Below are 144,179 nucleotides of genomic sequence, written 5' to 3'. Positions count from 1 at the left end.
GGACTGAGGGGAGGCAACTTGGATGGTTTCCTTAAAGATAGGAGGAGGATTGAGTTTTTGGGTCGGTGTGGTTCCTGGACTCTGAGGAAGCTTGCTCTGAAGGAAGCTGAAGGTGGGGGCCTCTGAGACTGTTTCTCCATTTTGGACACGTGAGTAATAGGGACTGATCTCTTTTCTTTGCCCCAGCTATCTAAGGGCTTGGGCCTTTTGGCCCAGCCTAAACAGAAGGGGTATTTAAGCCCTATTCCCTTCTCTCCCCTTTCTCTCTCTATATATATATCTCTAATTCCTTTCTTGCTCCTATTGTAATTAAACTCCAAAAAAGGCTGACGGCTGACTTGAGTTTTTCATTTAGGAATTACATAGCTGATTCCTTGGCGACCTTAAATTAATATATATCAGTCTTTTAAAGTGATTCCCTTGTAACATAACCAAGGAATAATGTTCTAAATTGACTAATTAAATAAAATTTTCAAAAAAAAAACTTTGTTTTTGATCTGACTTTCTTGAGGTCTCATTTGAGGTTACAAGTATGATAAGTGGAAGTTGGACCCAGTTCCTCTGACTCCAAAGTCAGTGCTCCTTCTACTGTGCTTTGACAATAGGATCAGAAAATTGGCATCACAGGAAATGTTGATGGACTTATCAGAAATAATGACTACTCTAATATTTCGAGGACCTCTGATTTCTTGATGAGGATAATCCCTCCCCTCTCTCTGTAACTTCCTAGATGCTCTTTCAGCATTATAGTGAACAACAACAAAAATTCCTCACCCTAAATTCTACCAATTGATGAGCCTTTCTATATTTAGCTGGGGTGCTCCTCAGACAAGACAACTACAATCCATCAACTAGGCAACAACACAGTGATGTTGCATCATTATAATATGAGGGTGACTGTGCTCTGGAAATCTTTGCCAATACAATACAAGCTCCTACCAAAAAGGATATCCTTCAAGCATGGGCCCAAGAATGATTCAAAGGAATAGCTAATTAAGAATTCTAGAATCTCTGAGGTTTAGAGGCTCTCTAGAATTCATTAAGCCTCTGCTTCTCCAGGATTTAATTTAAACTATACCATATGGAAAGGTTTAATGGTCACCAGGGAAAGAAGTTCCACATCCTTCTTTAGTAACTCATTTTTATTACTATGATGCACAATAGTGCATGATACTTTGCAAGGTTTTATTGGAAGGCAAGGAGGTACTACTGTGTCTCTCTATTAGCAAAAAGAAGTATAAAAATTTGGTGAAAAAATGCAAAAGTGAGGAAGAAAGTATGTAAGTTCTATGAGAGAAGAGATCATTTGCATCTTTCTTTATATATCCCCTTTGCCTGGCATAGAATAGGCTTTTGAACTGAATTGAACTTAAAGAAGATGCTATCATTTTCTTATGGTCAGACCCTGGTTTAGCCTTCTTCTACCCCCCCTAAATCCTGCCCCTTTACATATCCTGGACTCTCAGTTCTTCAAAATCCACAACCTCCATGATCCCAGCCCCTCAGCCCTGTTTAGCAGTATTCACCCCCATTTCAATTTGCCCAAAATGCCAGAATGCCTAGTTACAGATCTGTAAATTATTCTAATTACCATCCTCTGTTGGACCCTGCATTTGCCCAACCTCCCTAGTGCTCAAGTAGTGACTCTGATTGGCCTACAGGTCCTTTGGTGAAGCTTCCCTTCTGGTTTTTAGCCTCAGTCTTCTACAACCCATAAGAAGATGATTAGTACTACTAACAGAACCTGAGTAGTGAAAGAAGCCCCACTTCATCATCCTACTTATATTTATTATTTACTTCTTTAGAAGATAATTTTGTTCCTCCAATTATTGGATGTATCTCTATTTTTTTTTTAATTTTTGGTGGCAAAGAATTGGAAACTAAGGAGATGGCCATCAATTGGGGAATGACTGAACAAGTTGTGGCATATGGTTGCAATGAATACTAATGTGCTATAAGAAATAAGAGATAATGAGCTGGATGATTTCAGAAAAACCTGGATAGATTCACAAGAACTGATGAAGAGTGAAGCGAACAGAATCAGAAGAACATTGTACACACAGTACTATATCAACAGTACTGTACAATGAACAACTGCGAAAGACTTAGATATTCATAGCAATTCAATGATCCAAGACAATCCCAAAAGACTTATGATTTTAAAATGTTTTCGGCATCCAAAGAAAGAACTGATAGCATCTAAATGCAGACAGAAGCATCCTATAGTTTACTTTCTTCATTTTTTAATTATTGTTTTGTTACTGTTTATTTATTGAGTCTCTCTATCTCACCCAGGCTGAAAATGCAGTGACTATTCATGAGGTCAATCCCACTGCTGATCAGCAGGCAAACTTTGCTCTGCTGTTTCCAACCTGGACTGGTTTGTCTTTCCACGGGTAGCCTGATATACCCTCCCCCAATTCCTGGTGAGACTGGATTTAATGAATACAGTCAATTGGTTTTAGTTCTAATGCAGCTCAAAATCCCTGAGCTCAAGAGATTCACCAGCCCTAGTTTCCCTAGTTATAGCTATTATACTCATGTGCCACCATACTCAATAAAAAGTTTTTGATAAATCATTTTATTTCCTTCAAGTTCTTATATTTTTACTTTTGATAAAATTTAATTTTCCTATTTTTAAAGGTTAATTATTTATTCTATTAATTCTTAATTGTTCATAATTTTATTCCTCCTTTGAATTTAAATAATTTTTCTTTTAATTTGCATTAATATTTTTAGTTGAGGATTTTTACATGAAGTCATTTGAGGTTTGTAAATTGGATGCCTTATTTATTGATCTTTTCCTTCTTCTACAGATTAAAGTATTTAAAGATATGAATTCTCCCTTAGAACTGCCTTAGCTACATCCCATATATTTTTGGCAAATTGTCTCATTATTATCATTTTCTTTGATTAAATTTTCTATTTTTTGTATAATTTGTTCTTTGATCTCAAATTACTTTTTAATTCTTATTTTAAATGTTATTTATTGAATATCATTTTTATTGCCATATAATCAGTAAATGACATTTAGTATCCATGTTTTCTACATTTTTAGTGAGGTCCATCTGTTACAATACATGATCAATTTTTGTAAAAGTGTCATGTACAGCTGAGTATATAACTTCCATTTTATTCAGGAATTACTAGAGATCTGTTATCTCTCATTTTTCCAAAGAGTTCTTTTCAGGGTTTTTTTTAACATTATTTTATTTGGTCATTTCCAAACATTATTCACTGGAAACAAAGATAATTTTCTTTTCCTCCCCCCCCCCCCCACCCTTCCCTCTCTCATAGTTGATGCACAATTCCACTGGTTATCACATGTGTTCCTGTTTCTAACTCATTTCCATGTTGTTGGTATTTGCATTAGAGTTTTCATTTAGAGTCTCTCCTCAGTCCTATCACCTCCACCCCAGTAGTCAGGCAGTTGCTTTTCCTCGTTGTTTTTACTCCCACAGTTTATCCTCTGCTTGTGGATAGTACTTTTTAGATCCCTGCAGATTGTTCAGGGACATTTCATTGACACCAATGGAGAAGTCCACTACCTTCAATTGTACCACAGTGTATCAGTCTCTGTGTATAATGATTTCCTGGTTCTGCTCCTTTTGCTCTGCATCACTTCCTGGAGGTTGTTCCAGTCTCCATGGAATTCCTCTACTTTATTATTCCTTTGAGCACAATAGTATTCCATCACCAACATATACCACAATTTGTTCAGCCATTCCCCAATCAGGGGGCATCCCCTCGTTTTCCAATTTTTGGCTACGACAAAGATCACAGCTATGAATATTCTTGTACAAGTCTTTTTCCTTATTATCTCTTTGGGGTACAAACCCAGCAGTGCTATAGCTGGATCAAAGGGCAGACAGTCTTTCATCACCCTTTGGGCATAGTTCCAAATTGCCCTCCAGAATGGTTGGATCAATTCACAACTCCACCAGCAATGAATTAGTGTCCCTACTTTGCCACATCCCCTCCAGCATTCATTACTTTCCATAGCTGTCATGTTAGCCAATCTGCTAGGTGTGAGGTGATACCTCAGAGTTGTTTTGATTTGCATCTCTCTGATTATAAGAGATGTAGAGCACTTTTTCATGTGCTTATTAATAGTTTTGATTTCTTTGGCTGAGAACTGCTTGTTCATGTCCCTTGCCCATTTATCAATTGGAGAATGGCTTGATTTTTTTGTACAATTGATTTAGTTCTTTGTATATTTGAGTAATTAAACCTTTGTCAGAGGTTTTTATGAAGATTGTTTCCCAATTTGTTGATTCTCTTCTGATTTTAGTTACATTGGTTTTGTTTGTATAAAAACTTTTTAATTTGATGTATTCCGGATTATTTATTTTGCATTTTGTAACTCTTTCTAAGTCTTGCTTGGTTTTGAAGTCTTTCCCTTCCCAAAGGTCTGACATGTGTACTATTCTGTGTTTGCCTAATTTTCTTATAGTTTCCTTCTTTATGTTCAAGTCATTCACCCATTTTGAATTTATCTTGGTGTAGGGTGTGAGGTGTTGATCTAAACCTAATCTTTCCCACACTGTCATCCAATTTTCCCAGCAGTTTTTATGAAATAGTGGATTTTTGTCCCCAAAGCTGGGATCTTTGGGTTTCTCATATACTGTCTTGCTGAGGTCACTTATACCGAGTCTATTTCACTGATCCTCCTTTCTGTCTCTTAGCCAATACCAGATTGCTTTGGTGACCGTTGCTTTATAATATAGTCTGAGATCTGGGACTGCAAGGTCCCCTTCCTTTGTATTTTTTTTCATTATTTCCCTGGATATCCTTGATCTTTTGTTCTTCCAAATGAACTTTGTAATGTTTTTTTCTAAATCAGTAAAAAAAAAATTTGGAAGTTCCATGGGTATGGCACTAAATAGATAGATGAGTTTGGGTAGGATGGTCATTTTTATTATACTGGCTTGTCCTACCCATGAGCAGTTAATGTTTTTCCAATTGTTCAAGTCTAGTTTTAGTTGTGTGGAGAGTGTTTTGTAGTTGTGTTCATATAGTTCCTCTGTTTGTCTCAGGAAATAGATTCCTAAGTATTTTATTTTGTCTAAGGTCATTTTGAATGGGATTTCTCTTTCTAGTTCATGCTGCTGAGCTGTGTTGGAATTATATAGAAATGCTGGTGACTTATGTGGGTTTATTTTGTATCCTGCAACTTTGCTAAAGTTGTTGATTATTTCGATTAGCTTTTTGGTTGATTCCCTAGGATTCTTTAAGTAAATCATCATATAATCCGCAAAGAGTGGCAGCTTGGTCTCCTCATTGCCTATTTTAATACCTTCAATTTCTTTTTCTTCTCTAATTGCTACTGCTAATGTTTCTAGTACAATATTAAATAATAAAGGTGATAATGGGCATCCTTGTTTGACTCCTGATCTTAATGGGAATGGATTTAGTTTATCCCCATTGCAGATGATATTAGTTGATGGTTTTAGATATATACTGTTTATGATTTTTAGGAACGGCCCTTCTATTCCTATGCTTTCCAGTGTTTTTAATAGGAATGGGTGTTGTATTTTATCAAAGGCTTTTTCTGCATCTATTGAAATAATCATGTGATTTTTGTTGGTTTGCTTGTTGATGTGGTCAATTATGTGGATGGTTTTCCTAATATTGAACCAGCCCTGCATCCCTGGTATGAATCCTATTTGATCATGGTGAATGATCCTTCTGATCACTTGCTGGAGTCTTTTTGCTAGTATCCTATTTAAGATTTTTGCATCTATATTTTTTAAGGAGATTGGTCTATAATTTTCTTTCTCTGTTTTTGGCCTGCCTGGCTTTGGAATTAGTACCATGTTTGTGTCATAAAAGGAATTTGGTAGAACTCCCTCTTTGCTTATTATGTCAAATAGTTTGTATAGTATTGGAGTTAGCTGTTCTTTGAATGTTTGATAGAATTCACTGGTGAATCCATCAGGCCTTGGGGATTTTTTCTTAGGAAGTTCTTTGATGGTCTGTTGGATTTCTTTTTCTGATATGGGATTATTTAAGAAATCTATTTCTTCTTTTGTTAGTCTAGGCAATTTATATTTTTGTAAATATTCATCCATATCACCTAGGTTGGTATATTTATTGCCATATAGTTGGGCAAAGTAGTTTTTAATGATTGCTTTAATTTGCTCTTCATTGGAGGTGAGATCCCCCTTTTCATCCTTGATGCTGTTAATTTGCCTTTCTTCTTTCCTTTTTTTAATTAGATTGACCAGTACTTTGTCTATTTTGTCTGTTTTTTCAAAGTACCAGCTTCTAGTCTTGTTTATTAGCTCAATAGTTCTATCACTTTCAGTTTTATTAATTTCTCCCTTAATTTTTAGGATCTCTAGTTTGGTTTTCTTCTGGGGGGTTTTAATTTGTTCATTCTCAAGTTTTTTGATTTGCATTTCCAATTCCTTGATCTCTGTCCTCCCTAATTTGTTAATATATGCACTCAGGGATATGAATTTTCCTCTAAGTACTGCCTTGGCTGCATCCCATAAGGTTTGAAAGGATGTCTCACCATTGTCATTTTCCTCAATGAAATTATTAATTGTTTCTATGATTTCCTCTCTAACCGATTTTGGAGTATCATATTATTTAATTTCCAATTAATTTTTGATTTGGCTCTCCATGTACCCTTACCAATCAATATTTTTATTGCCTTGTGATCTTAAAAGGCTGCATTTATTATTTCTGCTTTTCTGCATTTGAGTGCCATGTTTCTATGACCTAGTGTATGATCTATTTTTGTGAATGTGCCATATGGTGCTGAAAAGAAGGTGTATTCCTTTTTATCCCTATTTATTTTTCTCCATATGTCTATTAACTCTAATTTTTCTAAGATTTCATTCACCTCTTTTACCTCTTTCTTGTTTATTTTCTTGTTTGATTTATCTAAATTTGATAGTGGTTGGTTCAAGTCTCCCACTAATATGGTTTTACTGTCTATTTCCTCCTTTAATTTTCCTAGTTTCTCCATTAAAAATTTGGGTGCTATATTATTTGGTGCATACATGTTGATTAGTGATATTTCCTCATTGTCTATACTCCCTTTTAACAGAATATATGTACCTTCCCTATCCCTTTTGATCAGGTCTATTTGTGCTTTGGCTTTGTCAGATATCATGATTGCAACTCCTGCCTTCTTTCTATCAGTTGAGGCCCAAAAGGTCTTACTCCAACCTTTAATTCTAACCTTGTGAGTATCGACCCACCTCATATGTGTTTCTTGAAGACAACAGATGGTAGGGTTTGGGGTTCTAATCCAATCTGCTATTTGTCTACATTTTATGGGTGAGTTCATCCCATTCACATTCAAAGTTATGATTGTCACTTGTGGATTTGCTGGCATTTTGATATCTTCCCCTAGTTCTGACTTTTCTTCTTTAGCTATATCCTTTTGAACCAGTGATTTACTTTGGGTCAGTCTCCCTAGTCCCCTCCCTTGAGATGCTTCCCTTTCTAGCCCCTCCCTTTTTATGCTCCCTTCCCATCCCCCTCTCCTTCCCTTCCCTCACTTTTTATACTGCCTCCTCCCTCCCCCTCCTTAATTTTCCTTTCTTTCTTGCCCTGTTGGATAAGATAGAATTCAGGATCCCACTGGATCTAGATGTTCTTCCCTCTCAGATTTGATTTCACTGAGAGTAAGGTTTAAGTAATTCCACTTCACGCTCTCTTCCTCTCCTTCTCATATGAGAGTTCTTCCTTCCCCTTCCCATGTGTATCTTTATATGGGAAAGATTATTCTATTAAGTCCCCCCCATTTCTTGAAGTAAATCTTAGTATTATCTGTGGTTCCCCCCCCCTCCCTTTTCCTTTCTTTGCCCCCACTTTCCCCAAATCTTCTTAATTCCCCAATCTTTCCCTATGCATGTTTCTTCTAACTATTCTTATGATGCATACAATTTTTGAGAGTTACACAAAACATTTTCCCCACATATTAATATATATAATTTGATGTTAATGTAGTCCTTATAGAAGAGAGTTTGACTTAAAGAAAAAGATAAGCTTTATCTCCTTTTCCCTTTCTTTCATATTTACCTTTTCATGTTTCTCTTGCTTTCTGTGCTTGGATATCAAATTTTCCACTAAGTTCTGGTCTTTTCTTAGCAAATGCTTGGAAATCTTCTATTTTGTTGAATGCCCATACTTTCCCCTGGAAGTATATAGTCAGTTTTGCTGGGTAGTTGATTCTTGGTTGGAGACCCAGCTCTTTTCCCTTTCTAAATATCATGTTCCATGCTTTGCGGTCTCTTAGTGTGTTAGCCAAGTCATGTGTGATCCTTATGGGAGCCCCCTATATCTGAAGCTCCTCTTCTTGGCTTCTTGTAGGATTTTCTCCTTTTTTTAGAAGCTCTTGAATTTGGCAATTACATTCCTGGGGGTTGTCTTTTGGGGATTTAGTATAGAGGGTGTTCTATGAACCCTTTCTATTTCTATTTTGCCCCCTTGCTCTAGAACATGTGGGCAATTTTCTTCAATAATCTCCTGTAGAATAACATCTAGGTTATTGTTTATCTCTGGTTTTTCTGGGAGACCAATAATTCAGAGGTTGTCTCTTCTTCCTCTGTTTTCCAAGTCTGTGACCTTTTCAGTGAGATATTTTATGTTTTCTTCTAATTCATTAATTTTTTGGCTTTGCTTTATTGATTCTTGCTGTTTTACGATCTCACTTTCTTCAGGTTGCTTAATTCTAGCCATTAGGGACTGGTTTTGCTTTTCAGTTTTGTCTTCCCTTCTATTGGATGCTTCCCACTCTTTCTCCAATTGTGCAGTCTTATCTATCAGACTGCTGATCTCTTTCTCCCATTTTTCTTTCCAGAAGGTTTCCATCTTTTGGGTAAGCTCCAGTTTGAGATCTTCCAGAGCTTGTTGATAATTTCCATTTTGGGAGGCATGTTCTGATTTTTTTTGGATTTCATTCTCATTCTCTTCTTTTCCTTGGGTACTCCCACCATAAAAGTTTTCAATAGTCACCTTTTTCCCTTTCTTCCTGGAGGCTTGATTTTGGGCCATGTGATCCATCCCTTTGGTGGTTTTATTCCACTTTCTCTTTTGGTCTGGGGTCTGGGTGATGTGGGCGGGTTTTCTGTGAATTTAGGTTGCCTTGGACTAGTTCTTCCCAGCCTCTGAGGTTTCTTAGAGCACTGGGCCCCTGATCACAGCCAAACTGTACATATGTTCAGCTCCACCCAGATAATCAGCACATGGTCTGCCCCTGGTGTTTAGCTCTGCCCAGATACTCAGCACAACCACCCCGAGTACAGCTCCGCGGCCCCCATGCTCAGCACAGGATTCTTCCTTGAAACTACCCTGAGATGTTGTTACCTGGTAGCCCTCAGATCCCAAGGACCCTGGAGTGCCCCCCCAGACAGAGATGGTCCCCACTCACTCGCTGTCCCAGTGAGCGCTCCAGTAGCTCACTCTGGTTTGGTGGGGGAGGAAGGGCGGCTCAGTTCACATTTCTGTGCAAGCTTTTCCTCCTTCTTATTATAGTGTGGAAATGTTCAAACCCCACGTACCTTCGCCTCTTTGGGGTACTGGGGAGTCCTTCTGTTCCTCCAAAGGTGATTTTTATGCTCCTTTGATGTAGTCTACTTTGTTCGGTGCCCGGTAGAGGAAGCGTGTGGCGTCTAGATTGCAGCCATGTTTACCTGGAAGTCCTCTCTGTTCAGGTTTTTAACTTTATTCTTGCTTATATTTTAGGTTGGATTTGCCTAGGTCCAAAAAAGGGCACAGCAGCTCAGTGGCACAGTGGATATAGCACTGAGCCTAAAATGAGGAAGACAGCTTCCTGCCTCTTACTAGTTTTATGACCATGAGTAAGCCACTTAACTCTGTTGCCTTGGGTTCACTTTTGTAAAATGAGCTGGAGAAAGAAGTGGAAAATCACTCTAATATCTTTACCAAGAAAACTCCAAATGGAATCACAAAAAGTTGGACATTCCTCAAATGACTGAACAACAAAAGGATATTGTTTTACCGTCTACTGTGTTATGGGGATGCAGATGTGTACCCCTGGGGTTCAGGTAGGATACCCTTTGCAAGAATGCAAGACTCCAAAACTTAGCTTAAAAACAAAAAGAGAAATGTATTAATATAGGAAGTAACGTCGAGAATGGCCAGGAGGATAGCAAGGTGGAACAGCAAGATGGGGAACAGTTCCTTGGGAGGACAACATGAATGGAAAAGCTGTCCCCCAGATGACATCAATTCTGGGGATTTTATACTTTTTACAACAGAAAATGTTAGTCACTCAGGCATGAGGTGGGGTGATCATACTGGGGTCTGCCTGGGGACATAAAGATTCCTTAGTTTTAGGGAACAAACAGATGTCTGATAGCATCGAAGTGTAGCCTGGAGGTGCATCTTTCTGTCCATCTTAAATCTAGAAGACAATCAAAGGAAGATAGTCATCTCAGGACCCTAGAGGGGTCATTGGGTGTTTTTAGGCTCAGAGTCACCAGGATGCACCAAGGGAGCAAGGGAGTTTCCCTGATAATAGTTTGCCTGGGTTTCTGGGGGTACAGTGCCCATGTCATATTGCTCTCTACAATTTGATTAATTTCTTCAAGTAAGATCATGATTCATTATCTGCAGCACCTATTACCATATTGTGCTTCTCTGCTTATTTTTTTCATCTTTTTTTATACTTACTGTAACCATATATGAAATCATGAGTCTATCCCTGACCTTTTACTTCATTCCAAGAAAAAAAAAATGGATTTTGCTCCTGCCTCTCATTTTAACTCTATTTGAATCTTTTTGGAAGCATTTCTTGTAAACAGTACATTGTTGGATTCAGTTTTCTCATCCATTCTGTTATCTTCTTCCATTTAATGGATGAATTCCATTGATATTCAGTTCTGTGATTGTTACAAATGTATAAATACATTTCCCTCCATCTTGTCCTCTTGTACTTTTCTCTTCTCTTTATTCCCATCTCCTTTGTAAATAAAAAGGGGGAGAAGCAAAAGAATTTGTCTAATAAGTGATACAGACTGTTTTCTCTCTGTTATAATTCTTTTCATCTCCTTATTCCCATGGTTACATCGAGCCATTATAATGAAAATGTCTTACTCAGAGTTGTGCCAATCAAACTCTCAAAAGACTATTTTATAGAACTAAAAAATAATAACAAATTTCATATGGAGAAATAAAATGTCAAAAATATCAAAGATAACCAAGAAAAAAATGGGAAATAAAAATGTCTCTCAATACCAAATCTTAAATCATTAAGGATTAGTGAAAAGCAAATTAAAGTAACTTTGAGTTTTCTCTTCATACCTATCAGACAAGGAAAAGTGACAAAAGAGAAAAATATCAAAGTTTAGAGGGGTTTGGATACTAGATACTCTAGTACACTATTGTGAATTGATCCTACCATTCTGGAAAACAATTTGGAATTTGCCCAGAAAATTACCAAACAATACCTATCCTTTGACCCAGTTATGCTATTAGAAGACCTATGCCCACGGAAATCAAAGAAAGAGAAAAAGGATCATATAAACAAAAATATTTAATATCAATTCTTTTTGTGGGAGTCAAAAACTGGAACTAAGGATCTCTCTTCCTATTGGGGAATTACTAAACCAATTGTGGTATATGAATGTAATGGAATGTCATTGTGCCAATCGGCAGACCCTTATGAACAGATGCAGAACAAAGTGAGCAGAACTAGAAGAGTTTATACAATGGTAACAATTTTACAGAAAAAAACATTGAAAGATTTGGTACTCTACTCAATACAATGATAAACCACAAGTTCAAAAGAATGAAGATGAAATGCCACTCACCTGACAAAGAGATGATGAATTTAAAATATGGAAAGAGTCATATTTTTTGGACATGGCTAATATTGCCAGATTATGACAAAATGTATTTAGGAATTTATTTTCTGAAATTTTTGTATTTTCTTAATGGAGATAGGAAGGAAGGAAGGAAAGGGATTGGGAAGGTCATATTAATTTTTTAAAATAGCTGTTACTTGAAATTTTAACGTAAGATCAATGGGCAAGTCATTATTTACCACAATTTCTTCATCTGTAAAATGGGGATAATAATAGCACCTACCTTTCCAGGTTGTTGTGAGAATTAAATGAGATTATAATTGTAAAATGCTTAACATAGTGCCTGGCACATAGTAAGTGCTATATAAATATTGGCCTTATCATTATTATTAGTTATAATGGTAAAAATAGTGGATAGGAAGCTGACAAAAAAGTCAGGAGGCTTTTGAGTCCTGCCTCTGATTCATACTTTGTAATTCTGGGCACATTACTTGACCTTTCAGGCTTCCAAGAAACTCTGAGACTATAAATGGTGGAGTAGTTACCAATCACCATTGGTAGAGAGAGTTGCATCCTAACAGAGAGGTCCCTCCATGGGTAAAAATTAAAATATATATATATATATATACATACATATATGTATGTATATATATAAAACAACCTTCCTTGGACCCTACAACTTTGCATAAGGCTTCCCTGGTGTGCCTGCTCCTCTCTTGTACTAAAGAAAGTCTCCTCTACTACCCTTCTTGCTCCCAGTAGAGGCCCAGAAAACAGGGAGCTCTGCTATCTGATAGGGATGACACTGTTAATTATTTGCAGTGTATCACAATTACCAGAACACTTGTGCTAAATAACTCAGCTGCTGATAGACTTGGGTCCATGTAACTGCCAGAAATTGCTCCCTTTTCTCCCGGTAAGTGTCAGATTGTATCCTGGCTTGGTTACCAAACAAGGAGTATATTTGCTAGGATCTCTGTCAAGAAATCACTTGCCTCTTGCCAACACCTGTGAGGTTTTGTTTTTCAACACCCCCTCTACCATGGTTACCATTGTATTCAGCCTCCATGAAAAGACCCAAAGAGCCCACACCAATTTCAAAACTGTGTATTTTTCATGATATCATAGATCTAAAGCTAGAAGGTCCTCAGAAGTCCTCTAGACCAACTCCTCATTTTATCAATGAGGACTAGGGAAGGACTAGGGAAGTAGTGACTTACCCAGGGTCATATAGGAAAAGAACATCAGAGAAGGATTTCAAGCTGAGTCCTTTTAGTTCCTGGACAAGTTCTCTTACCACTGTTCCATGCTAATTAGGGTAAGAGTTCTTAACCTTTTATATGTCACGGACACCTCTGGCAGACTAGTGAAGCCTATGAAGCCCTCTGCATCATAATTTAAAGAAATGGTAGGTTTCATTTAGAGATGATTGTAAATCAAGATTTTCTTTTTCCCCATTCAAGATCATGGATCCCCTGAAACCTCTCCAATCTTAAGAGAAGAAGATGGGCTCCCATTTCACTTCAAAGTCTCAAGTAAGTTCATACTAATTTTTTACAGAGGGGTATTGGTTATTGCTATATATGAGGAGAGAGACAATGAGGATCTTTCCTCCAAGATTTAAACCCTTGGTTTCTTCACGAGCAAAACAAGGAGGTTGGATAAAATGCTGTCTTAGATCCCTTTCAGCTCTCATAATCTCCTTGTCTATAATATCAAAGAGAATCTAGAGAGATTGTAAATAAGTGACCTTTTGTTCTAATGTGCTCTCGGAGGAGCTGGGAACATACATTCAGCTGTTACAAGGGAAGGAGGAGCACCTTATTTTTAAACTACAAACTTGCCTTTGTTTAATCAACAACTCAGAGCCTTCCTCCAATTACTTCTCAAGTTATATTTCAGGAACCCTTATTAAATTATATTAGTATTTAAAGGTCTTCATATTGGTGGGGCCTGGCTCTCCAATCTTCTCAGAATCAGCCTAGTACCTAATTTCTCCTTGTTGGTAATTTATTTGATATGTAATGTTAAACAGTGACTCCTTTATGTGACATTGCAGTTTACCAAGAATTTTTCCTCCTCATCAGTGACCCCTTTTAGGAAGGAAATAGAAATATCATCATCTTCATTTATTATCATTCTGATGGGCTCAGTTGAAAGGTGAAGAGATTTGCTCACAGTCACACAAACAGTAAACGGTACAGGCAGTATTCACACGTAGGTCTTCAGACAGACCCTTGACCATATGTCGCCCTGGTCATCATCCTGCCAAGCCTCCACATTTTTTTCCTCTTTTTGTCTTTCTACCTGAAGGAATGGAGGGGATTAGGACAGTAAGTGGTTAATTGTGGGAACTGATCAAATCATACAGACTCCATCTCAGTTCTGGAACTATCTTGGTTTCTTTTCTTTTTTTAAAAAAATATTTTACTTTACCAATTGCACATAATAACAATTTTCCACATAAGTTTTCTGAAGTTATAAGATCCAAATCCAAAGAGATGGTAAACAATTTGGTCTAGTTTATATGTGAATTATCATGCAAAACCTATTTCCATATTGTTTGTTGTTGTAAGAGAATATTCCTATAAAATCAAAACCCCAGTAACTTAGTTCCTTTTCTTTTCAGTTAGGGACCTCATCCAAATGCTGCCTGTAAGAGAATTTTATTCAATTGGAGGAATGAGGAGAAAACCTTATTGTATTGTTTGAACCGATCCCTGTGTGACTGGGAAGCTGGACCACCTGTACCTGCTATTAGAGGCCCTTATTCAAGGACCTATAACATGTTGACCAAAAATGCAGTCAGATACTAAATCTGATGTAAGGCTTTTTCTCATAATTGTACATCTCAAATAACTTATATATTTTATCTGAAAACCACCCCCATATCTCCCAAAATGGAATAAATTAATCAGGCTAATAATTCTTTTTTGGAGCAGGATTAGTGGTAGGACCAAATGAAATAAGTATATGAAAAGTATTTTGTGAATCATGAAGTAGCATATAAATGGAAGCTATTTGTTTGTATTATGGGGAAGGCTTCACAGAATAAGTCCCATTTCAGTTGGGTTTTAAAAGAATAGAATTGGAAAGGGAAGATAAAGTGCTATATCTGGCCCTCTGAAAAGGCAAGGTATACCCTAATCATAGAAGAATAATGGAAGGCAAATCTTGGAAAGAAGAGAATTTCACTGTTTGACCTCAGTGATAGTAACAGGCAGAGATGGGTCATAAACTGGCAGAGCATGGGATCCACATAGGCCAGCTGGCAACCACCCATTCTTCTACCCTCAACCCCAAATCATTGCCTTGTTGGGTAAAAAGGAGGACAGTAGAAAGGAATGAAGATCTTGTACTCTAGGGATGGCTCCAGCTACAGACTTCACCCCAGAGATAAACTCCGCTGATCATCCCTCAGTGGAGCCTAGTGGTCAAGGGGGAGTCTCCAGTAAGAGATTTTGAATGGTTCAGCTCAATCATTCCATGACCACTCCTGGAAAAGCTGCTGAGGCTCCGGCACCACTAAAGGTGGAATGTCTCTGACAAAATGATCCATCATCACATGAGCCAGGAATGGCGTTGTCACAGTTGTTGTGGAAACCTGACCTTTGGATTTCCTGATTACATGCAGCTGAATTCTTCACCATATTCATCCCCTCTTCCCCCCAGCATGATGGCAGTGTGGTCACATTCCTACCTACTGCATGTTAATCTTTAACTTAGCCCTGCTCATCTCCTCTCCTTTCATTGTGAGTTATGTGTCAAGGGAAAAGACATACCAGGCATTACAAGGGACAGGATGGTCCAAAACAGCTACTTCCACTGGGATAGGAGCTAGACTATGGGCAGAAACTGAACATTTAACAACCTTCTCCTTAATCAATAACCAGTTGATGGTGTATCTGACTTGCTACAAGTAGGGACCTCCAAACAGCAAACAGGATCCCTACTTGTTTAATCTTCAAATTTGAGTGGTAACATGGAGAGTAAAAAGAACATGGAATTTTAAGCCAGAAGACTTGGATTTGAATCCCAAATCTGCTTCTTCCTAGCTGTGACTGTGAGCTAGTCGAGGGGAACTTATGGTCTAATGAACCTGACAGGTTAGTGAACCTTGAGTTCACTCCTCTGGACCTCATTTCTCATTTGTAAAATGAGAAGCTATAGCCAGATGATCTCTAAGGTCCCTTCCAGCTCTGATTCAGTGACTCAGAAGCTACATTTACAATCACCATTAACCAAAATAACTACATGAGTACCTTTTGTGTGTGTGGCAATGGGAGAAGCCTATATTTATGATTTCACTGAAACTGAACAGCAATTTGTCTGTCATATAGAGACTTAGATCCAAGAGTTCCATGTATATCTCAAATCACAGACACAGACTCATTCCCCTCCTCCTCTAAAAAAAAGACAATTGTCCAGAGACACTCACACACATCTAATTTGTGTCATGGGAAATGCTTGAACTCAGGTCTTCTTGACTCCTAGATTGCCCAATGATTTGGTATATTATCATTTCCTCATCTAGGTATTTTCCATATACATGAAATTGTAGGTCCAGATCTTCTCCACATAATAATAGGATATGGTCTAACAGTTCTATATTCTGCCTTTATCAGAGCTATCTATATCTCATGCTGCTTGAGTATTCTTATTCTAAGAGGTACCACATCTCAGTTTTATGGAAGGTCAGTGGAAGATCTCCAAAAGTCCTACAATCCCATCCTGGGTGACAGATCAAACAGACCCAACAGGTCAGGGAATGAAGAGCTGGGAAGCTTCACCATCTCTTGACTGAGGTTTTGAGAATTCCTGTTTCCCTTCAAAGTAAAAGAGATTCCCCATACCCTATTTGAGTGGAGAATGGAGGGCTCCCACATTCCCACTGAGAGAAAATTCCTTCATGCTATGGCCTAGTTTCAGACTTCCCAAATCAGGGTGTCCCAAAAATCTTAAAAAGATTATAAGCTTCCCCATGGAAACAGGATCCTATAAATAAATCAAGGGAGCAAGAAATAGTTTACCTGTCAAATCTATGAGTAAGGGGAAAACTTATGTCTGAACAAGACATAGGGAAAATTATAAGATATAAAATAGTGAAAGGGAATTCTTTACTCTCTTTGTCTGTTTTGAGTTAATCAATCAATCAATCAATCAAGAACCCCCTACTTTGTTAGCCATCAAGCAAGAAAATTCACAAGTCACTTACTTAGAGAGCTCCACCCTTTTAACTCAATCAGTCAGAAACTTGTGAATCCTTTGATAAGAGTTTACACTCTTAGAGGATGAGAGGTGGATCCCATAGATACTGCTCCCCTCCCCCCACAGGGCCTTGCTGGCAATTTGGAAGCTGTGATTGGTCCCTGTGAAGAGGGGAAGGAACAGGAAGTGATGTGGGAAAAGGACTATAAAAAGTCCAGAACTTCCTGTCCTCGTGACTTCTCCTTTGGACTTCTTTGAGGGACTGCTCTTTGGGACTTTAAACAATTTAAAATAAAATAAAATAAATAAATAAAATTTAAAAATATTAGAGCTTAAGTCAAAATGACTTTTAGCAGCTTTATTTACAAAGAGGCAGAAAAAGTAAAAGTGGAAAAATATAAGAAGGTAGAGAATTGTCTAGTCTACCACCCTAAGTGCTGCTCTGGTGTCTGGCTCAGCCCCAGCAAGGCCTGATAATCTTCAGCCAGAGGACCTAATGGTGTCTTCAGCAAGGGTTCTACCAATGCAACCTCCTCCAGGAAAGGAAGGCCAGCTTCTCACCCAGCAAGCCAGCGCAGGATCTCCAAAGAAGTCCTCCAAAAAAGAAGTCCAAAAGAGAAGATCAAAGGAGAAGACCAAAGGAGAAGTCTTCTAAGGAAGATATCCAAAGGAGAAGTCCAAAAGGCAAAGTCCCTTGGACAGGAAGTTCAGGACTTTTTATAGTCCTTTTTTCCCACTACTTCCTGCCCCTTCCCCACTTTGCAGGAAATAATCACAGACTTTCAATTTGCCTAGAACTGCCCAAGGGGAGTGGCAGTACCCTTTGGAGGTATGAGCTTACTCTAGTAAGTGAGTCCTGAATTCTCTTACTGAGTGTTAAGTAGGGGTGCTTAAGTTTTTGATTGATTAATTTTTTTTTTTGCTGATTGATAGAAAACAAGAGTTTGATTCATTCTTCATGCTTTGACTCATACCACTACTAGGTCTGTTTCCCAAAGAGATCAAAGGGGAAAAGACCTACTTATAAAAAAATATTTATAGTGGTAACAAAGAACTGGAAGCTGAAGAGATATTTGTCAGTTGAGGAATGACTGAATAAGTTGTGGTATATGTTTATAATAGAATATAATTGCACCATAAGAAATAATGAGTAAGATGATCTTTTAAAAAGCCTAAGAAGCCTTATATGAACTGATGCAAAGTGAAGTGAACAAACCAGGAGAACATTATACTCAGTAACAGCAAATGTAAATAACCACTGTCATCAGCAATGTAAAGATCTAGTACAACTCTAAAAGACACATCACAGAAAAGGCCGTCCAATGACAAAGAAGGTTGATGGAGTCTGAATGCAAATTGAAGCATACCATTATTCACTTTATTTCTTCCATGAATTTTTCTCGATGTAGGAATATGTGTCTTCTTTCACATGATAAATTGGGAAATATGTATTGTATGATAACATATGTGCAACCTATATAATCTTGGGGAAGGAAGGAAAGAACATGGATCACAAAAATGTCAGAAAATTTATTAAAAATTGTATTAGGGGCAGCTAAGTGGCTCAGTGGATCAAGAGCAAGGCCTAGAGACAGGAAGTTCTAGATTCAAATCTGACCTCAGACTATTCCTAGCTGTGTGATCTTGGGCAAATCACTTAACCCCCAATGCCTAAATTCTGCCTGGGAACCCATACACAGTATTGATTCTAAGATGGAAGGTAAGATAAAAACAAAACTATATCAACATAATCTGAAAAAAAAATTTTTATGTTTTTAAACTTTTTTTTAAAAGGTTGTAAGCCTGTAGACTTAAACTACACTAAGGTTTTTTGGGACACATTGTATATCAACTCAAACAAGTATGGCTAGACATTCAGCAGGCAAGAAACATTTTTTAACCTTGATAAATGTTCATTGTATTCTTCGAATGCCTCCTAATAGTATTAAAAGAAAATAATGCTACATAAGACTGTGAGCTAATTGGTGGGCATTACAGAGAGCAGAGATAGGAAAGACTGGCTTTGTCCCTCAAGTTAATAAGAATTTATTCAACTATGTACCAAGTACTGTGCTAAGCTCTAGGGTTACAAAAAAAGACAAAAGATTATTTTTGTTCCCAAGGGGTTCACAGTCTAGTTGGGAAGACATGTAAACAACTCTATACAAAGAAGCTACAAACAGGAAAGTTTGGAGGTAATGATCAAAGGTAAGGTACTAGAATTAAGGTGAATTGGGGAAAAGATCCCATAGCAAATGAGATTTTAGCTGAGACTCAGAGCAAGGGCAGGTAATGGGGAAGCAGGAGAGTATAAGATTAGGGAAGGTGTTGGAAAGAGTTTTGAATGCCGAACAGGATTTTGTGCTTAATTCTGGAGGTAATAAGGAGCCTATACAATAAAATATTCTATTACCCAAAAGTCTATAAATAAGAAATAAAATGAGTCTAAAAAAAACCCTGCAGAAACACTGCATGGACAGAGCAATCCCAAGCCAGTGCCATGTTTGGCTGATACTCAAACCTCTCAGCCCTTGGAGGTTCACAATTGATTAGTAGGACTTAAATAAAAACCATGGCTTCAGTTATATCCCTGTTTCTTGACCTGGTGTGTTCCTTTGCAAACAAGCATTTATTCCTTTTTTGGACTAGACAGGGACAATAGATTGTGATTCATTCCTTTACTCAGAAGGAGCAATGGGAAAATGGCAGAACCAGAAAAACAAATACACTGACTGCAGTAATATAAATGAAAACAAAGCTGAAAGGCAGTTGAATTCAGATTACATTCACTGACCAGTCTTGGCACCAGACAAATGAAACACCCTCCAGTCCTCTTGGTAGAGTGGCAGGGGATTATGATGATGAAATGCTACAAATGCTATTGGTTTTACTCAACTGTTTTGTTTGTTTGACAAGGGATATTTCTGTGAGGTTGATGTATCTACAGAAGTAATGGGGGGGGGGGCATGTCAATGAACATTTTACAAAAAAGAAAACAAAACTGAATTTTCAGGAAGAAGACAACACTATGGTGAGGCAAGACTACTCCGGGATTCCTTGGCTTCCCAACTGATATCTTAAAGGGGCTATTTCAATATATATCACAAGGTTTTGAAATAACTTTTGATAATGGGTGAGTTTCCAAAAAAATTCATATATAAATAAAAGAGATCGGGGATAAAATTTTGTGTAGTACAGGGATTCGTAACCTTTTTTTGTCATGGGCTGCTCTGACAGTCTGATAAATACCTAAAATAAAATACATAGGGTTGCAAAGGAATCCAATATATAACAAAAGTTATCCATTTTTTTTAAGTTCAAGGACCTCATTAGGAACTCCTGACTAGTCAACTTTGGGAAGGGGGAGGGAAGAAGGGAAGGAGGCAATATGGATCATATAACTTCAGAACACTTGAGTGAAAATTTGTTATTCAAATTTTTAAAAAGAAGTCCTGGCTAGTGGTCTTGGATTCCCATTTCCCTCCACCATTTTCAAACCAACTAAACAAGCATTTATTAAATTATCTATTGTGCCAGGTACTGGGCTCATAAGCTTAGTAGTGAGAGAAGATTTAGAAAGATATCTAAAGGATGTGGTAGAGTTTTTAGAGAAAGTCTCCGCACCTTTGTAAGCCATAGCAAGAAGTTATAAAAAGTTAATTCAATTTGATTTAACAGTTATTAAAGTACCTAGTTTTTTTTTTAAACCCTTACCTTCCATCTTAGAATCAATACTGTGTTTTGGTTCCAAGGCAGAAGAATGGTAAGGGCTAGGCAATGGGGGTTAAGTGACTTGCCCAGGGTCACACAACTGCGGAGTGTCTGAGGCCAGATTTGAACCCATGAGCCCTGTCTGTAGACTTGGGTCATGATCCACTGAACCACATAGCCTGCCCCCAAGGTACCTACTTTTTGAAGGATACTGTAATTCAACATGTTAAATCAACCAACACTTAAGCCCTTACTATGTGCCAGACTCTATGTCAAGCGCTTGTGATACAAAGAAAGGCAAAAGCAGACCCTGCCTTCACGAAACCTAAAGGGAGAGTAAGCATGCAAACAGCATTGTCCAAACCAGTCACATATAGGAAGAAGTGGAGAAAATCAATTGGAAGAAAGAATTCATCCTGCCTCTTCCTTCCTTACTGCTGAATTAGAATTAGGAGGAATTGGGAAAGGCTTCTGGAGAAGGATGCATTTTTGGTGACTTCAAGGAAGCCAGGAGGTAAAACAGGGAGAGGGAGAGCTGCTGAGGCAAGCACTTAGCAAACTGTAAAGTGCTATATAATTGGTAGCTTCTATGAGAATTAACTCAGTAGACTGGGAGAGCATGGTGTAATGAAAAAGGCAATGGGTTTAAAATCAGAGGTCTCGGGTTCAAATTCAGACTTTGCTATTTCCTATTCACATGATATGACAATCATTTCACCTGTCTAGGCCTTGGTATCCCCATCTGTAAAATAAAGAAGTTGGAATAGATGAAGTCTAAGGTCCTCTCAAGGAGGCAGCAGCAAGGTGGGTCAGTGGATTGAGCACTGGCCCCAGAATTGGAAAGACCTGAGTTCAAATATGGCCTTAGATAGACTTATGACCTTGGACAAGTCACTTTACTTCTATTTGCCCTAATCCACTGAAGAAAGAAATGGCAAACTATCTTTGCCCAAAAAAACCCCAGGGAGAACATGGTCCACAGCATCACAAGGAGTCAACACTGAACACTGACACCACTGAACAGTGACAGCAAAGGTCCTTTCCATTCTAAATCTATGATTCTATCATCCTATAAAAGAGTAAAGAACAAACTCAGCTCACGATCAAGATCAAACTTCAAGATCAAGTCTGGTGTGTGTAAGAGCAGAAGTATGTAAAGAAGAGAAAAGGCAATTTATTTTATTATTTTTTTGAAAAGGCATTTTAGAAGACAAACATGTTTCTTATATAGCAAGTTCTTATCTCTACCAAGACAGAAGTGGTGCAGTGGCTAGAGAGTGCTAGATTTGATTTAAGTCTGGCCTCAGACACTTCTTAGTTGTGTGGTCCTGGGCAAGTCACTTAACCTCCATCTACCTCAGTTTCCTCCTCTGTAAAGTGGTGATAATAATAGCACTATATTAGAGGACTGTGTGAAGGATTAAATGTGGTAATATTTTCAAGGTGCTTTGCAAACCTTAAAGTACTATATTGTAAGATTAAAATTAATGTCCAATACTCCAAGAATTATATTTTATAAAGTTTATTAATAATCACTTGAAGTAGAAGGAATGAGAAGGAAATAGAAGTTTAAAAAACTCTAATTATCTAACAAAATTAAGAACATGTGAGTCGATTCTCCTGTCACTCACCTCATACAATCTCCACCAAACTGAAACACAAGAGCACAAAAGGTGGGGCTACACCAAATTTATATCCTCCCTACATCAGCACTTAACATGAGAAGGAACATGGGATGCTGGGAATTGGAGTTCTAGGGTACAGAAATTAATTACACAATATAAATGCAAACTATTATTATTATTATCTTTAATAAGGAAACATTGTGGGGGCCATCTGGGTGGCTCAATAGATTGAGTCAGACCCAGAGTTGGGAGGTCCTGGGTTCAAACCTGGCCTCAGACACTTGCTAGCTGTGTGACCCTGGGCAAGTCACTTAATCCCCATTGCCTAGCCCTTACTGCTCTTCTGCCTTAAAACCAATACAAAATATTGGTTCTAAGACAGAAGGTAAGGGTTTAAAAAAAAAAAGAATAAGGAAAAATCCCCCCCCAATCCTTTTATAGGTCTAGTAGGATTTTGCTGGGAATTTACATGGGACTAGAGTGAAAGTGTAACCTCTGCAGTGGTTATAATGTTGTAGTCTGTCTCCAAATGGGAAACTAGTTATCGAAACATAAAAGAAGCAATAACGGGTGTTAAAGAATTCCACCCTGCCCATCTTCCCAGGCTAGACCCCACCCAGACCTGCAGTACATTTCTGAGACATTCCTAAAAGCAGCAGCCTGTGCCAAATGCAGAGCACAATTTTGTCCTCATTAATTTATGCTTCTTGGAGAGGATCCATAACTGAGCATCCTATCCAGGGAGTGTGGACGCCATCTACTGTACACTTTCTGGTACTGAGAAAATATTGATACCTAAATAAAGACCTTACTGAAGAACAGCTAGCTAGCTTTCCAGACTCAATCTCTATACCCCTAAATTGGCTAGGAAAAGGGTGGGCACGAGCCAACAACATAACAGCCTTGGCTAATCCCATGGCAGCACTCACCTAGCTTGGAAGAGCACATATGGTGCTGGCGCTGCCACATGAAGCTAAGTCTGTGGGCCAGAAGAAGGATGAATACAATGGCCTCATCCTTCTGGAGTAGCTGTTATATCCCTGCTTGGCTTCTTTTGCGTGCCACACAGGATCTCCAGCTTTCCCCTAGCAACCAAGACAGCAACAAAAATATTGCCGCTTTTGTGCTTATTCTGACCAGGGCAAAACCCGATTGCTTCCCTACAGAGACATGATTATGCCAAGAAAAAATGGGATATCTTCAGACCTGATTCCTGTGGCCATGTGTGTGGAACTAAAGACCAAGTCAATAGGAATAGGAGACAATAGAATGATAGCCACCATCTAGAAAAGAGGTGATGCTGTTCAGTCGTGTCCAAGTTTTCTTGATCCCATTTGGAGTTTTCTTGGCAAAGATATTGGAGTGGTTTGCTACTAATTCTTTAGCTCATTTTATTGAAGACAAACTGAGGCAAAAAGGATTCAGTGACTTGCCCAAGGTCACAAAACTAGCAAGTGTCTTAGATTGGATTTGAACTCACAGCTTCCTGACTCCAGTCCCAGAGCTATACCACCAAGATGCCCTTAACATTTTCTTACCTTTCAGTCCTTTGGAGTAGATGAGTAATACCGTACTTTTTCCTTTCTGTGACCATTCTCTCTACACACACACGTGCACATACCCCAGCACCAGCTAGAAAAATAGATCTTAGAGAACAACTAGTGATGGACTTGGAATCTGTGATTAACTTAAAAGCGTCTTCTTTATTCAAAATTACTTTGTCCCTCAGATAGGGGTAGTACAGTGATTGCCCTTTTATAAAGTTGATAAGCATAAGACCACGAACTGAGCTTGGATTGTAAAAGTTATTATATAAGCTCTCAGAGAAAGGAAACCAGAAAGATATAGGTTCCCATCAAGATGGAAAGTTAGTGCTTCTAGGTGGTTCAGTGGATAGGGAGGCAGACCTTGGAGACAGGAAGTCCTGAGTTCAAATTTGTCCTCAGACACTTCCTAGCATTGTGCCCCTGGATAAGTCACTTAATCACCATAATTGCCTATCCCTTACTGCTCTTCTGCCTTAGAACCAATACTTAGTATTGATTCCAAGATTGAAGGGAAGGGTTTAAAAAAAAGTAGAAATCACTTTTGTCAGACTTCCTTATAGGCAGGGACACACTGGAGCCAGAGTAGACAAGCTCTGGAGGACCAGTTGTTAAATTTTCAGTATGAGCATTTTCATCTCAGAAATGAACAAACACTATAAATTAGGGTTTGTTTTATGGTTTTGTTGATTATCTGGACTTTAAAAAGTGATAGAGAAAATGTTAATATGCACCTTAAACTAAAAAGTATATCCTGCACACACAATTATGTTGGGAATTGATCTAACCATTCTGGAGGAATTTGGAATTTGGAATGATGCCCAAAGGGCTGTAAAAGAATACATGCCCTTTTGGGGGCAGCTGGGTAGCTCAGTGGTTTGAGATCCATGCCTAGAGACAGGTGGTCCTAGGTTCAAATCTGACCTCAGACACTTCTCAGCTATGTGACCCTGGGCAAGTCACTTGACCCCTATTATCTAGCCCTTATTGCTCTTCTGCCTCAGAACCAATACATAGTATTGATTCTAAGGTGGAAGGTAGGGTTTAAAAAATAAATAAAAAGAATACATACCCATTGATCCAGCAATACCACTACTGGGTTTATATCTTAAAGAGATTTTTAAAAAACAATAGGGCAAGGACCTTTTTTGTACAAAAATATTTATAGCTTTGCTCTTTGTAGTAGCAAAAAAATGGAAAATGAGGGGATGCCCCTCTGCTGGGAAATGGCTGAACAAATTGTGGTATCTGATGGTGATGGAATATTATTGTGCTAAAAGGAATGATGAATTGATGGATTTCTATAAGAACTGGAAAGACCTATATGAACTGATGGGCAGTGAAATAAGCAGACCCAGGAGAACATTATACACAGAGACTGTAACATTGTGGAACAATCAAATGCAATTAACTTTGCTACTAATAGCAATACAATGATCCCAGACAATCCCATGGGACTTAAATGAAAGAATGCTATAAACATCAAGAGAAAGAACTGTGGGAGTAGAAATCCAGAAGAAAACATATGATTTGTCACTTCTTTATATGGGTATGTGATTGGGGTTTTAGTTTTAGGATTGCTTTTTTACAAAAATGAACAATATGGAAATGGGTTCGTGTGTGTGTGTGTGTGTGTGTGTGTGTGTGTGTGTGTGTGTGTGTGTAGCCCAATGGAATTGCTTGTCAACTCTGGGAAGGGGTAGGGATGAGGGGAGGGAGAAAACATGAATCATGTAAACATGAAAAAAACTTTTAAAAATGAAAAATAAACATGTCATAATGCCTCTTGCCTTTCACATATGATATCATATTAGATTGTAGTGTCTCACATGGAAGCCTACCTCTCATCTAATCCACATTGGATTTGACTTAACAGGCAGGGGTCTAGAATAGTTACTATTTTTCTTTTCACTTAATAAAGCTTTATTTAGGTACTTTGTGACCCACAGGAATATAAGCAGGAACCTAGTACCAGCCTACTAATCAAGATTTTCCTAGGTTTATAGGTGGGGTAATTCATTTTACCTCTGTTTCTTCAACTGTAAAATATGTATGATAATAATAGCATCTATCTCTCAGGGTTAATTATAGAGGGCTTAGCACATGCCTGGCACATAGCAAGCATTATATAAATGTTAGCCATTATTATTATTAGGGGTTTTAGCTAATAGAAGTCAAAAGCAGGACTCTGGAAAGTAAAAATAATTACTGACATTTATATATTACTTTAAAAGTTCACTGAGCACTTGACCTATCTTATTTTAGTTGAAGCAGACTTTGGGCAAAAAAATATCAAAGCTTCAGATCTGGAATATAGAGGATGTATAGGGGATGGAGGTGGGGAGAATCTGGGAAATGGACATTATGAGCATGATGGGAAAATTTAGATTGCTGAAGAATAAAAAATGGCGAATTTCCAACCCTGCCCTATTTTCAGCACAAGAGAAATATGGCTCTAAATCTTAAAACCCGGAGTGACTTCATCTCCTCTTTTCTCCCAGACTCCCATCTGAGCAGAATAACTGATACATTCAGTATATTTTCTGGTGAATTTCCCAGCCCATGCTACCCAACCTTCCCTAAATTCTCAAAGCAATAGTCTCCATCAGAGGAATACTGCATTACTGATCATTAATTTTCCAAGCCATCAATAACTAGATACCATTGAGTGAATTCCCAGGAGTCTCTTCTTGAATCTTCATTTGCATATTTGCTTTATTTGGCTCAGATCCCAAGAGTGCCATCTAAAGCTAAGGTTGCTGATAATAGCAGATCTCCGAGTGCTCAGGCACACTGAAAAACAGAAGGCTGACATCTGCAATGATGCTTTTCCCTCCTGGGCTGGGCTGGAGAGGCTCACCTACAACTAATCAAAAGCTAAATGGGCTGCCTGGGGAAGTGGTAAATTCCTCCCCACCCCCCACCCCACCCCCGCCCCCAGCCCCTGGCTTCAAATAAAAATTCACCATTTCTCAGGTCTTTTGTAGAGATTATTCTTCTTCTGGGGAGTTCAGGATGAAAAGGGTGATGAGAGTCCATTCCAACACTGAAATGATAAGATTCTGCAATCTCTTCATAGGGGGGAAAAGATAGAAATCAGGGCACCGACTCCTGTTACAGAGAGGATCATCACAGTATCTGTCAGTCAAGTCATTCAGCAAAGACTTATTAAGCATTTACTTTGGCCAGCTCCCATAGAAAAAGCAGCATCCATCCTTGCTCTCAAGGAGATCCCATTCTACAGGGAGAGAGAACATGTAAATAGAATCAAAGATCAAGACATGGAAAGGGCCTGAGATCTCTTAGTCTTCCATCCTCATGTTGCAGATAAGGTTTCAGGACTAGAGGCAGTCCTCAAAAAAAAAAAAGAAAGAAAGAAAGAACTAGGGAAGTTAAATGACTTGTCCAAGAGTTAGTGATACTCATTAAAATTAGGCACATGCTTCCCATCATGCCCTCTTCTTTCTTTTTTTTTTTAAACCTTACTTTCTGTCTTAGTAACAACTCTAAGAGAGAAGGGCAAGACTAGGCAAATGGGGTCAGGTGACTTGCCCATGGTCACACAGCTAGGAAGTGTCTGAGGTCAGATTTAAATCCAGGTCCTCCTGACTCCAGGTTGGCATTCTTATCTATTATGCACTTTTCAAAAGAACTTTCTCAAAACTGTGGGAGTAGAAGCACAGAAGAAAAACATTTGCTTGATCACATGGTTCAATGGGAATATGATTGGGGATGTTGACTTTAAAGGATCACTCTATTGCAAATAGTAATGATATGGAAATGGGTTTTGAACAATGACACATGTAAAATCCAGTGGAATTGCTCCTTGGCTGGGGGGCAGGGGAGGGAAATAACATGAATCATGTACCATGGAAAGATATTATAAATTAATTAATTAAATAATTTTTTAAATTAAATTTAAAAAAATTTTTAAGAACTTTCTCCAAAACATATGATTTATCACTTGTTTATATGGATATAAGATTTGGGGTTATGGTTTTAAAAGATTACTACAAAAATGAATAATATGAAAATGTGTTTTGAGTGATAATACTTGTTATAACCCAGTGGAATTGTTTGTCAGCACTGGGAGTAGGGGGGGAAGAAGTGAGAGAGACAAGAAAAATCATGTAACACATGGAAAAAAAAATTTTTAATTATATCTATTTATTTTTAATCCCTTACCTTCCATCTTAGAATCAATACTATGTATTGGATCCAAGGCAGAAGAGTGGTAAGGGCTAGGCAATGGGGGTTAAGTGACTTGCCCAGGGTCACATAGCTGGGAAGTGTCTGAAGCAAGATTTGAACCTAGGACCTCCCATCTCTGGGCCTGACTCTCAATCCACTGAGCTACCCAGCTGACCTCTAAAAATGATATATTTTTTTAAAAAAGAACTTTATCCTACTACCCCAAAGAGTGTTCTAGGAGGTCCTCTCATTTCACATACCCCCATTCTGGAGCAAGTGATATCCATAATTCAGTGACCAATAACCAAAGGGAAGACTCATTTCAGATGTTGACTAGAAGATATGGTCAATGTTAAACATTTTTGGCTAGTTTCAGGTCTGGTTAAAATCTGGACTTAAACTACAAATATAAAATGAAAAGCCAAATTTTGCGCTAAAATGGGAATCCATTCCATTAAAACTATTTTCTAAATGTTTTGGAGGCCCTTAACTAAATTTTGCTTTCCCACAACTCAAATTCCTTTCATAAATGTCTATAATTAAATGACAAGAAGATGGTAGGTATCTCCTTTATATAGTCCTAGGACATGAAGGAAACGTTGGCCTCTAAGCATAGAGATGCTTCAAAAAGCAATGACTCAGCCAGACAGGTTCTGGCCCACTCTGGCTTTTCTTCTCTGCTCACCATGGATTGTCTTTTGAACAGAAAAACAAATAGCTAATATAATCAACTAAGAATCCACCTTGTATTTGGGGATGGGAAAATTTTCCACAAGGCTTCAGGGTCAGAGGCAGTTCTCCAAAAAAACTGAAAGAACTCTAAACCTCGATTACACAAAGCATCTGCAGGCTTTCCGGCAGCTTTCTGCTCTGTCTGCCTTTGTTTTGTGCCCCTCAGTGTCTGCTAGTGGGATTAGTGGGATTATAGGTGACCTCTGAGCTAGTATGACTCAAACTGCAGAATAAGGTTATAGAGGCTGCAGTGTTGAAGAAGGGGGTGAGGAAAGGGAAGGGAGAGAGAGGGCAGTGGGCAGAGCCTACTGAAGTTTGTATGGGCAACAGGATGCAGGGGAATGTCAGATTTGGAATGAGAGGATCTGGGTTCAAGTCCAGATTTTGATACTTAGTACTTGTGTGACTTTGGGCAGTTCTGGCCATGTTCTTTCCAGGATGCTGCCTGGCTCTCCTCTCTACCTCTTACTTGATGATCTTACTTGCCAGCCACCTTGTACTTTTGTTTTCCTGATTAATGAGAGTTTAGTATATCGAATCTACCACAACATCTAGTCATATTTCTGCCCTGGCCCTAAGTCCCTTCTCCATTTCCACTTCTTTCTCTGGGAATAATACTAACATTCTTGTAAAGGATGCATCAATCAATTGTTCTATGCCACCATTCACCATCCCTTTGACTTCTCAGATCAAAATATCCTTCCATGACCATCACCCTCATATATCTTGGCTTCCCCTCTCAAATATAAACTCTTCAAGAGGAGAAACTATCTTGTTTTTTAATTTGTATCCTCAGGGGGCAGCTGGGTAACTCAGTGGATTGAGAGTCAGGCCTAGAGACAGGAGGTCCTAGGTTCAAATCTGGTCTCAGACACTTCCCAGCTGTGTGACCCTGGGCAAGTCACTTGACCCCCATTGCCTAGCCCTTACCACTCTTCTACCTTGGAGCCAATACATGGTATTGACTCCAAGATGGAAGGTAAGGGTTTAAAAAAAATTGTATCCTCAGAATTTAGTCCAGTGCCTGGCACAAAGTAAATATTTAATAAAGGTACAGGGAGTGGAAGGGGGAGAATTTCATTCATTTATTCAAGCAGCTTAGTCTCTCTGAGTATCAATTTCTACTTTCTATACCTGTAAAATGAAAAGATTTAACTAGATGCCTTCTAAGGTCTCTTCCAGCTCTACAGCTATGATCCCCCAAACATACATCTTCTCTCAAAGATTACGAAGTTATAAGGCATACTCTCTGTTCCTAATCTGAAGATCTGAAATAGGAGAGGGTTGGGAAGGGAAGGGAATAAGTCTTTATACAGCACCTCCTACATGACAAGCACTGCATTAAGCACTTCACAAATATTACCCTATCTGATGCTAACAACAACCCTCAGAGGCAAATGCTATTATCCCCATTTTATAGATGAGGAAACTGAAGCAGCAGAAGTTATGTGTGATTTGTTCAGGATCACACAGCTAAAAATATGAAATCAGATTTGAACAGAAGTCTTCCTGACTCCAGCCTCAGTACTCTATCCATTGCACCACCTAGTTGCCTCCAAATAGACAAAATTTGGCAAGATTTCCAAAGGAAACCATTTTATTTGCAACCAGTTTCTTTTGAGGTAACTTAAAAACAGTGAAAAAAAGGATTTTTTTTCCCTTTCAACCAGTCTTCATTCCCCTTTGACCTTTTGCAGCACTGGTCACTGTTAATAGACCCTTCTCTTTTTTAAAAATCCCCTCCTTTTTTGGCTATGACATTGAGTTAATACATATTTCTTCTCACATCTACAATTGCTGCTTTCTCTTCTTTACTGTTCTCTTTTCTTCCTACCACCCTCAGTGTTCCCCAAAGCTCTATCCTTGATGTGAAGAATGCAAAGAAGCATGAAAAGTCTTATCAACTGATGCAAAAGTGAAGTAAGCAAAGGCAGGAAAACAAGATATACAATGGCTACAATGTAAATGAAAAACCAATCACAAAACAATCAGAACTAAATATTAAAAATTATAAAATAACATGTATGGCCTCAGAGAAGAGAAATGAGAAGGCACCTTCCCTGGCTTCTTTTTTTTTAAATAATAGAATTTTTTATAAGTATTTCAGCCTTTCCCTCCTCTCCCCACATATGTATATGTAGATTATGTCTTTTGGAGCAGTCCAGGCATGTATGAACCTTGGTTATATTTGGGAGTTGCTCAAAAACCACGCTTATAAGCTATGTGCTCATTTTTACCAAGCTAAATTCTATGCCCTTGGTTCAGTCCTTAACTTTGTCTAATTGCAACCCATCCCTGAGGCTACACTCCAGAAGACTGGTCAGATATCTCAGTCTCCTTGTTTTGTCAATTGTCATAACAATCAATTAACATATATATCAAACAAGCATAGATGCCTTAAGTCATATGTACTCTTGATTTGGGGCATTAACTATACCTATGATCTTAGGATCTGGCAGCGTGCATCTTGTGATGATTACCTAACTGGTCCAACCACCTTTGTCCCTTCCCCCCCTTCCTTTTTGTAACCCCAACAAAAATGAAGGAAAATGAAAAGGGAAAAGGTGAAATCTAAATTCTTTAACCCACTACATAAACCCTATCTGACTTACTCTAAACTAAACCCTAAATGATCTAAAAGCAAGTCCATCAGGGGATGAGATCAGTTCCTCACAAAGAGTCCTTAATGAGCTAGAAATCGGGAGCCCATCTGATGTCTTCAGTTGTCTCAGCAAAGTAGTGATCTATTCCCTAGTCTGGCTGTCCACCAGGAAGACTGGAGTTATTCTTTCACCACAACTAGAAGATCCTCAAGGCCTGTTGTTTGATAGATGGGCTCAAGATGATTCAAATTTATACCTCTCTCTTTTCCTTCTCTCAGGTCCAAAGTGTCAGTTGGGGAACTGTCTCTTCCACAGTTTGGAATCCTGACAACCCTGGGAGAATTCCAAGTCTCACTCCCTGTCAATCATTCCTTGCATAAGTTTTATTTTCCTTTGCTACAGTGTTCACCCACGAATATATTAATTTGTGGCTTCTGGGCAGCCACATCTTTCATGTTTCCATTTTTCAATTAATTCTCTGGAGGTGACATTCACTAGTTATTCTTCAAGTATTATTTCTGTAACTGCATATAATGTTCTCTTGGATTCATTGTCCATCCTCCCATATGGTTCTTTACAAAAATTTTTTAATTAGCCTGTTTATCCTTTCTTATGATGCAATAGCATTCCATCAAAATCACAGACCACAATTTGTTTAGCCATTTCCCAATTAATGGATATCTCCTCAATTTCAATAGCAGTAAGAGAGCTACTATAAATATTTTAGAAAGTATGTGTTCTTTTTCTTTTTCCTTGATCTCCCTGGAAAGTATCTAACAATGATATTGCTGGGCTTAATGATATACACAGTTTCATAAATCTCTGGGTATAATTCCAAACTGATTTCCAAAATGGTTGGATCATTTCACAGTTCCAACAGTGTTTTAGAGTCTTCATTCTTTTGTAAATTTAACCTCTTTGATGGGTGTGAGATATCTCAGAATTGTTTTGGCTTGCATTTCTCTAATCAGTAGTGACTTGGTATATTTTTTTCATAAGCCCATATTTGTCTCTTTATCTGAAAATTGTCTGTTCATGTCTTTTGCCCATTTATCAATTAGGGAATGGTTCATAATCCTATAAATTTGACAAATTTCTCTATAGACTTTAGATATGCCTCTATTCAAGAGACTATCAAATTCCCTCTCCCCATATTCTACTTTCCTTCTAATCTTGGCAACATTTGTTTTATTTGTACAAAAACTTTTCAATTGAATGTACTCAACATTATTCACATTTTACAATGTTCTCCATCTTTTGTTTGCTCATAAATTCCTCTCCTATCTTTAAATCTGATAGGTAATATGTTGTTTCTTGTACTGTACTTCTAATTTACTTATGATATCTCTTCTTATGTTTAGATATTGTGTCATTTTAATCTTATCTTAGTAAATGTTTAAAGATTTTGGCCTATACCCAGTTTCTGCTAAACTACTTTCCAGCTGTCTTAGCAATTTTTACCAAATTATGATTTCTTATCCCCAAAACCTAGATCTCTGTCTGTGACAAGGAAATCACTTTAAAAGACTGATATATATTAATTTAAGGTCGCCAAGGAATCAGCTATGTAATTCCTAAATGAAAACTTAAATCAGCCGTCAATCTTTTATGGAGTTTAATTACAATAGGAGGAAGTAATTAGAGAGAGAGAGAGAGAAAGGGGAGAGAAGGAAATAGGGCTTAAATACCCCTTCTGTTTAGGCTGGGCCAAAAGGCCCAAGCCCTTAGATAGCTGGGGCAAAGAAAAGAGATCAGTCCCTATTACTCACGTGACCAAAATGGAGAAACAGTCTCAGAGGCCCCCACTTTCAGCTTCCTTCAGAGCAAGCTTCTCAGAGCAACACACCAACCACACCGACCAACTTCTCAACCTCCACCCTGAGTCTTCAGACTCCCCTATCTTTAAGGAAACCATCCAAGTTGCCTCCCCTCAGTCCTCACATCTACCAATCACCTGTCCATCAATTTCCCTGTGCCAATGGAGGCTCTAGCTTAAACCCAGGACCGCCCAGAGGTCTCTGGCTTTTGCACATGTCTGTTGAAGGTCATATTTTCAAATAATTAAATCTTTGATCCTTTGCTACAGCCCTTTCTAAATCCTGTTAACCTGAGTAGGGTAGAGATTGGAATAATTAAATTTTGATCTAGGCTGCAGCCCTTACTCAATCCTGTTAGGACTGAATAGGGTGGAGATTGATTCCAAGTATCTCCATTGTATCAATTCTAAAATCAATCATGACTCAAAGAAATTCCTGTTCTATGCTTAAGCATAGGTCAAAGTCCTTTCCATTGTTCAGCAAAGGGTTTCTGTCCTAAAGTAATCTTAAGAAAGGAAGGAGAAGGAACCTCCCATGCCAATGGGGTTCACATTCCAATAGTCAAGACCCACTATCAATAGGAAATTTTTCAAGTATGAAATTTCCCAATGGTGAAATTTCCAACATTTATAAGAATAAGAAATTTTGAGGTTTACATGTCTTAATCAAATACAAGGTTTCTATAATTTTTTATTATGTGTTATATGTCTGTCCTGTTCTACTAATCCATCTTTCTATTCTTAGCCAGTATATATAATACAATTTAAAATCTGGTACTGCTAGACTTCCTTTACATTTATTTCATCAATTCTTTTTATATTAATCTTTTGTTCTTCCAAATGAATTTTCTTACTATTTTTTCTAGCTCAATAAAATAATTTTTTGATCATTTGATTGGGATGGCATTGAATAAATAGATTAGGTTAGGTAGAATTTTCATTTCATTATATTAACGCTGCCCATCCATGACCAATTAATATTTCTCCAATTATTTAGATCTGACTTTATTTGTATAAGAAGTATTTTATAATTATGTCCATGTAATTCCTGGGTTTGTTTTGGCAAATATACTCCCAGCTACTTTATTGTATCTATGATTATTTTAAGGGGAGTATCTCTTCCCTGGCTTTTTAACAGAGGTTTTTTCATGGCTAGAAAGCTTTGTATAAAATGTATCAAATATAATGAAATCTTTTTCAATTTGTTGATTGATTTTACTGAATTTTTTCCTCTTCTGTTGTTTAAAAAAGAATTATACTAGTTGGGGAGTGGGCAGCTATGTAGTTAGGTGGATAGAGAGCAAGGCCTGGAGATAGATCAAATACAATGTGCAGAGTGAGACGAGCAGAACCAGAACATTGTACACAGAGACTGATACACTGTGGCACCATCAAATGTAATGGACTTCTCTACTAGCAGCAATGCAATGATTGCAATGATCCAGGACAATTCTGAGGGACTCATGAGAAAGAACATTATCTACATCCAGAGAAAGAACTGTGGAAGTAGAGACACAGAAGAAAAACCACTGCTTGATCACATGGGTTGATGGGGATACGATTGGGGATGTAGACTCTAAATGATCACGCTAGTGCAAATATCAATAATATGGAAATAGGTCTTGATCAATGACACATGTCAAACCCAATGGAATCGCATGTTGGCTACAGGAAGAGGTTGGGGGGAGAGGAGGGAAAGAACATGAATCTTGTAACCATGGAAAAATAGTCTAAATTAATTAATTAAATAAAATCTCCAAATTAAAAAAATTTTTAAATAATAAAATAATCAATTATTCCTTTTAAATGATTCCCAAATCTATATTTCCACCCCTTATTTCTTTCTCAAATACTAGACACAACTCTTTAAAAGCCCATATTTCAAATATATCTAAGGAAAGGATCCAATTGTTAGGCCTTGCTCAGGTAACTTCCTTGGGCTCCAATTCTTTCTTAAAAGATCCAGGACAGAGGTATCAAACACTCAGGGACATTCTGTCAGCAACACTTTCAAGCACAGGAGAATTGGATGAAAATGTAATTAGGAAATATTTAACAAATACAAAATAAAAATGTAAAAATATAGATAACGTTCATTTGTAGTTTTCTAAGTTGATATGTAGCCTACAGGGATCCTTATGTATGATTTAATGGGCCAAGTTTCTATTTGAGCATGACACCTTGGGTCTAAAGGTCTATATATACACACACACACACATACATATATATTTAATCCCTTATCTTCCATCTTAGAATCAATACTGTATATTAGTTCCAAGGCAGAAGAGTAATAAGGGCTAGGCAATGGGAGTAAAGTGACTTACCAAAGGCCACACAGTCTGAGATCAGATTTGAACCCAGGACCTCCTGTTTCTAGGCATGGCTTTCAGTCCACTGAGCCACCCAACTGCCTATATATATATTTTAACCTTTCTTTACTAATAAAGCCCACCTTTAAGGAGCAATCCCCTTCCACAATTTTTATAAACTCTGTACCATTATGTTTCCTTGAGTTCAATAATCTGCCACACTTTAATATTAATCACATTCTCCCTTCTTTTATTGCCAACTCTGTCATACAGTATCTCAAAAATCTTAATGTAACTAGATTTTGGGGATGCTGTGTTTTTCCCCACTTCCAAGGCCTGTTTCTCTCTTTCCTTTCTATCCCTTGTTCTATAAGCTTTAAACTATAAGAGTGGATTTTCCAAGTTTTGTGTATAAGAGGGGAAAAGAGTGTACAAATTCTAAAGTAATTCAGATATACATATAAAAGAAATCTCAGTAGTCGACTTCCTAAATTATTTCATCTATCTCCATTTTACCAGGCCTACCTGGGCCCATCACAATTTTCTCTCAATTGAATCATCTGGTTCTTTAATTTAGCCAGAATGGGATCTTCTAGAAATGCCAGAACAACTCCAAGCTGCCTTCGTTATTTGAAAACTGTAGAGAATTAGATTGGACTTCTTTATGGGTCCCTAGGTTATGCTTAGTTAATAAAGAAGAACAAGATGAGTTCTTGGCGTTCTACCCATATGACTGCATAATCAGAATTTGTTTCCCCTCCCTACAATCCAAGGGAGAAAGGAGAAGTACAAAACAAGCATAATATTTCCACAACCTTGAAAAATCAGAATAACTTAACAACCTCTTAGTTTGGCAAAATTGGGACACTAATGCATTGCTGGTAGAGTTGTGAATTGATCCAGCCATTATGGAGGGCAATTTGAAACTATGCCCAAAGGGCTTTAAAAGAATGCATACCTTTTGATCCAGTAATACCACTACCAGGTCTGTATCCCAAAGAGATTTTTTAAAATGGGAAAGGACCTGTTTGTACAAAAATATTTATAGCTGCTCTTTTATGGTGGCAAAGAACTGGAAACTAAAGGGGTGTCTCTCAGTTGGGGAATGGCTGAACAAATTGTGGAATACTGCTGTGCTATAAGGAGTGATGAACAGGGTGATTTCCGAAAGAGCTGAAAAGATCTACATGAATTGATGCAGAGTGCAATAAGCAGAACCAGGAGAACATTCACAGTAACTGAAACATTATGGGATGATTAAATGTGATAGACTTTGCTACTAACAGCAATACAATGACCCAAGACAATTCTGAGGGACTCATAAAAAAGAATGCTATCTGCATATAAAGAAGGAATGGTTGGAATAGAAATGCAGATGAAAACATATGATTTATCATGTTTATCCTGGTATATAATGGGAGGTATTGGTTTTATAAAATTATTCTCTTGTAAAAATGAATAATATGGAAATATATTTTGAGTGATAATATATGTATAATCCAGCAAAATTACTTGTCAACTCCAGGAGTGGGGAAGGAAAAAGAGAGGGAGACAACATAAATCATGTAACTTTGGAAAATGTATGTGTAAATTTGTTTTTGGAATAAAATAAAGATATCTTTTTTTAATTAATGACCCCCAAGTTCACAGAAGATAAGCCCTTTCCTTAGAGTACAAAGGCAACCATGTTTGTTCCACCCCATACACACACATACAAAAGTTTCTCCCACTCCTGAGTTCCAATTTGCATATTTCCCAGTTGCCCACGCTTATAATCTTAGAGTCATTTCCAACTCCTCCCTTGGCTTTTGTCCTCCATATTTAAGACCTGTAAGTTTTCCATTGACCATAGCCATTCAAGTGTCTATTTCTACTGTAACCATGCCAACATAAACTGTCATTTCCTCTCACTTTCACTATTACAACAGGGTTATAATCAGTTGTTCTGTTTCCAACCTTTCCTTTCTCTAATCTACCAGATACACCACTGGCAGATTAATTTTCTGAAAGAAATTTGGATGTGGTTTTCTCTTGCTTTAAAACTTTAATAGCTCCCTCCTGGGCAAAGATCAATCCCTTAGAAAGGCATTTAAAACCCTATTTAATCTGTCTTTCCAGGCTAAGCCAATCTCATGCATCTCTTTCTCTATCCATATCTGACTCACAGCACACCATTCAGTTTTCCACCTCCATGTCTTTAATCATGATCTTTCCATATTCTCCGTCTCCATTTGTCAAAAAATGATCCTTCAAGATCTATTCAAATGTTCCATGAGACTAAGGCTATTCAGCTCCAACCCAAACACACAACATGTTGTTGTTTTTTTTAATCACATAAAACATTAAACTTAATATCCTATTTACTTTCCCTAATAGGTTTTTAACATCCTTAAAGATATATACTCTATCTTGTTCATCTTTATATTTATCATATTGCATGGTATGGTACCTGACACTCAAAAGACCAGACACACCACTGGCAGATGATTATATTCAATTTATTATTGAATGACAAATGAACAAATAAACAAACAAATAATATCTTTCATTTTTCCTGAATCCTATAGATAGCAGAATCATTTAAAGTTCTGAATGACTTAGAGTTCATAATTAAATGCAGATGAGTTTGTTCAATAAATTTAAATTAATATTGCTTTTAAAAAGTCTTTTTAATCTTTGTATCTAATAAAACAAGGTAAAATTTAAATATCTATCTGGTAGCTAATGAAAGTTGAATTGTATTTTTATTCTTCAGTTTTTCATTTTGCTTTTTGATGCAACGCTCTAATTCTGAGTTCTAGTCATGTCTAAAATGTACTCCATCATCCTTTCCCCGGAATTCCTCTCATTCTTCTTCTGAACTTCGCTGTTCTTGTGGAGAGCCCAACTATTCTTCCAGTACTTCAGTTTTGTACTCCAGATGACACCTCACTCTCACTTGTATGTAAAAATGATTGCATGTCATCTTTCCCAGAAAAATGGAAGCTCCTTCAGAGTGCTTTTATTTCTTTCCCTAGGACCTAGCAGAGTACCTAGAACACAGTTAACACTTAATAAATGTCTGTTCATTGACTCATTCCATATATACAGTCAGTTGCCAAATCTTGTCATTGCACAATGTCTCTTGCGTCAGTCCCTTTTTTTCACTCATATAACTTAATTCAAGCCCTCATTCCCTCTTGGTTAAACTATTACCAAGTTTTTTTAATGATCTAGAACTAAGTGATCTCCCTCCTTTAAGATTTTCCCCACTCAATTCTTTCTCTACATACTTGCCAAAATGATTTTCTTAAAGCAGAGATTGAACCATATCCCTTCCCCACTCAATTGTCTCCTCTGACTTCCTATTGCCTCTAGAATCAAACTTTTATACCCCTCCTCCAACCTAGCCTCCCAGCCTAATAATATATTCATCCTCTCCAAGTACAATATGATGCAGCAAAACTGACCATTTATTATTTCTCATCCTGTATACCTTCCAGCTCCTGTCTCTATGTCTTAGCATGCCTGAATGTACTCCCTCCACTCCACCACTTTAAGGTGCAATTCAAATGCTACCTTCTAAATGAAGTCTTGATTTTCCTAATTGCTTGAACCTAATCATGGTCACTCAATTAATTACATATATATATGTAATTATATATATATATATCAGGCAAGACTTAAACACAGGGGTGGCTAGGTAACATATTGGATAGAGTACCAAGTCTAGAGTCCAAAGATTTCAGGTTCAAATCTGGCCTCAGTCACTTCCTAATTGTGTGACCCTGGGTAAGTCACTTAATCTCAATTGCCTAGCCCTTACCACTCTTCAATCTTAAAATGGATACAAAGACAGAGGGTAAAGGTTTAAAAAAAAAAAGACTTAAACCCAGTACTATATCTTAAATCTAGCCCTCTTGTTACTACATCCTGCTCAAAAAATAAAAATATCACTAGTATTATCCCAGGACTATAACCTGGTGCTATAACCAGTGATTTTCATAGAGTATGCCCAAAATGTACTATCATACATCCTGTAATACCTCTGGATATATCTACAGCACTCCAGTTTGTTAGTACTTGGACAGAAGAAGAGTTGAGAGATGGCATTATCAGTTTAATCTCTTAAAATACACAATCATGGCAGCTGTCAGTCTCCAGGGGCCTTCTAGACTTTAAGTTTATCTAAAAGCACACATACTAGGTTCCGGGTGTATTCATATGAGCCTTCTGATAGCTTTAGCAAACAATTCACACTTATGATCTTAATTCACCTTCCCTGATGATAGGTTCTAAATCTAAACTGTAAACCCTCCAGTTCTCTGTTACACAGTGTGCCTGGTGTCTTGAACAGCTGAGCCCAATCCAATGATAAACACCTGCTTTAAAATTAGCAAATCCTATTGTCACATCTCCAAGCTGGGATTGTCTCAGGATAGCAGTTGATCAGAGAGCTTAGAGAGAAGCAGCTGCTGGCTGAGAGATGCTGTCATGGATTAGGATTAAAATTATAACACAATGTTAACTTTAATCATGAATCCAACGTTCTTTATTTTGGACTAGACCATATTGGTGAACAAAAGGGCAAAGAAACATGAGAATCACAGTGTTAGAGCTAGAGAAGCCTTAGATATCATCTGGTCCAAATCCCTCATTTTACCATGTCTGACCTTCTTTATATGTAATATTATATTAGAGAATTATAAAACAAAGGACTCTTATCGTGTAATGCTGGATGATAGGAGCTGGTTCTCTCCGGTGACCAGCTGCGGGAGGAAAAGGGAGAAGAGAAATGCATGGATGAGAAGTTGAGAAGTTGACAGGGTCAAGGGGACCATGAATGGGATCACGGATTCCATTTTATTAAACACAAAGGTCCAATATTTATACAGTTTCTACACTCTAGGATCAAAGGAAAATAATATATTAAGAGCATACATTCTTGGTGCCAATTACAGTGTCCAGCTACAGTTAGGAGTATTCTTTACCCAGTAGTAATCTTCAAAGCTTCTTTTGGTCTGTCATCATTGACATCGGGATTTCTTTAGAAGCACAAAGGTCCCAGGTTATGGCTGGACATTTGCGTAAAGGCTACTTGTCCCAGAGATAGAGTTCAAAGTTTTGTGATAGTAAGTTAGCTGGTCAGGATGGTCTGAGCCAATTAAAAAAGCTAGATATTTTTGGATAATGATTTGTAGACCCATAAGGTCAAGACTGGTCCTTGCTAGAGTCTGAGGCAGATCTAAAAATATGTCTTTTCTGGCTGCTTTTGCCTCAATGGGTCCATAATGTCCTTATGGACTTGTCAGCTGGATATTAGGATTATTAGTATCTTTTCCATCAACTGATTACAATCTCTCCGAGGGCAAAAACTTTGTATATTCCCCAATAACCTACCATAGTCCTCTCTGCATATGATGACTGGATAATAAATCAGTTAATTAAAGAATTGGAAAATTGGAAGGTACCTCAGCAACCACCTCGTCCATCTCATGACTAAAATGGAGTCTTTCCTCAACATAAATGGCAAGTGGTCATCCTGGCTCTACTTGAAGGTCTTCAAGAAAGAAGACTATCACCTCTAGTCCACTTCTGTGCAGTCATAACTGTTGTTGTTTTGGTAGTGTTAGCTTGGTGGTGGTGGTGGTGATGGTGGTGGTGGTGGTGGTGGTAGTGGTTTTAAAACTGGGTCTCTCCATTTCAACCAGGCTATAAATACAGAAGCTCCTTACTCATGGGCCCAACCCCACTACTGATCAGGATGAGAACTTTGACCTTCTCAATTTCCTCTTGGGCCAACTTTCCCTCACCTCCCTCTAAGAAACATTTCCCTGGGTTTAAGCACACTGATGCTATACTCAGTGCAAATACTGGACCAATTGACACAACCCAATAAGCCCAGAATTTCTGCATTCAAGAGATCTGACAACCTCAGCTTTTTAAGCAGGAGGAATTACAGGTATGAGCCTCCATACTTAGTACAGCTAGAACTGATAAAATTTTCTTTATGTCAGGTCAAGATTGCTTCTTCTACATGTCTTCCCACTTGTCCTGGTCCTATTCCTGTGAGCCAGACAGAACCAGTTTAATCACTATTACACATGGCAGCTCTTCAAGTGTTTAATCATAGTGATTACATATCTTGTGAGTCTTCTCTTTTCAGATTAAACATCCCCAATTCTTACAACTGGAATTATGTAAACCTATTACATAAGAATTATTCCATTCTCATTAAGGAGAACTCTCTTTGGAAGACATTTTTTAGTACTTACCTTCCATCTTAGAACCAATACTGGGTATTGGTCCCAAAGCATAAGAGTGGTAAGGGCTAGGCAATGGGGGTTAAATGACTTGTCCATGGTCACACAAAGAAGAAGTATCTGAAACCAGATTTGAACCTAGGACCTCCCACCTCTGGGCCTGGATCTTAGTTCACTGAGCCACACTAGAAGACATTTTTTAAAGGGTAAAAAAACACAGGTTAAAAGATAACACAATGCAATTAAAAGTCATCTTGTGCTTTCATCATTTGAGGGCAGGGACTTTGCTGCTTTACTTATTCACTGACAATGGAACAAGGGAGGTAGTGTTACAATCATAGCCTGAAGTAGTTTATACAGCTAGGACCATCTGCCTCCAGAGCCCTCTGCCTCTGAGCACTGTAAATGCCAAAACTGTAAGGATAATTTTAATGTTTTGACTTAATATCTAAAATAAGTGGTTGCCATGGGAAATTCCCAAATATTAAAATACCCAAGTCAGCTGGGGATTATAGAGATTTTAATTAATAAAGAGAGAAGGAATTAAGGGAAAGAGAGAGAAAGAGAAAGAAAGAGAATTAATTTAAACTGCTCTTGCTCAGGCTGAGTCAAGCAGTAGTTAAAGGCCTAGGCCAAAATGGCTTCCCTGAGCCTAAGGGAGAATGAGTCAGTCTTTATTACTCACCACAAGACCATCTCCAAGCAAGCTCTAGTCCACACTGAATCTCCTGAACTCCAATTAGCCTGAACTGACTTCCAATCCAAACTGAATTGTTTCAACTGACTTTTTACCCCTTCCTTTTAAAGAAATTTTCTCTTATGTCACCTCCCCTATATTTTCATGTCTACCAATCACAGTAGACACTTTTTTTCCAGGACTGCCCATTCTTAGTTCTCACCTTCTTTGGTTCTCACCTTCTCTGGTTAGATTATATCTTCTGAGTACTTCACACCTCTTTGTTAAGCTTGCATTTTGTAAGTTACTTGACCTTTTTGTAATTAATTTAACCTTTACAGGTGCTTAACACCTTTTTGTATTAGATCTAAAAATAGACCTAGCTTAAGGTACTAGCTTTACTATAAGGTATGAGTTGGGGACTTTCATTGTTCAATCAGGAGTTTACAACTTCAATCTTCCCCTAAGGCATTGTCTGAGTAGGGTGGAGTAATTTTAAAAGTTCCCAATACATTCCTGGTTCTTGTTAGACGAAGTATTTCCATTGTTACAATAAGGCAATAGTTTAAATAAAATCTTCTAAGGTACAGTCTGAGTAGTTTTTAAGATTCACAGCACCCAATAACAGCAATGCTACCATAGCTTCTACTGCTGCTATAGCCAGTCTCTGACTGGCTCAGATGTTCTTATTTCCACTAGAAGAGATGGTCTGTCAGATCCAATCAACTTCAATCCATTTATGAACTTTAGTTCACCCAGATAAAAAAAAAAAAAGAAGAAAAACCTTTAGTTGTAAGGCATACATCACTCAGGAGGCTTAATAAAGAACTCTACTAGCTATGCTTAATGACATTTCTAATCACAGCCTGAATGGGAGAATGTCAGTTTGAACAATGGCCAGAATTTGAAACTAAGAACCTATGTGTACAGAAAAAAAAAAGAATATCTCACCATACTTGGATTACTGAGAAGGCATAGCTAAAGGCACATTAATTTCTTTTTTAGAAATGTTCTAAAAAGGGGCAGCTGGGTAGCTCAGTGGATTGAGAGCCAGGCCTAGAGATGGGAGGTCTTAGGTTCAAATATGGCCTCAAACACTTCCCAGCTATGTGACCATGGACAAGTCACTTAACCCCCATTGCCTAGCCTTACCACTCTTCTGCCTTGGATGGAAGGTAAGGGTTTAAAAAAAAAGAAAGAAAGAAATGTACTAAGAACCCAAATCAGAGATAGCAAACTCCCTGGTACCCAATTCAATTCAATCCAAATCAAATCAACATCACTTATTAAGCCCTTGTAAGGTCTACAAGGCATTATGATAAGAAAGAAAAAGAAAATGCCTTCTGTACTCTCAAAGCATTTATAATCCTTTCTTTTCTTTTTTATTTTTTACTGGGGGCACATTTCACAGAGTCATGGGTCTAGAAAAGGTCTGGTCCATCCATCCCCTTTATCAGGGCCAAGGAGGTTAAGAGGCTTGACCAGATCATATTGAGAATAAATAATGGGAATAACTATTTGAATCAGGATTTGAATCAAGGTCCTTTTACTCCATTGATCTTTTCAACTACCATCACTTGCTTCCATCACATCTAATGGAAAAACACCTCAAAGCATATCAACAAGGAAAGAATGTATACACAAAAAGTATGCTGCAAAAAAAAAAAAAAATATATATATATATATATGTATGTATATATCCACACAAATGCTCTAAAAAATCAGGAGGAGAAAATAAGATTTTCTCTGAGGAATAATGGATGACTAAGGATGCTTTTAAAAGCAATCTTTCAATAGAACACTTTCATTTTTTTTCTGTTTTCTTCTTGTGGCCCATATCTGAGATAAGTAGTGTAGATAATATTTCCATTTCATAGAAGTAGCAATTTGAGGTACATCTCTGTCAAAAATCAATTAACTTGTTAGTGGCAGAGTCAAGGCTCCTGATTCCTGGTCCTTTAACATAAAATTAACATTTTTCTAGATTCATGCAAATTTCTGCCTAGGCATTTGGACTAAACTTTTCCCTTTTACTGTAAAGGCCAACTCCACCCTCCAAGTCTCTCAAACTTAAAACCCAGGATTCATTCTGGATTCCTCTTTATCTCTCCCTCCTCTCCCACCATATTCAAATGTTGCCACCACCTGTCAATTTCACTATTACATATCTCAAATATATCACTTCTCTCCTCTGAGCTGCCACTATTCTGGGGGGAGCCCTCATCATCTCACCCCTGGATGATTGCTAGAGCCTGAGGGTGGGTGTGCCTACCTCTAAGTTTGTCTCCACTCCAATTCATTCCCCATTCAGCCACTAAAGAGATTTCCCCAAAGCATGGGTCCAATCATGTCACTCCCTTAATCAATAAACTAGTGGCTTCCCATTGCCTCCAGGAACAAATACAAGATTCTCTGTTTGACATTCAAATCTCTTTGTAATTAGGAAGCCTGGAAGTGGAGTCTATGCTTCTTTATGGGGCCAATCTAGACCTTATATCCTGAGGAGCAAGGAGGAGTCTTGATCTGGCCTGGAGGAAGATGAGACAAGATCCCATCTGGCCAGGCTGCAGCCTTTATATATGAACTTGGAAGGATTAATACCTTGAAGAAACTTCATTGAGTCTAGTTCTCTCCTTCATTAATTCTAGGTGCCCTTCCTAGAGACCTAGGTGCTATAGGGAGAGTGTGCCCCTGAGGTGTTTGGGAGAAATGCTTGTACTCCAGTTCTTGCTATGTTTACAAAGTAAATATTCTTTAATACATTGCTGGTGGAGTTGTGAATTGGTTCAACCATTCTGGAGGGCAATTTGGAACTATGCCCAAAGGGTGCCAAAAGACTGCCTGCCCTTTGGGTTTGTACTGCATTGCTAGGTTTGTATTCCAAAAAGATAATAAGGAAAAAGACATGTACAAGAATATTCAAAGCTGCGCTCTTTGTGGTGGCAAAAATTTGGAAAATGAGGGGATGCCCTTTGATTGGGGAATAGCTGAACAAATTGTGGTATATGTTGGTGATAGAATACTATTGTGCTCAAAGGAATAATGAACTGAAGGAATTCCATGGGAATTGGAACAACCTCCAGGAATTGATACAGAGTGAGAGGAGCAGAACCAGGAGAACATTGTACACAGAGACTGATACACTGTGATACAATTGAATGTAATGGACTTCTCTAATAGCAGCAATGCAATGACCCAGAACAATTCTGAGGGACTCATGAGAAAGAACACTATCCACATCCAGAGAAAGAACTGTGGGAGTAGAAGCACAGAAGAAAAACAATTGCTTGATCACATGGGTCAATGGGGACATGACTTGGGATGTAGACTCTAAATGATCACCCTACTGCAAATATTAATAATATGGAAATAGTTCTTGATCAATGACACATGTGATGGGAGGGAGGTGGGAATAGGGTAGGGAAAGAACAAGAATCTTGTAACTATGGAAAAATATTCTAAATTAATTAATTATATAAAACTTTCCAAAACTTAAAAAGTAAATATCCCATTGTAAAAGTTAATTCCTGTTCCATGGTTAAATAGACCTTGGGAACTGGCTGACAAAGGGGAGAGGGAAAGGAAATCACACCAGAATGGAAGCTCAATAGCATTAGAGAAAGATATTTTTAGCCCTTTAGTGGTATCCTTAGACTTCTAGGAAATATACTGGCCTGCCACTGAGAGAGAGTATAACACCAAGACAATCACAACATGTGCATATAATATCACTGCTTAACTCAGTTGATTATATTTTAGGACTAAGAAACCTATGTATGAATTTCTGTTTTAGCCTTTTATGAGCTATTTAGTTTTATTTTATTTTATTACCCTACACCTAACCTTGGCCATTTATCATATAAACTCAAATTATTAGCAACAAAACAAACTGGGGCTGAGGGCTTGGGGATGAATTATCACATATCATGGAGTCATACACAGGTCTAGAGAAGAGAGTTTAAAGGACATTTAGTCTACTATCTCCTTTATTTGGGCCAAGGAAGTCAAGGGACTTCACTAGACCATATTGGGAATAAATAATGGAAATAAGTATTTGAACCTAGGTCCCTTTACTCCTTTGCTCTTTTCAATGTGCCATTGATAATGTCAGAGATGTTATGGTCTGACCCAGTGAGAAAAGAGTTATGAATAAATGTTGGTGTCTGACCCAGGAAGAAAGAAGCCACAAATAATTTTCACAGAGATGCCTCTGTGTTCTGCTGAAGGCTACAGCAAAGCTATTTACACAAGCAGCAATTGGGATATCTGGGAATGAACTATGGACCCTGGGATTGTTTGGGTTTGTAGAGGAGCCCTAGAAATGTTTTGGGTAATGCTTTTACATAAACAATATTCTATGGGAAAGAAAGGACTCCTAAATATGATGTAATGCTTAGCACTCTACTCTCTATAAAAATCTTTCTCACATCTATAATAAATGGAGCTTATGCATGGTCCCTGTCTGGCCCTACTTTGTATTTCCCCTCTGCCTGTCTCCCTCTCCCTACTTTTTCTCTCAGTGTCAGAACCCAAACATCAACATACTATTACTTGTTTCCATCACATCTAATGGAAAAACAACTCAAAACATATTTTTTTAAAAACCTTACCTTCTGTCTGAAAATGGATACTAAGTGTCATTTCCAAGGCAGAAGAGCACAATTAAGTTAAGTGATTTGCCCAGGATCACATAGTTGGGAAGTAGCTGAGGCCAAATTTGAATATCATTCTCTTCTAATGATATGTCCAACAAACCATACATTTATAAAACGGACATTTAGGCATGCTAGAAATGTTTCTCTACCTCTGATAATGCCTTACATTTATTGGTACCATCTTACCTCTTCGGATTTCTCATATTATTTTTTTCCTTTCTATATAGGCTCTGTTCCAGTCAAACTGGACTCTTCATTGATTCCTGAAAATATTCCTACAAATCTCCATTCCTTGGCTTATGCTGTTCCTCTCCCTAATCATGTGTTCACTCTCCCTAATCATCTGCTGAGTTCTGTTCTATTCTTCAATAAGTAACTTAAATTCCATTTCCGCTAGGAAGCTTTCCCCAAGTCCCTTTGTTCATATGAATTAATTTATTAAATAAATTTAAAAGTATTTATTAAGCATTTTCTGTGTGCCAGACACTGTCCTTGGTTGGGAATATACAAATAGAATAGGCAAAAATAGTCTCTTCCCTTGAGTTGACATACCCATATGTATATATACATATATACACATACATATAATATATAGGTATATATTACCCTTACCTTCTTAGTATCCGTTTTAAGACAGAAGAGCAGCAAGGGTTAAGCTATTGGGATTAAGTTACTTGCCCAGGGTCACACAACTAGGAAGTGTCTGAGGTCAGATTTGAACCCAGATCCTCCAAACTCCTAGTCTAGCACTCTCTCTACCGTGCTACCTCGATACCCCTCAAGTTAAGAGAAGATAACACATATAAGGGAGCTTGGCTGGATAAAGAGGAACAAGTATCTACTCTTAGGGACCCAAAAAGACAAAATTTTTCTCTCTGGACCTGGAATGTTTTGTATACTATAAGGAGGGTAGAACTCATCTTCCAGTTTGGAAAAGGAATCACATCCATCCCCTTCTTTCTATATTGTGTAATTAGAAACCTTGAACCCTTGGACTTTATCTCTGAAAATCCTTTTCCCTTCATCCACATAGCATCCTTACGTATTGTACATAAAAGTTTGCTGCAACTCCGCCTTCTTGCTCTCTTCTTCTTGCACTCTCCTCCTGGCTCTCATCCCGTTTTTGGTGGTCCAAGCAGCTCTCTCTTTGCTAATGCTATCATTTTCCTTTTTCTTCAAGTTATTAATTAATAAATTCTCATAAGAACATAATACTTGAAATATTGGATATTCATTTTTAACCTTAAAATATACATAGCCATCACCCTATTTCAGATCCTCATCACTTCTTTCCTGGACTGGTACAGTAGCTTCCAAGTCTTACATAGGATGGAAACCTAAAGTAGTGGCTATTGTGGGATTTGGAGTAAGGAAGATGTCCTCAGACGTGTACTAGCTGTACCTTGGACAGATCACTTAATCTCTCTCAGTTTTACACATCTATAAAGTGGAGTCTGTAATGATACCTACCTCTCAGATAACCATGAAGATTTACTGAGATAAAATATGTGCAGTGCTTTGCAAACCTTAAAGCACTACAGAAATATTGTTTTTGGTCATTTTTTAGTCATGTCTAACTCTTTGTGTGACCCCATTTGGGGTTTTCTTGGTAAAGACAATGGAATGGTTTGCCATTTCCTTTTTTTCCAACTCATTTTATTGATAAGAAAACTGAGGCAAATGGGATTTAAGTGACTTCCCTAGGGTCATACAGCTTGTATATGGGGCCAGATTTTAACTGAGGGAGATGAGTAGTCCTGATCCCAAGTCTGATGCTTTGTTCACTATGACACCTAAACTCACATAAATGTTAGCCGTTATTATTATTAACTGGTTTCCCTGTTTCTACTCTTTGCTCTCTCTAGTCCTTCCTCTATATAGCTACCAAAAGAATCTTCCTGAGGAATAAATTATCCAAGATGGAGCTGTACTCCTGTTCCATCTGGCACAAACAAGATTCCTCTGCTTTCGATGGGGCCTACATGATAATAGCAAACAAGAAAGGCAAAAGTGAAATGGTTCTTGCCCTTGGAGATACCCTTTCTTTATTTCAAGGTGCACTTCATGATGGTGCCACCTCCTCCCATTTAATTTCATTCAACTCAAAAACCAATTAAGCACCTGAAATGTATATGACACTGTGCTGGGTTTAAGGATACAAAGATAGAAACAACATAGTCACTGACTTCAGGAAGTTTAAAATTATAGTAGGACAAGCAAGATACGTAAAGGGGTAAATATAAAACAAAGTAGAATGCTATAAAGAAAAAGAAAGCAGAGACACTGACTATCCTAACAAGAGAGGAAGGAGTGTCGAATCTGGAGTCAGAAGGCTCAAGTTGGAAGGGACTAGAATGGGTCTAGCCTGGAGAAGAGAAGATTTAAGGAAAATAGATAACAGAAATACATTATTTATGTTTCATTTTATAGGTCGACCATATGGAAGAGATTAGATTTGTTCTTCTGGGCCTCAAAGGATGGAAGTAGGAGCAAGGACTGGGAGTTGCAAAGAGGCACTAAATTTAGGCTGGATTTTAGGGGAAACTTCCTAACACTTAGAGCTATGCAAAAGTAGATTCAGCTGCCTCAGAAGTTGGTGGATTCCTCATTAAGGTCTTCAATTAAAAGCTAGTTGATAGGGAGATGGATGGTTCAGTGGATTGAGAACCAGGCCTAGAGATGGGTGGTCCTGGGTTGAAACCTAACCTCATACACTTCCCAGCTGTGTGACCCTGGGCAAGTAACTTAATCCCAATTGCCTACCCCTTACCACTCTTCTAACTTAGAAAGGATACTAATATGAATTCTAGGACAAAAGGTAAGGGTTAAAAAGAAACAAACAGGGGGCAGCTGGGTAGCTCAGTGGATTGAGAGTCAGGCCTAGAGATGAGAGGTCCTAGGTTCAAATCTGGCCTCAGCCACTTCCTAGCTGTGTGACCCTGGGCAAGTCACTTGACCCTCATTGCCTAGTCCTTACCACTCTTCTGCCTTGGAGCCAATACACAGTATTGACTCCAAGATGGAAGGTAAGGGTTTTAAAAAAGAAACAAACAAAAAACTAGCTGATGACCTGATAAGTATGTACAGGTACAGAGACTCCTTGTTCAAGTACAACTAGGATTATCACAGTTCAGCAGTCATCTATTCCTACTCATACATGAAAGGAATGTCCACCATAAATTACCTGATAAATTTCAATCCAGACTGTACTTGAAGACCTCAAAGGAGGTGAACCACCATCTCTCTAGGAAGCCCATTCCATTTGGAAAAGCTCAAATTGTTAGGAAGTTTTTCCTAGCCCCAAGCCCAAATATGTCTCTTTGTAACCTCCACCCATTGATCCTAGTTATGGTTCCAGCGCCAAATAGAACAAAGTTAATCCTTCTTCCATATGACAGCCTTTCAAATATTTGAAGACAATCATCCCTGAGTCTTTTCTTCTCCAGGCTAAACATGTTTAATTCCTTTATTTGATTCTCGAATAGATAAAGGCCTTTCTTTCATCATCCCAGTTGCTCCACTCTGGGATACCCTCCAGCAAACTAGAAGGCTCTGCTACTTGCTGTTGTCTGATATAGTCCAATCTCCTCTCTATATTCTCATACATAAAATGAGGAATTAGTGTAGTTGGTTCCTCTGGTTCTTTCCTCTAGAACTTACAAACATACAAAGTAATGGGAGATGTAGCTAGATAGGTTGCAGAAAAGTCTCAAAAGATATTGAGTCATCATAGTGCAGTGAAAAGAGCATAGAGAGAAAGAACACAATCCACATTCAGAGGAAGAACTGTGGGAGCAGAAACACAAAAGAAAAACAACTTCCTGATCACATGGGTCGATGGGGATACAATTGGGGATGTAGACTCTAAATGATCACTCTAGTGCAAATATCAATAATATGGAAATACGTCTTGATCAATGACACATGTAAAACCCAGTGGAATTGTGTTGGCTATGGGAGGGGGATGGGAAGAAAGGAGGGAAAGAACATGAATCTTGTAACCATGGGAAAATATTCTAAATTAACTAATTAAATAAAATTTTCAGAAAAAAGAAAAGAGCATCTGCAGCCAAGAATCTTCAGGTTAAATCCCATCTTCCAACACTTATTATCTCTGTGGCCTTAGGTAATCACTTAACCTGGTACATCTTCAGTTTCCTCCTCTGTAAATGAGAAGTTTGAACTAAATGATCTCCAAGGTTCTTTCAGCTCTGAATATGCTAACTGATGAATCTAAGAAGTATCGTTTTTACCATGCAGGTAATGAGTAACCCAAAAAAGATCTTTGAATGTAGGTGAAAACAATGGAGGCTTTAATGTGTAGTTTCAACTACAAAGATGTAATCAATAGAGGGCAAAAGAATTAATTTGTTAAAGACTGAATGTCAAACATCAGTAAAAGAAATTTGGAGACAGATGGCCTTCCCAGTGACCCTCAGATCATACAAGATAAGAAACAACCTATCATGCTCGAGCAGTCTTGTGTTGACAGATAAAATTTTTGCCGGCCCGAAGACTTGCAATCCCCATGCCATGCTATTTATATACTTCTTTCTCATCCTCTGAGAAAACTTGAAATGGTTTATTGGAAAACTGCATGTGTCAGCATTTACACAATTTCCTCATAAATCCCTAAGCCTTTTAATCAGCTAAGTGGCTGTCCTCAGAGTGTCCCTGATTTATTGATATCTTTTGGATCCCAAGCCAGAAACCAAATGAATAAATGGTTTTAGTGCTGATGCAGAAAGCACAAATTAACATAATGATGACAAAAAAAGAGCACTATCACTGTGGACGCATCAAAGATCTGAGAGGCTTACATGAAAGATATACAAAGATGCAATGGGCTGCCTGTGGAGTTAGAGGGTTCTTCCTCTTTGGAGGTCTGCAAGCAAAGGATGGATGGACATTTATAAGGAATGCCACAGAGGGGATTCTTTTTTTTTTCTTTTTTAGACCCTTGCCTTCCATCTTAGAATCAGTACTGTATGTTGGTTCCAAGGCAGAAGAGGGTTAAGGGCTAGGCAATGGGGGTCAAGTGACTTGTTCAGGATCACACAGCTAGAAAGTATCTGAGGCCAGGTTTGAACTCAGGACTTTCCATCTCTGGGCCTGGCTCTCAATCCATTGAGCTTCCCCTTTACAGAGGGGATTCTTGATCTAGTATGAGTTGAATTAGATGGCTCCTGAGATTCCTTCCAAGTCTAAGGTTCCTTGAGAATGTAGTAAGGTATCTTAAAGGTATAGCCCAGTTCTTCCTTGCCTTTCCTACAGAGGAAGACTCTATATTACTTTTAAGAATACATTCATGAAGTGATGCAGAGCAAAAGGAGCAGAACCAGGAAAACATTGTACACAGAGACTGATGCACTGTGGTACAATCGAACGTAATGGAATTCTCCATTATTGTCAATGCAATGTCCCTGAACAATCTGCAGGGATCTAGGAGAAAAACACTATCTAGGAGAAAAACAAGCAGAGGACAAACTATGAGAGTAAAAACACCGATGAAAAGCAACTGCTTGACTACAGGGGTTGAGGGGATATGATTGAGGAGAGACTCTAAATGAACACCCTAATACAAATACAAACAACAAGGAAATGGGTTCGAATCAAGAACACACGCGACACCCAGTGGAATCACGCATTGACTATGGGGGGAGGGGGGAAGAAAAGAAAATGATCTTTGTCTCCAATGAATAATGCTTGGAAATGACCAAATAAAATAACGTTCAAAATTTAAAAAAAAATACATTCACTTGTTCATCAGCTCTCACAGGAGTCAAGTTGCCATCTCAAGCTTGGCATCACTTCCTACTATTGGTTTTCTTGAAAAGATGGGTCTTTAGGCAGCCCATTTAAATTTGAAACATAGAGACTTAAAGCTGGAGACCTTAACATGACTACATGCTCAGGGATTTTAGGGATGCTGCTCTGCCCTCTCTGATCACAAAATTCCCCATTTGGAATAACAATAATATTAACATCTAGCATTTATAGAGCACTTTTTTCTGTGGAGTACTTTACTTAGCTTGTCTCATTGGATCAACATAATGACCTGAGATGTAGGATTGTCCTCATTTACAGATGAGGAACCTGGGGCCAAGAAGTTTAGTTGTCCAGGGTGACACAACTAATAAAGTAGCTGAGAAGAATGCAAACTCAGATCTTCCTTAGGACTATTGTGAGAAAGTCCAAAAAACACTCAGGTTGCTAGGAGGACTGTGCTCTGAGTACAGGAAATGTGTAGCAGGACCAAATGAGATAATACACACAGGGTACCACAGAAATATCTAAACAGGAGTCCCCAAACTATGGCCAGAAGGGGCACCTCTTTCATTGGTGGTCAGTGAGAGGAGCACTGTATGTGGTGGCGTGGCACCTTGTTCTGAGAACAAGGCGCCGTGCAAAGGATTATGTGGCTGCACAATGTCATACGTCAGCATGGTGAGTAGCGATCTGGGGAAGGAGATTCCGCACTGTGTATACTGCTGCCTGGTTAGCATTAGGGTTAGGGTTAGGGTTAGGTTTTTATAGTCTGGCCCTCCAATGGGCTGAGGGACAGTGAACTAGCCTCCTGTGTAAAAAGTTTGGTTAGACTCTAACATTTTATGGCAGTCCACTCATTGGCTGTTTTTCATGTCTCTGTACCTTTTGTCATCTAGTTGTGTTACCAGTTATACTCTGGGAATGCCACTCCTCCAGTAAAATATCAACCAAATTGAACAACCAACACCTGACAAGATGAACTTAAGCCATTTAGCAGTGCCCACCTGACTGAGTTCAGTTTTAAAATGCAAATAGAGAAATGGAATGAACATTTTGCCTTCCCTAGACAGACTCATTTTTCCTGCTATTACTGTTCTCTATTTCCGCTGGTTAAGAACTGTTGTTGTGTTGGGGCAGGAACACTGAGGGTTCTTCAAACTCAGATGTTGGAGGTAGGGTTTTATGAAATAAAAACACCTTTTAAATAAAATTGGTATTGCACATTAATGTGATATTTTACCCACGTTAATTTAAAATGAATATATGGACAATACTCAATTTATGAACTAGCTTTCTCAACAGTCTAATTTTTCAAATTTATAGAGAACTAAGTCAAATTTATAAGAATACAAGCTATTCCCCAATTGTCAAAAGATATGAACAAGTAATTTTCAGTTGAAGAAATCAAAGCCATCAATAATCATGTGAAAAAATATTCTAGATCCTTCTTGATTAGATAAATGCAAATTAAAACAACACTAAGGTACCACCTCACACCTATCAGACTGGCCAATATGACAGAGTAAAGGAAAGTGGTAAATGCTGGAAATGTGGCAAAAATTGGGACACTAATGCATTGTTGGTGAAGTTATGAACTGATCAAACCATTCCGGAAGGCAATTTGGAACTATGCCCAAAGAGATACAAAACTGTGCATACCCTTTGATTCGGTAATACCACCACTAGGTATTTATCTCAGAGATAATAAAAAAGGAGAAAGGATCTACTTGTACAAAGGATTTATAGCAGCTTTTTTTGTGGTGTCAAAGAACTGGAAACTAAAGGGTTGTCCCTCAGTTGGGGAATGGCTGAACAAATTATGGCATATGATGGTGATGGAATACTATTGTGCTGTAATGATGAATGACAAACAAGATGATTTCAGAAAGAACTGGAAAGACTTAAAAGAACTGATGCAGAATGAAATAATCCAAACCAGGAGAACATTATATACAATAACTACAATACTGCATAACAATTAAATGTGATAGACTTTGTTACTAACAGCAATATAATGATCCAAGACAATTCTGAGGACTTTATGAAAAAGAAGGCTATCTACCTCCAGAGAAATTACTGTTGGAGTATAAATCCAGCTGAAAACATGATTTATCACTTGTTTATCTGGCTATATGTTTTGGGGTTGGGGTTCTATAAGATTATTCACTTACAAAAATAAATAACAGATGTGTTTTGCATGATAAAACATGTATAATCTGGATTGAATCGATTGTCGGCTCTGGGAGAGGACAAGAAGAGAGTCAAGAATAAACAATGGGACAGCTTCTCTATGGGATTGGTATCAATGAAATATTAAAAGCAACCAAGGAAGGCTTGTAGCATATTGGGTAAAAACTTGGACAAGAATGGTATGAGTTGATAAGAAATGGATAAAATGCAGCCTGTACCAGGAGAGGATCTCCTCGTATGGAAGAGATTCCAGATCAATCAAAGTGGCTAAATAATAAAACCTTAAGAGTTAATAATCACATCCTTAGGAGAACCATCTAAACCATATAAAAGTAAATCAAAATGACAATCCACAAGGTTATGAAGAAGTTTTAATGGAATGTTGTAATTGAGACATCATTTTTATAATTGAAATTTTAGTGAAATTTTAAAATTAAGTGAAAAACCAATTTCCATAACTCAAAATATTAAAAATCATTTCTCTCAAATCATCTCTAAATCAATTCTGATTTCTCTTGTTACACAAATAGTACTGCTATTGAAGTATACCTCACTTTATAAAATGGATGTATTCTTAGGGAGGGGAAGGGAGAGTAAAAATAAAATTTTAGAAATTGTATTATATTTTAAATGTAGTAGGGAACCATGCTATCTTAAAGGAATCCAACAATATATTATTTTTTGAAGAGAAGAATTATTCTATATTATAAGGGCTTGCCCCTTAATTTGTTTATTTTAAACAGTTTTTGCATATTGGATTTGATTGAAGTAGAACACACATTAGTAGCTGGTTTTCTGATAATTGTAACTAATAGTATATACATCTTTTATAAATAAAAAAACTTATAGCACATTATAAGTATTTGGTAACATGTCAACCATTTTTTAAACCCTTACCTTCTGTCTTCGAATCAATATTGTATTATTGGTTCCAAGGCAGAAGAGTGGTAAGAGCTGGGCAATGGGGTTTAAGTGACTTACTCAGGGTCAGGAAGCTAGGAAGTATCTGAGGCCAAATTTGAATGCAGGACCTCCCATCTCTAGGCCTGCCTCTGAATCCACTGAGTCACCTAGCTACCCCCTTAACCATTTTTTTTTACAACAGTAAAGGAGAGATAGGCTTTCCTGAATTCAATGAAGTGCCTAGTTTAGTAAATGGTATAGACAGAATCTGTCAACTACACCCCCATTTATTACACTTTCCAACCAAGTGCATTCACTTAACTGTCCTTACTTGTGGGTGCTAGATCACTCTATCCTCAGAATAGATATTTTTCTTCTAAGAAATATAAGAAGCACCTGGATGAGAGAAACTGGACTACTAGATTGTCCAACTAGCCCCTGACTTCAATTCCAGGGTTAATCTCTAACTTCCAGCTAGTTCCTCCATAAACATCCTTTATCCTTCATTTCCAGCCTCATATCGGCTCTCTCCTACTTGATGCCTTACCATCTACAGTCCTGACATTGATGGGCTTGGTCATCATACATATTCAGTCATGTTCTAAGGACTCACCTCTGCCATATAATAGTAGTGATTTCTTTTTTTTTTTAATGTTTCATATTATACAATTCTATACAACATAGCCAAGCAGACATTGACACAATGTTCACATTTTGACAAATTCATCGATATTTTAGAATGTTGCTTCACAATGAGTGAGTTCCACTTTCTACCAGGATGGTGACACCCAGTTTATCTGATGGTTAACCACACTCCATTTGCACCACAGCTTCTTTGACTACATGGGTGCAGGGTTCTGTTCCTGGATGTTCTCCTCAATCTTTAGCCCCAGATTATCAAACCCATAGCTGGTCAGTTGAGGCACATTGCTTTCGGATGGTTCCGCATTTCGTGTAGGAGTAGAACAATATAAGATGAAGCCCACCATGATGACACTGAAGGAGAGAATGTAGAGCCCTGAAAACTGGAAGGAAGAAAAGAGACATTAGATTGCTGTTTGTGCTCATTGTCAAGTCACAGGACACACTGTAACACTATGCATAGAGGCAAAAGATCCAAGTACAAATTCTACCTCAAACACTTACCAATTGGATAACACTGGGCAAGTCAGGTTAAAACCTTTCTTTGTCATATTTTCCTAATCTGGACAATGACAATAATAATAACAACTTCCTATGGAGTAGTTGTGAAAATGAAAATAAGATGACAAATGTGACAAATGTTTTGCAAATCTTTAACTGTTATATATTGCATAACTACAAGGGACTCATGATTTTTTTGCTTTATTTATTTATTTTAAAGCCTTTGCCTTCCACCTTAGAATCAATACTCTATATTGGTTCCAAGGCACAAAAGCAATAAGGGTGAGGCAATGGGGGTTAAGTGACTTGCCCAGGGTCACACAGCTGTGAATTGTCTGAGGCCAGATTTGAACCTAGGACCACCCATCTCTAAGCATGGCTTTCAATCCACTGAGTTACCCAGTTGGCCTCAACTTATGATTTTTAAAAGAAAAAAACTATCCATGGCCAAAGAAATAATTGTTGGAATCTGATTGTAGATCACATCCTTCACTTTATTTCCTTCATGAGTTTTTTATTATATATGTGATATGTGTCTTCAGTCATGATATGGGGAATATGGAAATATGTATTGCATGAAAGCACTAGTATAACATACATCAGATTTTTGATCTTCTGGAGAGGGAGAGAGGAAGGGAGGGGATCTGATTTGCAAAATGTCAGAAAATAATTGCAAAAATTGTTTTTATGTGTAATAAAAAATAAAATTTAAAAAACTGTTAAATCATTGTGACTTATTTATATTAAATATAATTTTCCATGTGAACTTTTGCCAAAATATCACTTCCTCCAAACTTTTAGTATTTTCTGATCTTCAGAGCCTTTTAGTTACATGATCTCATATGCCCTACACAACAATTTTGCAAGATGGGTACTGAAGATCCCCATTTGACAGATTAGAAAAATTAGGCTCAAAAAAATGAAGTTACTTCCCATGGTCACTGAGTTCATAAATAGCAGAGGCAGGATTTTAACCCAGATCACTCCTGTTTCCAAATCTAGACTATTCACAGTATACCAAGTTAATGTGATGCAGAACATCCCAGAGTTCACTAATGAACCCATAGGCTGAAGAAACACTACACAGCAATGCTACTATCTATTTTTGTGCATCAAGGATCTAAGATGACTAATGTTTTGATAAACCCAAAGATCCCAGCTTTTGGAACAAGAATTCACTATTTAACAAAAACAGCTAGGAAAATTAGAAAATCAGTATGGCAGAAGCTAAGTATAGACCAATCTCACACCCTATACAAAGATAAGGTCAAGATGGATATATGATTTAGATATAAAGAGGGATACCATAACTAAATTAGGAGAATGCAGAATAGTTTACCTGGTAAATCTTTGGAGAAGAGAAGAATTTATGACCAAACAATAGATAAAGAGTATTATAAGATAAAAAAGTGAATAATTCTGATTATTAAACAAAAGGGCCTTTGTACGAACAAAACTAATATAACCAGGATTAGAAGGGAAACAACAAACTAGGGGAGGAAATTTTTAAAACAATTGTCTCTGGTAAATGTCTAATTTCTTAAATTTACAGAGAACTAAGTCAAATTTATAAGAATACAAGCCATTCCCCAATTGACAAATGATCAGAGGATATGAACAAGCAATTTTCAGTTGAAGAAATCAAAGCCATCAATAATTATGTGAAAAAATATTCTAGATCCTTCTTGATTAGATAAATGCAAATTAAAACAACACTGAGGTACCACTTCACACCTATCAGATTGGCCAATATGTTAGAAGGCACATGGCAAAATTGGGATACCAATGCATTGTTGGTGGAGTTGTGAATTGATCCAATCATTCTGGAGGACAATTTGGGACTATGCCCAAAGTGCTATAAAACTGTGCATACCCTTTTATCTGGTAATACCACTACTAGGTCTGTATCCCAAAGAGATAATAAAAATGGGGAAAGGACCTAATTGTACAAAAGAACTTATAGCAGCTCTTTTTGCAGTGGCAAAGAATTGCAAATTCAAGGGATATCCATCAATTGGGAAATGGCTGAACAATCTGTGATACATATTGGTAATGGAATACTATTGTACAATAAGAAATGATAAGCAAAATGATTTCAGAAAAAAGCTGGAAAGATCTGCAGGAAGTGATGCAGAGCAAAATAAGCAGACCTGTGAGAACATTAAAACAATAACAGCAATATTGGATGATGATTATCTGTGAAAACTGGCTCCTCTCAGAAATGCAATGATATCTGGGATAATCCTGAAAGATTTATGATGAGGAAAGCTATCCACCTCCAGAGAAAGAATTGTTGGAGTCATCTTTCACATCAGCATGTTTATGTATTTATTTGGGGGTTTTGGTTATGTATGAGTTTGCTCTTACAACAATGACCAATATATAGAAGTGTGTTTTTTGTGACAATAAAAATAAAATAAAAATTTTTAAAGCATTTAAGTTGAAAGGGTACACAGGTCACTTTTTCCCCTAAATTTATAGACAAGAAAATTGAGGCCCAAAAAGTTAAATGAGTTGCTGAGAGTCAAGTAGCAGAAAGGCAAAGCTAGGGTTTGAACAAAAATCCTTTATTTCAGATCCAGCACTCTTTCCTTGGCACCCCACTACCTACAGAGAACCTGACTGAAGTAGAAATGCTATATTCTTGGAACAGCCTACCCCAACGCAGACACAATCCTGTCTACAAAGAGATAACCCTCTAAAAGGGAACAAATGTATTATCAGAACAGGAACCTAGAAATCCAATTCAATTCAGCTCTCAAGTTCTTAAGGTGACTTGAGGTAGATAGAATATAATATCTTTTGATATTTTATAAAATGATGGGTTCTGAGCCTTATTTAGTCTCTTTAAATGGATATGTATTTGGGGTTTTTTCCCACTACTCCTCTCCTTTAAAAAAAAATATGAAGAACCCAGCAATGAGGAAAATTATCAGCATTAATAATAATTTTAAACGGGCAAATTTATGGCACTGTAATATTTTTCTTAAATACTTACCTTCTTTCTTATAATCAATGATATGCATTGGTTCTATGTCAAAAGAGCAGTAAGGGCCAGGCAATGGGGACTAAGTTACTTGCCCAGGGTCATATAGCACAGGAAGTATCTTAAGGCCAAATTTGAACCCAGGACCTTTCATCTCCAGATATGGCTCTCTATTCACTGAATCACTTAGCTGCCCCCTCATATTATTTCTGAGGAAATCTGTTAATATTTAGGGAAGATCTGGTTTCATCCCTCAAAATACTTTACAATATAGGATGAGATCCATGAACACACAGCCTAAAGTAAAATGTAAACAAGGGCACAGATGAGTTCATTTCTCCACAATTTATCTGTTCTTAAATGATTTCTTTTAAAGAAACTTGGATGAGGAATCACCTCTTGATTATCCTCAGGGAGACAGTCTGTGGAAAATCCTTAGACTATCATTATGAGACTAGACTTTGAGATTCAGAAGGTATGAAGGTTATCTTATTCAATCCTTGATTTTACAGATGAGAAACAATTAGATAGAACTGGGAGTGGAAGCCAGACTTCCTCATTCTCTGGATGGAAGAAGATACACTATGCAGTTGAATGCACTGTGCTATCTCCCTTCTTAAAATGTCACCATTCAGACAAATTTTTCCTCTCAATTCTTACCCACTTATCTAGCCATTATCCTATGTTAATTAATTAAAGTTCATTAAAATTGTTAATTAGTTTTCATGACTCTAACTATATTATCTTCCACATGAACCATATTCCAAGGCTTTAGGGTAGGGGAGAGATGATCCTTGCTTCTCCCTGGCTATGGCTGAAAAGCTGAAAAGCACAAACTCTGGCGCATCCTACCTAATTAGAAGTCATGCAGCAGGTCATAAGATTATAATGATTTATTTAGAGCTAGAAATGAGCATGGAATTCAATCCCCTTCACTTTCAGATGAGGAACCTGAAGCCTAAAGAGGAGGTGATATGACCAAGGTAGTAAATAACAGAGCCTGAATTCAGAGTGAGTTCCTCTGACACCAAATCCTGAGCTCTTTAATAGCCATCTAACATGCCTTAAAAGATTTCCAAAGCACTTTACAAATATTTTTTCTTTGGATCCTCACAACAACCTTGCATGTAGATGTTGTTATTATTAACCCATTTTAGAAATGAGGAAACTGAGGCTGATAGAGATCAAGTGACATAATCAGGGTCATAAAGCTAATAAATGACTGAGGCTGATTTGAATTTGGGTCTTCCTGGTTCCAGGTCCATTCCAGGTCCAGGTTCTAACTATTGTACCACCAAGCTGGTTCTTTCTACTATTCTTGTCATCTAAGGACCCTCCTAGCTAACTATGAAAAGGCTTATCACAAGGATGATGTATCTTTTAGTCAGAGTAATTCCTTATTTTAACCCTTATCATGTGTCTTGGAATCAATACTGTAGATTGGTTCCAAGGCAGAAGAGTGGTAAGGGCTAGGCAATGGAGATTGAGTGACTTGCCCAGAGTCACACAGCTAGGAAGTTAGGTTTGAACCCAGGACCTCCTGGCTCTCAATCCATTGAGCCACTGAGCTGCCCTCTCGCAGCAATTTTTGAAGAACTAGCAAGGCTACAACCAGTTAAACATTCTGTGAACTACACAAACAATCCTTTACCTCTCTATTTTGTACATATTACACTGCATCTTTCTCTGCCATGCTTTCAGTGCACAGAGGAGCAAAATTATTTCAAGTCCATTTGGGGCACTTCTTTCTGAAATTCTTTTCCCCCTTCTTTCCTTGGCTTTATTTCTCTAAGCAGCATTAAGGATTTGGAGATACCCAAATATTGCAATTTACTCCACCTAGTGACTGTCTTTATAATAGATCTCTTGCAATGGCTTTCCAAATCAGATGCAGAAAAACTAAAAGCAACCATCTTGGTTTTTTTTTATTCTATGAACACTGAAGTGTCTTTCCCCTTTTGAAGAAAGCATAGACATCCCTGGTTTTATTTCCACTATTTCTTTTCTATCAAAACAAAGAAGTAGTTATGGGCAGGCATTTTCCCTTATTCTTTGCAGAGGTAGAAGAATATGAGTGTGCAATAGGTTTACTGAATTGATTCTTTTTCTCTCTTTTTTAAAATTTTTTTGTTATAAAGGATGATGCCCATGAATCAAGAGGGAGGAAATTATTTTTACTACTGAGCAGTTTTCAGTGGTGTCTGACTCTTTTGTGATCCCATTTGGTGTTTTTTGGCAAAGATACTGGAGTCGTTTGCCATTTGCTTTTCTAGTTCATTTTACAGATGAGAAAACTTGGGCAAACAGTGCTAAGTACTTGCCTAGGGTCATCACAGAGCTAATAAGTGTCTGAGGCCACATTTGAACTCAGGAAGATGAGTCTTCCTGACTCTAGGCCCAGTACTCTATCCACTGTGCCACCTAGCTGCCAGAGAAAGGATACACTGAGAAATATAGATGAAATAAAAACAAAAGATAATCCAAATTGACATATAAAAAGTGACAAAACATCCTCCTTGGGCTTCACATTTTGTCCCAATAAAGCCTAAAGAGTGTGGCATAGTATGGACAGGTTATATTCTTCATCACTAAAGAGAATACTTATGTGAATGAGATTACAAATTCCCTGGAGTGCTGGAGAATAATTTTTAAATTGCTTCTCAGATTTGGAAGAATGTATTTCCCTTGAGAATATCTTAAAACAGAAGTTGGCAAACTAATACCCATGGGCCAAGTCCAATAAGCTGACTATTCTGGTTCAGCTAGTGATCTAAGAATGGATTTTATATTTTTAATTATGATAAAATTTATTTTAAAATATAAAAACCCTATTAACTCAGTAAGTTATACAAAAACTTGCAGTAGTTTGCCAACTCTTGTTTTAAAACATCATTATGGGAAAGATAAAATTTTACTCTGTTTCACAGAAACAAAAGAGAAAGTTTTCTCCTATCATGTGGGGAAGCATTGTGATCTGTTCAGAAAACTGGTCCCAAATCCAGCATGAAGGTATAATGTAGCTGGGAGGGGCTTCCAATATCTGTCCACCTGCCAGAACTTGCTTTGATGAAGACAGAGCTAGTTGCTAGGATATTGCTGTCTTGACAATGATAATTTCAACAAGGAAAAATTATATTCTAGATCTGACTCTTACCACCAAATTGGTATTGGTTGCCGCACTGGAAGTAGTAGCAACTTTGAGGGAAAGTGATAACTCCAGCTTAGAGTTTGTGATCCAAGGAAAGGAAAAGTCAAAAACAAACCTAGACTTTTGGAAAGGGGAAAAAGTGTGCAGAGGAAGGAGAGGGAGGATTCCATTGATCAAAATGCTATAGAGAAAGTCAGCTGAGGCCGGATGGGAAAGAAGCTCGAGAAATTATTAAGGGAAAAAAAGAGAAACAAAAAATGAAGGAAAGGGGGAGTTTGCCAAAGAGACCTGTGTGAATAAATAGGAATCTCTTTAACTTGGATTTTTTTTAATGAATGTTCAGAAAAAAATGGAAACAAGGACAGGGAATAGAGATAAGTATTGAATCTTTGATTTATTATAAAACAAATGAACTTACAGATAAGAAAACTCCCACTACCAATGGAAATTGGCACCTTCTCTGCCAAGTCCTATAAGGACTTGGAGATTTGACTGGGAGAATAATATAGTTAAATGATTTGCCCAGGGTCATACAGTCCATATGTGTCAAAGATGGTACCAGAACCCAAGTCTTCCTAGTTTCAAGGCTGGACATAACACAATCTTTTAAGAATAGTGGGCAAACTTTGCAATAAGCTATTAGAAAAGCTAGACAAGAAAGAGTTGTTTTGTTTTGTTTTCATCTACATTAAGGGAAGAAAGCAAAACAAATGAGAACACTGGGATGAAAGAGATACTTCATAATGACCACAAAACAAAAAAAAAGAGCTTCTCATTTTCTATTTTAATTCTGTTTTTGTTTTTGTCAAGGAGAATGAGCTTTGGACTGGCAACAACAAAAAAGAATTCATTAGCAGGGAGTTGATGCCCAGGATAAGCAAGGAGATAATAAGAGAGTTCTGAATGAGTTCAAGTCACCTAGTCTAAAACTAAAACTTTAGGTCCTAAAAGAAATGGCAGAAGTGACTGCTGACTGAACCACTATTGGATCTCCAAAAGTTCATGAAGAATAAAGGTAGGAGGGGCATATCAGACCTCCAGAAAGTCAAATGTTATATTGATTTATTTTATTTTTAAGGTAAGAGAATGAAGTTTTCCAAGCACAGGTCAATGAGTTTAACTTTGACTCCTAGCATTTGAATTCTGGAGTCCTGATAGGTTAATATGCTATAGAGCAGCAATAAATATGCTTTCAGTTTTAAAACATTTATTATCAGGTATGAGATAACAGCCAGGTACAGTCAAATAAATATATGACTTGCTAAGAAGGCAGACTCTTAAGCAGTCTCTCCTAATAATCCATCAGTGGTCTGTACTTTAACCTGGAACAATGTAATCATGACTAGCTCCAATAAAGACCAATCACTGAAAGATAAGTTATTGTGGGGAAGGGATTCTTTACAAGTTTTCTTCTTTGGATACACAGCATCAATCTCTGCCAAAACCCTGCTCTGATCCTCCATCATGGCATGAAGATAGTGCTGAGTTCATAAAAGCCATGCCACTAGACATACATCTTGGCTGCCCTGGCCACACCTAGTGATAGACTATGTGCCCATAATCTGAGGATCAGCTTATTTAAGTTGGGAGATGCTCATCATCAGTTGGGTCAATGGGTGATAAATTTATGAGAAAAAGAAACTTGCAAAAACTAAAGATTTAGGGGGTTGAGGGGAATGGTAATTTGCAATCATGGAGATAGGTTCCCCTCTGATTCTACCACAAAGTCACAAATCCGTAAAATATAAGGACAGGTTTGAAAGGACAAAAGCACAAAAACTGAATCACTTCTGCTACCAAAGGCTAAAGTTATCAAGTGAAAGTCAACATCTCAGCTATAATCTCAAATGGTTACGTTGTAAAATCTATCAATGAACTTTTTTTGGGACCTCTGTGTGTAGCATTGAGCAAGAAGACATCATGGACTTGGGGGGAGGTGAGGAAGGAGGGTACAAGATAATTTTTTTCATTTTTGGCTGTGTATCCCTAGCTACCAACCAGCATAGTGCCAAGTATATATTGGGTGTTAAAGAAATGTCTGTTGGTAGATAAATACAGGAAATTCTCAGTGTGGACACTTTCTCCTCTGAAATATAATAGCAACAGTAACTCTTTAGTATTAGAGTTGGCATGGGGCACTAAGGGATTAAGTGATTTGCCCACTATCATACAGTCAGTATGTGTCAGAAAGGCAAGACTTGAACTCAAGTCATGGTTGGCTCTATCCTCTACAATAGGCTGCCTCTCACTCAGTACCATAAGGAGATTAAAAAAAAATTTTTTTTTAAGCCAGTTTCTAAGGAGTTTGCAGTCTAGTCAACCAACTTGGCAAAGGCAAGAAAGTCATGTCTTGGAGGGCTTTTCCCACTCAGGTCTGATACTTTAATATGATGAGTGTGTAACCCTCATGTTTATTAACTGATATAATAGAAAAATAATAGGACTATGAATCAGAAGATTTGGGTTGTGGTTCCAACTCAAACAAATGTGTGATCTTAGGCAAGTCACTTTTACTTCTGTTTTGTTCTCTCAAAAATGAAGAAAGTAAACTAGACAGTATCTACAACTCCTCGCTGATCAAAAATTCTATGACTATTTTAATAGGAAAATGAACATCAGAAATGTAATTATTCAAACTGTTGTCAGTGCATACAAACAGAAATCTGTCTCTTTCTCTACTTTTCCCATCCTATACTTCCCATGATTTGGTTTGTGAGCAGAGAGCATGAAAGGTTAATAGGGAAAAGAGAATCATAGGCTCTAAGACTCATACAGACCCAACTATTTTATCATGAGTAGCTCTTAGTATCTTGGCTCCACTCTGCCTTACACAAATTCAGCTTCTCCAAAAGTTATTACCCTGGGCCATGGCCCCCTCTGCTGAGTAAATTGGCTATGCTTCATTAATTGGAAAGTGCTTCACTGGAGTACTTTCAAATTCTGTGCCATTTTCTAATTAGAAAATTCCATCAAGGGGAGCAAAGCGGGGCAACTCTTGACTTGCCAAGGGTCATTATGAAGGCTTTTTCCTTTTAGGTGATAAGATTTTTTTTTCCAAGTCTGAATTCTTCAAAAAGGGAAAAAAAAAAAACCCTTACTCTACATTTGTGCCAAGAAAGAAATTTTTTGGGAAGCATGCCAAGTATAGATCCAGACCAATACCAGGTCTATTTGCTTATTGTTGTTCAGTCACTTTTAGTGGTGTCCTACTCTTCATGACCCCATTTGGAGTTTTCTTGGCAAAGATACTGGAGTAGTTTACCACTTCTTTCTCCAGCTCATTTTATAGATGAGGAACCAGGCCAACATTTAAATGCTTTGTCTAGGGTCACATAGCTAGTAAGTGTCTAAGGTCAAATTTGAAGTCAGGAAGATGAGTTTTCCTGATTCCAGGTCCAACACTGTCCACTGCACCACCTAGTTGCTTACCTTGTATCCAAAAAGAAAGAGTCCAAAGAAAAGACTGTAGAGATCAGCAGTCAGGATGCCCAAGTTGACTGAGGTAGCACTTGTAGCTTTAATGACCACTGGCATGAAGCTATACAGGCAGAACATACAGAGGGCAAAAGCCACAAATAGCAGGGCTGCAAAATAAAAATCACACATGACATCACGGACAGGAAATAATTCTATTTAGCAAACTTGGCAACTACTGGTTAGGTGTGTTCTACATACACAGCACTGGTCTGTATAATGAGTGAGATTTTTTAAAAATTAGATAAGCCACAGTTCATAGTGTAATGGGGAATATAGCATGTACACAAAAACTGGAATAAGAAATAATATACAATCAGTAACTAATGTGAAGGCAGTGTGGTGTGAGACACGGTGGGGAGAAGAAGTCTAGTAAATGAAGGTCATGTTCAAGGTACACATACTTTGGTAACATATATCAACATTCTTCCCCAGTAATATCCAGTGAATAAAGTGAGAGAAACCATGCTTTCCAAGAAAAAATAATAATAAACATATTCTGGAAAGGAGTCAAATGAGGGGATTGGAACTGACTATATCTAAGGTCCTCCTTCTAGAACAATCAGCTCAGATTTGGGCAAGGAGCTTCTTATTCTCCCCAGCTCCAGAAAGATTCCAGAAAGAAATATGCTGCCTTCCTCTCCCTATTTAAGTCTAGCATAGCAAGACTTTCTAATTATTTTCTTGGAAAGTCAGAGGTTACTTAATATTTTCAATACCAGAAAGTAATGTTTCACAAATGTCTGGTATATTCTTTTTCAAAAGTGCTGATGAATATTCCTGACTGGGTCTCCAAACTTGAAATATTCCTACAAACTTGAGATATGCCTAATTATAAATGCTATTTGTTGGTGATGATTTAGGGGCTTTCAGATTCTAGAAAAAGGACTAAATTAGAGGGCAAGGGAGGACCCCTCCCAGGTAAAGATTCTAAAATTCTATGACTAAATTGGGCAAACTGTATTCTGTATTCCTGGGGATGGAATGGTTTACATTGAATTGGATTAAGAGGTAACAGAGGAGGCATCTGGGTAGCTAAGTGGATTGAGAGTCAGGTCTAGAGGGATTCCAAAGGAAACCAATGATAGGAGGTCCTAGGTTCAAATCTGGCCTCATACACTTCCCAGCTCTGTGACCTGGACAAGTCACTTAACCCCCATTGCCTAGCCCTTACCACTCTTCTGCCTTGGAACCAATAGACAGCATTGATTCCAAAATGGAAGGTAAGAGTTTTTATTTAAAAAAAAAAAGGTCACAGAATCTGAAATATCATCTTATGCCAGCAGAAAAAAATCAGCTGCCGTGGCGGGGGAAACACTGAGTTGTTACAAGTAACTTCTTTTTGTCTCTGAAATGCCTTTGCAACTTAGTTCCAAGCCTGCCTTCCTGGGCTAACTTTCTTTCTCCGTGAATTATATATCCCAGATCAACTAGCACCATATTCTCTCTCTATTTTTATATTCTGTTCTCTCTGTCTTTATCACTCTGCCTCTCTTTGTCTTTCTGTCTCTCCTTTGCTGTCCCTCCCCTCACTCCAATGGTCTTTTGTCTGAGAAAATGCCTCCCCTACAGGTCTACACCTCTCTTTCAATTCTAACTTTTGATGATATGGACAAATCACGAATTGTACTAATAACTAATAATACCTACTATTTTATAGCATTTTAAGGTTTGCAAAGTACATTATATCATTTGATTCTCACAATGATCTTTAAGACTGTTACTGATGCATCATGATCTTGTAGGCCATACTGTTCTTGGGATTTTCTTTTCCCAGGAGAGAGGGTTCACTCTCTCAAACTTCTGTCTTTTCTCACTGCTATTCTCAGATCTAATTCTGGGTGACTATAAGTTTCAGTTCTTACAAGGTGGCATGCTGGCCTGTGACATGATTGCTCTGGATTTAGTCTCCCTTAGGGACTACTGTCGGTTTGCAAGGGTGGGTACATACACTGTTGGGTCCCACCTCAGGCTTGAGCTGGTGCTCAGGACCTCACTTTTATCCCCAGGGCCACTTCTCTACCTCCAATTATTAGCCCCATTTTACATATGAGGAAAAAACTTAAGCTTGCCCAAAGTCGCAAAGGTAATAAGTGCCTGAGGCTATATTAGAACTCCTATCTTCCTCAGGACTCAGGATAATTATCAACTGTGCTATGCAGACTGTTGTGATCATTATAAACTGTAATGACCTCTTTTTTTGGTTCCTGATTGGCTCCATTTTTATCATTTGGCTCTGAATCAAGGATTTTTAGGATGTCAAAGGGGCTGGATAAATTCAAGGTCCCTTATCTCTACTGTACGCTGCTAATGAGGTACAGGAGGTTGGCAATCTGTGATAGAGCGGGAGATAATTAAGGAACAGTGAACTACACTAGTCTTAATCAGTGACATATGTGATATGACTTCCTGCAAGAATTCCTTTTTTTTAAACTGAATTATATGGATTCTACAGGTACATTGCTTTGAAGTTCCCACCCTAAAAATTCTAAGTTTTTTCTCTATCTATCTAACAGTGATATAAGCTTTGAATCTTAACTGAAATTTTCTTTGGCAGTCTTCTCAGGGTATGATCATTTATATTAATGCCCAAAAATATGGAGGGAGAGGAAGAAACATTAAATTTTTTGTAATTAAACACAATCAGATTTTTCATGTCAATACTTACCAAAGACAAGAAAGAGTTAGTGGAATAAAGACTTTACAAAGATCTTGGTAAATCTAGCACTACCCTGACATAAATGGGGCTGAATGTGACTAAAGCTAATCTTGTCTAGCCTTGAATAAAACTAGAACATCCCATCTGGTTAAACAAAAATGAGGAAATGGCCTCTATGGGTGTTGATCAGCAATGGTTTGAGGAAACCTGAAAATTATTACAATGGCACAGTTCTATTGAACACCCCAAAATTGTGTAAAGCCTGGTAAATAGTTTTCAAATCTAGTTTTTATTTTTGAATATGTTTAATCAATTGATCAATGAACATTGATTGAATACCTATCATGTGCCAAGTACTGGGCACCAAATACCAAGTCACTTCCACCCAAACCCAATATACACAAATTCAGCAAACTTCAGTGTCTCATTATTTCCAGGATCAAATATAAACTTCTCTGTTTGGCATTAAAAGCCATTTATAACTTGGTCCATCTTCTTACATTTGACTCCCCTCTACATACTCTATGATCTAACCATACTGGCCTCTTTGCTGTTCCTACCACATGACTCTCCATCCCCTGACTCTGTACATTTGTACCACCTATCCTTTATGCCTGGAATGATCTCGCTCCTCACCTTCAACTTCTAGCTTTCCTGCCTTCTTTTAAGACTTAGCTTAAATCTCATCTTCTAGAGGACTTGGTTTTCCCACCCCACCACTTTTCCTCCTCCCAATACAAGTTCCTTCACCCTAAGATTACCTTCCATTTATGATTATATATCTTTTTTGTTTAATGACAAAAAGGAGTTTGTATTTTATTCTAGAAATAACAAAGAACCACTGAAGCTTTTTGGAAGGCAAGTCACATGTCCAGATCTATGTAAGAAAAGAGATGAGGATTTGCATCCATCCTCCCACTTTGGCTGTCTGGTTTGTTTTATATGATTATATATCTTGTATGTACATAGAAGTACTTCCATGTTGTCTCCCCCAGTAAAATGCGGGTTCTTTGGGGTAGAGACAATGTTTTTGTTTTTCTTTATATCCCCAACACTCAGATGGTAATTGACACATAATCGTAAAATATACATTGGGTTAACTGACTGATTTGGATATGCGGAGTAACTTAATGATGAGAAATCTTAAACAATAAGGTTAACCCACATGTCTGATAGAATGGTGGTACACCAAAAAGAAATAAGAAAGTTCTGAAGAGAGATGGAATTAAATGTGTTTTGTTTTGTTTTTCCCCAAGATATTAAAACCTAAATTTTTATTAGTATTTATTTACAAAGAAAAGGACATGTGAGAGCCAGCAGTGGAAGCGAGGTGAGGGACATGGCAGACAGATGTTTTGTACAAGTTCCATTTAAGATACCTACTGAACAGCCCTTCAGAAAATCCAATATGCAAATTAGTGTTTCAGACCTACATTTCAGGGCAGAGACTAGAGTTGGAAATAAATCCTAATGAGAAAAATGAAAGATAATAGAAAGGAATTATCATTCATAAACATACCAATTTTCCAGTTCCACTGAATTTTAACAATATCTTGATATTCTATAAGAATCCTGAAAAAAAGATTAGAAAATAAAAAGTTAGAATTCCATAGATTACTTTTGATACTTTGAATATACTTTAGGTAATGATATTTTATCATCTTATGTGGGAGTACGAGTATCTCATGTTTTTTACTCCTATTAACAAGAAGTTTCTTAAGGCTCTATAATAATTAGATATAACAAAGATAGCAGAGGAAATTAAAATGGGTTCCTAAAGCAATACTCTCACTCTTCTTTGTTTTTACAGTAGCAGATCTAATTCTAAAGGTACAGAAAAACCACACTTTATCTTTTTTTAAAGTCTGAAATGCTGATGTTCTAAGAATGATTACTAAAAACAATGCTCCATTATATGCAACTTTATAGAAATAGAGATGAGTCCTAACAACTGTATACATTTCAATAAACGAAGGGAAGTATAGCTATTTTTCAAAATCCGCATAAGAGAAAAACAGGCAATGATACTAAGTGAACTCAACAAAATTCAAACAGTGTGAACATGAGTTACAAAAAAGAAAAATCACAATGGAGTTTCAGAGATTCAAAAGGGGATATAGGACAAGTTGTATTTGTTGGCTTGTTTGATCTCATTTTGTTAAGATGTATAGTACAATATTGGTAATTTTTGCTATACAATAATTATTATAATCATAATAACTAATATTTATGTGGGCAGCTGGGAGGCAAAGTGGATATTGTATTTGGCCTGGAGTCAGGAAGACATTTTCTTGAGTTAAAATCTGACCTGAGAAACATACTAGCTGTATGATTCTGGACAAGTCACAATCCTATTTGCTTCAGTTTCTCATCTGTAAAACAAGCTAGAGAAGGACATGGAAAACCACTTGAGTAAGAAAATCCTAAATGGGGTCAAGAAGAGCCAGCAATGACTGACAAGAACCAAACAACAAAAATATTCAGTACTTTTAGTTTCACAGTGCACTTTACATATAATTATCACACTTAGTCCTCAAAACGACCCTATGAGATAGATACTATTATTATTCCCATTTTATAGATGAGGAAACTATGGCTGAGAAAACTTAAGGGATTTGCCTAGAGCCACACAACTAGAAAGTATCTGAGGTAGATTTTGAACTCAGGTCTTCCTGACTCCAAAGCAATCCTGACTCTATCTGTTATACCATTTAGCTATAAATCTCTTAAATTTGAGGTTTAAGCTAAAGATTTATCCCATGTTTAATTTATTTAATAATTAATTGGTATTTTCTACATATTTTGAGTGTTTACTAATGACTAATCAATTAATCTACTAAGATAGATTTTGAAAGTTTTTGAGATCAAATATAAAATTATTTTCTAAAAGCCATATAGGATTACAAACCAGAGTAATTAATGTTCTTAATAGTTTCAAATTAATAAATGTCACTTGGTAGTAGTATAAAGAAAAACAATAGAACCTTACATCTGGAGACCGCTGATAAATGTCCCAAACAAGCCCACCATTCCTAGAAACTCTACTCGGGTCAGCTTTTTCACAATGTACTCCTCACAGACATTAGAAATGGCATAGAGAGAAGCTCCAAGTAGAACTAAGACATCACCAATCAACACATCACTTCCTGTATGAGAAGGGGGAAAAAATTAATCCACAATAAAAGGACGTCACTATTCATATTTCTACCTCCCTTGGATAATCTGGGACAGAATGGGAGAGTGGTGTGGTTAGGGGAATAGGGATGGAGTAAATCAGGGGTCCCCAAACTTTTTACACAGGGGGCCAATTCACTGTCCCTCAGACTGCTGGAGGGTCGGATTATAAAAATCTAATCCTAAACCTAACCCTAACCCTAACCAGGCAGCAGTATACACAGTGCAGGATCCCTCCCCCAGATTGCCACTTACCATGCTGACATCTTCCATTGTGCAGCCACATAATCCTTTGCATGGTGCCTCGTTCTCGTTCAGTTATTCTCAGAACAAGGTGCCACACAAAGGATTATGTCACCAGAAGTAGTACTATACGTGAGTGTTGCCCTGCTTTGTGGTGCCACCACATACAGTGCTCCTCTCGCTGACCACCAATGAAAGAGGTGCCCCTTCCTGCAGTGTGGTGGGGGCTGGATAAATGGCCTCAGGGAGCCACATGTGGCCCATGGGCCATAGTTTGGAGACCCTTGGGCTGTAGTTTGGGGACCCCTGGCCTAAATGCTTGTTACTTGTGGCCATGAACAGGGATAAGGAGTGAACTGGTGACTTTATTGACATAACTCCCAGATAGCAGTTCCTTATTCTAGTAATCACCTCTGTTCAGGAAGTTCTATACCCTCTCTGAAACTAAAGTCTTAAGAGTATTTCCTGGGCCACTGAGAAGTTAAATTACTTACTCAGGGTCACATAATCACTAAATATCAAAGATAAGCCTTAAACCCAACCTTGCTTAACTCTTAGGCAATTAATATTCTATCTGTTATGCCATGCTGCCTGTCCACCAATGCTATGAATACCATTAAACACTTTGGGAAACATATCAAGTTTCCAAAGGTTTAAAAGTTATAGAATGTAAGACTGAAGTTTGAATGATGATGCTATCTGAGGAGATATCTAATATTTTTTTCATATTTCTTTCTGCCTCAGACTTTCTTTAGTCACCAGGAAGAGGATGCTTAACCCAGAAGATGTAGAAGGATAGGTTTTTGAAAAATGATGCTATGGCATCACCAAAAAATAGCTGGATCACATCAATTTCAAAAATCACAGAAAAAGGAAAGTATTTTCTCAATAGTTTTCTTAGTTTTAACATCAAGGTGATGGTACAAGGTATTTTATAGAAGTAAAATGCATAGCCTGTCTCAGTTTTATTTTTCACCTGAATTCTAAGACAATGGGCAGCTTTTTGTCTAAAGTGAGATCACTCAATAAATATATATTGCTTTTCAAAGTTAAAAAAATTCATAGCAAATTCAGGGTCAGCCACAGAAATTCAGGAAATAAATTCAAATTTTGGAGCACCAAGAAGAAGAGAGTTAATACAAACAAAGGGAACTCCAATGAAGATTATTCTTTCCCAAAGCAGGAAATACTTGGCGAGGAGGAAATGTAATGCCATGGACATCTAAGCATTTAGAATTTGAAGAACCAGTAAACTACAAAACTAAGAGAAACTGTAGAAACCATTTAATCCTACTTCTGCATTAACATTATACATATGAAAAAACTGAGGCACAGAGGGATTAAGAGACCTTTCCAAGACTTCAGATGGCCAGTGCTATCACTGGACTTCAGTTCTCTTGATTTGAATTTTTCTAGGTTTTTTTCACAATACCACCCTATTGACCATATTCCTTTATTATTGAGTTAAGGAAATTATGTATTTCTCTCATCCTCTTGAGAAATAGGTTTACAGTACAAATTAAAAGAAAAAAAACTTTAAAAACCCAATTTTAAACAATTATTCAGGAAGTCTATCTGGTGTACTTTAATTATTATTGTTGTAAGTTAAAATGTCTCCAAAACTGTCTATATGACTATGCCTAGAACTGAGAAAGAAGATCTTACCTGAATTGTTATCTCTCCCAGCTAGTATGTCAGCACCAACCATTGTTCCTACTCCCAAAAGGCAGATGGCCACAGCAACAAAATGGATCACTCTGTATCTTGCATGAAGAACAAACCATGAAAGGGCCATCAAAACAGGAATCCCAAAGCAGTCCAAAAGCTGTTTACATGGAGAAGAACAATCTGTTTATTAAACTAGCCTGGATTAGTGGTAGGAAAGCCATGAAATGTTTCTGATGCAAAAATGGCTAACATCAGTCCATATGCTTACCCCTACCAACAGAACCCACAAAAGCTAATGGTCCCATTGACTCTCTCCCACCCTACACTGACACTGTGGCAGGTAAAAGAGAAGAACAACTCACATTTCTATAGCTTTTTAGGGTTTTCTTCTTGAAGTTTTGTGAGTGCCTTTTTTTTTTAAACCCTTACCTTCCGTCTTGGAGTCAATACTGTGTATTGGCTCCAAGGCAGAAGAGTGGTAAGGGCTAGGCAATGGGGGTCAAGGGACTTGCCCAGGGTCACACAGCTGGGAAGTGGCTAAGGCCAGATTTGAACCCAGGACCTCCCGTCTCTAGGCCTGGCTCTCAATCCACTGAGCCACCCAGCTGCCCCCCCCCCTTTTTTTTGTCTTTTGTTTTTAAAGCATAACTATTTCTAGATACAACCTTTATAGGGCTGATGAGAGGCAACTAGGTAATGCACTGGACAGAGCTCTGGGCCTGGAGGCAGGAAGAGTTGGATTCAAATCCCGCCTCAAGCATTTACTAGCTAGATGAATCTGGGCAAGTCACTAAACTTCTGTTTGCCTAAGTTTCCTCAATTATAAAATGGGGATTAAAAAAAGGTATCTACTTCCCAGAGTTGTTGTGAAAATCAAATAAGAAAATCATTATCAAACATTTCACATGCCATTTACTGCCTATGTGATCTTGGTCAAGTCACTTGATCTCTGTTTACCAGGTTTTTTAACTGTAAAATGAGAATAATAATATTAACTATTATACACAGCTGTTAAATTTTTTTTATTTTAATTTTTCCCCAATTACATGTAAAAAGAGTTTCCAACATTTAAAAAGAAGCTTGACTCTTGAATTCTCTCCTCTTTTCTTCTTCTCCCCCCACCAAGCTGAGATGGTAAGCAAACTGATACTGATTTTACATGTGCAATCACATATAACAATTTTTCATACTAATCTTTTGTGGAATGAAACTAAAAAAAAAATTAAGAAAGTGAAAAAATTGCTTTGATCTGGATTCAAACTCTACCAGTTCTTTCTTTGGAAGCAGGTGGCATTTTTTATCTTGACTTCTTTGGGATGATTTTGGATCACTGTATTGCTGAGAATAGCTAAGTTATTCACAGTTGTTCATCATGTTCACAGTATTGCTATCACTGTGTCCAATGTTTGCCTGGTTCTGCTTACTTCATTCTGCTTCAGCTCATGTAATTCTTTCTAGGTTTTTCTGAACTCTTCCTGCTCATCATTTCTTATAGCACAATAGTATTCCATTATGATTATACTATTTCAACCATTTCCCAATTGATGCCTATCCCCTCATTTTTCAATTCTTTACCCAAACCAAAAGAACTGCTTTAATTATTTTTTTTTGTGTATATATATATATATATATATATATATATATATATATATATATATTCCTTTAATATTATATTCCTTTAAAAGGGGGAAAAGGAATATATATTCCTTCTCACCCTTTAAAAAAATCTCTTTGGGAAACAAACCTTGTATAATGGTATTGCTGGGTCAAAGTGTATGTACCATTTTATATCCCTTTGGGCATAAGTCCAAATTGTTCTGAGAATGGTTGAATCAATTCACAACTCCCCCAACAGTGCCTTATTGTCTCAATTTTCCCATATCCCCTTCAAGTTTGTCATTTTTCCTTTTCTGACACAATAGCCAATCAATCTCATAGATATGGGGTGATACCTTTAGAGTTGTCTTATTGTGAATTATAGTATTTTTTTTTTGCAAGACTATAGAGAGCTTTAATTACTTTGTCCAAGAACTGCTTGTTCATATCCTTTAACCATTTATCAATCAGGGAATGACTTATATTTGCAAACAGTTGAATGATTTCTCTATGTATTTGAGAAATGAGACTTTTATTGGTGAGATTTGTAAAAAAAAATTTTACCATTATGATTACTGTGAATTACTCTGGACCCTATTATTCCCCATTTATCTTTTTCTCTCTCCTTATATTCTGTCCAACTCAAAAGTTTTTAGCTTCTGACCACTGCCTCCCCCAATTAGCCAATTCTTCTCTATCACCTCTTCCTCTTATCCCCTCTCCCTGTTACTTTCCCATAGGGTAAGGTAGATTTCTACAATCATCAGAGTGTATATGCTCTTCCCTCTTTGAGCCAATTCCAATGAGAGTAATATTCAGGCATAATAATCCTTTGGCTGATACAGAAGGGAGTCATCTCCTCCACTGCCTCCCAACTCAGTACTTTTATTTATTTTTTTAATCTGGGCCATAAACATCATCATGCAAAATATACTTCCATATTGATCACTGTTGTAAGAGCACACACATACAAAACCAAAACCCCAAAATAAACCCCTAAATAACTGATGTGAAAGACACTATACCTTGATCCATATCCATCTCTCTCCAACCAAATCAGCAACCAACCCCAATGGAAAGGTTGAGCTTTACAGGAACTATAGCATAGCAATGAAAATATTTACAATGTGGCCTAGAGTTGACTTGCAAGGCCCACATGTTTACTTTTATTTTCATTCATGGGACTTAGAAGTTTACATAAATAAATTTACTTTTATATTTAGTTGTATGTCAATCTAGGCTTATATTCTTCTACTAAAACTCTGACATATTAATAATGTTCCTAGAAAAATTGTTAAAGATGAAGGCAGAATTTTCAGGCTTTGGCAATTTCCTTTCTTCCTTCAATTCATTTCTCCACTCTATTCTCCAATTGCACTAAGAAAAAGTACTAAATTCAGTTCATTCTAAGTACTTAAGGGCAGTGGCTATACCTTATATTCCTTCTGTATTCAACAATTCAATCTGCACCTCCAATGTACAGAGCACTGTGTACAGATGCACTGAACAGAGCATCTCTCCAAGGGAGATGCAATTTCTGCATGAAATTGATATAAATTTTAACCCTTTACCTGTGCCTGTGTATTGAGTCAGGACACCAGCAAGCCATGTGACTAAAGTGCCTCATACAGGTACCTGGAGTTCTGACTTCTGGAAGGAGGTGGTGGAAGTCCCCATGTACCAGGTGATGTGTCTAGAAGTCAGGACTCCAAACCTGGATGAAGTTAAAGCTGGCCAATCAGAGATGAAGAAGGAGTAATATCATTGGCCTTATAAGAAAAGATACAGAGCAGTAGCATGATTGGTTTTACATGGGACTCTCTTTCTGAAAGGACAGAAGATTTGCTCCCTTCTCTGGAACACTTAACCCTCCACTTGAGCCTCATCTAGGTGCTGGAGTAAAGGAAGTGTGGAAGCAGACTCTTTTTTAGTTAAGCCTGATGATCCTTCTCTTTTTCTCTCTTGTACTGATAAATAATTATGAATTAATATACAAGGGGGCAGCTAGGTGGCTCATGGATTGAGAGTCAGGTCTAGAGACAGGAGGTCCTGGGTTCAAATCTGGCCTCAGACACTTCCTAGCTGTGTGACCCTGGGCAAGTCACTTAACCCCCATTGCATAGTCTTCACCACTCTTCTGCCTTGGAACCAATACATGGTATTGATTCAACGACAGAAGGTAAGGCCCTAAAAAATGTAATTAATTAATATACAGTTTCCAAGGAATTTTAATCTTTACATTTCCCTAAGGCATTATCCCTGCCCTTATAGAATCAATACTCCAATAAATACCAAACTCTTTGTATCCTAAGCAACCATAGACATTATTGAACTTAATAAATACTTCTCGAATTTTTGTTGAGATTCCTAAAGTCTCTCCATTCTGATTTAAGCCCTGGATAAAATAAAATCCTACAAACAAAAATCACCTAAGCTTATTCTTTTCAAATAGATTTTATTGATTTTTTTGTGTTTATATTCCTTTTGTGTCTCTCTCTGACTTCCTTCCCAAAGAGTTGCCCTTTATAATGAAGAATTTGTTTAAAAAAGAAAAAGAGAAGAAATTCAGCAAAACTAATCAGTAAATAGAAAAAAATATGATATTATATACATACCCATGGTTCCCCAAATTCTTCAAAGGAGTTGGGAAAGATGTCTTCTCATATTTGTTCTTTGGGATCAAGATTATTATTCACAATTTGTGATATTCATTTTGGATTTTTTGTGGTGGTTGTTCATTCCATTTCTACTACTGTATAGTCATTGTGTACATTGTTTTCTTGTGTCTGCTTATCTCACTTGAAATCAGTACTTATAGCATAATAATATTACTTTATATTCATGTTCCACAATTTGTTTTGCTATTCTCCACTCCATGCTTATTCCTTTTTTTTTTTAATCCTTACTTTTTGTCTCAGTAATAGCTCTAAGACTGAAGGGCAAGGACTAAGCTAACAAAGTTAAGTGACTTGTCCTGAGTCACATGGCCAGGAATTGTGAAGCCACCTAGCTGCTTCTGGCCTTCATTTTCTTTTTTTTTAAACCCACACCTTCCATCTTAGAATGTATACATACCAAGTATCAGTTCCAAGGTGGAAAAGCAGTAAGAGCTAAGTGATGGAAGTTAAATGCTTTGTGCAGGGTCACACAGTTAGGAAGCATATGAGGATGACCCATGTAAAGCCCAGTGGAATTGCTTGTTGGCCAAGGGAGGGGGGTGGAAGGAGGGGAAAGAAAGAACATGACTCATGTAACTATGGAAAACTATTTTAAATCAATTATTTCAATAAACTTTTTTAAAAGGAAGCATGTGGTCAAATTTGAACCCAGGAACTCACATCTGTAGCCCTTGCCCTCTGCACACTGTGTCATGTTGTTGCCTGCCCTTCATTTTCAAAAAAGGCCTCTGACATCATGGGGACTTGTGCATGATTTGGATTAAGTGAGGCAGTTATACAAAGTCCTCAGCCTCACTCTCTTCCGGAGTCATTCAAATACATTGGCAAGACAAAAGTCAGGATGGCTGGTGAGGGCCTGGGATGTAGAGGATGTCCTTGGCATCTTCAATGTCTGACTAAATTCTAAGGACCCCACAGTGCCTACCTACTTCAGTCCCCTCCATGGCCACTGGAACAAATTGTTGTCATCTGCCCAGTCTGCTGGGGGAAGTCTTCACATGCTTGGGATAGACACCCCCTAACACATTGATGGGTTTGAGATCTATCAGTTACCCTCAACCTGGTTTAGCTCATCTGACAAGACTGTTTTATTGGGGTGTGGCTACGGCACATGCTGGAGGAGTACAGCTTCTAACATAATTCATAGTTGAAAGAAGTTCTTGTTATATCGTATTCAATTCAGTCTTTACTTGATTGAAGATTTCTAGTGAGGAGAAACCCAGTACTGCCCAATGTAACCCATACTACCCTGGGGAAGCTCCAATTGTTATGAAATTTTACCTGACATCAAACCTATCTCTTCCTCTTTATGATTTCTACCTGTTGTCCTGCGTCCAAATCCCTGGGACCGAATAGGACAGGTCTAATCTCTCCACCATATGACAGCCCTTTAAAAACTGTCACATCTTCCTTTAGCCTTCTTTTCTCCAGTATGAACATTCCCAATTCCTTCAACTAATCCTCATATGATATAGACTCAAAGCCCTTCATCATTCTGGTTGCCCTCCTCTGGGACACCGTTTAGTTTATCTCTGTTCTTCAGACACATTTGAAAAGTACCACTAGAACAAAAGTTCTCAAGCTTTTTGGTCTCAGGTATCTTTACACCCTTAAAAATCAAGGATCTCCCTCAAAAAACTTTTGTATACATGGGCTATATCTATCGGTATTTACTATATTCAAAATTAAAACACCTTAGTATTTTGAAAATAGTTTTAACCTCAGGAACCCTCTGACAAGGTCTCAGGGAACTTCAAAAGGTATTCACTCCATTCACATTTTTTGAGAATTGCTATACACTAGGCTACCAACATACTCAGCAAGTTACAGAAACTTGGTGGTGAATCTTGTCTTTTCCCATTTAAAAAACATGAATGAAACAAGAAACCTCTTAGCAACAGAGATTTAGATAGAAGTTCCAGAATAATGATGGTCCTGAGCTTCCCTAGACCAGGTTTGGAGCTTTTGTTGGAGGTGGAGGGATGGGGTGGGAGTTGTTTGTTTTTAGTTTTAAACATCTTATTTTGGAAGGGATATTGACAAACTCAAAGATATCCAGGAGGACAACTAAACTAACAACTACACTAGTGAGGTGACTCTAAAACATGGCTTTGAGAGGCTGGTTAAAAGAACTAGAGATTGTTTAGCCTGGAGAATAGAAAACTTCACAAGCAACATAATAACTGTTTTCAAAAATGAGAAAAACTGGCATATATAACTTGATATCAAATTGTTTCCCTTCTCAAGGAGGGGGTAGGGATGGAAGGAGAAAGTGAATTTAGACCTTAATGTTTTTGAAAATCATTGTTAAAATTATTGAGAAGCCATGGTTTGACTTAATTTCGGGAAAAAAACTTCCTACAAATAAAAACTGTGAAAAATGAAAGGGGCTGCCCAGGACAGTATTGAGTTTCTCTTCATTGGAGATTTCAAACAAAGGTTTCATGATCACTTATTGGCTGTGTTCTAACAGACACTTCTTTCAGGTATGGATTAAACCAAATGTCCAAGGAAGGCACTGTAGGAGAAAAAAAAAATCTTCAAATAGAGGCTGAATTACCACATGGAACAGCACTGGCAAATGTTTTCGAGTTCACATGCCCAAACTGCAACTTCAAGCTGTCTGTGAGTCCCCCACATTACCTCAGAAAGAGGAGGGAGAAAGTGATCACTTTGGGCAGCTGGACAGAGGGGCAGGACATGTAAAAATGTCCTGGGGTTCTGGGAAGAGGGGGAACAGGGAAGTTACCCCCACCCCCACCCAGCCTGACACACATGCCAATACTTTGCCATTGCTGACCTAGAAGATACATTGTAGGCTCATGATAAAGATAGTGGTTAGACTACATAGATAAACTCTGAAGCCCCTTCCAACAATGTGATTCTATGATTCTAGATAGAACAGTTTCTTCACTATTTTCTAACAGGTTATGCTTATTCTTAATTCCAATTCTTTTCCATGCTGTTTCCATACTGATGAACTTGGGGTAAGAAAGACCTGAGTTCAAAACTTTTTTCCAACTCTTACTATTTATGTAGCCCTGGATGAGCCATTTAAGCTCTCTCAGCCTCAATTTCCTTATCTAGAAAATGGCCCCAACTTCCCAGGGCTGCTCTGAAGATCAAATGAGATAATATATGTAAAATACATGTAAATCTTTCTTTTCTTTTTTTTATTTTAAAAATATTTCCATGTTTACATGATTTATTTTCTTTCCCTCCCCTATTCCCTCTCTCCTCCTAGATCCAATAAGCACTTCCACTGGGTTATATAAATGTTATCACTTATACCTATTTCCATGTTATTCATTTTTGCAATTGAGCAATCGTTTAAAACCAAAATCCTCAATCATATATCCATATAAACAAATGATAAGACATTTATTTTTCTTCTGAGTTTCTACTTCCACAGTTCTTTCTCCCCATGTGGATAGTATTCTTTCTCATATGACCCTTGGGACTGTCTACAATGTAAATCTTAAAGCAACATAGAAATGTTAACTACAATTATTGTTGTTATGTAATCCAGCTCTGCTTCTTTGTTTTTTTTTAACTGGCTTTTCCTTCAATCTATATTGAAAACCTTCCCTTTGATGACTTCTCCTGAGGTGGAAGGGAATAAGTATTTATTAAGTGCCTACTATGTGCTAGGCACTGAGCTAAACTATAGTTTTCAATCTATATTGAAAACCTTCCCTTTGATGACTTCTCCTGAGGGTAAGGTAGATGGGAATAAGTATTTATTAAGTGTCTACTATATGCTAGACACTGAGCGCTGTACAAATAGTTATTCAGTCATTTCAGTCATGTCTCACTCTTCATGATCCCACTTGGCATTCTCTTGACAGAGATACTGGAGTAGTTTGCTATTTTACAGATTAGGAAATTGAGGCAAACCAGGTTAAGTGACTTGCCCAAGGCCACAGAACTAATAAATGTCTCAAGTCAGATTTGAACTCATAAAGATGAGTCTTCCTGATTCCATGCCCAGTGTTCTATCTGCTGTACTACTTCACTGCTCACTATACAAATCTCATTTGACCATAGTGTTCATTGTCTGCTTTACTCTATTTAGTCATAAACTCTCACTATGTGGATACTTCCGGTACTTCAGGAAGCACCCAAATTCCAAAACAGGTCCTTTTACAAAATTATTTCTAAATTAGTTGTTTGAAACCTGGAATGCATTTGTCCACCGAAGCATGTTGTAAATGGTGGGTAACTTTCAAGGATAGTCCACAGAAGCCTTTTTGGCTCATGATGAAAGATTCATTTCTGAATACAAGAAACTCAGACTATCTTCATCCATCCAGGTTCTCTCATTCTTGCTCTTAAGTATGTTTCCTTTATTTCCAACCTCTCTATCCAGCCAGTAATGTAGGATCTATAGAATCTTTTTGCTTTCTCTATGCTCTATTTGAGCACTCAGTAAAACAGCTGTTCTCATCACCACAGCATCCCTCACTAGTCTAATGTTTATGATTGTTTGGTTTGTAAGTGCAGTAAAGAGTTCTAGTGTTAACAGTTTTGTCACTGATTAGCTTGAGCATGTTTCTACTAATTCCTGGAAGCATTACTCATGATAGCATATGCTCCTTGAAAAACTGAAAGGATTCACCTATATAAGGCTTTGGGGTTTTTTCCCCAGTGAGCAGGCTCCAGCCCAGTCTGGTCACTGACACCAAATCTAATGATTCACTCAAAGTAGTAAAATCAAAATGGGAGAGAAGATTTATCTTACCTGGACACTTGTGAGTGTAGTGAACTGGTAAGCTTTGACAATCATATAATTAGCCTCCACATCAGCCAGGCCCAAGAAAATATACTTCCACCATTTTTCTTTCAGGATGTGCAAAAGGTTCTCATTGCCTTGTCAGAGAAAGATTTGGGAAATATACATTGATTATAAATTAAATGTAGCCTCTTTAGCAAATACAGTCAAATCAAAAACCATTATAGACTTCTTCTTCTGTTGTGGTTCTTGAATGTCTCTCCTTTCCATTTTCACTCTAGTTCAAGTCCTTATTAAGATCTTAACTCTCAGCTAGACCACTGCAACAGCTCCCTAACTTCTCTCTATACCTCTAAGATGCAATAGGGTTCATGAAACTTGTTTCGATAACATTTTGATAACTATATTTCAATATCATTGGTTTCCTTTGGAATCCCAAGTATTTTATTTTATGCATTTAAAAGCTTTATTCTGAGAGAAAGAGTCGTTAGCCATCACCAGATTGTCAAATGGGTCAATGATATTAAAAAAAAAGTTAAAAAAAAGTTAAGAAATGCTGCCCTAGTTCAAACCCTGAACCTCATAACCTTTTACCAGTACTACTGAAATATCCACCTATGTTTTTCTCCATATTTCTAGTATCTTTTCCCTGAAACTTATCCTATATAGTTTGGTAATATTTGGAGAGCACATTTAATTCTTATTATTCCCCAAATCAAAAAATTTAATGGCTTCCCATTATCTGCAGAAACTCCTTAGCATTGCATTTAAGGTCCTCCACTATTTATCCCAGCCTTCCCTTCTAGTCTTTTTTCTCTTTCATAAATCCCCAGCCAAAGTAGACTGCATGCTATTCCCAATTTTGGACTTCTGTTCATGCTGTTGCCATTCTTCCTAAAATTATCTTCCCTCTTATCTCTGAATATCATTTGAAATGCTACCTATCATACAATATCCAGATCAAATGCCAAATCTCCTATGGTACCTTCCCTAACCTCACAGTCCGAGACAATTCCTTTCTCCATATTCTCATAACAACTAGAAAACTCAAGACATGGTCAAGAAAGGGAGAAAAGAATAGCTTGACTGAAGCCTAAGGCATCAATCTGGGTAGTAGCAATTATGGCTGAAAAATTAACTGAGGCTAGATTATAGAAAGCCTTGAATAATGGTTAAAGGAGTTTAGACCTTAGGCAATGGGGAGTCACTAAAAAGATTTGATAGGGCAAGGAGAGAGGGGCAGCACTGATTTAGTTAAGGACATTAGTATCAAAAAGACAGGGCTGGTTTTACATACCTGGTCGAAATGCCAACATTGTTGTGTAAATAAAAAACAGTAGACAATAGTTGATAAAACTTTGAAGCATAGGAGCATTCACTTTGTACTTGACTGCCAAATACTGGCTGGTAATAGCTGTCCCGCAGATACACAAGGACAGCATTTGACCAAGAGCAATTGTTTTCAAGATGTTCCTGGAAATGAAAAAGTAAAATAATATTAATCTGCAATGGGCTAACAGCTAAGAAAATTAACAGTCAACTTTAAGCACAAAAAAGTCTAATAATCCTTAGTGTACACGCAGAAACTCACACATACAAATCTTAGATGATAGCCAACTGTTCTTGGGCTACCAATTCTTTTTTTTCTCAGAAGTCTGTTTTTTGCCCCCCCTCTACATCTCTAAAACACTTTGCCTGTTCATTTTTAATAGTTATTCTGGGGCACATTGCAATTTTTAAATATATGATAGAATTTAGATCAAAGCTATCTTGTAGAATTCCTAAAAGTAATACTCGGCATTTATATAGAAGGTTCAAATTTGAAAAGCATCTAAATGCATATAGTCACCATGCTATATATACATTCCTTATCTCATTTGATTTTCTCAGTGACCCTATGAGAATCATGAATACTACTGCTGTGATTGTCCCCCTTTTGTAGATGAGGAAAATAAAACTCTGATTATATGATTTGCTAGTCATGCAACCATTAATAGAACTTAAAACACAAGTCATCCTATTTTAAGTCTAGAACGCTTCAACCTTGCTTTGCAGCTTTATTTCACATATTTCCCTTTCTTGTACCCTGTGCTCCTGCTAAACTGGACTACTGGGGCAGTTAGGTGGCAGAGTGGATAGAATGTAAGAGATCTGGGTTCCTGTCTGGCCTCTGATACTTCCTAGCTGTGTGACCCTGGACAACATCACTTAACTCTGATATAGTGGTAGAGGGCTCCCTGGACACCTCATGTCTCCAGAGGAATCCCAGGTCAAAGAGTATGTGAAGAAATTTCCCATTCTTGTAACCCTGCAGTGCTCGCTAAAGAAAGCTGACCTTAAATTAAGCAGCTGAAGGAACTGTAAGATAAAAGGAGTCTCTGAGAGATACATTTCCTTAGCATATTCCCTAGCTTCCAGGTAAGCATGGATATGTGTCTTCCCTTCAGTTTGTATCTCAGCCATCAATTCATTTCCCAAGATACACAGTTCACTCTCCTTTATGAGCAAGGACTTCTCCCAGAGACCAAGGCACCTCACACCTTTACATATCACACACACACACACACACACACACACACACACGCATCACATAGTCTGGTCACAGTCTCAGTTCCTTTCAAGTATAAAAATCCCGGACCCCACCTCTTTGGGGGCCTGCCTCCAAGGAGGCACTTCGGCCATTCAACTCAATAAGTTTCTCTATTTTTAAAGATATTCATTAGAGTCTGGTAATTCTTTGAGAGAGCACCCTGGTGAACCAGAGATTAATATCAAGCTCTCCAACAACCCCATTGGCCAAGCCCTTGCTCCTCAGTCTTAAAGCTGTTAGGATAGAATAGATTTTTGAAAATAAATAAATAAACTGTCTATTTACAACTTCTTGAACTCATATTGCTCTTTCCACATTCCTTACAATCTAAACTCATATCATCTCTTTTTCCTAAAATCTATCCTCCCAAACTACATTTCCCCCCAATCTCTGACTGTTCAAATCCTTTCATTCAAGGCTACTGTTGGTGATCTGTCTCTTTCCCCTTCAGCTTCCCCTCCTCTACCAACATACATAAAATACACACACACACACACACACACACACACACACACACACACACAGGCTGCAATTTGAGGTCATTTGTCTTCAGATATCTTAATTTACTTTATTCTTGTTCTAACACATTCTCTCATATTTCCATTATTTGTTTACTTATTTTAAATAACATTTTATATATAAATTATCTTATATTTTAAATAATAAGCTCCCTGATGCTAGGAGTCATTAATTATTCATCTTTGAAAATTCATTGCCTTGCATCTAGCAAGTGCTTGAAGGTGATTAATGAATTTTTTTAAACTTTTAATTAAATTGCATTCTACTGAAGTCACTATTTGTGGTATAAAGATACCACAAAAGGCTTTTACTACACAAAGCATAATGTTGTACAATCCCATTTGAGTTAGGCCATAGCTTGATCTCTTTTCAAATCTAAACATATGGCCCATTCATTTTTCAGGAAAAATGACAAGTCTGACCAGGGTCCCAGAGGAATACACACTAATGTCTGAGATGTTGAGATATTATAAACATTGTACTCTTAAAAATATTCCTCATTTTTGTTTTCTTCTTGTGCCATTATGCCAAAAAAAAATCTGTGAAACCCAAAAAGAACAAAAGCTACCATTGCCTCTCATCAAGGAAAAATATGTATATTTTTATTATTATGTATAAAAATGTGTATATTCTTCCTCTTTTAAAAAAATGTGTCTTTTACCAATGAAAGAAGATTACACTGAATATAAATTAACCAGAAAGTAGAAAATTGCAAGAAGATGGCTGATAAGGTTCACAAATAATCAAAAATAATTCTCACAACCAACTTTAGAGCAGCAGAAATTGTTTAGTTAGGGATGAAACTTGGGAGGAAGGTCTCTAACCTCTTTGGTGGTGGTCTCACAAGAGAGAAACTCAAACACCTCCCCTCAAAAACTGCAAAATCAACAATCAACAAAATAAGACTCAAGAAAAGCTTTGCCAGAAGGCAGTCTCACTTTGTCAATTTTACTTGTTTACACTCCAGGGGTCAATACTAATAGAGTAAATAAACAAAAAGCTCTGGGGGCAGCTGTGTAGGCAGCACCCTCATCTCCAGAGATTTCCACCCCCAAACTATATGGGAGTTGGGTAACTGAAGTGGGAAAAGACTTTGGGTGCAGTTAGGTGACTCAGTGGATTGAGAACCAGGTCTAGGGAGGGGAGGTCCTGGGTCCAAATCTGGCCTCAGACTTCCTACCTATGTGACCCTGGGCAAGTCACTTAACCCCCATTGCCTAGCCCTTAGTGTTCTTCTGCTTTAGAACCAATACACAGTATTGATTCTAAGCTGCAAGGTAAAGATTTAAAAAAAAAATACCAAGTCTATACTATCTAAGATAACTAATTTTATCACTCAAAAAGAAATATATACAATTCAATAAATTCCATAATCCTACCTCTTCTGATGCTGCTAACTTAATTAAGCCTTTCCTTTTCAAAAGTCAGCCAATATTTGCTGAATTGTCTTTGATGTACCCAAATTTGTTCTAGATCAGGAGTCCTTCTTTTCCCTTCTTTTTTGAAACTGCATCTCCCTATGACACTCAAGATGAAAGTATAGCAGTAACTCACAACAGGCCTGATACCATTGCTGATCAATACAGAGTCACAACATAGGACAGTTTGTCCCTCCTGAAGCAGTCTGGTAACTCCACATTCCCACTGACTTATCAAATTGATGTTGAACCTAGTGTAGACATTCAGTGTCCTTAACCCCCTGCAGCTCAGAACTCTTGGTCTCAAGCAATCCACCACCCTCAGGATTCCCAACATCAGACTCTAGGTCAGTGATGGCGAGCCTTTTAGAGGGACAGGTGATATCCTCAGGTCTGCATGGAAAGGGGAAAGGGAGCAGTCCTCCCCTACATCCCCCCTCCCTCTGGCTTTCTAGTAATGAACTCTGATGGACTCTGCTTGGGTGATAGCAGGAGTGCTCAGAGAGAGTTCTGAGTGACCCCTCTGGAACACCTGCCATAGATTCACCACCTAGGTCATGTGCCACCAAGACTAGCTAGGCCAGGGGTTCTTAACCTAGCTTATGTGATGGATCCCTTTGGAAATCTGATGGGGCCTTTGGAGCCCTTTTCAGAATAGTGTTATTTTGTCTATATTCATAATGGAAGGGAAATGATAAATATTAGTATAGAGATTACTGAAAATAAAGATATCATGTTTCCCCATTCCAGTTCACAGACCTCAGATAAACATGCCATCACTGTCTATACTCCCTAGGTCAGAAACCCATATTTTAGGCATATTATATGTTTGACATATGCCAAAAGAGTATGTAAACAGGCTTCTACAGGAGCAAATTGTAATTGTTTACTTGGGTTTCCAAAGAGAATACTTATAAAACTATTTTCCCCAAGGTGTTTTCATTTAGCACTGATAAAAGCAAATTATTAAAAGGCTAGGAGGAAGGCTTTCAAAGGTAAAGCAGGTAGAATTTCTATGGAGAATTTATAAAAGGACATGAACAAGAATTGTACCAGACCAAAAGGCATGAATGAGTTGTAATATGTCCTGGTGAAAGGAGTATTTATACTGCTGACATCACAAATGGTTAAGTGACTAAAAGAATTCAATCCAGGGATATGCTGGCAAATGTTTAACAAATGAATAATTTATTTATAACATACACACATTCATAAGTGTATATATGCACATAAAGCATTGTCAACTTGGAAAAACACAGTTCTTGTGTAATTAGAACCTGCTCCCCTGGACTTCAATTCCCAGCATCCCACTTTCCTTACCATGTTACAAGCTGACATAGGGAGGATATATATTTTGTGTAGCATTGCCCCCCCCCCTTCCCCTGATTGTGTTTTGTGGAGGTGGTGTAAGGTGAAAGACAGGAGAGTTTTACTCATGTGGTTTATTTTTTGTTATATAATTCGATTTTAATTTCTATTATTTTCAGTTTATTTTCTTTCTACTTCAAGTGATTATTAATAAACCTTATAAAATATAATACTTGGAGTTTTGGACATTAATTTAATCTTACATACTAAAGAAATCAGCAAAACCAAGACTTGAATCAGGAAAGAAATAGGTCCATAATAATTAGCCACTACACAGAGCCAGGAGCCAAAAATACTACAGAGAGTCAGGACCCTGGGGCTCTGGGGACAGTATCTCTGGGAGGATCAATTCGTGAGATGATTCGAATAATAGAACTTGGGAATCTTATATACCCTTTGGAGAACTAGGTATAGCAAACATACACTGGCAGGTTGCAAGTAAGCTTGGGAAAGAGGCTGTAGCCAGAGGCTGAGATATCAGGAAGTGGTCTACTGCAATGAATACAAAAGGAAAGAGTCCAGCCAAGGGCTGGGCTACCTGGGAGAGGATTTTACTTCTATGTTGACTAGATTCACTATGTTCACTAGTCCCACCCAAACTGGGGCCACCAAGTACTTCAAGATCTATTGTTCAGTCCAAAAAGAAGTCAGCCAGGGCTTCCCTGAGGTGAGTTCTCAAGGGACAAGGGCAAACCTGGGCTTTCCAAAAATCCAGTGGACAGTATATATACACATATACATATATGTATACAAATATAAACATATATGCATAAGACATTTTAAGTCTACTCTATATTATTAACATTTTCTCTATCACCTTTTTAAGTCTAGACAATTAACAAAACAAATCAAGCCTTAATTTGTAGCTTTCATTGATTTATGAGGTATAAATGCACACACTGAAAATTTAACAAATGGACATTTTATGAGCTAGCTCTAGTTTACATAGATTAAAGCCCATGATCTAATTATAGGTACGTGGGATTTAGAGCTGGGAGGGACCACAGAATTCATCTAGTCTAACTCCCCATTTTTTACAGATATGAAAACTACATTTTTCCTGTAAAATGGAATTCTCTTAATTTCACAAAAGTATAACAATTACTAATTTTATGTGTATATAGCTATAAATAACATTATAGAAGTGTGTGCATGTCTTCGTGTATATGTTGTTATTGTTCAGTCTTGTCCAACTCTTTGTGACTTCATTTGGGATTTTCTTGGCAAAGATACTGGAGTAGTTTGTCATTTCCTTCTCCAGCTCATTTTATCGATGAAGAAAGTGAGGTAAACAAGGTTGAGTGACTTGCTGAGGATCACACAGCTAGGTTATATCTGAGGCAAAATTGTAGAATACAAAAATAAATTCACCAAAATGATCAGCATTTCTAAATACTACCAACAAAACCCATCAGGAAGAAATAGAAAGAGAAATTCCATTTAAAATAATCATAGATAACATAAAATACTTGGGAGTCTACCTGTGAAGACAAATGCACAGACTATACATATAAACACAATTATAAAATACTTTGCATATGAATAAAGACAGGCCTAAACAATTATAGAAATATTAATTGTTCATGGGTAGGCTGAGCCAATAGAATAAAAATGACAATTCTACCTGCTAATTTACTTATTAGTTGTGTAGAAAATGCCACTAATTATGGTCATAGGAAATGCGAGATCCTTAACAGCAGGAAGCCAACTAGGGGAAAGACTGGATCTTGAACTCCTCCCCCCTACCCTATTTCCTGTTCCTTTTTCAATTGTCTTGAAGTTCTTCTCAGAAACGGTAAGTTTGAAGGTTTCCTCTAATAACTAACTCCCACAATCAAATCTTTTAACTAAGAGGTCTTTCATTCTTTTGGTTAGAAGAGGTGGGGAGAGGGTATGGGTGAGAGAAAATGGGGTCTCCCTATATTTTCTAAGTTATCTCTGTTGATTGAAGAGTTCAAGATATATTAAAATCCAGGAAATAATGTTATCTTTCCCCTAAGGAGAGATGGTGACAGCAAAGGCTGAAGGGTTTCTTCTGAGCTAAACCCAAAAATCTTCTCAGCACTCAGTCATATAGATAATCAATGACCAAAGAGACAGATTTTCTTCCACCTTCTCTTTCCAACAGTCAGAGAAGGAAGTAAGGTTCAAAACAGTTCAAGCTGCTTAACTGCTCTCACCAAGATTCCATGGAACTGTGACTCCGTCTCAGTTGATTGACAGTTCCCAAAGTTCAAACCTCTTGCTTTTTCTGCTGATCCATCCTGCATTTCCATTTCCTCCATTACAGATGACATACTAATCAAACCACACACAAATTATAAAACTGGAAAAAATTGAAATGATAATTCTTCTAGAAGAATAAAAGATTAAGAATAGCAAGAGAAGCAATTAAAATTAAAAAAAGAATGTGAAGGAAGATGGCCTACCTGAACTAGATCTCAAACTGTATTACAAAATGGTAATCATCAAAACAATCTGGTACTGAATAAGAAATAGAGTAGTGGATTGTAAAAAATAGACACGAATCCAGGACTTCCATCCCCACAAGCCCTTGCTCCACTTCCCCAAAATGCTTTGTAATCTCACTGAATTCTCAGGTGGGACAAGATGGAGAAGGGATTTAACTTGATTAGAAAGGCTTTTGTGGTCTCTTTTGGACTTCCGTTTTGGAGCAGACATGGCTCTTTTCATAATGTAGGTGAAGTTTTGTCTAGGCCTCTCTGGCCTAGGCACATGTTTCTTATTCTGTATTTTCTTTAATCCTTAACCTTTAATAAACCTCTAAAAGATAATACTCCTTGCAGAGAGAAACTAATTTCTACCTGACTCAGTCTCCCCTAAATTTTAATCTTTACAGGATGAGTGAAATAGATTAGGTACACAGTTCACAGTAGTAAATTATCACAGTAATGTGAATCTTTTTTTTTTTTGGTTTAAACATTATTTTATTCGGTCATTTTCAAATGTTATTCATTAGAAACAAAGATCACCTTTTTTTCCCTGACCACCCCCATCCCCACCCCTCCCATTGGCAATGTGTGATTCCTCTGGGCATCACATGCGTCCCCAACCCAAGCCCATTTCCATGCTAATGATTTCCATAGTAGGGTGTTCATTCAGTCTCTCCTCTATCCTCCACCCCTGTAGTCAAGCTGTTGTCCTTCCTCAGTGTTTTTACTCCCACCATTTGTCCTCTACTTGTGGGTAATGTTTTTTTTCTACGTGATCCCTGCAGGTTGTTCAGGGACATTGCATTGAGACTAATGGAGAAGTCCATTACTTTCGATTGTACCACAGTGTTTCAGTCTCTGTGTACAATGTTCTCCTGGCTCTGCTCCTCTCACTCTGCATCACTTACTGGAGGTCGTTCCAATCTCCATGAAATTCCTCCACTTTATTATTCCTTTTAGCACAATAATATTCCATCACCAACATATACCATAATTTGTTCAGCCATTCCCCAATTGAAGGGCATAATAATGAGAATCTTAAAACTACTCAGACTCTACTTTAGAAGATTTGATTAAGCTATTCCCCAATTTTAAAAATGGAGGTACTTGATCAGAAATGTATTGAGAACTTTTAAAATTACTCCACCCTACTAGACAGTGCCTTAGGGGAAGATAAAGTTGCAAACTCCTGATTGAACAATGAAAGTCCCCAACTCATATCTTATAGTAAAGCTAGAACCTTAAGCTAGGTCTATTTTTAGATCTAATACAAAAGGATGCTAAGGACCTATAAAGGTTAAATTAGTACCTAAAAGGTCAAGCAACTTACAAAAGGCAAGCTTAACAAAAGAGGTGTGAAGTACTCAGAGGATTTAATCTAACCAGAGAAGGTGAGAATAAAAGGAGATGAGAACTAAGAATGGGCAGTCCTGGGGAAAAGCATCTACGATGATTGATAGATGTGAAACTTTAGGGGAGGTGACATAAGAGAAAATTTCTTTAAAATAAGTCAGTTCAGGTAATTCAGTTTTGGATTGGAAGTCAGTTCGGGATTGAGTTGGATGCTGAACTCTGTTTCAGTGGAGGACTGGAGCTTGCTTGGAGATGATCTTGTGGTGAATGAAAAAGACTGACTCCCTCTCCCTTAGGCTCAGGCCTAGGCCATTTTGCCCTAGGCCCTTTTATACTGCCCGGCTCAGCCTGAGCCAGAGCAATTAATTCTCTCTCTCTCTTTCTTTCTCTCTCTTTCTTTTTCTCCTTCCCTTAATTCCTTCTTTCTTTATTAATTAAAATCTCCATAAATCCCAGCTGACTTGGGTATTTTTCATATTTTGGGAATTTCCCATGGTGACCACTTATTTTAGATTTTAAGTCAAAACCCTAAAATTTATCTTTACCAGTTTGGCCAAAACCTTTACAGTTTTGGTATTTATAATTTTTAACATTCACAGTAACCTAAATGTTTGATAAACCTGAAAATCCAAGCTTTGGGGGTCATATTTCAATATTTGAAAAAAATCGCTAGGAAAATTTAAAAATAGTTTGGCAAAAGACAGGCACAAGGGGCAGCTATGAGACTAATCTCAGATACTTCCTAGCTGTGTGGCCCTGAGCAAGTCATTTAACCTCCATTGCCTAGCCCTTACCACTCTTATGCCTTGAAACTGATAAACAGAATTGATTTCAAGACAGAAGGTAAGGATTAAAAAAAAGTGCTTAATGGAACTTATAAAAGCTAGGCACTGACTAACATCTCACACTGTATACCCAGATAGGTCAAAATAGAAAATGAATTAGGCATAAAGTATGATATCATTAATAATTAGGGGAGCACAGAAAAATGTACCTGTCAGAGCTATGGATAAAGGAAGAGTTTATTATCAACCAAGAGATAGAGAGAATGTCAATGGATAATCTTGATTACATGAAATTAAAGTTTCTGACAAGTTTGGCTGATAAATACCTTATTCCTCAAATATTTTTAAAAAGATCCAAATTTATAAAAAATAAGAGTCGTTCCCCTGTTGATAAATGATGAAAGATTATGAACATTGCTTTTCAAAAGAAGAAATTAAATCTACCAATAGTCACTTGAAACATTCCAAATCACTACTGGTTAGAGAAATGCAAATTGAAACACTTCTGAGATACTACTTCACACCTATCAGATTGGTTAACATCACAGAAAAGTAAAATGCCAAATGTTGGATGGGATGTGGAAAACTGGGACACCAATGCACGATGGTGAAGCAGTGAACTGGACCAACCATTGTAGAGAACAATTTGCAGCTCTACCCAAAAGACTGTGAAACTCCATACCCTTTGATCCAGCAATACCATTAGGAAAGAAAGAAGGGGGGGGGGGTGTGGAAACAATTGTACATTATAGCAGGTTTTTTTTTTTCAGTGAATTGGAATTTGAGATGTGCATCAATTGGAGAATGGCTGAACAAGTTGCTATTATTGTAATGAAACATCATCATCTAGTAAGAAATCATGAGCAGGATTGACATGGGCACTATACCCCAGAAACCCAGGCCAACTATTACCAGGGAAACTCCCTTGCTTTGCCTCCTCCTGACTCTGAACTTAGAAACACCCAATGACCCCACCTAGGGTCCTGAGATGTTTATTTTCTTTGGTCCTCTAGATTTAAGATGGCCAAAGAGATGAATCTTTATGCCTCCAGGCAGACCCCAGTCAGATGACCACCTCACCCCACCAAATGCCTGAGGACTTACCACTCTAAGTCACCTCCCCACCAGGGCATAGAATCTGTTGTAAAAAGGCATAAAAATCTCAGAACTGATGTCGTTCTGGGGGGACTTTCCATCCATGCTGTCCCCATGGGGGAACAGCCTTTCCATCCATGCTGTCCCCATGGGGGAAACAGCCTTTCCATTCATGCTGTCCTCCCAGGGAACTGCTCCCCATCTTGCTGTTCCACCTTGCTATCCTCCTGGCCACTCTCAACATTACTCTCTAAATTAATAAATCTCTTTTTTGTTTTTAAGCTAAGTTTTGGAGTCTTGCAAACTTGCAAAAGGTATCCTTCCCGAACCCCAAAGATATCATTTCCCGCCCATAACAGGATGACTTCAGAAAAACCTGGAAAGACATGTGAACTCATGCAAAGTGAAGTGAGCAAAACCAAACAAAACACTGGGGTCACAAAGAGTCAGACACAACTGAAAATGACCAAACAATAACAACATAAGAAATGACAAATAAGATGGCTTCAAAAAAGCTTGGGAAGAGTCACATGAACTGATGCAAAGTGAAATGAGCTGAACTAAGAACATTAGAAAACAACAATATTATAGCAATGATCAATAGCTGAAAGACTTAGCTATTTTGATCAAGGCAACAATCCAAAACAATTTTGAAGGCTTTATGATGAAAAATGTTTAACTGATAATAACTAATAGAGAGAACTGATGAACTTGAATTCAGATTGAACATTTTAAACTTTATTTTTATTGTTTTATTTCATTTGTTTTCTTTTGCAACATGGTTAATATATTTCACAGGACTTCCTTCACCTGTATTATCAATACCAAATTACTTATCTACTCAAGGGATAGGGGAGGAACAAAAGGAAGAGAGAGAATTTAGAACTCAAAAAAGTTTTTTAATGATTAAGAAAAAAATATTTACATTTGAGAAATATTTAATGAGATAAAAATATACTTCTTAAAAAGTGAATTAGTCCTGCCTTCAGAAATTTATGTTTTGGGGGCAGCTGGGTAGCTCAGTGGATTGAGAGCCAGGCCTAGAGATGGGAGGTCCTAGGTTCAAATGTGACCTCAGACACTTCCCAGCTGTGTGACCCTGGCTAAGTCACTTAACCCCCATTGCCTAGCCCTTCTCTTCTGCCTTGGAACCAATACACAGTATTGATTCCAAGATGGAAGGTAAGGGTTTAAAAAAAAAAAGAAATACTGGGGAGATATAACATATTCACAGATAAGTAGATACAAAATATATGCAAAAATACAAATAATAAATACAAAAATACAAAATAAATATACTCGATGGGATGGGAGGGAGACCAACAAATGGAAGAAAGAATCAGAAAAGGCCTCTTTATAGAGATGGCATTTATGCCAAAATCTGGGGACAGCTAAGTGTTCTAAAAGTTGAAAGTAAGAATGGTCAGCAATTCAGGCATGGAAGTCAATTACCCCTTTAATCCTCAGAGAAAGACTAGCATACACCAGGCCATTTGAACAAGCAAAGTGCTCAGCCTGAATTAGGAGTCCTGCTTAAATTTAGTCCTAAAGATTAACAGGAGAGTACAACATAGAAAGCCACTGAGAGGATATGTCAAATCTCTAACCAGTCAAAAGTTGAATTTTATTTTAAGAGAAGAAATTGGTTCAGACCAGACTGGCCTCTTAAGCAAGAGCACTCCCAATACTTGGTAATAGGGAGAAGATGGGGTTAGCAGTACTTCTGTCCCATTCTTAAAACTAAAGTTTTCATTAGATCCCCTTTCCCACATAAACAAGAGGATGATCTGATTTCCAAAGCTAAAAAATGCAAATCTACTTCTAAAGGTTTTAGTAACCTAATTAAATCCATTCTTTCCCATTAAATAATGGATTTTGAACTGTAAGTGCTAAATGAGTGAGAAAGGCAGGTGGGTGAATATTTGTTCCTCACTAAAATTCACAAAATTCCATCAGTAAAAACAAGAATTTTGTCCTTCTGAGCACAAGGGAATCTTTCACAGCCATTAACTGTCTTGAACTCTGGTTGTTTGGCCAGTCACAAATGTAGCATTTAGATGAAGAGGTATAGGATACTTTTTGGCTTCAATTCATAATGACTTCATCGATAATGGAAGAGAGAGATACAGATGCTGTGAACTGAGAGGCAACTGAGGACAAAGACAGGAGATCAACTCACTCACCAAAGGACCAAGGGGTTGCAAATAGTTTATCTTACACACATGCATTTGGGCCAGAGCCATAAGTAACTTGCATTTCAGCCTAGAGCATGATGGTGGTTTTAACCTCTACACTGGAAGAACAGGGCTATGTCTTAACAAAGCCTTTTCTTCTCTGAGGGTTGCTAGCATTAAGTAATGTGAAACTGCCCAGGGGGCAGATCCTGTCATGGTTTTCAAAAGGAATTTGCATTGAAGAGAAATATCAATGGCAGGATATAGCCTCAGATTGTTAGGATAAGTCAGTTTCATCCTGTATAGAGGTCAAAGAATCAAAGAATTTGGGTGAAGAGTAGAAGTGGGACAATCCTGATTGCATTACAGTTTATATTCTATACATATGGGAATGATGATTATAATTATTACATAAGAACGTTAATCTAATATTTTAAAAACACTAATTTTTTTAAGTTACTTGATTTCATCATTCCTTCCAAGCCAATCTAAGGTCTATTTCCTAGCCTCATCTTTCACACTCACTAAGAAATCATTTGACTGCAAAAGGCAATCCCTGAGATCAGGTGAGTTGCTTTTATCTTAAAATGTAGCTCTAATCCTAATTCAATAAACTCCAGTACCTCCTACTAGATTCAAGATCTTCAAAGTTCTTTATAATTTGACTCCCTACTTTTCCACTTTCTTTCTACTGTCAACATGGAATCTAGAAACCCCAAATTTGTAGCCTAGTAAGATCTGATGAACCCCAAGTTTTGGGACTAGATTGTAAATTTGGAGATCCTAAAGTTTGTACTTGTTCCCAGTTCCTGTGAGAATCCACCCAGAAGGAATCTCAGGCTAAGTTTCAGACTGAATAATGGACCCTATTGTATCATAGACCCTTTCCCAAGAAGAGCCACACTTGGGCAGAGATCATCCTTTAGTATCCATGTTGGGCAACCCCTTCCCTTAGACCCTAGCCTCTAACTATGATTCTTTTTCCACCTAGATTGTATTCTGTCAATATAGTTTGAACACTCCCATTTTCTTTGTAACTATAGTGATGTCAATCATCTTTCCCTGCCCCTGGATTTCCCAAATGGTATATAGGTTCCCCAAATTCTTTTGTTCCTTGGAGTTGTCAATCTAGCGCAGTTGGCTCTCCCAGGGGTCAGTGACCAGAGTATCCAGAGTTCAATCCTGGGACTATGCATAGTTGTTAGCACACAGCTCTGTGTAGAGGCCTACTATCACACTGAATCCCTTTTCCTTAATTAAAGAGTGATTTTTCTGACAATTTAATAGTTCTGTGTTTTTTTTCCAAGTCAACACTATCTTGCTTTCTATCTTACTCCTTCCTCATTCCAGTGATTCAAAACTTATTACTATTACTTCCAGACCACACTGTTATCTTCCAACTAGTTATTTTATTTTATTTTAACCCTTACTTTCTGTTTTAGAATTGATATTAAATATTGGTTCCAAGGCAGAAGAGCAGAAAGGGCTAGGCAATTATGGCTGTGACTTGCCCAGGCTCACATTGCTAGGAAATGCCTGAGGTCTTGAACCCCCTCTCTTCTCCAGGCTTGGTGATCCATTGAGTAATCTAGCTGCTTCCCCCTCCCCCAATCCTGGTCATTATAACTGGCTATTTGCCATACCTAGAATTCCCTCCTTCTCCTCATCTGCCTCCTGGCTCCTTTTTGGCTTCCTTGCAGGCTTAGAAACAGGAGGTCCTGGGTTCAAAACTGAGCTGAAATAGTTCCTAGTTTTGTGACCCTGGGCAAGCCACTTAACCCCAACTGCCTAACCCTTATCACTCTTCTGCCTTGCAATGGATAGCAATTCTAAGACAGAAGGTAAGGATTTTTTTTTTTAATATTTGTTGACTTGATTTTCTGGTTCATTCTAAATTACAGTTTCACACAGAAAAAAAAATATGATTGATCACATGATTCGATGGGGATAAAAAAATCACTCTATTGCAAATAGTAATAATATGGAAATTGGTCTTGATCAATGATACATATTAAAACCCAGTGGAATTTCTCTAGGTCTCCAAGAGCAGAGAGAGGGGGGAGGGAAAGAGCATAAATCATGTAACCATGGGGAAATATTCTAAATTAATTAATTAAATTTCAAATATAAAAATAAAAAATAAACTACAGTTTCAGCTAAAGGTTAAAAAAAGTTCAATGATGAAATAGATTTCATTCCTAGAGCTCATGACTCTAATTTGCATATTCTTGATTCTTAAGAACTCCCAAATTAGGCCATCCTTCCCATCTGATTAGGAAATGATGCTCAAATTAATTACAAATATATGTTATTTGAGTGCAATGCACACACTCAAAGTTAATTAATATAGCAATAAAGCCATCCCATTAGATTTCCCCTGAAGTTCAATGATAGGAAATTCCAGTGTTAGTGTTAATGGTTTTCATAGAAGAGGGGATTTTTAAAATCTACCACATCTACTAAGTCATTGAATGATTTAGGAATAAATTAATCACTTTAACCCATTTTAAAAATATGGAAACCAAAAGTCAATTAGTCAAAATCTCTACATTTAGCAGCACAAAATGACTCTAATCTGGCATTGCCTAAGGCATGTTAAATTAGTCTGTAGAAAAGGCTAGACAATAAAATTATAAGTAGCTGTTTTACTGAGAAAGATCATGAATAAGAATATGATTTACTATATTCTTTTTATCTCTAAACCTTTAAAATACAAAAATTCACTCACTTAGCTCTCACAATATTAAGTCTGAAAGAAAAGGGAGATTGGAGCTACTTGAGGTAAAGAATTATGCCACCCTTGACTATAAGTGAATATTAGGTATTAATCTGAAGCTGGAATTCCATAGGGTAGATTATGTGAAAGCAAGCCCATAGATAGTATTTATGACATAGTGACATGCATATTGAGAACAAATTTTGAGTATGTAAAAAACAGAGGCCTATGGAAACAGACATGATGAGTTAACACTGGGGCAGCTAGATAGTACAGTGGCTAGAGCACCAGGCTCGGAATCAAGAGTTCCTAGGTTCAAATTTTGCCCCAGTCCCTTCCTAGCTGTGTGACCCTGGCCAAGACACTTAACCCCAATTGCCTAGCCCTTACCATTCTTCTACCTTGGAACTGATATTTAATATTAATTCTAAGACACAAAGTAAGGGCTTTAAAAAAAGAAAATGATTAATTAATGAGTACATGCAGGGCAGAGGACTGGGAGTCAGCATGCTGTTCAATGGGTATGGGTTGATCAAGAGTGACTCCTCAAATAATAAGCTCCTTCCTTCAGCAAAATATGGCGTATGAAGGTAATTGAAAAAAGCAGTGCATAGATACAGGTGGTCCCAGTCTGTGAGATTAGGGCACATTATTCCTGTCATTATTATGTAAATGAAGAGAGGAATTTGGGTAGCATATGCCCATTTTTCATCATAATGTGCTTCTATTATAAGCTGACCATTGGCATTCTTAAAATAACCAAGAAAGGTAGTCAAGGTCCAGGAATCTAAGAGAACTAGTTCTATAATCTTGCCAGTCCTTCTATCAAGATTACTGAAAATGTAAAACTGGAAATTAATGGGTTGTCCTCCCCCTTTCACAGTAGCTACACTGCTTTTTTTTTTCCATTATACCTTCCTTTCCTAGGAAACTCATCATTGAGAAATCTCATTATATTGCAAAATTAAATCTGACTGGTACTCACATCTCATCAGAAACCTCTGCTCCTCTGAATTCTTTAACTAGAAGGTAGAGTCATGGGTTCCAGAGCCTCATTTTAAAGAGTGGGATCAGCAGAGTTTTCTCTCTATTTCCCACCAGCTATACTCCTTCTGGACATCTTTGGAACTCTCCATTATGACCCAAAGTAAGATACCATCTGCACATCCCTTTTTTCAACTTTCTTTTTGTATGTAGTATATCCCTTTTCAATTAAAACTTCCTTAAAGGCTAAGCCTGTTGTTTTGTTTGTATTTGTACCCCCTGGAACATAGTAGATGCTTAATGAATATTTATTGACTGACCATCAACTAAGGAATGGCTAAACAAATTATGGCATATGGATGCAATGCAATATTATTGAGAAGTAAGAAATGGCAAAAGGGATAAATTCATAGAATGCTAGGAAGACTTATAGAGGCAACTAGGGGACAAAGTGGATAGGGTCCTGGGCCTGGAGTCAGGAAGACCAAAGCTCAAATCCAGCCTCCGGCATTTACTAGCTATGTGACACTGGACAAATCACTTAACTTATCCTTGCCTTAATCCCCTGGAAAAGGAAATAAAAACCACTACAGTATCTTTGTCAAGAAAATCACATGGGCATAATGTTCTAAATTGACTAAATAAATTAATTTTTAAAAATGATCCACAGGGTCATAAAAAGTCAGACACAACTCATCAACAGAAAGATTTGCACAAGCTGTGATACAGAGTAAAGTGAGCAGGACCAGGAGAACAATCAATACAATGCCTACAGAAGGGGTCCCCAAACTACAGCCCCCTTAGGCCATTTATTCGGCCCCCACCACACTTCAGGAAGGAGCACCTCATTCATTGGTGGTCAGTGAGAGGAACATTGTATGTGGCAGTGCCACAAAGCACAGCATCGCTCAAGTACAGTACTACTTCCGGTGACATAATCATTTGTGAGGCACCTTGTTCTGAGAGTAACTGAACAAGAACTAGGCACTATGCAAAGGATTATGTGGCTGCACAATGAAAGACATCAGCATGGTGAGAGGTGATCTGGGGGAGGGGATTCCGCACTGTGTATACTTCTGCCCGGTATAGTGGTGGCAGTGATGGGCCTGTGCAAGGTGTGACAGGCTCATCAGAGCCAGTGCTGCAGCCTCAGCTATCCTAGGCAGTGGTATACAGATTTGTTCATAGTTTTGTTGGGGTTTTTTTTTAATAATCTGGCCCTTCAATGGTCTGAGGGACAGTGAACTGGACCCCTGAGTAAAAAGTTTGGAGACCTGGCCTACAGTATTGTAAAGAAAAACAAAACATGAAAGATTTTAAAACTGATCAATAGAATGACCAGCCCAGGCTCCAAAGGACCCATGATGAATCACAGTTGAAGCTTTTTGACAAAGAAATGGTTGAGGAAATCACTACCATAGAAGAAAGTGATGAAGTCTGAATGCAAATTGAAGTACATATTTTTCATTTTATTGCTTTCCTGAGTCATTTCTTGTATAAGCAATTTGTATCTTTTTTCACATGACAAATATGGAAATATGTATTTCATAATAACATATATAACCTACATCATATTACCTGATATCTCAGAATACAGAGAATAGAGGGAGGGAGGCAGAGAACATAGATAACAAAATATAAGAAAATGGTCATTTAAAAACTGACATGTAAAAAATTAAATATATAAACAAATCACTTTGCAAACTTAAAAAATAAAATAAATTAACCAGAGCTGCAGAATGACTATGTGGATTTGTTTTGCAAAACTATGCTCATTTGTTGAAAGGGAAACCTTTTGCTTTTTCTGTGGAAGAAAATAGTATATGGTGGGAAATGAAGGATAGTGACAGGGATTCCCAAAAAAGAGAAGAAAAAAACATCCAAGAAGCATTTTAAAAATAAAGCACAGGACATCTAGGTAGCACAGTAGATAGAACACCAACTAGGCTTGGAGTTGAGAGGACATTAACTTTTACAAAATCGTTTAATTGACATTCTATAATTATCCTATATTCTTTGTTTCCATGGATTCTAACAATGAACGCAAAGTTTTGCAGAAGATATATGTGTTCTCGTCATGGGTAGAACAGCTAGAGGTCACTTCCTCATTAACCTGTGAGGTACCAGACAAGCAGTTAAGCTAAGAATAATTATTCGTTAGACTAGCCAGTTATACAATCAATCAGACTTCAAAGGATACAATCAATATAACATTGTTACTAGGCCTGTGGGGGTTAAAGGACACAATCAACATGACCCGGTTTAAGTATTATACCAATAACAATTTTTCATTCTCCAATGTTTTACTAAAGTATCCTTCACATGTTGCCTAGCCTACAAAATTAACAACAATGTGGTGGAGTAGATCGTACCAGCCTTTCCATGAAAGGCAATTCTCTATATTTTTTCAGGGTCCCATCTACGACCCCTTATCCAAATAGGTACATAGAAGTCCTTAGGTCTGATTTTGTAAATAGACTTTCTTGACAATATTCTAAGGGGAATCTCTGTATCATTACATATAAGGTTGGAATTTTCCTGGAGCTAAGTGAGAATAGTAATCCTAACAATTCCAATAATAGGGGGTGTTAATAAGAGAAGAGTCACACAGGGGCATCTGAGTGGGTATCTCCATCTTTCCTGGGGGCCGCCGTGCAGTCCCTAGGTTCCACCTGCGACCATGTCAGACATGTCAGCATGGATTTGATGGCTCCCAGCAAGACAACAGTGACTTGTGGTTATGGAGAACGATGCAACTGCATTTGGACTAGGCTACAGCCATGCCATTCTTTGATCTTTAAAGCTGTTTGGGCCTCAATATTGACAAATGGTTGATAATTATGAGTGCTGAACAACTTTACAAGATGCCAGCCCAATGCCATTTCTTGAGAAAAAATTCATTGAGGGTGCCCATGGAATTGGTATGACCTGAATCAAGACAGAATGCAAACTGGAATATGAAGATTTCATTGAATGTTTGCAAAGGCAGAAAATGATAGTATGCTTGGGATAGCTCATGAAGTGGAAGGAGAAGCTAATGAAGGAAGAGAAGTACACTCCCCCAGATTGCCACCGGAGCAAGGACAAGCTATGATAGCCTTGACCAACCAGTCATGACATTGGGCAGTTTCACTTCTATTATGGGATTAAAGTGTACCCTGTTGTACAACAAAAATATCTATTTCTTAAAAGTCACTTCCTTTGGAAGATTAAAAATTAGAATAATGAAGCCATCCTGTTTTTCTCCCTATCCCAGTACTCTCTGTACTTTGCCATTAGGACAGCCAAACCAGACAAGATGGTCAGTGATTTTTCTTCTAAGATATGATCTGTGATTCTACCTGTATTAGAAAATAAGCATTTCAGAAAGTAAACATTCACCAGTGTAAAAAAAAATTAAAATAAATTTAAAAAAAACAAGCTAGCATAATAGAGATTCATCTCTTCAAGTCTCACTTTTTTATGTGTATTACAGGGATGAATATATCAACCTATCATTGACCTATTAGATGGAACAAGGTTGTTGAGATGAAAGCATTTTAAACATAATTGAAATTATAGAGATCCATGATTTCACATACAATCCTTTTCTGTTTGTGTATAGTGTAAAATTGAGATTTGAACTCTGGACTTCAATCCCCACAAGTCCTTGCTCCACTTCCCCAAAATGCTTTGTAATCTCACGGAATTCTGAGGTGGGCGAGATCGAGAAGGTACTTAAGCTGATTGCAAAGGCTTTTGAGGGCTCTTTTTGGACTTCCATTCTGGGGCAGACATGGCTCTTTCCATAATGTAGGTGAGGTCTTGTCTAGGCCTCCCTGGCCTAGGCATGTTTTCCTTATCCTGTATTTTCTTTTAATCCTTAACTTTTAATAAACTTCAAAAAATATAATACTCCTTGTAGAGAGAAACTAATTTCTACCTGCCTCAGTCTCCCCTAAATTTTAACTGTTACAGATGGCGACCACTAGATTGGATGAGAACTTCTCAAATTTTTTAGCCTAGATAATGATTTTTTTAAAACCACATTTCTCCAAGATGCTCTTTAGAAAACCATCTTGATCAGCTCCGGCCTGCAGCCCTCTCCAGCTCCTGCTTCTGCTCCTGGCCTCTCACCCGGTGCCAGAGCTCCCGGCCCTGCTTGTCTGCGCTGGGGTCCCCGGCTCTACCCACCCCCGCGGTCTGTCTCTCGCCCGTCTGGCCTCCGACCCAGACGGCTCATCACCCAGATCCTTGAGGCAGATTGCTGAGGACTCATTGCGTCCAGCTGGTAACAGTCTTGGCCACGTGGGCAGAGGGGAGAGATGAGAGGGAAAGGAGAATGGGCAATTTTCCCTTAGGCTAAGCCTCCATGTGGATTGGGGTATTGACCACAGAGGGTTCAGAGAAAGGGAGAGGAGAAGAAACAGATTTTTCAAACAGAAACTTAATAGCAACAGGCTGTTTAAAAGGATACCTTTTGACTCTTCTGGTAATTTCATTGACTTCACCTGCCTGTCAGGGAGCAGACTCAGTCCAAAGATTCAACTTTGGAGGGGCAGCTGGGTGGCTCAACAGACTGAGAGCCAGACATAAAGACATGTGGTCCTGGGTTAAAATCTGGCCTCAGATACTCCCCAGCTGTGGGGCATCAAGCAGATCACTCAGACCCCATTGCTTAGCCCTTACCACTCTGCCTTTGGACAATAGGCATTTAAATGGATAATTAATAATTAAAAAAAAAAACCACCCAAGGAACTTTGAAGAGACTAAAGGCTATATTCTAAGGCATTTCAGACTCCAATGGTTTATAAAAAATCTCTGTATTCTATAGTATTTTTCCTGATTGTTTTGTTTAAGGCTTAACTTTGTGATGTTAAATTCATATGTTACTGGATTCAATATTATTCTCTTACACTGAAGGTTGATTGAATTTATTTTGAATGTACTGAGTTTTAAAATTCTATTGTTTTTTCCCCTATAACTGTGCTGAACAAATCTTATTGTAATTAAGCCCATATTTTAAAAAAACAGCTTTTTTCTATTTTGCTGAGGATAGATGGACTTCAGAACTGGTTACAATTGTATAAGAACTTTGGAAAATTTAACATGCTAAATATTTCAAATGATTTAATGGGTTTTTAAAATATGATTTTTGTAATTTTTTTTAACAATCTCTGGTTATTTTTGCCTGCCCCTACCACAAGGTAAGGCCATTCTAGTAGCTGAAGTGAAATACATTTTATAAACCCCAACCTTCCCACATGTGGATGGAAGTTGGGCAGTTAATCTCAGGGCATTTGTATCCCTTAAAAAAGCCTCCAAAAAAGGAGCACCCCTTTATTTATGCTCTTCAACTCACTATTTTACTTGCACCAGAATGATATATAGATTTCTTGATTATGTTCTAAACCCAAGATGAATTTTACTATGTTTTAAAAATATGTTTATCACCAAGGTTGAAAGATTGCTACGTTTGTAAAAACTTGTGACAAATATCCATCAATTCATAGGCTTTTAAATGTCATACAACTTATGTGAAATGTGAAAGTGTGTTTGTTTGCTATTGTAATTAATTGGGCTATTGAGAATTTTGGGGATATTGATACTACATATTTGTACTACTATTCAATTCATTTGCCTTCTACTCACAGTGATCATGGCCAGATACAAAGAGGAAATGAATTTCATTTTTGGTGAGAAAACCTTGTAATCTTTATTTTCTTAGCTGATACAGTATGTCAATGATTATAAGCTATATTTTGGAATTTTTTAAAGACTTTTATTATATTTTTCTTCCATGTGCAATATACTATTTGTTTTTTTTTCTCTTTTTTATATTTGAAGCACATGTCACCAGCATTAAGATTTTCTTTAACTTTTTGACTTTTCAGTAATATAAGTTTGAAATACATTTGCCAATGCATGCCCTAAAAAGCTAGAGACTATAAAAACAATGCCACTAATTATTTAAATAAATTATGGGACTTTGCTTAATGATTTTGTCTGATTCCAAGACAAGATATACACACTAGAGCCGTTGCACAGAGCCAAAGAAAACCCAATCCAGGATGGATTGATGCACTTCTAGGCCAATACAAAGGTCTTGAACCTAGTGTGAAGACTCGAGGTTACTATGTTTAACATGTGTTAAGACATAGGCTTTCCTTGTGTCCACACTCACTCTGAAAATACTCACAGACGAGTATCCCCAAAACCTTGGCTCCTATAATCTGGTCCCCTTTTCTGCCTCTCATAGTGTGGTACTTTTCTGTAGTCCTGGCTATTGACTGGGTAAATGCATCATTGCTTAGATCATTTTGATTGGGCCCTGATTCAAGGACCTGTTATAGATTTATTTTTCTTTACTTGGAATTTTTACACATAAGACTTTGACAGTCTATATTTTCATCCAGAAATTTTTCTTTTTTATTTGGATTTTTCTGATGTCTTTTTAATATCTCTTACCAATTGGTTCATATAACTCATAACTCAGCCATGCATCCTTAAGTGATTCTGTATTTGTCAATCACCCTCTTAATGGGGGGGGGGGGGGAGGATGTAAAAAATATTATTATTTAAATTGCAAAGTTTAAATTCCTTTTGAGAAGAATTTTAGGTAAAGAAGATGCTACCTCTCTGAATCCAGAACTGAACTGTTGGAGAAGCCACCATGAAGAAGCCTCCAGACCAGAAGCTGCACAAAATTGAACTTTGGGTGTGGTTGATTGAACATTTATTTGTATGTATACTTTTATGCCAAAGGGGACTGCCCCCTAACTGGCTTTTTGTCAATGCATCCAGCAATTATTGGTTTTGGGTTTTTTTCTTATACTCAAAGTATTGTAATCTTTAAATTGATTATGTTTTTATGATCCTTTGGGGAAGGATTTCTTCCCAGAGGATCAAACGGAGGTTTTAAAATTGAGATTTGAACTCTGGACTTCAATCCTCAAAAGTCCTTGCTCCACTTCCCCAAAATGCTTTGTAATCTCACAGAATTCTGAGGTGGGCAAGATCAAGAAGGTACTTAAGCTGATTGCAAAGGCTTTTGAGGGCTCTTTTTGGACTTCCATTCTGGGGCAGACATGGCTCTTTCCATAATGTAGGTGAGGTCTTGTCTAGGCCTCCCTGGCCTAGGCATGTTTTCCTTATCCTGTATTTTCTTTTAATCCTTAACTTTTAATAAACCTCAAAAGATATAATACTCCTTGTAGAGAGAAACTAATTTCTACCTGCCTCAGTCTCCCCTAAATTTTAACTGTTACAATAGAAAGAAATGAACTCCCTTGATGTCTGTCAAGTTTACAACAATAAAAAAGAAAAAACAGCAAATATTAAAAAGTTACATAAGATGCCCAAAGGCTAGCCCAATTTTATTTAATATATGAACCAATGAAGCATTTTTTCCAGTAATTATCTTTATGTCATACAAGGCACCCTGAATGTTTCTCACATTTCCTATGAAAATGAAATCATCAAAAATAACATGGTGTTTTTCTCTCTACATATTTTACCAACACATCATGTTAAATATTTTTTATCTAGACAAAAACACTGTTTTAAACAATGAAATTGCCTTCTTCGTCTTCTCCAATAGGTATCTGGAGAACATAAATCCCCTATTACTTTATGCCACTGTACCAGGCTTATGATTTGTTTCTCAAGTTTTTTGTTTATTTTCTCTTCATGTCCAGTTGATCTATAGTATACTCTGAGAAAAATATTTTCTGTTCCTGCCTCTATTGATCACTATCCAAATGCTCTCCACCATTCTACTCTACTTTTATTCATTTATTTTCTCATACGAGTATGAGAGTAAAATAAAATTATAAATGTTGAAGGGAATGTAGCAAAATTGGGACAATAATGCCTTGCTGGTGGAGTTGTGAATTGATCCAACCATTCTGGAAGGCAATTTGGAATTATGCCCAAAAGGCTTTAAAAGAATGTATGTCGGAGGCCTAAAAGTGGGGCTCCACCTCTGGCTGCAGCTGGCTACTGAGACAGGAAGAACTTGCCTTTTAGGACAGGGGAGAAAAAGGAAAACATTATTTTGTTATCTTCTTCCTGTGGCCACTGTGTGGCCAGATGAAACAATGGGACCATTTGGACCCCAGGATCAAAGATTTAAGCTCCCTGGAAACAGGTTTTGATTGTCACGTCAATGGGGCAGCTTTGCAGAAGAAAAATCCAGTTCATTGAACTTTGCCTGATGTCTTAGCAGAGCCTTTATCAAGTGAAAGGCATTAATTTGTGATAGCACAATATGTAAACGAATTTGAGGGAAGTGATGTACCTGTGGAACAACAGGAAATTAACAAAGCAGAAAGTTATTTTGAAAATGCCAAAGTAGAATGTATACTCCAGACATGCCCAGAACTACTTCAAAAAGATTTTGAATCAATGTTTCCAGAAGTGAATTCTGGCAAACTATAACACAGAAAACCAAAAATGATATGACCACGTGGAGTGAGGAGCTTGAAGATGAAAGATAAATGCTGTTAGAAAAGTTCATAACTGGTGCTAAAGCATAACGGTGCTATGATTTGCGTACTGAAGGCTATTGGGCTGACTTTATTGATCCATCATCTGGATTGGCATTTTTTGGACCATATACAAGCAATACTCTTTTTGAAACAGATGAGCAATATCAACATTTAGGATTCTCTGTTGATGATCTTGGTTGCTGCAAAGTGATTCGCCATAGTCTTTGGGGTACACATGTGGTTGTTGGAAGTATCTTCACTAATGCCACACCTGACAGTAGAATTATGAAGAAATTAAGTAGAAACTAGGTGGAAGCTGTATTTCTACTTGACATTTTGTCTAAAAACACTGTCAAAAAGTCTTCATTTTTTAAAATACTCATTTCTAGGTAAAATATTATTTATTTCAGCACCTAAAACTTATGTGATTTATGAGATTTTTTTTAAATGGCAAATGTCCACTCTTTGTATTTTTGTTTAATACATGCTAACTCTCTATATTGTATAAAAGCAGTAATTAATATAGATCCAGGTCTTGATCCTATATCATTTGTTTATGGAGTGAGAGTTTTAGTTGTTTCTCCTTTATATTTGAAATTTTCAGTTTTACATACATCCTTCCAAAAATAAATCACAGGTTAAGAAGATGAAGAAATTTCTTTTCCTATTGTGATGTATCAACTTCAATTCTAAATGATTTTTAATTCGGACCTATGTAAATCTTATCAAGTTACACAGTTTTTGTAAATTATAGTTGTGATATTTAGATTCAGATTGAGTCTTCTAGTTTATTGGAAAGCAGTACTTTTTGCCACATTTTTAAGATGGTCTTCTTCAAATTTAAAAATTTTAGGATTTTGGTATTTTCCTCATTTTCACATTCTATAGATAATTGTATCAAGGTGCATACATCAACATCAGTATTTAACCTAAGATGTCTTAGGCCTTGGATTAAAAAAAAATGTGTCAGAATGTAAACACATTTATTTATTAGAAACAAATTTTTATTTCTTTCATTTGCCAAATCTATTTTTGTGATCCAATGATAAACTGAAACTTCTACATGTTACAGAATACCTCAGTCAATGACAGAATTTATATTTTACAATGTAAACTTGAAGACTAATCCTTTTGCCAATAACTACCATGAAAATAAGTAACTTATACCAGAAAAGCAAAAAAAAAAAGTACCACTCCCAGGTTTATATCCCAAAGAGATTTTTTTAAATGGGAAAGGTTCTGTTTGCATAAAAATATGTATGGCTGTGCTTTTTGTGGTGGAAGAATTGGAAAATGAGGGGGTGTCCCTCAGTTGGGGAATAGTTGAACAAATTGTGGTATATGACAGTGATGGAATACTATTGTACTATAAGGAATGATGAACTGCTTGATTTTTATATGAACTGGAAAGACCTACATGAACTGATATGAAGTGAAAAAAGCAGAACCAGGAGAACATCATATACAGTTACTGAAACATTGTGGGATGATCAAATGTGATTGACTGCTACTAAAAACAATGTAGTAATCCAGGACAATGCTGAGGGATTTATGAGGAAAAATGCTATCCACATCTGGAGAAAGAATTGTGGGAGCAGAAATGCAGATGAAAACATATGATTTATCATTTGTTTATATGGGTATATGATTTGAGATTTTGGTTTTAAAAGATTACTCTATTAAAAAAATGAATAATATGGGACATAGGATTTGAGTGATCAAATATGTATAACCTAGTGAAATTACTTGTCAACTCTTGGAGGAAGGAGAGAAGAGGGGAGGAAGACAACAAGAATTATGTAACGATGGAAGTTTTTAAAAAAAGAAATAAAAGAAACATTATTTAAAAAAATAAAAGGGAGGCACTATAAATGGGAACTGGGGCCTAATTTGTACACAGAAGAAAGAGACTACACTGAGTTATAGACTCACTTACCTATTTGGATATAATATCTATACAAGCCCCCAAAAATCAGTAAATGATAAGAAAAGACTGGTAGATGAATTTCTGGACCTAGAAGAAGGGATCCCCTCAACTGCCACCAATCTGGTTCCTTTTTTAGGTGGTATAGTAGATAGAAAGCCAGACCCAGAGTTAGGAAGAACTGAGTTCACATCTGACTTCGGATACTTACTGGCTATATGACCCTGGACAAGTCAACCTCTGTTTGCCTCAGTTTTCTCATCTATAAAATGGGGATAGCATCTACTTCCCAGGGTTGTTGTCAGGATCAAATGAAATCATGCTTGTAAAATGTTTAGCATAGTATCTAGCCTATGTACATTTTAATAATTTATTATATTATTATTAAAGATTAAAATTCCTTTAGGAAATAGTAGTCAGACATGCCAAAAAGATATATATGTTTATAAAAAGTAGTAGGAACTGTTGCAAATAAGTTGCAACATTAAAGACTTCACTGAACTCTAGCACCTACTTTCCCTTACAAAAGTTCCAGACTGCACTGGTAGAGGATGGGTATAATGGAGGCTCATTAAGTACTCCCTACTTCTAAAAGAATCAATTCTAAAAGAATCAGGGAAGTGCCAGAAGAGATGAGGTTTAATACAGCAAGAACATAGACAGAAGAGATCATTGTATTCTAGAATGAAGCTGAAAGGCATCATGAAGGAAAGACAATTTACTGAGCTGAATGTGGAGGAAAGGGCAGGACTTGGATAGATGAATTGATGAAATAGTTTTATTAGGGCTGAAGTGCAATGACAAACCGTACTACAGATTTATATAGTATCCTTCCTTGGAACTGCCTAAAAGGGTATCTGTCTGACTGTCTATCTATCTATCTTTCTTCTTTCTTCTTTCTGTAATAGATAGTAATTCTGAGGGTGTATATTTGATGGATTCTGGATAACTAATGAATCAATGTTTGCCTACCCTCCTCCCTCTTCCACCCATTTCCTCCCTCTTTCAGCCTCCCTTCCTCCCCTCTTCAGAAGCCTTTCAATTTCCCCTCCCCCTTCTTTCCCTTCTTATCACTCAGTGTGAATTATGATACTTTATAGAGAAAATACTCTTTTCTCTTCTTTAACTCAACTAAGGGTTTTATTGGGGAAGACAGAAAAGGATGGAGGATAAGGTAAGAGGGATAGGATTCCCTTATTCTCTAATATGAGGGTTAGGAGGATATTAAGGGAAATGGCAATTCTGCCACAATTGTGAAACAACATCAATCATAGAGATATAAGGACAACTGTCTCTCTTCTTTCTTCTTCTGTCAATCAGCCACTAGCAGCCCAAAATCTCAGAATCCCAGTTCACCGTTGGCTTGACTCCAACTGTTTTCCCGGTAACATTCCAAAAGGAATGTTCACTTGCCTGACAGAAGATGTCCTTTGCATGCATGCCTCTTTGACATTTCCTTCCTTCTTTTTCTTTCTTTTTCCTCCTAGTCTAGTGATGTCAAACCTTTTAGAGATGAAGTGCCATGCCCTCCCCACCACCACATGCTGAATATGGCACACACACACACACACACACACACACATATACAGGGGAGGGAGAAGGAGCTCACATTAGGCTGTTGGGTGGAGGGGTGGATGAAATGAGGAATGTCCTCAGTGAGTGTAAAGAGGGGGAAGAGAATGGCCCAAGCCCTCTGCTCTCTTCCAGCTCTGCCACTTGTGAGCTACCCACCTTACCCCCCCGTACACTTCCATTGGGCTGCTAGGCAGAGAAGGGAGATGTGAAGAAATGTCATCAGGCATGGTGGAGAGGGGGAGAGGAGCAGCTCCACCCAAGTCCCTCTGCCTTTCTAATAATAAACTGAGGAGTGAGAGGTAGATGATCAAGTGCCCACAGAAAGTGCTCTGTGTGCCATAGGTTTACCATCACTGTAACCTAGTCAGTCACATTATACTATACTGAACATACTCTGACTCACTTTTCTAAAACTTAAAAATCTTCTCTTTGGGTACCCTGAGGCATTTAGGGCAGGTTTTCCTTTACTGATATCAGCTTCAGTTCCAGTGTGACTCTTCCTCAGGCTCTATTTAGGCATTTAACATCAATTAGCTTTAACACAGGGAAAGTTACTTCAGAGAAAGCAAGAAAAAATGTACAAACATTTCATCACCATCAACACTTTGTGGGAGGCATACTCTTCCTTAAAAGGGTGTTGTTCAACTGAAGCAATATTAAAAAAAGACTTTTCTTTGTTCTTCAGACATAATGTTAGTACTGAAACCAGATGCAATGCCCATTTTTTCTCTTTTTTATCCCCCACTTTTTTCTGCCCAGAGTTTCAATACTGTTTGAGTATAATCTCTTAACCACACTGACAGGATGTTGATAATCACCCAATACCAGTAAAACTATTATATGTCTATCAGGTTCATGTTCATGAACCTATCCAAATTAGTTTATTAAAATAGGATCATAGACAAAAGAAATCTTGGAAATTATATGTAGTCCAACTACATCATTTTATATTTAGATAAGTCTTTTTTCATTTCATTGTATAATTGATGAAAGATTTAGTTTAAAGCCAAGTTTGAAGGAATAAACTTCTTTGTCATGTCTAGCCTTGAAATTGCTTCATTTATCTCAGATCTTGGCATTTAAGACTTATCTGAGCTTTTAAGTATTATCTAAGTACTGTAATTTATTTTAAGAAATTGCCTTTTGGGGCCAGTTTGGTGACTTAGTGGATAGAGAGCCAGGCCTAGAGATGGGAGGTCCTGGGTTCAAATCTGGCTGCAGACACTTCCTAGCTTTGTAACCCTGGGCAAGTCACTTAACCCCCGTTGCCTAGCCCTTACCACTCTTCTGCCTTGGAACCAATACATAGAAATGATTCTAAGATAGAAGGTAAGGTGTATTTTAAGGAATGAAAAGAAAAATAAATTGACTTTTTAGGTAATGAGTTATTATATAATTACACTGCATTTACACAGCATTTTTCATTCAGCTAAATATATCTCCAACACATTACAAGTCAATAAATATTTTCCAATCTACCAAAGCACACCATCTTCTATAAAACATAGAAATTTAAGTCACTGACAGCTATTTAAAAGTATAAAGGATTAATTAAGAAGGACAAAGCCTGGGGCCAATGGGAAATAATTTAATAGAGAAGTTTGTCAAGGTCCTAAAAGACTTTCTTTTTTTATTCCTAGACTTTATAGCTTTGATAATATATGATGTAATAAATGCCTGTGGAAGTAGCCTAGCCCTGTTATAAGTACTAAAGTGTTTTATACTTTTCCAATGGCAAGAAATAGTTGTCATATGCCCATCCTAAAAAGTTTGCTTCCTGGATTTGGCTACACGAAAATCTTCCTGGACAATTTAGTGGAAGTAATCTATCTCTGCTTGCCAGATGTGATTAGCAACTATTAACCACTAATACCATGTCTAGTATTTACTCAAAAGAATTAATGATATTCCTTACAGCTTTCAAGTATTTTATATATCTCATACTATTAATATGGAAAAATGTGGACAGGTGGGCGAAACAATGATGCAATTGGATGGAACTGGTTGAATAGCCAGACTCAAAAAGTAGACAGTTCAGCATCATCGCTTTGGGCCAGGGGTCTCCAGTAGAATGCCCCAGGGATCTGTACTTGGCCCTGTGCTATTTAAAAGTATCAGTGACTTAGATAAAGAAAAAATGTCATGATGATCAAATTTGCTTTAGATACAGAGAAGGAAGGGTAGTTAATACACTGGATGACAAGAGTCAGAATCCAAAGATATTTCGATAGGCCAGAATAGTGTACTAAATATAATAAAATGAAATCTAGCAATAGCAAATGCAAAATCTTACACTTGCATTCAAAAAACTCAACTTAAATGAACAAGATAGGAGAGGCATGGATAGACAGCAATTTGCCTGAGAAAGATTCGGTGGTCTAAAGGACTGTAATATAAGGCAGGGTAATAGAAAAAAAGCACTGTAAAATGGAAAGGACACTGGCTTTGGAGTCAAATGACTGGATTCAAAGCTGTCTCTGTCACTTACAACTTTTGTGATCTTGGACAAATCACTTACCTCTTAGCTTTTCATCTGTAAAATAAGGGGGAGGTTGAACTAGATGACCTCTAAGCTCAAGACCTTCTGGCTTGAAAACTGTGATCCTACTATGTGGCAGCCAAAAAAGGCAAATACAGTCTTTTGCTAAAATAAGAGACAGGGGCAGCTAGATAGCACAGTGGATAGAGCACTGGCCTGGTGATAGGAGGTCCTAGGTTCAAATCCAGACTCAGTTACTTCCTTGACTGTGGGCAAATTACTTCATTTCAATTACCTAATCCTCACTGCTCTTCTGCCTTGGAACTGATACTTAAGTGTCAATTCTAGGGGGGAAGAAGAGTTTTTAAATAAAATAAGAGACAATTTCCATGAATAAGGAACTAAGAGTCTAACTGAATTCTGCCCTGGTCAGACCAGCACATCTGTAGTACAACACAGTTGAGGAAGGTCATTGATAAGCTAGAGAACATCTAGTCTTGAGGCTATACTACACAAACATTGGTGGAAGAAATTAGGGGTCTTTAGCCAGGAGAAGAGAAGGCTTAAAGATAATAGTTATGTTCAAGTATTTGAAGACCCATCATTTTAGAAGAGCTAATTTGTTGTATTTGGCCCTAGTGGAAACAGCAGAAGCTGCAAAGAAACAAATTTAGGTTTCATATCTGGAGAAACTTCCTAATAATTAAAAAGTAGGAAAGACTATACAAAGGATAAAAATAATATCTGTCCCTGCCCAGCCTTTCAGCTTCTTCACTTATCATAGCTGATTTTTAAACTACCATTTTAATTCCTTTTTGGTATAGAACAAAAATATGACTTTTTAAAGGAACTCTCAATGTGGAAACCTCAAGGCTAATGCAACTGGCATTAGCATTCTAGTCTAAAATATTTGTCTGAAACAGTAGGATATTAAGATATTAATTTATTAATATATTATAATTATAATAGTATAATAGCATGCTATTATATGAAAATATTATTTCACTCATATGTCATGATTTATTAAGGGATTAATTTATTTAGGAACATCAATCAGTAAGAACGAGATGTTATTTCATCGTAACATCACACCCCCACTCAGAAGGGTAGGATGGATATACCATGGATCCTGGATACTTTGTAGAGAGAAGCCTGACTGTTGCTTGGTTGAGAGACCTTTGCACCTATGATACTAATGTATGTGTGGTGAGTCTGAGCAGAGACAGTGAAATATGAGAGAGAACAATTGAACAGATAAATGGATCCATAAACATGTGGGAACTACCACCCTCCCACCTCAACATTTCCCTTGACTTTCAGGTCCTGCAACCAGAGGGCTGCTAGAAGCTGACTTCCCTTATGAAATCTTTCTCCCCTTGGTTAATTGAGATTTTATCTAACTAACAAGTTGAACAGGTCATTTACTCTTATGTATATGGCTTTCTACTCTAACCTGCTTAACTCCCTGTGAATCTTAAAAATTCTCAGACCCTATTTCAGAACACTTGGTTAAGACCATTTTAAATAATAAAGGGACTTAGTCAGGAATGTGGGAACTCTACTCCACCCATACTTAAGCATACTTTAGGGGAAGATAAAGTTACTTACAGTGAAGCAAAAGCCTTAAGCTAAGTCTATTTTTAGGAAGGTGCTAAGTACCTATGAAGGTCAGGCAACTTGCAAACTTGTAAGGGACAAGCCTTAACAAAAGAGGTGTGAGGTTTTAGTCTACTCAGGTGTGAATTACTCAAAAGTTTAGTCTACTCGGGTGTGAATTAAGAATGGTCTGTCCTTTGGAAAACGTCTACTGTGATTGGTAGATGTGAGAACTTAGGGGAGGTGACATAGGAGAAAATTCTCTTTAAAAGGAGGTCAGAAAAGGCCTCTGGAAATTCAGTTTGCCAGAGCTGAATTGGAGCTCAGACTAGTTGGAGTAGCTGGGTCTCTCTGACCACTAGAGTTTTGCTTGAAAGGATCTTGAGGTGAGTTGATAAAAGACTGACTGATCTCTCTCTTAAGGCTTTGGTCTAGGCTGGCCTAGGCTGGCCTAGCCCTTTTCTGCTTATTTCCTCTTACTCTCTCTCTCTCCCTTTCATTAATTCCTTAATTTGTATTAATTAAAATCTCCATAAAACCCAGCTGACTTGGGTATATTTCGTATTTGGAAATTTTTCCCTGGCGACCACTTTATATTTGATTTAACTCAAGACACTGCCTTGAAACCATATTTTTGCAGTGACAGTTTATGCCAACAACTCTTTTAAATGTTACAGTTTATGGCAAACACTACTTTAGTGTAACATCCCCTAAATTGTGCTTCATAATTCACTTTGACAAATGTTGCTCACTTGTCATAATTCTCTTTTGTATAATAATACTGCTGTTGGCTTAGAGATAAGTTGGTCAAGAATAAACTCATTGTTACCTTCCTCATTTCAAGTGTCTAGAGCTTTTATTTTGAACTGTAAATCTTGAAATCTCTCAGACTTGTGAATGTTAAAAATTTCCCCATCAGGGAATTCTTAATTGGAACAAATTCCCTACTGAGAAACATTCCCCATTTTGATGTGAGAACTCGCCAGGATCAGAAATGGGAGGACCTCTACTCCACCCGTACTTAAGACTGCTTTAGGGGAGAAAACTCATTGCTAAACAAAGAAAGTACTTGGATCCATGCTTATGGTGGGGCAAGGAGTTCTTTGAGCCAGGCCTGTTTTTAGAATTGATACAATGGGATGCTAGGTACCTAAAAGGGTCGGGCAAGTTTTCTCTTGATGAGATTAGTTGACTCAGCTGTGTTTTCTCTCGTTCAGACTTACTGAGGAGATTTGGTCGACACAGCAGCATTTTTTCTGATTCAGACTTACTGAGGAGATTGGTCGACTTAGCAGGAATTTATATGGGCAGTCCTTTGGAAAACATCTACAGTGATTGGTAGATGTAGGGACTTAGGGGAGGTGACATGGGAGAAAAACCCCTATATAAGAAAAAGCAGAATCCTTTTGGATATATACTTTTGGAGAAATCCTTTTGGAGGATCTCTGATGAGGATCGCTTGGGAAGAATCTCTTGAGAGAGGCTCTGGAGAAGAGAAGCTTTTGGAGGACAATCTCTAAGGAGGTCTCGCTGGAGCTCCTCTAAGGGGACTCTGTCCCTCTGGAGGCTCTGGAGAGAGGCCCTTTGAAATAGTATCTGGCTGGAGCTCTCTCTGGTGAAGTCAGCTGAGATGGAGCTGGCCTGGTGTCACTAGAATCCTTGTTTAGGCAGACCTTGTGGTGAGTGTTAAAAGACTGACTGACTGATTTCTCTCTTAAGACTCAGGTCTAGGCCATATTGGCTTGAGGCCCTTCATACTTATTCCTTTCTTACTCTCTCTCTCTTTCTTTGATTACTCATTGTATTGTTAATTAAAATCTCTATAAAACCCAATTGACTTGGGTATCTGAATAATTGGTAATATTTCCCTGGAGACCACCTTATATTCGATTTAAAAACCAAGACACTGTAGTGAAACATATTTTCTGCGGTCAAATTTACTCACCCTCCCTTATATCTATCACAATTTATATCTTCCACCATTTTAATTCACTACAGTTTAAGACCTCAACCATTTTAAATCTCACAGAACCCCTAAAAGAGTTTCATCACCCTAGACTAGTGATGGTGAACCTATGGCATGGGTGCCAAAGAGGGCACGCAGCTGCCCCCACCCACCCAGAGTTTGTTACTAGAAATGCAGAGGGACTCTGATGAAGCTGCTCCCCTCCCCCTCTCCACTGTACCTGATGACATTTTTTCATATCACCCACCCCCCTGGCCAACAGCTCAATGGGAGCACACAGTGAGTAAGGGGGCAGCTCAAAGGTGGCAGAGCTGGAGGAAGTAGATCCCTTGGACCACTTCTCTCCCCCTCTCTATACTTGCTGAGGACATTCCTCCATCCATCCAAAAACCCAATGGGAACATTTTCTCCCTCCCCTGTGTGTGGTAAAGGGAGTAGGGGGTGGCAAGGGCATGACCATCACTCGGTGTGAGGAAGGGTCATGTTACTTGGTCTCTGGGGGGAGGGATTAGGGGTGGGGCCCAGCACCCCATCTCCTAAAGGTTCCCCATCACTGCCCTAAGCTACCATTATTTAAAGTTTGGTACTTAGATATAATTCTAGCCCAATATACTTCTTGAAAGTAAGACAGTGAAAGAGTAGGTGTCTAGCTATAGAGGTAGAAATTTCAGAGGGAGTCAAGATGATGGCGTAGAGGCAGCGAAAGTTCAGACCTCTGAAAACCCTTCCTTAAGAATTACAAACTAAATGCTTCTAGGGGACTGAAAATCAAACCTAACAGCAAGAGAGAAACAAGGAACCTTCCTGCTGGACTCAATTTAGAAGGTACACCCCCCCCCAAAAGCCAGAATTTGAGAACACTTGGGTTTAAGGGGAGGAAGAAGGAAGGTCCCAGGACCCCTCCCCCACCTAGAGCACTAAGCCTCCAGCGGCAGCGGGAACCTCTAAGCGGGCAAAGGCACTGGTCTGGAGGGAGCACCTTGAGGGCAAAGCTGTGCCAGGCTCAGAGCTTCGAACACAGGCGGTGGGGAAGAAGTTAGAGGAGCGCAGAGTGGTCAGCCTAGTTGCAGCAGTGGAGACCCTCCATATCACTCCCCCCTTTTGGCCTCAGGGCATATCCAGCCCAACCCAGCTGGACTTAATCCCATCAAAAGTCTTCAGAGGGGAGGGAAGATCAAGCTCCAACACCCCTCCCCCACAGACTGTTGGACTTTAATACAATCAAAGCTTCCAGAGGACAGGGAAGCTCAAATTCCAATACCCCTCCCCCATAGACTGCACTGAGAGATTTGCTGACAAAACTCCAAGAAGGAAGACTGACAGAAAAGCCCAAAACCCAAAACAAACAAACAAACAAAAAAAAAACGAGGGGAGCAAGAGCACAGAGAACTGCAGGAAGTAAAGAAGGGGGTAAATATGAGCAAACAACAGAAAAAGGAAAAAGAAATTACAATTGATAGCTTCTATACAGGCAATGAACAAAGAACAAATGGAACAGAGAAGGAGGAGGGAACACCCAAGCAATAAAACAGAAAATCCAGCAAATTGGATACAGGCTTTGGAAGAACTCAAAATACAATTCAAAACACAATTAAGAGAGACTGAAGACAATTGGGAAAAGAACTTAAAAACTAGAAATTTCAATGTACCAGATCCTAGATCAAATATTTATCATTCAATGATGCATATGGGCCAGCTATTCTGTTAGAGATAGATAGATGACAGATAGATAGGACACAATATTTATTTTTATTCATGTCACATCATTATTAACATCTCATTGATCACATTTCTCAGTTAGCAATAGAAGGAATTGATATTGAATTAAATTAAGTACCTTGGTTGGAAAGGTAGCTACATTAAGGGAATAGTCTTTGAAACAATAATAGATTCAACTGATGTCACCTGATATTAAATTTTGTTCAATAACTGCAACAACAACAAAAAGCAGTGAACCTCAAGGCAAAAAATGTCAACCCTGTGTGCTACCCTGATTGAAAGAAAAATGAAAAGAAAATATTTGCTCCCAGTCATTCCTTTTTCCTTCATATAGGGAGGAAGTACAATAGAACACAAAAATCTGCTGGGTCTGGAGTCAGAGGATCAAGTTTCAATTCAAATTCCAGATCTGCCACCTATGGAAATTAAGGCAAGTCGATCTTTTTTGGCCTGAATTTTCTCATATCTAAAATGAGGAAATTGGATTAGATGATTTCTGAAGTCCTCTACTGATCAATGAAACCCTGCATATTAAAAAGAGTTACACAGAATGGGAAGTCATAGAGAAGCCACATTCTTAACCTCAACCATCCCAAACAGTCACATGGGTGGGCTGCCTCCTTTCAGCTTAAATTCCCTTTGGGGAACTTCTCTCTGACTAACCTTTGTGTATTTCACTCTCCAGAGTTCCTGCAGCAAAAGGAATGACAACTGCTGCCAAGATGAGATGAGATGCCTCACTGGAAATGGAATTGGGAACCAAGTTCCCAGAATGGGCCACCACCCACAGGCTACTTCTCAAAAGGACTATCCATCAACTCAAGTCTTACAAAGCCATTTCCTGAGGGTAAGAGCTGAGCAGGTCAGGCCCCTCTCATTCTTCAGGGCTAGGCAAGTTGCCATCTCATTAAATCTGAGACATCACTGACATAGCCAGTAAATTGTGTTGAAATTTTGTGAAACTAACTTTTTCATCAAAACCTAAATTAATTCCTGTGTAAATTATCAAAACAAATGCCTCAAATTTTAAAACTGCCTTGAATCTCTTTGGGGGTTTTGCTGTTAAGTTGTTTAGTCATGTCCAATTCTTTGTGATGCCATTTATGGAGTTTTCTTGGCAAAGGTAGTGGAGCAATTTGTAATTTCCTTCTCTAGGGTCCTCATTTTACAGTTGAGGAAACTGAGGAAAACAGAAGTGAAATGACTTAACCAGGGTCACACAGCTAGCAAGTGTCTGATGCTGAATTTTAATTCAAGTCTTCCTGACCCCAGGCCCAGTGTTCTATCCAGTGAGCCATCAATCCACCCTCTCTTTGGGGGTACCAAGTCAACAATACAAACTTTTGCCCTAACCAATTATTAATGTTGCTTTCCTCTCCCATCCCAACCCCAAACTAGATTTTCTGATATGCATCCATTTAATATACTGTAGGAAGGAAGTAAGGGATAGAGTAAATTTCATGAACTGGCTTCAAGAGGAAAGGATGAGAATTTGGATACAAGCCCTGGGAAGGAAGAGAATTCTGAAAGGAAAAAAGGATCTTAGAAGTTTGACTTTTTTAACTGTCACTCTCTCTGGATCTGGCTTTGACTGAACTGGAAGGAGGATCTTTGCTCCTCCTTCCAAGTTCCTGCCTTTCCAAGGCAATTTTCCATTGGAAATCCTAATCTTATGGAAAGGTTAGTGATTCCTGGGCTTGATAGTTTGTCTTGGAGTATACTGCTTTTTCCCTGAAGCACAGAGACCATCCGCCTGAGATCCATCAGTCAGGAATCCACTGGGTGATGGAAAACCCCTGGGTTTGGTCATCTGGGACTCTGTATATTCCTAGGAACAACTCCAGGCTTTAGATAAGGGCTCAAATACATCTCTGAATCCTTCCTCATTATCTTTTTTGATAATCCATACTAATTAGTATAGTAGGATAATCAGATAGCTGGGTTTTCTGGGCCTTAGTTAGAGATAAGGAATTTAGAATGGCTCGAGTGAATTCTCAAGAAGAAAAAATAATTCACCTTGAGATGAAAGAGGCTGGGTGAAAATTAGATCTATAGTTTTAGGAACCTACCTATCATTTCCCCTTTACTCCTATCATAAAAAATAAACTTCTTTCCTAGAGCCCAAGGGGTTTTGTGCTTTACTGCCCCTGAAGAGGTCCCTAGGTAGGTGGTTATCATCTCCCATCTATCTAGGAAGGATTATTTCAATACCCAATCTGTTTCTAAGCATTCACATGAAACACCAACAGTGATTCTGCCCATGGAAGTGAGATGAAGAAGCATAATTGGCATTTGTCCATGAGTCATCCCACACTCTCCAGCTTTTCATCATTGAGTAGGTCTAAATTTTAAAACTAGAAAAGCTAGAAATTGACTTTTAAATTATTGCACTTCATTAGCCTGAATTGTTCATCCTCATAACAGAATCAACTCTCCACAGAATCAGAGAGCTGATGACCCAGTCTATGAATTCCCCAAGATCTTTGCTTTATCTCTTCCTCCCTTCTCTTCCCTGTCCCTGAGTCAATGGATAGATAAAATCACAGAAAACATTTAGAGTGGAAAGGGGCCTTCGAACTATCAAATCTATACTCTATTCCAAAAATGAATAATATAATATGAAAATAGATTCTGAGTAATAATATATGTATAACCCAGTGGAATTGTTTGTCAGCTCTGAGAGCAGGGATGGAAGAGGGGAGGGAGAGAACATGAATCATAAAACCATGGGAAAATATTTATTAAAAAATAAAATTAAAATTATATTTTTAAAATAAAGTTAAAAATTAAAATAAATTTAAAAGAAACTATCAAATCTATATATGACAAAATATAATACATAATGATATTAATTTATTATATTCATGTTATATTAATAAGGTCATACAGATAGTAATTGATAGTGTGGATCTGAATCCAAGTATTCTGACTCCAAAACATCTTGCCTCATATTTTAAATGGGGATATAAATAAGAGTACATATCTACTAAGGTTGTTGTGAAGATCAAAAAAGAAAATACATGTAAAGCTCTTTGCAAACTCAAATATCTATGTCAGTGCTAGCTATTATTGTTATTGTTATTATTATTATTATTATTATTATCATACCAAGTCAACAAGACACATAGATAAACAAAACACAACTCCTGCTATTAATGAACTAACAATCCTGTAGACAACCTATTGTGAATTTTAGATTTTCTCCACACTGATTAAATCTTTAAAGTCCTAACAAAAAGGAATGTCTACACCCCTACTTAAGGATTAAGTGTTGAGGAGGATGGTCTGCTAGCAAATGACAAATGAGAAACAACTGACAGACCCCCTGGGCTGTCCTAAGTCAAGCTTAAACTACCATTGGTTCATGTGAGACACAGGAAGTAATGTAAAAAAAACAGTCTGTATATTCACATCACTTCCTCTTGCTGGGCTCTCTTTTTCATGGCAGAGACTTGGCTGGTGGCAGTGTGCTGGGTGTCTTGGCATCTTGGTGTGCCTGCAGCTCTTGTCCTGGTTTGGCAGTGAGCATCCTTGGTGCGGTGACTGGGAGAAGCTCAATAGCAGGGTCAGGTGAGCCATCTTCCCTAAGCTCTCTCGGAGTTTAGGCTGATTCCTTTTTTTCCATTACATTTTCTAAAATGCTATCCTCCTAGGAGGCCCCCCATCTTGGAGGAGGCCTCGTGGCTGAGATCTCTGAAGTCCCCTTGATTTAGGCTAGGCTGGAGAAATCTTATACCCCTTTCTCTCTCTTCTTCTTCTTAATTCCTTTCCTCTATATTAATTAAACAACCATAAAATTTCCCAACTGACTTGAGTATTTTTATTGTGATTTGAATTAATCCCTGGCAACCATCAGTATAATATATTAGTTGAAAACCTCTAAATTTACCCCTTACACTATGAGTGATGATATAATAAGGATTCCAACAAAATGCTATATAGAATAGCATTAGATTTAGAGTCACATCAGAAAACTTACTATCAGACATTACTTTAGTTTACAGCCCCATCTTCTTTTGGAGCCAACAGTATTTCTGAGCTTGATTATTTACTTTAGTCATTGGTATTGGATTCCAATAATTTTGGCTTATTTCCAGAACTTAAGCCTAAATTCTAAAGATGTAAATTTGCTACTCCCTTAAAAATACAGGTCACTGATTCTTCATTCTGATTTGAACTACACTAGAATCTACTCATTAGCAGCTCGTCTTTATAACACTATTCAATTCCTCCTTTTCTCAAATGGAATCCAAGAAAGAGAGAGAAAACCAAAGTATCATTCAATTCAATTCTAACTTTTATTAAATACCTATTATGCCTCTCCAATCCTTCATCACCAACTATCTATTGAGCACTTTCAACTAGATGTTTCATAAGCATTTCAAATTAACATATCCACACTTATCATTTTCCCCCCTAAATTCTGCTTCTGCCTAGTTTCCCTGTTTCTTTCTTTCACTAATCATCCCTCTATACCTTTAGGTTTATAGTCTAGGAGGCAGCCTTGACTCTTCAAATGTCTATATCAGTGATAGTGAACCTATGGCACACGTGCCAAAAAGGGCAGGCAAAGCCTTCTCTGTGGACACACCTGCAGTTCCCCTCCATCCTCCAAAGTTCCTTACTAGAAAGTCAGAGGGACTCAGGGCAGAGCTGTTCCCCCTCCTCCCTCCATGTACCTGAGGACTTTCCTCACTTCCCCGCCTCTCTACCTAATAGCCAATGGGAGAGCTTCCTCCCTCCCCTGTCTGGGATTGGGGGGGGAGGGGAAGAGGGATGAGGCAGGGGAGAAACTGGTCACTCCCTCTTTAAAAGGTTGCCCATCACTGACTTTTGTCCAACATATATTAGTTCTACTTCCTTAGTATCATTTGTATTTCCAGTTTTCCCCCTCTCTGTTTATACAGCCACCACCCTTGTTTGTTATGTATTCATTACCAGAGCCTCCTAATAGGACTCTCCACCTCCAGGCTTTCCCTTCTTCAAGTTCTCTATCTTCCACAGAGATGCCAACTTGATATTCCCAGAACACAAATTTTTCCATGTCATTCCCCTGCTCAAGTAACTCCTGAGACTCTTTACTGCCTTGAAAATAAAATATACCTTAGCATATATACAGACACATGTAAAGCCTTCCCCAATCTAGATCCAGCCTCTTTTAAGATTATTGAACACTTCTGTCCTAAACACATATTTGATGTTCCCTGTGTATTCCAGTTCCCACTTCTAACCCTAGAATGCAAGCCCTTCCAACCTTTGTATCTTAGAATCTCTAGTTTCTCCCAAGGCTCAGTTTAAGTACCACCTCTTAGTAACTTAAAAGTTGTGTGTGTGTGTTTATTTTTGTTTTTGTTTTTTTTCCTTCCACCTTAAAATCAATACTTTGGGGGGCAGCTGGGTGGCTCCGTGGATTGAGAGTCAGGCCTAGAGATGGGAGGTCCTAGGTTCAAATCTGGCCTCAGGCACTTCCCAGCTGTGTGACCCTGGGCAAGTTACTTAACCCCCCATTGCCTAGCCCTTACAGCTCTTCTACCTTGGAGCCAATACATAGTATTGACTCCAAGACAGAAGGTAAGGGTTTAAAAAAAAAATCAATACTTTGTATTGGTTCCTAGGCAGAAGAGTGATAAGGGCTAGCAATGGGGGGTTAAGTGATTTCCCCAGGGTCACCTAGCTAGGAAGTATCTGAGGGAGATTTGAACCCACAAACTCCTATTCCTAAGCCTGGCTCTCAATCCATTGATCTACCCAGCTGCCCTGTCTTATACAAGTTTTGAAGATCCTTCTAGTTCAAGAATTCTTATTGTGAATCTTAAAACTACTCAGACTCTACTTTAGAAGATTTTATTAAGCTATTCCCCATTTTTAACAATGAAGATACTTAATCAGTAATGTATTGAGAACTTTTTTAATTACTTCACCCTACTCAGACAGTGCCTTAGATAAAGTTGAAAACCCCTGATTGAACAATGAAAAGTCCCTAAAACTCATACTTATAGTAAAGCTAGAACCTTAAGCTAGGTCTATTTTTAGATCTAATACAAAAGGGTGCTAAATACCTATAAAGGTTAAATTAGTACCTTAAAGGTCAAGCAACTTACAAAAGGCAAGCTTAACAAAAGAGGTGTGAAGTACTCAGAGGATTTAATCTAACCAGAGAAGGTGAGAACCAAAGAAGATGAAAACTAAGAATGGGCAGTCCTGGGAAAAAGCATCTATTGTGATTAGTAGACTTGAAAATTTAGGGGAGGTGACATAAGAGAAAATTTCTTTAAAAGGAGGGGGTAAAAGGTAATTTAGGAGTTGGAGTTTGGAGTTGAAGTGAGGACATTTTGAATGGAGTTCGCAATTGAATTCAATGTGGAGTTAGACTGAACTCAGTTCAGGAGATTCAGTGGAGGACTGGAGCTTGCTTGGAGACGATCTTGTGGTGAGTGATAAAGACTGACTCGCTCTCTCTTAGGCTCAGGCCTAGGCCCTTTTGGCCTAGGCCCTTTTCTACTGCTTGGCTGTTCTCTCTCTCTCTCTCTCTCTCTCTCTCTCTCTCTCTCTCTCTCTCTCTCTCTCTCTCTCTCTCTCTCTCCTTGCCTTAATGACTTCATTTATATTAAATTATTATTAAATTATATTAAATCCTCAGATGACTTGGGTATTTTTCATATTTGGGAATTTCCCATGGTGACCACTTATTTAGATTTTAAGTCAAAACACTAAAAATTATCTTTACCAGTTTGGCCAAAACCTTTACAGTTTTGGCATTTACAGTTTTTAACATTTACAGTTTCCTGGTGATGACAAACACCCAAAGTATCCATGGATAGATTTCAGGATGATCTGTAGAGTTGTTTTTTTTTTAAGTATCTAGGTAAGTGTACCTCAATATAATTAGTTTCCTTTGGAGTCTTATTCTATTTTATGCATTTAAAAACATTCTTACAAGTGGTTCATTGACTTCAACAAACTACCAAAAAGTTCTATGATGAAAAAGATTAGGAACACCTACTCTAGTTAGACTCATCCTTCCCAAAATTATTTCATATTGACTTTGTATGTTTTTTATTTACTTTTCAGTGTACGTGTTGCTTCTCTCCATTAAAATGTAAGCTCACTGAGAAGAAAGATTATTTTTGTGTTCAAGGCCTAGCACAATGCCCCATTGGGCTCATATAGGAAATTCTTAATAAATATTTTTTTTCATTGTAGTTCATTTTACTGGGAGCTGGAAGACAGAAGGCTCAGAAGAAGAAAAATTCAAGCCAAGACAACTAACCTTTTTTTTCACTTCTTTTAAAAAATATTTTTTTTAATAATTCTTTTCTCTTTAAATTGTTTTCCGGATTCTTTACAACCCTCCCACTCTCTCCCCACCCAATGAGAAGGCAAATAATATATCAATTATTCACATGAAATCATGCAAAACAATTCCATATTAGACATATCACAAAAAAAAGTAAAAAAGAAAACAAGAAAATTATACTTCAATTTGCCCTCAAAGTCTGTCATTTTTTTCTCTATAGAAGGATAACTAATCCTGAATTCTCTAGAATTGTCTTAGATTGTAGTATTCACCAAAATAGCCAAGTCTTTCATGGTTGATCATCTTTTATATCACTGTTGTTACTGTACACAGTGATCTGTTTGTTCTACTCATTTCATTCTATATCAGTTCATATAGGTCTTGTCATGTTTTTTTCTGAAACTACTACCTAATCATTTCTTATAGTACAATAATAGTACTCTATCAACATGATATGTTGCAACTTGTTCGGTTATTTCCTAACTGATGATTATCCCCTTAATTTCCAATTCTTTGCCACCACCAAAAGAACTGCTATAAATATTTTTGTACAAATAGATCCTTTCCCCAGTGCCTTTTTTTAATCTCTTTGAGATACAAACCTAGTAGTGGTGTTATTGGATCAAAGGGTATGCACCATTTTATAGCCTTTTGGGCATAGTTCCAGATTATTATCTAGAATGGAGTTCATTACTCCACTAACAATTCACTAATGTACCTATTTTCCTTCACCTGCTTCAGCATTTGTCATTTCTGATAGTTAAAATGTGGTAACTCATAATTTTTCAAATTGCCTTTCTCTAATCAATAGTGATTTAGAGCATTTTTTCATACGACAATAGATAGCTTTGATTTCTTCTTCTGAAAACTGCTTGTTCATATCCTTTGGTCATTTATCAATTGGGGAATGGCTCTTATTTTTCTAAATTTAACCTAGTTCCTATATATTTGAGAAATGAGCCCCTTATCAAAAACTTACTGTAAAATTTATTTCTATTATTTTAGCAAGTATAGTTTCCCTGATAATTTCTTTTAATTAGGTCTATTTTTTTTCTTTGTCTAAGATCATGATTGCCAACCCTGTCCTCTTCACTTCAGTTGAAACATAATAGATTCTGCTCCAAACCTTCATTTAAAATTTGTGTGTGCCTTCCTGTCCCACATGTTTTTACTGGTACATAACATATTGTTGTTTATTCTGTTTTCCTACCCATTCTGCTATTTGCTTCTTTTCAATGGGTTAGCTCATCCCATTCACATTTGTAATTATAATCACTAACTGTCCATTTCACTCCATCCCATTTTCCCTGTTTATCCTTCTCTCTTTTTATCCTGTTCCTCCTCAAAACTCTGTCCAACCACTATGTCCCCCAATCCATTTTTCCTTTTATCATCATACACACACAACTCTTATCCCTATCCCCTCCTACTCCCTTACAATAGGTTTTTAATACTGAACTGAGTATGTTATATATTCTTCCCTATTTCAACCGATTCAACAAGAGTGAGATTCAAGCATTGCCCACCACTTCCCCCCCCCCCCATTTCTCTGTCTATTATAAAAGCTATTCCTTTTGTGCTTCCTTTATAGGATAAAATTTGCCCCATTCTATCTCTTCCTTTTTCTGTCTCCTCCCAGTATGTCCCTCTTTCTCATCCCCATGTTCTTTTCCTGGAGATCACCCCAATATAATCAATTCACAATAGTGCCTTCTATCTATGTACTCCTTTGAACTGGCCTAAAAATGATAAAAGTTTTTAGGAGTTATATACAATATCTTTTCATGTAGGAATTTAAAAAGTTTTATGCCAATGAGTCCTTTATGATTGCTCTTTCGTGTTTCCTTTTTATGCTTCTTTGAGATTTGTATTTAAATGTCAAATTTTCCATTCAACTCTGGTTTTTTCATTGTAAGTGCTTGAAAGGTCTCTATTTTTTCAAATTTTTATTTGAAATTTATTATTTTTCTGCCTAAATAATTATTCTCAGTTTTGTTGGATACGCTATCTTTTTTTAAACTCTTACTTACCATCTTAGAATCAACACTATATATTGGTTCCAAGGTAGAAGAGAGGTAAGGATAAGCAGTAGTGTTTAAGTGACTTGTCCAGGGTCACACTGCTAGGAAATATCTGAAACCATCTTTGAACCCAGGACCTCCCACCTCTAGGCCTGGCTCTCAATTCACTGAGTCACCTATCTGCCCTGGTAGGTTATTCTTGGTTGTAATATTAAATCTTCTACCTTTTGACATATATTCCATGCACACTAGCCCTTTAACATCAAAGCTCCTAATTCTTAAGTGATCCTGCATGTGATTCCATAATATTTGAACTGTGTCTTTCTGGATGTTTACAGGTCTCCTTGACCTAAGAGCTCTGGAATTTGGCTATAATATTCTTGACAATTTTCATTTGCAGATCTCTTTCAGGAGATAGTAAATATATTCTTTCAATTTCTATTTTACCTGCTGGGTCTCTTATATCAGGATAGTTTTACCTGTTAATTTCTTGATATATGATGTTTAGGATCTTTCTTGTTGTTGCTCATGGCTTTCAGGTAGTTCAATAACTCTTAAACTATCTCTCCTTGATCTATTTTCCAGGTCAGTTGTTTTTCCAATGAGGTATTTACATTTTTTTCCATATTAATAATTGGAAAACACATCCTCATTTCTGTTCCCAAATTTTCCTCTACCACTCTTTTTAAAATTTATTTATTCTTAAGTATTTTTCCAAAGTTACATGATTCATGTTCTCTCTATATCCTCTCCTACCCTCTTCCAGAGCTGACAAGCAATTCCACTAGGTTAAACATATATTATCATTCAACACCTATTTGCATATTATTCATTTTTGTAATAGCATAGTCTTTTAAAACCAAACCCCCCCAATCATTTATCCACATAAACAAATGATAAATCATGTTTTTCTTCTGTGTTTCTATTCCCAGAGTTCTTTTTCCCAATGTGAATAGCATTGTTTCTCATAAGTCCCCCAGGATTGTCCTGTTATCATTGCAATTGTGAAGATGGGATTAACTCTCCCCTGCCCATTTTTATATTTAATCACCAAAAGAATATACACCCCACTTACACTTGAGTTGGGGAGGTCTGTGACCCATGTGTGCAATAGTGGGAGATGAATCAGAATCGACTGACTTCCCCCTGGTGAGTCCTAAGCAAAGTTTTAGTACTTGATACACATAAAATGGAAGGAAGTCACAGAAAGTAACAAAAAGGAATGGTCTTTAAAAATGCCAAGAACTTCCTATGAATAGGTCTTTTGCTTTCAACTTGACCTTGGAGGAACTATAGCTGAGGACCTTGGACTGCTTCTCTTTTCCCTTAGAACTACCATGTGGGTGAGTGAAAAAGGATGACTCCCTTCCCTGGCTTTCCTGGAGGTACTAGCCTCTGAAGGGGCCCCTCATCTGGGAGGAGGCCTCTTGGCTAAAACTTTTATTAATTGACCCTTAGGCCCTCAGGCTGGGGCTTCTGGAGCCCTGTTGGAGTAAAGCCAGGACTTAAGCAATAATCTAGCTCATTAAGCCAGATTTCTTACTCTGCCCTCTTTCTTACTTCTCTACTTTCACACTTTCCCTCCATTTTATAAATAAATTGCTTAAAAAATTTTGGAATTGATTAAATTCCTGGTGACTCTATTCTTAAATAATCTAGTAAAACCCCTTACATTCTGGCCCTTACACATTATTATTAGTAGCAAAGTCTATTACATTTGATCATCCCATAATCTTTCTCCTCTACCACTCTTTTCTCTTTCTTTGACTCTTCCAAGAATTCTTTGTAGGTTTGGGTCTAATTAGAATTTTTCTTTGGGAGTTATTTCCCTCTTTTTTTAAAAAAATAGAATTTATTTCCAAGTATCTCAGCTTCTCTCTCCTCTCCCCATGCCATAGAAGGCATCACCAAACAAACAAATATATATATATATATATATATATATATATATATATAGAGAGAGAGAGAGAGAGAGAGAGAGAGAGAGAGAGAGAGATTGTCTTTTGTGTTTTCACTTCCCTCTTCATCCTCTAGAGGTAAACATTCACAAGTCATTCTTCAAATATTAAGTCTGTAGCTGTATATAGTGTTCTTTTGGTTCTACTCATTTCATTCTTCTTTATCTCATGTACTTCCCAAGTTCTTAAAAAAATTAATCTGTTTATCATTTCTTATTGTACAGTAGTATTCCATGACAAATATATACACAATTTGTTTCACCATTCCTGAATGATAGATATCACCTTGATTTCTAGTTCTTTACCATCACAAAGGGAGCTGCTATAAATACCTTGGAATATGTAGGTTCTTTTCCTTTTCCCCTGACTTCCTTGGGAAATAAACTCAGCAATGGTATTGCAGGTCTAAAGGTATGCACAGTTTTACAGCTTTCTGGGAATAATTCTAAATTGCTCTCCAAAATGATTGGATCAGTTTATAGTTCTACTAAGAATGTATTAATGTTCCCACTTTTCCACATCCCCTCCAAAATCTGTCATTTTGACCTTTTGTCATTTTAGCCAATCTGATGGATATGAGATGATACCTCAGAATTGTTTTTGTTTGCATTTCTCTAATCAGTAGTGATTTTAGAGCATTTTTTTCATATACCTTTATATGGCTTTGATTTTTCATCTAAAAACTATCTTCATATCTTTTGCCCATTTATCAACTAGATGTCTTTTATTCCCATAAATTTGACGAAGTTGTCTATATATTTTAGATATGAGACTTCTATCCAAGAGACTTGTCTATGAAAAATGTCCCCTGATTTTCTGCTTTCCTTCTAATCTTGGCAACAGTTGAGATTTTTTGTACAAAAACTTTTCAATTTAATGTACTCAAAAGTATCCATTTTACATCTTACAATGCTCTCCATATCTCTTGTTTATTTGTAAATTTTTCTCCTGTTCATAAATCTTACAAGTAATATATTCCCTGTTCTTTTTGCTTAAGATATCTCTTTTTATTAGATGTGTCTAGATGTGACTGTTTTCACACTGTTGTCTTCTAATTTTATGTTTTGGTCTTCATTTCCACCACAATGGCTTTTTATGGACAAGTTCTCTTTAGTTGTTGGTTTGCTCATTTCCCAGTCTGTTACTTCACTTTGAAGTTTCCGTTAAAGTTGGACTCTGCTCACCTGGAGGTGGAGAGGAACTTGTCCCAAGCTTCAGGTTTTTTTCACACTATTGTTTTCAGAGTTAGTTCTGAAGGTCTACCAGTTTGGGGTGTTTCAAAGGTGGTGTTATCCTGAGAGAAAGGTGATCACGGTTCTCCTGGTCTTTATTCTGGTCTGTAGGCAGGAAGGGCCACTGTTCTCCTATGTTAGCACTTTTCTCAGCCCTGTTAATGTGACCAGGGCCCCTGCTCCTTTTGTGACCAATCTACAAGTGCTCCTCTCTACCCTGGAACTGCAACCCAGAACTTTTCATGGGGACCTCTGTTATGAACCAGTGCCAGCTGCACTCAGTGCCAGCAAAAAGTTTTTCTGACCAGTTGCCCCATTCCCTTATTGTCTCTGGACTGAGAACTCCCAAAGCTGGTACTGCAGACATCACAGCAAATCCAGGGACCATAGCTGACACTCCTGCCCTGTTCTGGGCCTGCACCCACTCAGTGTTATACGCCTTTCCTTTGAACCTCCTAAGTTGTCTTGGGCTGAATAAAATTCTCCCTCTGATCTTTTGTAGACTCTTAACACTAGAATTTGATTTGAGATATTGTTTTAAAGTTGTTTGGAGGGGAATATTCCCAATAAGTTTATTAAGGGCTTCTAACTTACATTTGCCACATGACCAAAGCAAGTCACTTAACTTCTCAATATCACCCAGACAATTCTGTAACACCATAAATTACAAACTCATTGCTAATCCATATGCTGTGAAAGAAATTTTCCAAATTATAAATTTTCCGCAGAGATGTTATGCTTACAGAATTATGTATTCCCCACATAAGAATAGCCCCGAGGTTGCAGGGAAGGCAAAGACATAATGAAAAGTAGTTTCTGCCCTCAAGGAATTATTTTCTAGAAGTAGATGTGCAACATGTGGTATGTACATGATGTAAGATATGCATGACAGTTTGAGGAAATAGTTGGCAGTAACAACTGAAAGGATCAAAAAAAGGTTTCCTATATAAACATTCATAAAAGTACCCACAACCAGGCACTGCACTAAGAATTGAGAATAAAAGAAAAAGACAAAATATGAAGCAATCCCTAATCTCAAATTTCATTTGATCAGGGAAAACAACACCAGAAGACAAATTTAAAACTGGAAGGGTCCTCAGAGGCCTTCTAATTCAACTCATTTATTTTTTAAATGAGAAACTGAAGCCCAGTGTCACATAGGCAGCCTGACTTAAAGGTAGAATTTGAACACCTCTGATTTTGGAGCAAGAGATTTTTCTAATAAAATAACTATGATTAAGTATATATGGAATAAATACATGTAGCTTAAATACAAGATAATGAGGGAAGACAGGGAAGCTAGATATCATAGTTAAAGCAAAGGAGCCTGGAATCAAGAAGATCTGAGTTCAAATCCAGCCTTGGACACTTATTTTCTATATGACTCTCAGCAAATCACTTAATCCTTTCCCCCTCAGTTTCTTCATTTGTAAAATAAGATGGAGAAGGAAATGGAAAACTATTTCAATATCTTTGGCAAGAAAATGCCAAATGGATGGAGTCACAAAGAATAAGACACAACTAAAACTACTAAACAACAAGTGAGGGCAAGACACTGGCAGTTGAAGAAATCAGGGAAGCCTCCTTGTAGCAGATAATGCTTGAGAAATGTCTTAAAGAAAGTGAAGGAGTCGATGAAGTGGGGGTGGGTAGTGTGCTTTCCAGGCATGGGGGAATGCCAGTACAAAAGCAGAAGATAGGGTGAGATGAACTGCTTTCCAGGTATGGAGAACTGCCAGTATAAAAGCAGAGGCAGAAGATGGAATGAGATGAGCTTAATGCTTAGGGAAGCTAAGGATTTGAAGAGACAGGGTGACAAGAGCACTTGCATTTCTCTAGTTATGATCCTACGAGAACACACAACAAACATGAGGGAGAGATAGAATGTTGTCTGAAAGGTACAGCAAATAGGTCAATCTAGCTGGAAAGCACAGCATGAAAAGGAGTAATGCATAAATAAACCGGGAAAGATAGGCTACAGCTAAACTGTGAAAGGCTTTAAAATGCCAAACTGATAAATTTGTATTTATCCTAGAGACAATAGGGAGCAACTGAAGTTTCTTAAATTGGAGAATGATATGGTCAAATGTGTACAATAAAATTGTTTTGACAGAGGTTTAAAGAATGGAAGAGATTAGAAGAGGAAAAATCAATTAAGGGTATTGAAAAAGTTCAGTAAAGAGGTGATTTAGACCTAAAATAGGAGATTGGTCATATAAATTAAAGGGAGAAGATAAGAAAGGTGTTGTAAAGGTAGAATTCACAAGACTTTAGCAACTGGCTAGATAAGGGTGAAGGGAAAGAACTGAGAAGCTTTTTCAAACCTATCTAACCTTACAGAACATTCTCAACCCTTTATTCAACAAATATTTATTAAGCACATTTTAGAGATACAAAGATGAAAAATGACAGTTTTTACCTTCAAGTATTATGCAATATGGGAGCAAGGGGGGGGGGGTGGAAGAGAGAGGGAAGAGTGCTAGAATACCCAAAGAAGTATGATACAAAGCAGTTTGTGATACAGGCAAAGTAAAGATCTATACAAAATACTGTAGAAAAATCTGAGAAAAATCATCCTTGTCCTCAGGAAATTTACAATTTAGTGGGAAAGATAAGATGGAAATAACTAATACAGGCAATATGTGATAAGTCCTATGAGTCATAGGAGCAAAGTACTGTGAAAGGCCAAAAAGAAAGAAACCACTTCCAGTTGTTGGGGGGGGGGGGACTCATTTTATGGCACTATATACAAATGATAGAAGCATGGAGTGGCATTATGGCTCATAGGGCCAGCCTTAGATTCAGAACCTTGGTTTGGGTTCCATCTCTGACCTTGACTTGACTAAGCACCTCAAATTAATCCCTCAGTACTCTAGGTAACTGAGAATATAAATTATAGTTGACTTGCTTATGTTGCTTATACCATAGGATAGTAGGATCATCAATCTAGAGTTGAAGGGATATCAAAAGACCAACCAGTTCAACCTTATTTTACAGATAATGAAACTGAAGTCCAAGGAAGTAAGGTGATTTGCCCAGAAATGGAGAGGGGTATGAATACCCCCTACTCTAAAACTCAGAATTTTTTCTTTCATTTTAAAACAATGGTCTGTCTTCCAAAAATAGTCTAATAATACTCAGGAGCTTAGAAATTCTCCCAGGTTTAATGCCAACTATCGTAATTGATCAAATCATGCTCTCTAACTAATTCAGGACACACACCTGTAAGACCTACTAAAATTTTGCCTATTTCTCTCCCTTTTAAATGCATATTTTGTGAAATGGAAGTTAAAAGGGACTTTGAATATCAAGATTTACCCTCTTTAGCCACGATTCAGAGACCAAGAAAAACCATCTTTTAAAATGGAATATATTTATTGAAAGAGAAAAATGCAGAGCAATGTCTCACATGATAGATCTGAGACAATGTTCCCCAGATTTACATAAAAAAAGATGTGTGGTCATGCCTCAAGTCATTGACCTGAGACAGAATGACCCCTGAGACAATGTTCAAAGATTTACAGACACTCTTAACTTATAGGAAAATATAGTAGAATTGTTTCAAGAAATGGTCTTCAAGAGCTGGAGAAGGGTTTTTATCCAGAAATAAAGAACAGGAATATTAAATTGTAGTAGATACATTACTGGATTACTGAGAGAAACTGATATTTTACAATGGATACAAAGGGGATCATTCCAGCCACAGCTTGACCAGCTGGAAGAATGGGAGAACTCCCAAAACAAAAGCCTACTTAAGATTTGATCATAGAGTAGTTCAGGGTTTACAGTTCAATTAAGATAAGGTCAGTCTGGAACTGCCTCCCACTCCAAGTTCCTATACATACTCCAAAGACTCAACCCTTTTGGGGTTGAGTATAACCTTAGTCCTGCAAGGAGAAGCATGGGTACAGCTGGGTGGCTCAGTGGAATGAGGGCCAGGCCCAAAGATGGGAGGTCCAGGGTTCAAATCTGGCCTCAGACACTTTCTAACTGTGTGACCACGGGCAAGTCACTTAACCCTCATTGCCTAGCCCTTGTTTCTCTTCTGCCTTAGAACCAGAATACTGATTTTAACAGTACTGATTCTAAAATGGAAAGTAAAGGTTAAAAAAAAAAGCAGCAGCAACAGCAGTATGGGGTGGGGTCAATCCTGCAGGGAAAAGGATGGGGTAGAGGGACAAACTTCCCACTAGAGTCCCAGGGGTAGATATTAATTACTTGCGAGTAACACACTAATTTCTCACTACACACAGTATTATGCTAATCAATACAACATACCTCCACAGAGGTTGCTTGCCTTTGAGCCTCTTTCAAATATCAGAAGCCACGGAAAAACGACTTCTAGACCTAAACCTAAAGTCTACAAGCCCTCCCCCTGGTCAACCTCTGAATCCCGGCACGGTACAAGGAGGAGACACAAAAGAGAAGATAGCCGCCCTGTCCTTGACAGAGTCGATTTAGGGACCGCCCTTCCCTTCCTACCCACGCAAAAGCTGAAGAAACAGGCGGATGCTTTCACTCCCGGTGAGCAGCCGGCTGCTAAAGGAACTGGAACTGGCCAATAATCGGGTATCAAGTAGCCCCCCTACCTGACATTCAAGGAAGCAATCAGTATTTGGTAGCATATCAGAGGCAGACATGGATTTGTCCTATCTGCCAACTTCACCTTAGTCCATCAGCACTCCAGCGTAACACAAGTTCATTCTCCTCTCTTCAGCCCCGGCCCCCAATCGGGAAAACCATCAACAAGTATTTATTAAACGTCCAGTATAGTAGATTTCCCATTTGACAGACTGCCTGCTGTAGTGGAAAGAAACCTAGAGTTCAAAGGACCTAAAGGTTCAAGCCCTCTTACTTCCACGTCAGTGTGTCAAAATTGCTTTATAGTCAAAGTCCCCCACTGGAAATGAAGGAGGGATCAGTCTACGAGCTTCAATGGGGCAGGTGTTATCCAGAATACATATATACACTTTTTAAGGTGTTGGTCTGTGTTCGAGAGAGAAATAGGAAGAAAAATATAAAGACAGAGACAGAAAATGAGAGATAGAAACAGAGACTGGGTGTGGGGGGTCCCCAAAGTGCCCCTTTCCCCACACACACATACTCATTTCAAGAAGCCATACAACATGTAACATCCATTTAGCGTTGGACCACACAAAATGGGCTTCGGGTCCCTCAAAGCTCCAGCTTTTGCCTCCCCTACTTCCCAACCAGAAATTCAGCTCCGGTGATAGCTTTGGAGCCACGTGGGTAGCTCCTTTAAGTGGCTGAACAGCTTGCTTGCCTACCCTCTTCGTCCCTCCCAGTCTCCTCTCCGAGCCGCGGCACCTTCTGCTCTTTGTACTCACCAGGTGAAGAGTTTTTCTTTGATCCTGAGCAGGAGGTTCATGAAATTACTAAGAAGTCCCGGTGCTTCCGAGGAGCAAGGGGATTGTGCACTAGCAGCCTCCATGTGCAGGACCTGCGTCTGCCTCGCTCTTGTCTGGCACTCTCAGGGATCCCCACCAAAATGCTCTTGCAGTCTCCGGAAGGAAGGAGGCGGTGCTTGAGCAACTAGATCAGACTTCTCTCCACCCGCGGAATCCTCCTCTTTCTGGCTCTCCTCAACCTCGCTTCTTCGGCAGCAAATCATTAACACTCGGGAGAGGAGATCCAGACAATCCATTTGCAAATTATAACCCTGGGTACTATGGGGTGCAAAGAACACAGAAGGCAGAGAGGGAGGGAAGCTTTCAGGGGCAGTCGGTTCTAAGAACTTATATGTTTTTCATGTTTGTATGACCTATTTAATGCCACTAAATGAGCTATAAATTTTTGTATTATTATTCTCAGGTTGCTTCAGCAGATGACAGAAAAAAAAAACAAGACCAGATAAATATTCTTATAAAGAATCTGGTCCCCTCCCCGGAACCTCCCAAACTCCTGATTTATTCGCAGAAGGCAGCTTCCTCAGAAGAGAACTAAATTGCCTTTGGTCCTGTGTTTATTTTCCTTTCAAAATACTGTTGAAAGTTCGAAAGGAAAGGGAGAATATGTCTCTGTTGTGTGAGACATGATGTATTTCCTTCCTTCTTGAACCTGGTTTAACTGGCCCATTATTATTCAGAGTTGCTGCAAGCTGCTACAGCATAAAAACAAAGTAAGTTTGCCAGCTTTGCTGTTTGGCACCAATTCTGGGATGCCCTGTCCCTGTGCCACTCCATTAGCTGATCCCATGTGCTGAGTAGAAATTGAAAGCAGTATCAGACCTCTTGGAACTGGTTCCTCAAGCTTCTGGATGAACACATTTCTTTCATGATATTATATCAAAGCACTGCGTACCCTGAGAAAGTAGCGTGACCTGCTGTTTCTCTAAAAGGAACAGCAGTTGGGAGACAAAGACCTGGTCTTTTTTTTTCTTTCTTTCCTTTACTATTTCTTTCCCCACCTGGAATCACCCAAGTTGTGATGATGAATTCAAAGAAGTTTGCCAAGACTCAAAAGGGTTGGCAACTCCAGAAAGACTTCCAGTAAGAAATTATATTTTAAAGATGCCTTGGAAAGAAATAAACCTTATTGATACTGAAACATACATCCCTTTTCTATGGTAGAGTACAATCATGGAAAGGACTAGAAATGATCAATGTGTCAGGTTTGTTGCTTTTTTTTAATGTGTTACAGGGGAACATTATTTTTGATAGAGGGCTATTAAAAGTAACAGTAAAATAGCGATTATTCTTTTTTAAATCATCAAACTTTTTGAAAAAGAAAATAACCTATCAATTCAATATCCCTCAAAAATGAAGTAGAATAGATAAATTATATTTACATGGCTTTCTAATTTAAAGAAAGATGAAGCTCTTTGTGGTGGCAAAAAAAAATGGAAAATGAGGGGATGTCCTTCAATTGGGGAATGGCTGAGCAAATTGTGGTATATGTTGGTGATGGAATACTATTGTGCTCAAAGAAATAATAAACTGGAGGAATTCCATGTGAACTGGAACAACCTCCAGGAAGTGATGCAGAGTGAAAGGAGCAGAACCAGGAGAACATTATACACAGAGACTGATACACTGTGGTACATTTGAATGTCATGGACTTCTCCATTAGGGGCAATGCAGAGATCCTGAACAGCTCAGAAGGATCTATGAGAAAGAACACTATCCACATTCAGAGGAAAAAATGTGGGAATAGAAACACAGAAGAAAAGCAACTGCTTGATTACATGGGTCGAGGGGATATGATTGGGGATGTAGACTCTACATGATCATCCTAGTGCAATTATCAATAATATGGAAATAGGTCTTGAGCAATGATACATGTAAAACGCAGTGGAATTGAGCATCGGCTATGGGAAGGGGTGGGTGAAGGGGAGGGAGGGAAAGAATATGATTCTTGTAACCAAGGAATAATGTTCTAAATTGACTAAATAAATTTTTCAAAAAATAAAGATGAAGATTATTCTGAAACTATTAGGTATTTATATAAAAGGAATCATTCCAATATTTAAAATGGAAAGTATTCTGGGGATAGGGCTAGATGCCTCCGTGGATCAAGAGTCAAGAGTCCCTCCTAGAGGCAGGAAGTCCTGGGTTCAAACCTCCTCAGATACTTTGGCAAGTCACTTAACTGTCTAGTCCTTACTACTCTTTTGCCTTGGAACAATACACGGTATTGATTCTAAGAAGGAAAAAAAAAGAAAGAAAGAAAGCATGCTGTAACTTGAAGGGAGCAAGCTTCATATTATTGAAAGTTATTATATTGAGGGACAGTTAAGTGGATAGAGAATCAGGCTTGGAGACAGCAGGTCTTGGTTTCAAAATTTCCTTTAGAGGCTTCCTAGAAGGAAAAGCAGCCTGGAGACTGTGGGGCAGGCAGGCAGGCAGGCAGGCAGGAAGGAAGGCAGGAAGGAAGGAAGGAAGGAAAGAAGGAAGGAAGGAAGGAAGGAAGGAAGGAAGGAAGGAAGGAAGGAAGGAAGGAAGGAAGGAAGGAAGGAAGGAAGATAGATTCAGGCACTCTTTGTTCCCAGATCTGCTTGTCACTCAGTTTGTAGCTTTGCTTATCTGATATTTATCTCCCAAACAAGTTAATAATAAAAGCTGGCCCCATCTCAAAGTCATTTGCTAATTGACAGTGACCAATCAGTCAGCCTGTTGCTTCCTTGACTTACTTTTAACAAATTCCTTTTAATTGTCTTTGTCCTGAGTTTTGCCTAACCAAAGAGGATAAAAGCTCTAACAATTACCCTTTCAACAATTGTCAAACTACAGCCAGGAACTTTTCACCTAGGAATGTTACTTTCACTTTTCCACCATACCACACCCCTCTCTTTCTCAGTATCTTCTACTCTTAAGGAAAATTAGTAAGAATGAAAAGAAAAAAATTTTAAAGCAACAAAATGAGCAAATAAAGTATTCCAATAAAATATTCAGGCCTTGAGCATGTTCTCATAATAAATTATAGAAATTGGGTTTGGGATTTTATGTATAAAATTGTATTGAGTTGTATTGTAAAGAAGAAGAAAAAGATAGAAAATAATATGTGATAACTCAAATTCACTGAAATTCTAGGTATATTTTGGGTTCCTAATTTGATATTCTTATGGCTCTGTTGTTAATAAGAGCAGAATCATAAGGTTTAAGATAGTTTTCACCACATACCCTATTTATTGGGAAAAGTGAATTTAGGAGGGTGCACTAAACTGTACTGAGTCCTGGTACTGAGAATTACTTAGGACTCTGCAAATGACTTGCAACCAGAGAAGCAAAACCATTGGAAAGAGACCATTCCAGAGATGCCTAAAAATAGGTCCTATTCCAGAATAGCCAGAGAAAACTGTTTTCAGGGACCATAAAATCACATGGGATACCTGGGATCAAAATGAAATATGCTGATTAACTGAATACTGAGAATGGGTTACCAGGTTATAAGGAAGACTGATGTTATTTTATATTGGTAATCATTATTGTATTACTTTGGTCTTTTATTTCATGGTATTTATCTTTACTGAAATTTTTATGACCTTATTAATATGTACATCTCTCTTCTAAAATTAGTACCTATGCCCTCTAAATTACTTGATCTGTAACATGTCTTTGTTTACATACAGAGACTGTTTCACAAAATTTGTATCCATAGGGGATACATGACATTATGACTCTGGATATCTGGATGTTCAACTTTATGATACTGACAGAAACATGGGATTATTATTTATGATGAACAATGTACTTGTTTCATGTAAGTGAAAGTTCCCTGGTTCATAGCCACTAATGTCTGCTCAAATTGTTTTGGCACAAACAATAGTGATTGGGAAGATGCAATAAGATTTAAAGGTGAGATATAAGATTGAATGTGGTGCTGACCCACATTATATCATATATATATATATATATATATACATATATGTATATGTTTTGTTGTTCAGTCATTTCCTTATACATGGTTAGCACCCTTTGTTCCCAGACCTACTTGTCAATCAGTTCTGGGGGGAGACATCATTCAGTTTGCAGCTTTGTATGCCCTGATATTTGTCACATAATCAAGTCATACCACTATCTGTAAATTGTTACATACTCCCAGGTTGGATTTGAACTGAGACTAGGCTGAGTCTTTCCCTTTTGTGTCCTTTGTAGGGCACCAGCCCCTCACTATTATTCCTGTCTGGAACTCTTTATTTTCCTTTCTTACCATTGTAAAGTCAATCAACTGTCCCTCTAATCCTAAACCCCCCAGGTCATCTAGAGTGGTATATAGGTTCCCCAAGTTCTTTTGTTCCTCAGAGTCCATCCTGAGTCGTGGAGCTCCCAGGGGCTGGTGACCAGGGCGTCTTGACTCTGTGCAGTCTTGGAAAGCAGCTCTGTTGTCGTATTAGTAGCGCTAACCCCTTTTCCCTTGATTAAAGAGTGATTTTTGACTATTTAATAGTTCTGCGTTTTTTCTAGTTGACACTGTGTTCTCTAAAAAGGGGGGATATCATCCTTTAAAAGCAGAGATAACAGCTTACACTTATTTATGTAGAACCTTAGAGTTTCCAAAGCATTTTTCCTCACAATTTTGTAGGATTAATACAATTATTATTATTTAAATTTTAGCTGTTAAGAACCTGGGGTTCACTGACTTGCCCCAGGTCATCCAGCTAGGAAGCTGGCAGAGATGAAAGTTGGCCCTAGGTCTTCTGATTGCTATTCAGATGGTCTTTCTGTTATTTCAAACTACCTAACAGGAAACTTAAATGCAAGCAGTAACTTTAACACTGCCCCAGCATTCCTCCAAAATGAGGTCATCCCCTATGGATGAATATTGATCCACCTGCATTATTTTAGTATCAGGATTAAAATACTTTGAGTGGGTTTCTGGGCATCTATCCATAATTTTTTATTGAAAGGGAAAATGCTGCAAAAATAATTTAGGCTTTAGTAGTACAAAGAGAAAAGCTTTATCAGAATCAACTGATAAAACAAGGCTTTGAATGTATGAGCCTTGTATCCTCTTGGGGAGGATGCTGTGACAATCTTTTTCATATTCATTGTAACAGATTTCAAAAAGAGGAGGAAAAAAGGTCCAGAGTTGCAGCTATTAATAAGAAGTATGCATCTGTATCTGATATAGCATGGAATGATACAAAAAAAGTTCGTGCATCCTTTAAGGTTACATTATGATTTTTCAAGGCACTACTAGAGAAATTCAAGGTTATGATTTTAACTATGTATATTTTTGACAAGTTGGAAAATGTAGGATTGCTATGTGAGTCATATTTGAACATCATTATAAGAATATACTAACCAAATTATATCTTTCTTAATTGGAAAGGAATTAAATATGCAAAAAGAAGAAAAATGATGAGGGAAGGAGTAAAGGAAGCTGTGGGTGTAAGTATTCATAAATTCTTTATCCAATGATCAAAGTTTAAGCTAATTAAACTACAGGTATCATGATGGATATTGTGAATTTGACATTTTAAAGTTTAATCTATGCTTTGTTTTTTGTTTGTTGGTTTTTGAAGCGACTACTGAAAAATCTGTTTTAAAAAATCGTATTGCTCTCATT

The 144,179-nt window shown here is 37.7% G+C and overlaps 1 protein-coding gene, 1 long non-coding RNA gene and 1 pseudogene across 2 annotated transcripts; 2 read left to right on the top strand and 1 right to left on the bottom strand.

The window, feature by feature from the left end:
• The first annotated feature begins 12,884 nt into the window (after window positions 1-12,884).
• Window positions 12,885-15,681, top strand: LOC103102029 (uncharacterized). Its single transcript, XR_001630137.2, has 3 exons — window positions 12,885-13,104; window positions 13,250-13,321; window positions 14,416-15,681. It is a non-coding gene; the product is annotated as an uncharacterized LOC103102029 (long non-coding RNA).
• A 39,730-nt stretch (window positions 15,682-55,411) lies between these two features.
• On the bottom strand, window positions 55,412-139,247 carry SLC35F2 (solute carrier family 35 member F2). The gene is made up of 8 exons (XM_007494884.3): window positions 138,500-139,247; window positions 84,759-84,934; window positions 83,471-83,598; window positions 74,453-74,612; window positions 72,360-72,516; window positions 70,890-70,942; window positions 66,667-66,821; window positions 55,412-56,985 (listed from the first exon to the last, which is right to left on the bottom strand). Exons 1-8 carry the CDS (start codon window positions 138,601-138,603, stop codon window positions 56,800-56,802), a joined length of 1,119 nt encoding a protein of 372 aa, XP_007494946.2. The 5' UTR covers window positions 138,604-139,247; the 3' UTR covers window positions 55,412-56,799.
• On the top strand, window positions 108,980-109,700 carry LOC100032504 (cobalamin trafficking protein CblD-like; annotated as a pseudogene).
• Window positions 139,248-144,179: the final 4,932 nt, after the last annotated feature.

Source organism: Monodelphis domestica, chromosome 4 (assembly GCF_027887165.1).
Source record: "Monodelphis domestica isolate mMonDom1 chromosome 4, mMonDom1.pri, whole genome shotgun sequence".
In the NCBI taxonomy this organism is placed as follows: domain Eukaryota; kingdom Metazoa; phylum Chordata; class Mammalia; order Didelphimorphia; family Didelphidae; genus Monodelphis; species Monodelphis domestica.
The sequence above is the reverse complement of the archived record's forward strand: the minus strand, read 5'-3'. Positions and strand labels throughout refer to the sequence as shown.

Excerpts from the sequence above, each read along its gene's own strand:
- SLC35F2 (XM_007494884.3), bottom strand. The coding sequence starts at position 138,603 with ATGGAGGCTGCTAGTGCACAATCCCCTTGCTCCTCGGAAGCACCGGGA. Across the intron at positions 83,599-84,758 it reads AATGTTGGCATTTCGACCAG|GCAATGAGAACCTTTTGCAC; the intron begins GTATGTAAAACC and ends TTCTCTGACAAG. Across the intron at positions 74,613-83,470 it reads CTACACTCACAAGTGTCCAG|CTTTTGGACTGCTTTGGGAT; the intron begins GTAAGATAAATC and ends CCATGTAAACAG.